The 144,179-nt window shown below is 45.2% G+C and overlaps 2 protein-coding genes and 1 long non-coding RNA gene across 6 annotated transcripts; 1 reads left to right on the top strand and 2 right to left on the bottom strand.

The window, feature by feature from the left end:
* Window positions 1-22,739: 22,739 nt before the first annotated feature.
* Window positions 22,740-55,183, top strand: DOC2B (double C2 domain beta). Of its 2 annotated transcripts, XR_003964794.1 has the most exons (10): window positions 22,740-23,121; window positions 31,278-31,357; window positions 33,441-33,515; window positions 35,701-35,810; window positions 35,992-36,118; window positions 38,945-39,102; window positions 49,698-49,779; window positions 50,745-50,841; window positions 51,522-52,378; window positions 52,667-55,183. XR_003964794.1 is itself a non-coding variant. In XM_030296524.1 (9 exons), exons 1-9 carry the CDS (start codon window positions 22,749-22,751, stop codon window positions 51,656-51,658), a joined length of 1,239 nt encoding a protein of 412 aa, XP_030152384.1. In that variant the 5' UTR covers window positions 22,740-22,748; the 3' UTR covers window positions 51,659-55,183. The 2 variants fall into 2 exon arrangements, 1 of the variants encoding a protein (XP_030152384.1); XM_030296524.1 differs by having other exon boundaries at window positions 51,522-55,183.
* A 13,751-nt stretch (window positions 55,184-68,934) lies between these two features.
* On the bottom strand, window positions 68,935-123,003 carry YWHAE (tyrosine 3-monooxygenase/tryptophan 5-monooxygenase activation protein epsilon). Of its 3 annotated transcripts, XM_030294874.1 has the most exons (7): window positions 122,821-123,003; window positions 81,398-81,597; window positions 77,620-77,726; window positions 76,754-76,960; window positions 74,493-74,629; window positions 71,552-71,598; window positions 69,822-69,886 (listed from the first exon to the last, which is right to left on the bottom strand). In XM_030294874.1, the coding sequence occupies exons 1-6, from the start codon at window positions 122,882-122,884 to the stop codon at window positions 71,591-71,593; spliced, it is 723 nt and encodes a 240-aa protein (XP_030150734.1). In that variant the 5' UTR covers window positions 122,885-123,003; the 3' UTR covers window positions 69,822-69,886; window positions 71,552-71,590. The 3 variants fall into 3 exon arrangements, with proteins under 3 accessions (XP_030150732.1, XP_030150733.1, XP_030150734.1); XM_030294872.1 differs by lacking the exon at window positions 71,552-71,598 and having other exon boundaries at window positions 68,935-69,886; window positions 122,821-123,002; XM_030294873.1 differs by lacking the exons at window positions 71,552-71,598; window positions 122,821-123,003 and adding an exon at window positions 97,869-97,947 and having other exon boundaries at window positions 68,935-69,886.
* LOC115500457 lies at window positions 98,565-109,692 on the bottom strand. The gene is made up of 3 exons (XR_003964537.1): window positions 109,392-109,692; window positions 101,292-101,299; window positions 98,565-98,579 (listed from the first exon to the last, which is right to left on the bottom strand). It is a non-coding gene; the product is annotated as an uncharacterized LOC115500457 (long non-coding RNA).
* Window positions 123,004-144,179: the final 21,176 nt, after the last annotated feature.

The following is a 144,179-nucleotide window of genomic DNA, read 5'->3' as shown; positions in this document are numbered from 1 at the left end:
CCCAGCACATCTCACCACCCCTACAACTGTCTTGTCTTCCCATGCCACCTGCCTTCCCTTCCTTTTTTTCTTTGTTTTTTCTTTGTTTTTTCTTATCGTGGCAAAATACACAGAAGTTTACCATTTTAGCCATTTTTTAAATTTAATTTATTTTTTTTTAATTTACATCCAAGTTAGTTAGCATATAGTGCAACAATGATTTCAGGAGTAGATTCCTTAATGCTCCTTACCCATTTAGCCCATCCCCCTTCCCACAACCCCTCCAGTAACCCTCTGTTTGTTCTCCATATTTAAGAGTCTCTTATGTTTTTGTCCCCCTCCCCGTTTTTATATTATTTTTGCTTCCCTTCCCTTATGTTCATCTGTTTTGTCTCTTAAAGTCCTCATATGAGTGAAGTCATAGGATTTTTCTTTCTCTGATTGACTAATTTCACTTAGCATAATACCCTCCAGTTCCATCCACGTAGTTGCAAATGGCAAGATTTCATTCTTTCTGATTGCCGAGTAATACTCCATTATCTTCTTTATCCATTCATCCATCCATGGGACATTTGGGCTCTTTCCATACTTTGGCTATTGTTGATAGTGCTGCTATAAACATGGGGGTGCACGTGTCCCTTCGAAACAGCACACCTGTATCCCTTGGATAAATGCCTAGTAGTGCAATTGCTGGGTCATAGGGTAATTCTATTTTTAATTTTCTGAGGCACCTCCATACTGTTTTCCAGAGTGGCTGCACCAGCTTGCATTCCCACCAGCAGTGCAAAAGAGATCCTCTTTCCGCATCCTGGCCAACATCTGTTGTTGCCTGAGTTGTTAATGTGAGCCATTCTGATGGGTGTAAGGTGGTATCTCATTATGGTTTTGATTTGGATTTCCCTGATGATGAGTGATGTTGAGCATCATTGCATGTGTCAGTTGGGCATCTGGATGTCTTCTTTGTAGAAGTGTCTAATCATGTCTTTTGCCCATTTCTTCACTGGATTATTTATTTTGGGGGTGTTGAGTTTGATACGTTCTTTATAGATTTTGGATACTAACCCTTTATCTGATATGTTGTTTGCAAATATCTTCTCCCATTCCGTCAGTTGCCTTTTCGTTTTGCTGATTGTTTCCTTTGCTGTTCAGGAGCTTTTTATTTTGTTGAGGTCCCAATACTTCATTTTTGCTTTTGCTTCCCTTGCCTCTGGAGATGTTTTGAGTAAGAAGTTGCTGCGGCCAAGGTCAAAGCGGTTTTTGCCTGCTTTCTCCTCGAAGATTTTGATGGCTTCCTGTCTTACATTGAAGTCTTTCATCCACTTTGAGTTTATTTTTGTGTATGGTGTAAGAAAGTGGTCCAGGTTCATTCTTCTGAATGCCGCTGTCCAGTTTTCCCAGCACCACTTGCTGAAGAGACTGTCTTTATTCCATTGGATATTCTTTCCTGCTTTGTCAAAGATCAGTTGGCCATACATTTGTGGGTCCATTTCTGGGTTCTCTATTCTGTTCCACTGATCTGAGTATCTGTTTCTGTGCCAGTACCATACTGTCTTGATGATTACAGCTTTGTAGTGTAGCTTGAAGTCCAGGATTGTGATGCCTCCTGCTTTGGTTTTCTTTTTCAAGATTGCTTTGGCTATTCGGGGTCTTTTCTGGTTCCATACAAATTTTAGGATTGTTTGTTCTAGCTCTGTGACCATTTTAGCCATTTTGAAGTGCACAGTTTAGCAACGCTAACTACCTTCACACTGTTGTACAACCATCACCACCATCCATCTCCAGACTTTTTCATCTTTCCAAATTGAACTGTATACCCATTAAACACCTGTTCCCCATTCCCCTCCCCCAGGTCCCGCTAGCCAGCATTCTCCCCTCTGTCTTTATGAACTTAACTGTTCCAGGTACCTCATATAAAGGGAATTATACGGTATTTATTCTTTTGCATCTGGCTCATTTTACTTAATGTAATGTTGTCAAGGTCCATCCACATTGTAGCATATGTCAGAATTTCCTTCCATTTTGTGGCTGAATAAATAATTCCAATTATACAATAAGTCCATTGTATAGCTATATCACATGGCTTATCCATTCATCTGGGGAAGGACACTTGGGTTGTTTCCACCTTGTGGCTATTGTGAATAATGCTGCTGGGAACATTGGTGGCCAGGTGTGTGCTCGAGACCCTGTTTTAATTGTTCGGGGCATGCTCCCAGAAGTGGCATTGCCGGAGCACGTGGCGGTCCTCTGTGTAGGTCTTTGAGGAACCACCCGTCTGTTTTCCACAGCAGCTGCACCGTTTTCCATTCCCACCAGGGGTACACGAGGGGCTGCCTTTCCTTCGAAGGCAGTATGCTCTCCTCCAGCATCTCTCTGGCCCCTCTGGCTCCTGGCATGGGGAATGGCAGTCACCCAGAGACCCCAGCTGCTCCCGAAGGGCACGGTGCTGGCCTCACGGGTACATACACGACCTGCGTGGTCACACAGAGCCCCACGCTCAGTGTAATACGCTGCTGTCGCTGTCTTCAAATTCAAAGTAATTTTGAACAATGGGGCGCCTGGGTGATTCCGTTGGTTAAGTGTCTAAGTTCGGCTCAAGTCATGATGTCTCAGTTCATGGCTTCCAGCCTCATGTCGGGCTCTGTGCTGACAGCTCAGAGCCTGGAGCCTGCGTCAGATTCTGTGTCTCCCTCTCTCTCTCTCTCTCTCTCTCTCTGTCTCAAAAGTAAACATTCTTTAAAAAAATTTAAAAAAATAATTTTGAACAAGGGACCACACTCTCATTCTTTTTTTTTTTTTAACTTTTTTTAATGTTTATTTATTTTTGAGAGAGAGAGAGACAGAGCACAAATGGGGAGGGGCAGAGAGAGAGAGGGAGACACAGAATCCGAAGCAGGCCCCAGGCTCTCAGCTGTCAGCACAGAGCCCGACACAGGGCTTGATCTCAGGAACCGTGGGACCATGACCTGAGCCAAAGTCAGACACTTAACCGACCGAGGCTCCCCACCCCCACATTCTCATTCTGCACTGGGCCCTGCAAATTATGTAGCTGGTCCTGACTGGCCTGGCTCTTCTTTCTGGGTGCAGACCATAAGTATAGCCAGGTCCTCAGTCAAGGCCTGATGAAGCAGATACTTAGACTCTCCACCTGGGCTGGAGGCCAGAGCCCCTGACTGGGAATGTGGGACACAGGTCTTCATCCTGTCCCTGCTGCCAGCCTTCTGCCTTTGTCACTCCCCTTCTCCGAGATAGGAGAACTGAATAGTTTTCTTTTTTTAATCAAAAAAATTTTTTAGCGTTTATTCATTTTTGAGAGACACAGAGAGACAGAGTATGAGTGGGGGAGGGGCAGAGAGAGAGAGAGACACAGAATCTGAAGCAGGCTCCAGGCTCTGAGCTGTCAGCACAGAGCCCGACGCGAGGCTCAAGCTCATAGACCGTGTGATCATGACCTGAGCTGAAGACAGACGTTTAACCAACAGAGCCACCCAGGTGCCCTAAATAAAGTTTTCTAACGGTGCTCCCTAGACCAGCCTAGGGTGGGGGTGGGAGCTGGGGCATAGGAAGTCCCAGGGGGCAGTTTGGGACCCATGCCCACCCCTACTGCCAACATAGGGACTCCCCTCTTACCTGTTCCCTCTGCTTGGTTCCACAGCAGGAAGGAATGAGGGTCGGCTAGAAAGTGACCTGTCTGGATCGCCAACCCCAGGCTGCCCACACGCGCACTCTGCCCCTGGGGAGGAAGGAGAAGCCTCCAGCATAAGGCTGCCAGGTGGAGGGCCCAGCTGTGGGAGGGGTGCCCCAGGTACCAGCCAGAAACACTTGCCAGGGAAGATAGACACCAAACATCATGAACACACACACACACACACACACACACGTGCATACACACATGGAAAGATTCAATTGTTTACAAACTGTGTGACCAGTTGTTTCAAATTGCTCATCCTAAGCACCACCAAAGGCTCTTCTGCACAGGGGAGGGATGAGACCAAAGGAAAACCCAGCACTGGCCTTGCCCAGACCGTTTGGGGACAAGGACCCCGCCAGGCAGGCGTTGGCAGAGCCCCTGGCAAGGCCGTTGCCTGCAGAGAAGGGCCCCGATGCAACTGGCTCGAGGCTCTGCAGACTGTGGGCCTCTGACCTGCGCACACCAGCCCCGCCCCCAGGCCACCTGTGCAAAGTCAAGGAGCCTGCAGACCCATCAGTACCCAGGCCCAGGAGAGGGGGAGGAGGGAGGGTGGGCCGGTGGGAGGGGAGAGCCCCAGGAGGCCCCGACAAGCTGCCCCTCTCGTCTTCACCCAGGCAGGCGAGTGTGAGAGCAGACCCCAGGATGTCTGAAGCTCCTTCAATGCCAATTACTGCAGAAATAATTCAGCGTGCTCACCCCCCGCCTCTCAGCACACACTCTTTGGGGACGTTTTAAGTCTGACTGTACCTGCTGAGCAGCTGACAAATGAAGCCTCTCGCTCGCTCTGCCTCCCTCCTTCCCGACTGCCGTCCCTCCACCCCTCTGCCCAGGCTCATTGATGGCCGGGAAACGGAGGGCTGGGTGTTCTCATCCTGCACCCCTCCTCCCCGTGCAGGGCCTGCTCAGACCGGTGCCCTGTGCCCGCTGCCTGGGCTCTGCTTCCAGATGAGGGGTGGCAGGGCTGGGTTCCCTGAGGTCCGTCCTTACAGGCAGGAGCTGTGGCTTATTCAGCTTTGGTTAGCTGTCAGGAAATATTGCCGGATTGCTGGATGGGTAGCCGGGCAGGTGGATGAGTGGGCAGACAGGGTGGAGGGAGGGAGGGATGGAGAGAGGAATGGAACAGATCCCAAACGTGGCCTTTCCCAATGCTTAGGGCTTTCCAAGTCTAAACAGATGACTCAACACAGTTCCCTGTGAGGCACAGCTGCTATTATCTGAACGGTCGGCCCCACAATTCCTCTTGGGAAAAAACTGTTTCGGTTTCAGAAAATACTTTTAAAGGATGACTGCAGATGATCCCAAGAATACACTCCACCAGGGGACCAAGGCCGCAAAAGGGATATCGGAAGTGAACAGGTATTGGGGCGCCTGGGTGGCTCCGTCGATTAAGCGTCTGACTTTGGCTCAGGTCATGATCTCGCGGTCCGTGAGTTCAAGCCCCGCCGTCGGACTCTGCGCTGACAGCTCAGAGCCTGGATGGAGCCTGTTTCAGATTCTGTGTCTCCCTGTCTCTCTGCCCCTCCCCTGCTTGTGTGCGCTTGCTCGCTCTTTCTCTCTCTCTCTCTCTCTCTCTCTCTGTTAAAAATAAATAAGTAAACACTAAAAATAAAGAGAAGAAGCAAACAGGTATTTCGAGTAGGGAGAGAGGTCAGAGACTGAAACCAGAGCGGTGGGGTGAGGCGGGAGGGGGGATGCCTGGGTACAGCTCCCCCTGCCCCCCACTCGGCCACATGACCCCACCCACAGGGGTGGCTGAATCACTAGTGTGCATGTTCCGTTCCATGCTGTTGGTGCCACAGGGATAAAAGCCACTCCTCACCTCACCCTGAACGTCCCCAGTGTCACCTGCATGCCCAGATGCTTATGGAGATGGATTTGGGTGAAGAAGGGCTGAATTTCACATCTGAGTCTCCGTGGTTCAGAATCCTGAATATGGAAACTTAAGGCCGCCCCGCAACGGGACGTTAACTCAGCCAAAGCAAGACCTCAGAGCCAGAGGGACACCGACGCTCGGGATTTTGCGTCGGTGCCGCTAAGGTACCGAAGCGGGCTCCGGGGGCTCCTGTCCGGGATCTGAGGAGTGTAGAGGCTACGGGCCAGCGTGACCACCCGTCCCAGTCTCCCCACAACTAAGGGGTTTCCCAGGACTCAAGATGAAAGTACCAAAACCAGCAGAGTTCCCAGGCAAATTGGGAAGAGCCCATCTCTGTAAACAGCTGACATGTGGCTCACACCAGCCACGGCTGGCTGCTAGACAGCTCTTCACACCGCTCCCTCCATTAGTCCTGACAACACTGGGAGGGAGACATCATTCCTCCCATTTCACAGAGGAGGAGACCGAGGCTGGGAGAGCTTAAGTGGTTTACACGAGATAACACAGCCAGCAAGTGGCTGAGCGAGGATGTGAACCCATGGCCCCTGCTCTTAAGCTGTGTGCTCATGTCCATGGTCTGAGGATGCTCGACTTGTGGAAAATGGAAATCAGCATCTTCAAGCAGCCTCAAGCCGCCTCACTCCATGCTGTGGTCCAGGGCCTGGGTCTCCTCTGGAACGATCCCCATTCCTGCTTCCTCGGGCCCCTAGCTGTGGATCCCAGCAGCCCTCTGCCACCCCCAGCCATCAGCCCAGCAGGACCCCGTGGAGCTCCAACACACTCACACCTATGGAGTCAGAAGCAACAAGAATGCCCCCTGCTTCCTGGCTTGGTTTTTATTCCTAGCCCTGTCCCCTAGCTGACGGCAGAACCCCTCTCTCCTCCACTCCCAAAGTGGGAAGCAGCATTTCCCGCCCCCCGCCCCCCAGCCCAGGGATTTCCAAGCTGGGAATTCAAACAGCTCAGCAAGGAATAGGCTCAAACAGAGTCTGCTAATGGAAATAACAAGATGATAAATTATTCCAGGGAAAGAGCGATTTTCCTTCTACTCTGCTTGACTCAGAAAACACTATGATCGCAGTAGAAATTGGAGGTGTCAGAGCTGGTATCTGGGGAAAGAGAAATGAAAACATTCTGCTTTCTGCTGTCAGTGCAGCCCCAGGGGTGAGAAAGAATGCGAGGTCAATCCCTGGCCCGGCACACGGTGCCCTGAGCAGGCGCGGCCTCCGTGGAAGCCCCAGGCAGCAGAACCTGGCCACCAGCTGGCTGAAGAGGCTGGGGAGTTCAGGGCAGAAAGCCCAGGCCCCGGAGTTAGACAACGCTGTGTTCTCTTCTTAGCTCTGGCACTAGCTCGCTGTGTGACCTTAGGCAAACAGCTTAACCTCTCTGAGACTCTGTCTCCCGGAGATAACAACAGGATCACATGAAATAATGCACGGTGCGCGCTTCAAACGTCGCCTCGTTCGTGGTAAGGGCAGCAAATGCCCTGGCTTAGCCACTCTTTCAGGTTATGCCCACTCCCAAGATCAGAGGGGGCACAGAATAGCTACCAGGCTCTGGGTGCAAGATCCAGCAGGGGAGGACGCAGAGTGCAATTGGACCCATGACCCTGGGGTACCAGGCCCACCCCAAGGGCCAGCTCGCAGAGGGAAACTCGTGCCCATGCCCGACACCGCTAATTCGAGGGGGGGGGGTGCTGCCCAGACTGACCCTCCACCTCCCGCCAGCCAAGGCATTCACGCCGTGAATGCCACTCTCTTAAGCTTCCAGATAACTGAAGTTCATCCGGTCCCCTAGCTGTTCGGGTTTTGTTTTGGTTTTATGATTGCTTTTTAGCCACTTTTATGGCAATCTTCCCGCAATGTTTTAGGACCGCCCTTTTTCTCCAGATCAGCACGTAAGCGCCCTGTCCATTTTGCTGGACTAGAGACATAAGACCTCTTCGTCTCCACACTAAATGGCCCTGGGTCGCTGGGACGGCTGCCTTCCCCCTAAATGTTCTTGTTAACAGGTCAGCCCTGCGCCCCCAACCCCTGACAGTCGACAGTCGGAATCTGCTGCCTGCTGTCCCCCCCCCCCCCCCCCCCCCCGCCCAGGGATGGTGCACGGGAGATAAACAAGCTTTACCAAGTCATTGTTCTTAATTTGCAGTAAGGCCAAAGCTTGGGCTCCCAACTGAACTCTGTTCTAAAGGCAGGTTTTTTTTGTTGTGTTTTGTTTTTTTTTTTACTGTTCAGAGGCCTTTGATTCTTTCTCTTCCCCAGAACTGGCTGAGTTCCCAGGGTTGAAGTTGCCTTGAAGTCTGACTGCTGAAGGAGAAAGGGAGTTTCTGTCCATTTTGTTGTTAACTCAATCCAGAGTCTGAGCTGGTGGCATAAAGATTTCAAACATCCTGGATAGGATTTCCTCAACTAGATTGTTTTCGCAAATACAAACGTGAAACTGGGGAGGACAGCTACAGAAGAAGTCCCGATTCCAGGCTCGAGGTGTGTCGAATGGTGGGCACCCAGAAGAGGCCCAAACTTTAGGGGGGCCACAAACGAGAAACATCTCCCCTGGATTTGGGGGCTGGTGTGCAGTTACCCACATTTTTATCTTGCCAAGTAAGAATATAAAATCTGGGGCACCTGGGTGGCTTACTCAGTTGAGGGTCCGACTTTGGATCAGATCATGATCTAATGGTTTGTGAGTTCGAGCCCCACATCAGGCTCTGTGTTGACAGAGCTTGGAGCCTGTTTTGGATTCTGTGTCTCCCTCTCTCTCTGCCCCTCCCCCACTCATTCTCTGTCTCTGTCTCTCTCTCTCAAAAATAAATAAACATTTAAAATTAAAAAAAAAAAATCAGAACCACCAGGGACACCTCAATGGCTCAGTAGGTTCAGTGTCCGACTTCTGCTCAGGTCATGAGTTTGAGCCCCGCGTTGGGCTCTGTGCTGACAGCTCAGAGCCTGGAGCCTGTTTCTGATTCTGTGTCTCCCTCTCTCTCTGCCCCTCCCCTGCTCTCTCTCTCTCTCTCACTCTCTCTCATTTTTTAAACATTAAAAAAAATTTTTTTTTAATCAGAACCACCATATAAGACCATTCTCATTTCAGAAAAAAGATCACAAAAAAGGCCATCTTCTTCAAATTAAGTGGATTTAACTTTGTATAAAACTCACCGTGTTGTCCTCTGCTTTTCCTATTCTGCCATGGCTGGGTAAAGGCTTCGTCACGAACCTGTCAGCTTACCAGTCCGTGTAAAGCACCAGCCAGGATCCAGACTCAGGAGCTAGATGCCAGAACTCCTGGGTTCGGGTTCGGGTTCGGAGCAGCTGCTGTTGCATGGGATGGGGCTGGGGATCCCCGGGCCAGCTGGGGCAGAGACACAGCCTGGCTTTGCATCCAGAGCCTGCCTCTCACTAGTTATAGGGTCCTGCAGAAGGCCCACGTGCCTCGGTCTCTCCCACCTAAAATGGCAGGGACCACCACACACACCCCTCGTGGGTCTGTCATGAGGACGTGTATCCGGCTCCCAGAGCTTGCTCACTCAGTGAGCAAACTGGCTCCCCACCGTTCCTTGCAGGTCTGTGTATGTTCAAATAAGTCCGGGGCCAGGAATGACCTTGGGGACGGGAAGCGTCCAGGCCAGGGAGCAGAGACACAGTGGACGGGACTCCTGGCAGCGCAAGGTCGGGCTGACCCTACGGCTCCAGCAGCCCAGCGAAGTCCCCAGAAGTCATACCCGGCCCCGTTTCCCCTGCGCTGAAACCCGACTTAACAAAGGCCCTCAGCCGGCGCCTGGACAGAAGAGAGGAGTGTGGGTAGGGGTGGGGGGGCTAAAACCCCTCCCCCCACACACACACACTGACATTCTCTGTCCTCTGAGCAACAAAGGACCTCTGAACACTGACTCCGGTCCTTTGAGCATGCGTGCACTGCACACGAGGGCACGAACATGAATGTGTGTACCTGCACAGGTGTGTACAGATGTGTGTACACGCGTGTGCGTGCGTGCGGTCACGGGTGCAAGTGTGGCTGCGCATGCACAGGTGCTGGTATAGAAGTGTGTTTGCGGAGACCTGCATGAGCACAAAAGAACTTAAAAGTTGGTTCTGACCTGTCTCTCTCTCTCTCTCTCCCTTTCCACTCATTCTTCCCTTCCTTTTTCTCCCCTTCTCCCTTTGCTGGAATAAAAAAAAGAAAAGCCACAGAGGGGACTAGAAGAGGGCCGGGGGACCTGGGGGTCACACAGACCTGGGACCGAATCCCAGCTCCGCCATTTCCCATCCCAGGGACACCAAGCCTCAGTGTCCCATCACGGGATACGAGTGTTTGCCTGACACGTGAGCCACAGGCAGATTCGTGCATTCAGATGGTGGGACCGAAGCGTCGCAGGCTCTGGGGTCACGAGGCCGGGTTCGCAGCGCATTCTGTAGGTTTCTAGCAAGGTGACCTCGGGTGGTTTCTCACCCTCTCTGTGCCCAGTGTCATTGTCTCTAAGAGAGCTCAACTTACGCAGGGGCTGTGAGGGTTAAGTGAGCCGTGCGTGTATGGAATGCTGTCAGAACAGCGCTAGGCACACAGTAGGAGCTTTATGACGGCAGTTCTTAAAATGTGTATCGAGAAGCATTTAGAGAAAGAGAGAAAACAAAAAAAACCACTTAGACTTTTTAGGAGGCACGCAACTGTTCTAAAATTGGATTGTGCTGATGGTTGCACAACCCTGTAAATGTACTCAAAATCATTAAATCGTACACTTACCATGGTTGTCTTAGAGTGTATAAATTATACCTCAATAAAGCTGTTTTTTTAATAAAGCATTTAGAGCCAAGTTGCGGAATAATACATGCCATATTGGTGCCATTTATAAAAAGTTTTAAACTCTATAAAACAATACTTCTTGAATATAAATACGCATAATAAAAATATCAAAGGCAGCCCCGGGCGGACCCACATCAGCTGCATAATTAAGCTTGCCCATGGGGCGCTCATGGGACCCAGGAAGGGGAAGTTATATCTGTGATATTTTACAGTGTTGATATTTTTATTTATTTTACTTTTTATCTTATTTTGGAGAGAGAGAGCAGGCTGGGGAGAAGGGCAGAGGGAGAGAGAGAGGGAGAGAGAGGGAGAGGGAGAGAGAGAGAGAGAGAGAGACTCAAGCTGGCTGCCTGCTCAGTGCGGAACCGGACTGGGGGCTCCATCCCGCAACCCTGGGATCATGACCTGAGCTGAAACCAAGTGTCAACACTTTAACGGACTGAGCCACCCAGGTGGCCCTTATAGTTCACTTTAAGTTAAAAACCCTCTCAAAAAAAAAAAAAGATGAAATGTTCATTTTGTTGAGGAGGATGGTTTGGGGGTTTATTATGTTAATCTCTACACTCTTATGTATTGAAATTCTAAATACTGAGGGTTGTATAAGTAATTAGCCTCCCGAGGAGGGGGGGGTCAACACACTGAAGCATGCAGGAGGGGGGCAGGGCATGGAGCATCCCTTGGTCCTCTCTCCTCAACCAGGGAGGTCCTGTGGTTGCCTTGGCTGTCCTCAGTCCCCATGGGGGCAGCTGGGCCGAAGGGGCCCCTCAGCCTGTCCCCCAGGCTCCCAGACGCCCTGGGTGCTGGCAGACAGTTGGCAAAAGGGCCTCAGACAGCCTCCCTGATTTACCAGGCTCTCCACGTCTCCCTGCTGATGGATGACCTGTGCTTTTCCTCTCTCCTCTCTCTAAATGCTGCTGTCTCCAAGGCCGCCCGCCCAGAGTGGGAGGGCACGCAGGCAGGGAGGAGCTGGGCCGGCTGGCTGGCGGGGCCTCTGCTGGTCTTCCTGCCTCCTTCCGCTCAGCTGCCCTGCCTGGAACCCCAAGGTGTCGCCCACAGGCGAGGCCAGGGCCACCTATGTACTCAGACCCCTCCCTTCAGCCACTGTGAACTCCACCAGCCAGGGGCCAGGCACAGTGCTAGGTGCCTGCCTACAAGGAGCTCCCTGACAATAAACAACAGGACCGGACCACAGAGGTTTTGGTAGAGGCTCTCTAGGAGACCGTCTTGAGCCAAGATCTAAAAGGTGAGAATGAGCCCCCCATGAAGTGATTTGGTGCAAGGATATTTTGGAAGAGGAACTGGCTAGTGCAAATGCCTGAGGCAAACCCACACTCAATGTCAGCGGGCCTGTTCAGCAGAGGGTAGGATGAAGGAAACTAAATGGATTTCTCCTCAAGACTAAGTGCCCTCTGCCAAGGCCCTGTGGGAGGGGGTCAAGGTATAGTCACCATCAGGGCCACCAGAACCCAGGCAGGGCCAAGGGAAGAGCCTCAGGAAAACTCCACTGGCTTAATGGGTGGGCTTCAAGCCCTGAGCCCGAGGCTGGGCCTAAAGGGACCCCAGGTAGGGGTGCTTGGGTGGCTCAGTCGGTTAGGCATCTGCCTCTTGATTTCAGCTCAGGTCATGACCTCACACTTCATGGGATCGAGCCCTGTGTCAGGCTCAGCACTGGGAGCATAGAGCCTGCTTGGGATTCTCAGTCTCTTTCTCCGCCTCTCTCTCTAAATAAATAAATAAATAAATAAACTTAAGGAGAAGAAAAAAAAGCAAAGTAATATGAATGAATGAATGAATGAATGACCCAGATGGCAGGAGAGGGGAGACCCATGCTCCCAGCCCCTCAGGCAAGGGGAAGTGCAGAGCCTCAAGCCCTGTCCCTGACTCAAAGTTACTGTATGACCTTGGACAGGTCAGGTTAACCTCTCAGGCCCTCAGGTTCCCTGTTAGTAAAGACGTGCCGTGCTTGTGGAAGTCCTACCTGCCCCCCAGCTTCAGAACCCTGGGAACATGATTGATTCCCAGGCCCCACTCTGGGCCTGCAGCCTGGGCTCCCTAAGGGTGGGTCCTGAGACTCTCCCAGAGGGTTCCAAGTCCCATCAATCAACACCCCACACCTCGAGGACCACAAAGATGGAGCCGGCCCCTCCAGCTCCTCAAGAAATTCGACACCGTTGGGGAGACCGACTCTTAAACCCAAATCACACGGTGTGTGATAAGCCCAGTAACATGTCACAGGCACGGCCACAAGGGGGTATCGTGGAAAGAACACCTGCGTTGGCTTCAGGGATGAGCAACACCTGAGCAGGGCATTGAAGGCAGCATAGGAGCGTGCCGAGTGATCGGGGAGGGGTGAGGGCAGCGGGCAGAGGCACAGCAGCCCCGCCGATGGGTATGTTTGGGCGCCAGACCGTGCAGCGGGAGAGGCGCTGGGCGAGCCGGAAGAAGCACTTCATGGTCCCAGACTCTGGCTCTACATACATGTGCCTCGAAGTTCTCTCCACCCTTGCCCAGAAGCAGGTGGAACTGGCGGGTCAGCAGGATCCAGGGGCAGTGTGACAGCAGGGCATCAGGCCTCTACCCTCCACCCCTGTAGGGCCCCCCTGCACACCCCAAGCTCCAGCCGACTCAACCACAAACAGTTCTGCAAACAGCCACACTCTCCCACAGCGACGACGTTAGTGCAGACCGGGCCTCCTGCGAAGACAAACTTCTGCTTCCTCCACCCCCTTTGCTGAACTCTTTCTCAGCCTTGGGTTTCAGGGACCCAGCAGGTGGGGGCCGGGGAGGCGGGGCGGCCGCTGCCGACCCCACTCCCCCACTCAGACCCTGGGCTCTCTGGGTGAGCCCTAAGGCCTGCCCTACAGTAGTGCGGGCCCCAGGGCAGGTGTCCCACGAAAGGGGAGGATGGACCCAGAGCTGGGTAGATCCCATATGGAGGATGGGATCTGACTCGACACCCCCCTAACACGTGCAAAGAGCTGGGTTATCTTCAGCTTAAATGTGTGTGGCAAATTTGGCCTGTCGATGGGTATTGGGGAACAGCAACTATCCCAGCCCGGGGTGACAGGGCTGAACACTTAGGGGCTGGTGATGGTCAAGGGCATGGATTCTGGAGCCAAACCAGCCTGGGCTCGACTGTTGCTCCTGCCTCTTTTTAGCTGTGAGACCTTGGGCAGTTGACTTAACCTCATATGCTTAATGAGAAGTATTTTATTGTAGTAATTATATGTTTCTTTCGATGTGCAGTAGAGAAATGTAACCAGCACATCAATTTCCGTCACAGACACTGTTGTGAGGACAAAGCACGGCTGAATATTTAAAGCACTTTTTAAGCAAATTGATTTTTTTAATGTTTATTTATTTATTTTGAGAGAGAGATCGTGTTCACAAGTATGGGAGGGGCGGGGGGGGGGGGGGGGGGAGAGAATCCCAAGCAGGTTCCACGCTGTCATCCTACAGCCTGACTCAGGGCTCAGTCCCACAACCTGTGAGATCAGGACCTCAGCTGAAACCAAGAGTCGGACTCTTAACTGACTGAGCCACCCAGGTGCCCCGAAGCAAGTTGGTGTTTAAAGAAAAATGTAAACAACCCAGGCCCCAGCTGAGAAGCTGCCTCACAGGTGACAGAGCTTAGGGAACGCCAGTTTAGGGGACCGCTTGGCTCTGCGTGGGACTCCCACAGGGCGCCAAGGGTTTTCAAACTGTTCTTCAGACCCGGAGACCCCAGAAGGCTGGGACAGGTGGAGATGCATGGCCTGTCAGGTGACAGAGTAGTCAGGAGCAGCAGGGGAGCGTGGAGGATGCTACTGTGTCCTGTGAGGACAGGACCAGCGCCCCCGCCTCTGGTGTCTGATCCCTGGGCTGCACGTGTGATTTAGGAACTGACGTGGCCACAGGGCATGGCAGGGCCCAGGATGTGGCCATGGGGGAGTGTGGCCGAAATGAGGCCGCCGGGAAGGTGGTTGGCCGTCGAGGGGTCCGGGACTGGGTCCATTGTGTTGCCGGGCAAGGGCATCGGGAGCCATCAGAATGACGAGGGAGGGCAGTGTGTGTATCAGTGGAGGCTGGGATGCAGCCTGTTGGCAGGAGCCTCAGAAGAATTTGGGGGACTCCACTGCCAAGGGATGGAAGAGGACGGTGAAATGGTTGGGGAGGCCCAGTCATCCGCAGTCTTGTTTACAGAAAAGCAAGAATCTTTGAGACACAGGGACAGGGCTGAGAGGGAAGCCAGCGGTGGGAGGGAGCCTGGGGCTAGGGAAGCTCAGAGATGCTTGAGCACCCAGGCCCCAGGCCGATGGGGACAGTCCCGCTGGGGAGTTAGGCGGTACTCAGCCAAGGCCTCAGGAGCCGAGGCCTCTGCCCAGAAGAGCCCCTTCCCCCCACCCCCTGCCCCGGAAGTCACAGTGCCCTCCTGTGGAGAGTCTTGCCTCGGTTGGTCCTGGTGCCAGCTCCAGGCTCCCACCGTCCGGCCATGGAGCCAGGATCAGGATTTGTCTCAGGGGATGGAGACACAGGCAGTGATGTTTTCAATAATTATAATTGGGGCGCCTGGGTGGCGCAGTCGGTTAAACGTCCGACTTCAGCCAGGTCATGATCTCGCGGTCCGTGAGTTCGAGCCCCGCGTCAGGCTCTGGGCTGATGGCTCAGAGCCTGGAGCCTGTTTCCGATTCTGTGTCTCCCTCTCTCTCTGCCCCTCCCCCATTCATGCTCTGTCTCTCTCTGTCCCAAAAATAAATAAATAAACGTTGAAAAAAAATAAAAAATAAAAAAATAATAATAATTATAATTGGTTTATTGAGGTGTAATTGACATATATTCACGTAGGGGTACAATGTCATGATTTGCTATTTGTATATATTGTGAGATGATCATCACAGGAAATCTAGTTAACATATAGTTAGAATTTTTTTTCAAAAAGAAAAAGGATTTTTTTTCTTGTGATGAGAACTTTTAAGATCTACTCTCTTAGCATCATTATTTTTTAATGGTGCCATTAAAAAAAAGCTTACATTGTGGGCTTTTTTCCTACCTTTTTTATTGTGGTAAAATATACGTAACATAAAGCCTACCATTTTCACCATTGTTAAGTGTATGATCAGTGGGTTAAGTATATATTCACAATGTTGTAACTATTTCTAGAACTGTTTCGTCTTCCCAAAGAGAAGCTCCATACTCATTAAATAATAACCCCCCGAGCCTCTGGTAACTTCTATCTACTTTCTGTCTCTGTCAATTCACCTATTTCAGGCTGATTTTTTTTTTTGGGGGGGGGGCGGGATTAGTAATGCATGTAGGTAGCAAAAACGCACAGAGCAGAAAAGTTTCCCTGCCCCCCAGTTCCCTTCCCAGATGAACTATTTTATCAATTTCTTTGCTCTTTCAGGGGTATCTTAGGCATATATGAAAATATACATGTGTTATATATTCTTTTATTTACATGCCGTTTATGCCTCTTTTTATTTAACCATACTTCTGAGATGTAAAGTTTTCTAGCACATCAGAATATCAATATAGCTCCCATATCAGTGTGCACACAGCTGCCCTGTCCTTCTTGATGGCTGTACATTATCCCACCATATGGGGGACTCATTCTGCATTTAACCTACCCTGCTATTGATGGAAACTGTTCAATTCTGGGGACACCTGCGTGGTTCAGTCAGTTAAGCATCTCTCTTTTTTTTAATTTTTAATATTTATTTAGTTTGAAGGAGAGAGAGACAGAGCATGAGCAGGTAGAGGGGCAGAGAGGGAGGGAGACACAGAATCGGAAGCAGGCTCCAGGCTCCGAGCTGTCAGCACAGAGCCCGACGCGGGGGTGGAACTCAAGAGCCACGAGATCAGGACCTGAGCCGGACGGAGTTGGAGGCTTAACGGACGGAGCCACCCAGGCACCCCAAGCATCTGACTCTTGATCTCAGCTCAGGTCACCATCTCACAGTTCGAGCCCCATGTCGGGCTCTGCACAGACAGTGCTGAGCCTGCTTGGAGTCTCTCTCCCTCTCTGCCCCTCCCCCCCCCTCGTCCCACTCATTCTCTCTCTCTCTCTCTCAAAATGCGTAAATAAACTTTTTAAACGTTAAAGAAAAAACTCTTCAATTTTCAATTTGCTCCATTTATCTGTTGACAACACCCACCCACCCTTCATAGCAAAGGTTCGACAGTAAAAGCCAGAAGAACAAATTAAATACAATGAGATGCCCTCTCTCACCAGTCAGACCAACAAAAACTCGAGTCTGGCAACACCGAGTGTTGATGCGGATGCAGGGGAAGCAGAACTCTCACACACAGCGGGTGGAAATGGAGATGGCCACTTTGCACTACTTGGTCAAGCCAGGGATACGTATGTGCTTCTGCCCAGCAATTCCCTCTCCAGGAGACGGTAATGACACTGTCACAGGTGGGCCAGGAGACAAGAATAGCCACCATAACAGGTGTAGAGTGATAGCAAAGCATGGGATTCCACCTAAATGTCCAGCGATAGGAAAACAGAGAAACAAGTTGTGGTGTGTTCACAGAGTGGAATATTGCACTGTGATGAAAATTAAGTATAGGCAGCCACATGCATCGGCAGGACTAAATCTCACAAACAATGGCACGTGATAAAATCAGTTGAATGAGGATACGTACCATATGATACATTTATATGAAGTTTTTAAAAAATTTTTAATGTTTATTTTTGAGAGAGAGCGAGCGAGCGGGGGAGGGGCAGAGAGCGAAGTAACACAGAATCCGAAGCAGGCTCCGGGCTCTGAGCTGTCAGCACAGAGCCCGATGCGGGGCTCGAACTCACAGACCGTGAGATCACGGCCTGAGCTGAAGTCAGACGCTTAACCGACTGAGCCACCCAGGCGCTCCTGAAGTTTTAAAACATGTAAAACAATACCACGTATTGTTTATGGATGCATATGTCTTTAGTAAAGGTAAAAATGCGTGCATGGGCGATGATTATCAAATTCCAGACAGTGACTGCCTCTGGAGAGAGCAGCAGGATCGAGGAGGACTATCGGGGCATTTCAAATGCATCTGTAATTTTTTTTAATGTTCATTTATTTTCGAGGGAGAGAGAGAGACAGAGTGAGGACAAGCAAGGGAAGGGCAGAGAGAGAGGGAGACACAGAATCCGAAGCAGGCTCCAGGCTCCGAGCTGTCAGCACAGAGCCCGACCCGGGGCTCGAACTCACAGACCTTGAGATCATGACCTGAGCCGAAGTCCGACGCTTAACCAACTGAGCCATCCGGGTGCCCCTATAATTTTTGTTTTGATTGTGCTAATTCTATTTTAGCTTCTTTGAGGAGCCTGTAATGTTTCGCTTGTAAGCTGGCTGGTAGTTCGGGCAGTCTTCACATTATCCTCCAGGCCTTTTTTGTACAACTGAAATATTTCATACATTTTAAAAGTAGAATGAGTTAAAATTGGAAGCCACCATTTGCACTGTTAATACCTTTTGGATTGCATCATTAATATAAAGCTGTTTGAGGGAACATTTGTGGCTGTTGACCTGGGTTTCAAAATTGCCAGTTAGGGCTCCTGCCCCTTCTAACCCACTATAATGCTGAGATAGCCAGCCCCGTCCTAAAGACATTCAGACAAGACCCAGGGCTCCAGCGACCCCCAGGCCTCTGGGGGCAGGGCGGTGAGGGCACCCCCTTGTCTTCAGGCTATACCCCTTTTCCTCCCGCAGGTCATTTCCGGAGCAACCCCTGAGGATTCAGCGTTATCCTTGCTGGCATCTGGTCTCCTCCCACAGGCAGCATGATCCCAGGCTAAGCCCCTCCTGGCAGGTGAGCTCTCACTAGGTCTCGTTGCCATCCGTCCCCCGGCAGCACAGGCCACACCCTGCAGGGAGGGAACGTGTGAGTGCGAGTCCTGGCCTGGCCTCTTGTGACCTTGGACCAGGCCCTCCATTTCCACCAGCCTGTTTGCTCACATGGGACTCGAAGCGGGCAGGGGAGGGGCTCACAGATCTGTGGTCTGCACACCACTGCACAGGTGTCCCAGAAGGGGAAGACGATGACCGTCTCTGAGCCACTTAGCCCATCACGACAGCTCCAGGAGCGTTTGACGTCTGCAAAACAACGTCACCAGGTGTCAGCTTTTCCTCACGGTAGACCTAGTGCTAGTAAATGTACTGTGACCAGTGTCATGTGTTTATGAGAATGGGCATAATAAATTATCACGTCAAGTTCGCCCCTCGGCAGCCACAGGCTAGAACCGCTAACACTTCTGGTGACTCGTTTCCTCGGACTTCTACCAGGCTTCCTGTGCCGAGGCCACTGTGTGGGGCAAGGAGGAGGCAGCGATGGGCCGGAGTGGATGGCTCCCACGTCCCTTCCCGATCTGCCCTCCATCCCTGGAATCTAAAGAGAAGGGGGGCTTCATTCATCACCAGGCGCCCTGCAGAACGTAGCACGGGGCCTGTCACAGAGTGGGTGCTCAATAGATACTTGGTAAACAGTGGATTCTCAGGAGACCCTGGAAGGCCTCTCCAACAACCAGCCACTGTGCTTAGAAGTCCTCCATCAGCCCCTCCTCTGGGTAAACAATTCCTATGAATATAGAGAAGGTTCTTTTAGCCCAACCTTCTCCTCCTCCAGTAATCAGAGGAGAGTGGAAATTGGGGGTACACGTTAGGCCAGGCCAGCGAGGGCCCTTCCTTCCAGGGCACGTGGATACCAGCCAGAGATGCCAACCAAGGACATGTGGCCGAGTGCCGAGTCATTTCCTCTAAAATGCCCATCGCCTGCTGGAAGGAAAGGCTTTAACTGGTCATTCTCAGCCAGGAAAGAAGCCCCAATGCCCAAAGTGGTGTGTGTGGGACTTTGCCAAAGCACTCTAGAAATTCCAACACCCACCCCCGCCTGGGTGTTGCACAGTGAACAGTGTGGAGGTAGCAAACCAGGTTGAGAATCACTGTATTAAACCTTAGCACCTTCTCACCCAGCGATTCCCACAAAAATAACTGTGAATAAAAATAATCCGGGGCGCTGGTTAAGATGCATCCTGAGTCTTCACGTACATGCGTATCTGAGCCAGGGGGTGTGAGATAGGGGCCTGGAATCTGCGTTATTAAGATGCATCCTGCCGGTACAGATGGCTGGGCCATCCTTCGAGGAACCCGCTTCTACTTCATCGCACAGGGGCCTTGGGGGGGAGAGGGGGTGCTCAGAAGCCTGTTGGGAGAAGCAGGTGGAGAGGAAGCGTGGGCCCAGGATTCCCGAGAGCTGTGACCAAGGGCAGACGGTCCCACTTAACTTTGCTAAGGGCCGGTCCAGCTGCCAGCATGGAAGGCAACATGATTGATGGGGCCTGGACACGTCCAGCCGCCTCAAGATCCCCATTCATGCCAGCCAGCAAGTACATTCACCTCCACCTGCCCTTCCCCCCATAGCCTCACCTGGTCCTGCAGCAGACAGGAAGAGGGCGGCCAACTGCGCTTCACTGGTAGAGAAACTGAGGCAGGCACAGGGCATATGGAGATGGTTTGCACCAGGAAGGCAGGGGCAAGAGAATTACGACGGACTGAGTGCCTGTTGCGTGCCATCCATCCCCATCAGCATTTCTCACACGCTTGTTCGTGGCCTCCCCCACTCCACCACTGAGGGGCCTAAGTTAAGCAACTTGACCAAAGTCAGACACAGTTAGGGGCCAGGAGACACTGGCTTTTGAGTCCAAATTTGCCTGACTCCCCAACCCATACTCTTTGTAGAAAAATGGTCACCTGCCCGGATAACACCAATTCTGTCCCTCCAGAGGGACCCTGCCCCTTCTCGGTGGGGCTCATAGCTGGATGAACTCAGACCGTGGAGTAGCTCTCCACTCTGCCACCTGCCAGGGGTTGGTCCCACACACTCCTCCCCTTTCTCCAGCGGGCATCCCGGGGTTCCCCAACTCAGTGCTTTGGAGGCTGGGCCTTCCACCCCACTTCTTCCAGACCCTCCAAGAGCCGGCACCTGCAGGGCCAAAAGCTGTGAGCTGCTCCTCCAAAAAGCCAGACCCACAGAAGGTCAAGAGGCCAGAGGGAGAGGTCAGCCCCCTTCTGTCCCCACTCCCAGTGAACACAGGGGTATACCTTTGATGTCAAAAGGGCACAGAGTCAGGGGTCAGGATATCCACTCTCATTCCCAGACCCTTGACTTCCGGAAGCCTCAGTTTCCCCAGATGTAAACAGATGACAATACTCTCTTGCTCCTCAAGTGAAGGACTTATGAAATGATGGCTCAGTGTCTGTACTTTAATACCCGTATCATTACATAATCACTTTGTGATGCAGCTACCTCTGGCATAGAAGTCACTCTGTGCCTATTTAAGAACTAATCCCCTTAAGCATTCCCAGAAATGAGAAACCCACTGTGTTAGGCTTCCAGGCTTTCCTGGCCTTCCCTTGGCCTCTGATTCTTGGAAGGTTGATTTTTTTCTCCTACCGGGTTCCCAGATCGTCCTTAGGGAGCCCCCAGGCTGGTTCATTCCTATTGTAACCACTGAGGCTTGGGCGCCTCTCCCCGCCCCCGCCCCCCTAACTCTGGGAAACGAGGTTTTACCTATGTTTCCAGCTCTGCTCGGACCCTTCAAGCTTCACAGGGGTGGAGAGGAAGAGGCAGAGGAGGGGGTGCGTGGAAGCTTCAAAAAAGTCAGAACACCTGGGTTCTACTCCCAGCTCTGCTACAAGCCAGCAGTCACTGTGGGTAAGTCATCGTGCCTGAGCTTTAATCTCCTCGCCTGAACATGGTAACAGTATGCCCTGTCTACACCATGGGGTAATGTAAGGGATCAAAGCGATGGCAGCTGGAAACGGTCTTGATATAGTCATGCCGACTATCACCACCCAGTGCAGAACTTACAAAACAGCGTATGGTTCTCCATCATTTCTCACCAGTGAGTCTTGTCTCTCAAGGGAAGGGAGAAGAGAAAGCCAACCCTGTCGAGCACCTCTGATCTGTCATGTTCTATGCTGGAAGGGGCCTCCCCATAATGCTATGAGGTTGGAATTAGCCCCATTTCCCAGATGAGGAAACTGAGGTTCAAAAAGATCAGATGATCCGTCAGGATGTAGCTGCTGGATGTGATGAGAAAGAGCCTCCTCTCTCTTCTCTCTGTTCCCCCCACCTCTTTCAGTGGGTTATGGTGGAGGGAGGGACACAGGCTTGGGGCTGTCCTCATTCAGACTCATGGAGGGGACCCAGCCAAGAAGATAAGCATTTCTGATATGTCAGAAGCCAGGCAGTAAACAGGATTCTGTCCAGGCCCAGGGTTCTCTGGAGACACACCTGTATAAGCAGCAGCCATTCCCAACAGAGCTCTGTTCCCGGAAAGCTCTGGGCTGGGCTGCCGAGATTTGTTTAGTTATCTGACCATGTGGGAGGCTTGAGCAGGTGGGCAGGCCACGCCCTGCCTCCCCACTTCTGCCTCATCCATCATCACGGGGCAGGTGTCTTCTGCCCAGGCCATGTCTGCCCTCCCCCCTCGGGACCAGTCTGTGGTCAAGGTTCTCACCCATCCTATCCCCATGGGGAGAGCAGGCGAGTTCCTCAAACTGCTCACTAACCAAGTGAGGGACTGACTCCGGGTTATGAAGAGTGTGTGCTTGTATGTGACCCGAGAGGAATTGTGAACAGCAATGACCTTGGGCCACTGAGGATGTACATGCCCTACCAGCGTGTGAGCAACACACGTTGCTCACACACATTCCTAGGAGCGTGGCTGTGTGTCCTGCTAGATGGGGGTGGAGGGGGATGCCCCGAGTCCCCTGATCACTTCTATGGGTGTGTCTGTGTATGTCCTGTTAGGCAGGTGTGTATCGGGGGGTGAACGGCACCTGCAACCAACTCTGTATGGGTACATAACGTTTGCGGATGTGTCCTGCAGGTGTGAGCCAGCGGACGCTTCTGCCAAGCGTCTGCACACGCTTCTGTGTGCTTAGAGTGACTTGGCACCCCCGCGTGTGTCCTGTGGGAGGGAACGGAGCCCCACAAGGGCTGGGACAAGCGGAACGTGCGAGTGTGCGTCCTGCGGCTCCCTGCTCAGCCTCCCGGCGGTCCTGCCCGTGTGCGCGAGTGGAAGGCGCCCGGGGCCCGCGGGTGTGCGCGCGCCGGTGCCAGTGCGAGTGAGTGCGGCGCCGTTCGCTCGCTCCGCTCCGCGCCCGCCCGCGCAGCCCGCACACTCACACTGCTTGGTTGCTGCCGGGTGACGCGGGCTGGGCCCGCCCCCCGCCTGCCGGCCCCTGGCACTCACTCGCCGGCCGCCGCCGAGCAGGCAGCAGCCGCGTCAGGGCCGTCCGGGGGGCGCCGCCGGCGATGCCCGCAGCCCTCGCCGCGCCCCGCCGGGCCTGCTGAGCCGCCCCCCCCCCCACCCCGGGCCGGGGCCGCGCCGGGCCGGGCCGGGCCGCGCCCGGGCGGGGCCGCGCTGCCTGCATGACCCTCCGGCGGCGCGGGGAGAAGGCGACCATCAGCATCCAGGAGCATATGGCCATCGACGTGTGCCCCGGCCCCATCCGGCCCATCAAGCAGATCTCCGACTACTTCCCCCGCTTCCCGCGGGGCCTGCCCCCGGACGCCGGGCCCCGCGCCGCTGCGCCCCCGGACGCCCCCGCGCGCCCCGCCGCGGCCAGCGCGGGCCGCCGCAGCCCCTCCGACGGCGCCCGCGACGACGACGAGGATGTCGACCAGCTCTTCGGAGCCTACGGCGCCAGCCCGGGCCCTAGCCCCGGCCCCAGCCCGGCTCGGCCGCCCGCCAAGCCGCCCGAGGACGAGCCGGACGCCGACGGCTACGAATCCGACGACTGCAGTAAGTTTCCAACTCGCCGACTTCCCGCCCCCTCCCCCGGCCCGGCCTCTCGCTCGCTCCCCGACCTCGCGGGTGCCCCGGCCCCCTGCGGTCTCCCCTTTCGCCGGCATCCACCCCCGCCCGTGGCGGCCCCTCGCCCGCTCCGTGCGCTCTCCGCGCGCCCTACAGAGGCAGCCCCGAACCCCTCCCTGACCCGCACTGGAGAGGTGGGAAGTTTGGGGGCGCCCCCTGGGGGTGTCCCATTTCCGGGGCCCGGTTCTCGGAGCCCGCGCCGCGCCCCCTCTCGGCCCGCTGGCGGGGAGCTCCGGCGCGGGCGGCGGCTTTTGTTCCGGGGAAGGGCGGAGCTGCGCCCCGGGGAGACACCAGTTGCTGCCTGCCGCGCGGTCCTTCCCGCTTGGGAACCCGTTGCGGGGCCGGCCCCGCAGCCGAGGGGCCGGGCTGGGGCGGGAGGTGGAGGGGCCCGGGGCCGGGCCGGCCTCCCGAGTGGGCCCGGCGGCCCGCAGAGCGCGGCGGCTTCGCTGGCGCCCGGGCCGAGCACCAGAGGACCGCGGGGCCGCTTGTCCTTTGGAAAAACCTTGGCGGTTCTTCCTCCTGTGTCCGTGGACCCCGCCGCGGAGCTCTCCCGGGCCGCCGACCTTCGCCCACCTGTTACGCCCGCTTTCCACCGCCAGGAAGGGTCACCCAGCACGCGCCTCCTCCTCCCGGGGCTGAGCCTCGAGCCCCAGGGAGTGGGCAAGCGCGGGGGTCCCCGGGCCGAGGCCCGGCCGGCGGGAGCTCCTCGCCTTTCCCGTCTCTGAGGGTGCCTGCCGCGCCCGACCCGGGACATTAGGGGAAACCGAGGTGGAAGAGGTCGCCGCCTGGTTCGGAAGGGGTTGGCACGAGACCGGGGTGGGGCTGGGGGGCAGCGCTGCTCGCTAGGGTCCCCAGCCGAGCTGTAGCCCCAGTCGCGTCACTGTGAGACCTGCCACACCAGCCCTGCCAGGGATGTGGACCTTTCCACGCAGGGGTCGCTCGAAGGCTTCGCCAAGGCCCGCTCAGCTGAGTCCCCCCACAACCGCGTGCTGCGCCCACGAAGGTGGCTGCGCCTGGTTTGGGTGCTCACAAGGGCCTAGGGCCGGCGGCCTGGAGTTTCCCCAAGCATAAAATGTGCCTCTGGAAGCTGAATGTGGAGGTCATCAGCACCACTGGGGGAGGTGGCCCACCGCTCCTTGTCCTACCTAGGGAGGCCCTGGAGCAGAGAGCTGGAGGAGGCCCCACCTCCATCCTCCAAGGGGAGGAAAGTGCTAGGTACTTTCAGTGGGCCTGGACCGCAGCACTCTGGTCGGAATCTGGTGTATTGAGGCCTTGCTGTGGGGCATGGACATGGGAAGCAGTCCTCTCCCCCCCCCCCCTTCCCTGCCAGCTTGGGGAAATTGGGTCGTGGGAGTTGATTGTCCTCAGGGCTGTGCCCTGGATCTTCCCCACCCTCAGCTCCTGGCACCCTGGGCAAATCGCAACCCCTTACTTGCCATGCATCTGGGAAGGACCTAACTGGGACCCAAGTCACCCCTTTGGATGCCATGAATCCAAAGCCACCTCCAGGAGAAGGGTTAGGGAACCTGTTGCCCTTCCAACATCTTTCCTGCTGTGCCAAGGGAGTGAGCTGGCAGGGCAGGGCTTCCCCGTGAACTTCAGGGAACCCTCCTGGTGCCACCAAGGGCCCTCTGGATGACACACTGTTATGAGGTGAGAAATCTTGTCATTTCTTTGGGCTCTCCCTAAGCCCCCAGGCAAGGTGGCCCAAAAGTCCCAAACTCAGGCCAGCTGCCTCATCTCCAGTCCATCAACTCAGCAGCCTGTCACTGAGCACTGTCCCAGCAGCAGAGAGTGGGACAAAGGGAAACAGGACAGGGTCATGGGGCCCAGTGAGCTCACGTGTCCCAGCAGGGGACAGACTCAGTTGAGGTGGGCAATGCGAGGCCATCCTGGACACAGCCTTGCCAGCCTGAACTGTGGGCTGGCCACACCCATGACACCAGGCAGTCTGTTGAAAAGAGCTAAGGAGGAGGGCATATGGCTGAGCCACGGCCAGCTTGGGCCCCCTTGTCCCCTTCCAGAAGCAGCCCACCCCAGACTTGGATCCCATCAGTGGCCGAGCAAACATCCTAGGCATGGGAACACAGAAAACTCGGCTCCTTCCTGTGGTGGGACCAGGCTGGGGGTGGAATCGCTCTTCAGCAGATACCCCAGGCCGAGGCCCCCTCTCAGCCCTACTAGCCAGATCCCTAGAATAAGCCTAAGTGATTCAAGCCAGATGGTTCATTAGGGCTTTAGCCAGGGTTATGCTATTTGCTGCCCTAATTATTGGATTATCTCTGTTCTAACAAAAAGAAATTAGGGCGGTTGCTCTGTTGTCCAAGGCTGAGAATGAAGTGCTGTGTATTTATTCAGCCTTTCCCCTTCTTCTCTTCAAAGCCCATCCTTTATTAAGGCACCTCCAGGCACAAGCACAAAATTCGCATGTTCCAAACTGATCTAATAGGGGGCGATGGTGGGGAGAAAACGCAGTGAACGTTGGAGTTAGAAGCGCCCTTCCTCCCACGGGTCCGCGGTGTGGCCTGGCCAAGCTGGGCTGGGCTGCCTGCTGCCCTGGAGAAGGGCCCCGGGCCCCGCCCTCTGCATATGCTTCTCCCCTGCCGACGCCCTCCCACCCACACTCCACCTGGGAGACCCAGGCCCTTCTTCAAAACTATAAAGACTAGAATGTCCAGGTTGCAAGTAACAGTAAACTCCAAGTGCCTTAAACAGTGAGGACAGTTGAGATCGTGGGACCCGCAGGTAGGTTTACACAGTGTCCATCAGCAACCTCGGAGGTGATGGTTCTGCCCCCCTTTCCACCCGGCCATGCTCTTCTCTTCGTAGGCTGACCTCCCTCCCGGTGCAAGGCGGCCGCTTCAGGTCCAGGTGTCACATGTAACAAGAAGATCCTAAATTTGACAAGGGCGAGTTTCCTTGCCCGTATCTCGGTTCGAGGGTGAGGACAGCTCTCCCAGCGTCCCCAGGAGACCTGTCCTTCTGTCTCATTGGCCAGAATTGCATCACATGCCCGTGCTCACACCTGCCCCTGCATGATTCGCCCTGGTCTGGGTCAGGAGTGATGCCCCTGGAGGCCTGGAGCGAGGATGGAGTGGAGGAATCGCTGTCCCGAAGGCCCTCAGCTGGCAGGGTTTCCTGGTCCCTGCTGGCTGTGACTCCCCTTCCTTTGAGCCCAGTCATGTCCTGCTCACACCATATTTCTATGGATTCAACGTTACAAGACCAACTGTACGGCCGGCACTGTGCTGAGATTCATGAATGCCCGAGACACAATCTCTGACATGAGGGATTTCACGGAAACCGAGATGCACAAGTAGCCCAGCAGTGACAACAGGGAGGCAGGAACCCGAACGAGAAGCGCTAGCATGCACAGAGTTTACCCACAGAGAAGGCTCTGCTCTGAGGCTGGGAGAAGGGAAGAAGCAGGCTGGCACAGTGGAAGGAGAAAAGAGAGGTGCTCCTGGCAGAGGGAGTGCCGTGTGCACAGGTAGAGAGGCGTAGGAAACACAGCCCGGCACAGGTGCCCGTCAAGTGGCTCAGGACAAGGTGGTCATATCACAGAGGGCCTTCAGTGCTACACCAAGGAGGTTAAACTGAGTCCAGGAGGCAGTGGTGAACCTTTGAATAATTTAAAGCAGGAGAATGATTAGACTTACAAAGGTCCTAAAGTTCTAATCCTCTGCCCCAGAGCTGCTGGGAAACAGAGACTATGGCTCGTTCTTCTTTGTACCTTCCTGAAGTTCTTGGCTCAGTGCCTCAGTTTTCCCAACTAGGAAATGCTTTCAACTCGGGCTTGACCATTTTTCTGTGGTTCTTGCAATAGTTTTTTTTTGTTGTTGTTGTTTTTATTTATTTTTGAGAGACAGAGTGGAAGCAGGGAAGGGGCAGAGAGAGAGAGAGGAGACAGATCCAAAGTAGGCTCCAGGCTCTGAGCTGTCAGCACAGGGTCTGACATGGGGCTCTAACCCACAAACCATGAAATCATGACCTGAACCAAAGTCAGACGCTCAACCGACTGAGCCACCCAGGCGCCCCTTGCCATAGTTTTTTAAAACTATTTGAGAGGCTGACATTTTTCTTCAAAAAGAAAAAAAAAAAAAAAAAAGAACAACCAGGGCAGATTTCCTATCCCCAAGGGTGTACGGGTGAGGAAAGTCCAGGTGCAAACCAAGGTCAAAATGATGCTGTCAGTCTCCATCAGCAGAGCAAAGGGATGTTTGGCCTTAGAGGAACTGACAGGGGCTTGAGCCTGATTTTCTCTGAATTAGCCCCATTAAAGCTCTATAATTATCGACAGGCAGGTGACAACTCTCAAGGGCCCATTAGTGACCAACCCTCATTATTTTCCCAAGGATGTAAACTTTAGCCAGGGCACGTGATTTGAGTGGGTGGAGGGCAGGACCCAGCGGCTCACACAGACGAGCACCTTCACCTGCCCTTAGGGCCCTCCTCACCTGCACTGTGAGCCGTCTCCGGGACAGCAGCCCAGCCCTCCCTCATCCCCGAGAGCGACTTGGCTTTTCTGTCTCTGTTTCTCTGTTGCGTCCTCCTAAGGTTTCAGCCACGCAAAGTGGCAGACAGAAAAATTGGGGGAAACCACTAGGCTTTAAATTTTTTTTTTAACGTTTATTTTATTTTTGAGACAGAGACAGAGCATGAACGGGGGAGGGTCAGAGAGAGAAGGAGACACAGAATCTGAAACAGGCTCCAGGCTGTCAGCACAGAGCCCGATACCGGGCTCGAACCCACGGACCGCGAGATCATGACCTGAGCCGAGGTTGGACACTTAACCGACTGAGCCACCCAGGCACCCCACCACTAGGCTTTAAGAAAGGAACTATCAGGATGGAAGTGAAGAGGCCTGGATTCTGCTTCCAATTCTGCTGTGCAACCCTGACCAGGTCACCTCCCCTCTCTGAGCCTCATTTCCCTGAATGGGAAATGAAGACTTTGGACGATAAGATCCCTGTCCAAGAGATCTCCACCACCTGCAAGTTTTTGCCAATGGTGACCACGCTTCTATTTACAAACTATTCTTTTTTTAAAAAAAACATTTATTTATTTATTGTGAGAGAGAGAGAAAAAGAGTGCATGTGAGCAGGGGAGCGGCAGAGAGAGAGGGAGAGAGAACCCAAGCAGGCTTGACTCGGGGCTCAATCCCACAAACCCTGAGACCACGACCTGAGCCAAAATCAAGAGTCAGACGTTTAACCGACTGAGCCACCCAGGCGCCCCTAAAAACTATTATTTCTTACAAAGCTTCCGTTGGAGTTCAAAAAAATTCATCAATCCCGCAGCCGTGGGGGAGGGGGGACCGCACTGGGTGCGCTGTTCCTTCCTGGGAATTGATAACAGGTGCTGGTTTCCCCGAGCAGCGTCAGCTGTCCCTAAACAGGGATGTCTGGAGAGCCGGTGAAAGGGGCTCTTCTCTTCTGGACCTAAGTTCCCCAGTGGGCAGCAGGTAGCCCCGCCGTCTGGCTGGCTGTCCTTCTCTGAGAGTGGGCAACGGGCAGAGATCGTGGGGTGTGCATTTTAACACGTGCGCATCACACACACCCAATCCCCGCTCCCTTGAACAGCTGGAGAGCAAGTTGGTTGGAACGGACCGGCCATGTGGATTGAACATCTGCTCCCTGCCGGTGTCACTGGCATGGCTGAGGCAATGGTCCCTCCTCTCTGGAAGCTCATGTCTGGCGGGAGACTGGACCTGGGGAGGCCTGAACCGAACAGCAGACTGATTTCCTGTCACGTAGAGCCAACAGCGTTGGAGAATATTCTACAGGCAGGGACCTGGAGAGTCCGGGGCCCGTGGCTCTGTGCGCTGTTACAGGCGTGGTGATACGAACCTCGCTCACAGCACCCCCACCCGCCCAGCTGCACAGATGGGAGCCAGGATCCAGGCCGCAGCCAGATACAGTTAGCGCTGAAGCACACGGACTCTACTGACGAAAGCGCCTTAGGCGCCACTCGAGCCCTGTTGACTCATAGTTTGGACACAATTCTAGTAAAGATTCTCCCCTGGTTTCGTGGAACAGACAGGGGACTATTGAAAAGGAGGGAGAGCTGCGTGTGCTACCAGAGGCAAGTATTCTAAGAGGAGTTTCAGGCTGATGGCCAAGGAGGAGGCAGAAAAACGAAGAAAACAGTATCTGTGACTATTTGTATATCCTGTCCACAAAGGCCGGGAGGGGAGTGATCCAGTTTGGAACGAGTTCATTCCAGAAGGCGTCTCGGAGGGGCAAGTACAGTTATCTAGAAAAATCGCCAAAATAGATCTGCTCTTTCTATAATTACATACTGAGCATTTCCGGTCCCCCAGGGGCTGCGTTAAGGCACAATGCTGTGAGGTGGGCTCTGTGGTGTCTCCATTTTGCACATGAGGAAACTGAGGCACAGAGAGGCAAGAAAAGCTATCTAAAGTCACACCGCAAAGAAGCACAGTACAGCCAGGACTTGAACCCGAGGTCCGGCGTCAGAGGGCGGGTCTCCTACCCCACGTGCGCCCCTCCCAGGCAAGGACAGAGACTGGGCTGGCTGCCTTGCCCTGTGTTAGGAGCTAGGGGGCAAGACAAACACGACTCAGTGCCATCACCTCAAAATGAAGGGCAGCTGCACACGCATGGCCCTTACGTTGCCCGTTTCTCTGCCAAGCCAAACTTAGCCATGCCCCGGCCCCTGCACGAGCCCAGGGGTCTGCAGGCATACGGTCCCTGTGGATCTACTCCACTCTGCCACCATGGTGCAAAAGCAGCCGTGGACAAGATGTGAAGAGATGAGCCTGGCTGGACTAGGCCACTGGGCCATAGTTCGATCTAGAACCGTGTTGGGTGCCGCTGGCCGGAAGAACAGAGCCCCGCCCTCCCCCTAGCTTCACTCCACCCACTCAGCCCCCCAGCCCCCGGTCGGCCTGTGGTTGGAATGCCTTTCCCCCAGCGCCACTGTGTACGGCCAACCCCTAATCATCTTATATGGCTCAGGTGAAGCATCACCTCCTCCAGGGAGCCTTCCCTGGTGGCCCCAGTTCACATCCTTAGACCCCTATTGCTCCTCGCTCACCAGACTCTGTTAGGGTAGATTCTTTCCATCTGTTTCTCCTATTAAGCTGCGCTTTCCTTGGGGCAGGAGCACCGCCTTATTGATATCCTCATCCCTAGAAACCAGCTTATCGTAATGCTGTTTGGTAAAGAATGAATGAATGAATAGCGTGCCAGTTGACCGGCCCGTGTCTGGGTTTCTAAAGACACCCTGTGAATTTGCATCTTACTGTCCAGAGACTCACCCCTGGAGGCCTGCTGCTCACCCACAACCCCCGCTTTCGTGCCAGGAGCCACGTCAACACGGGAGGCCACAGCTGCTGTGTGTGATTGTCCCCCAGGGTTGCAGCTGCACCCAATTATTGCCAAATGCTCTGCCCAGCCCTAGAGAGTTGCCTGCTGCCTTTAAAAGGCTTGCAGCTCAGCAGCGTGAGGAGTTAGGTGGCTCCTTGCTGCCTGTGCGGGGGCCCCCCCAGCGGACCAGAGAGACGGGGTAACTGCGGCCCCAGGTGTTGCTGGGGAGTGGGGGGGTCAGCCAGGCAGCCTGGCCGGGACCCACAGCCTCTCAAAGCCGTGTCTCCTCTGACTTCTCCCACCGTCCTCGTGACCCTTCACGGGTGAGAGAAACTGACGCACAGAGCCAAGTCTGGCAGTTGCACGAGGACGGCAGGAGGACAGGAACCTTTAGCTGAGTGCCCTGTACCCTGGGCACACTGGGCCCAACGCCAGACCAGCCCCAGGCCCAGCACCACAGCACGGGGGTCTGGGCTGTGGGGCCTGCCACCTGGGTTTGACTCCTGGGCCGCTACTCGTGGTGACCGGGGCTGACGTAGCCTCACTGAACCTCGGCTCCTCGGTCGTCTGGAATGTGAGGAGGATATTGCTCGCTTCCTAGGGCTGGTGGGGCTAAGAGGCTGGGTGGAGAGATTGGGTGCAGTAGGTTCTCGGTCGATGGCAGTCACTGTGGGCACCTGGTCCCACCGCGCAGGGGTGGGTGATGCTCCGCCACTGTGTGGCCAGTGCGTGACCCGAGCCCCCTGTCCGCAGCTGCCCTGGGCACGCTGGACTTCAGCCTGCTCTACGACCAGGAGAACAACGCCCTGCACTGCACCATCAGCAAGGCCAAGGTAGGCCCCCGCCGGCTCCTACGGGGTCTGGGGCCCCGGCTGGAGTTGGTGGGAGGCGGGGGTTGAGATCCAGAGGCCCATCCTCCCCACTGTTTCCTGTCTGGGCCCTGTGGCACCTGCATCGTGGGTGCGGGGCAGGGAGGGAATTCTGGCCTAAATCCTCTCCACTGCCCCAGAAGGCCTTGCCGGGCCAGGCACTCAGGGAAGGAGTAGAACAAGGAAGCAGAAAGCGAATGAGAGAAGGAAGGCACAGGTTGGGGGCGGAGCTGGGGAGGGGCTGTGGAGGGAAGGGAGGGGAAGCGGAGAGATGACAGGTATGTCCTGCTAGACCGAGAGGGTTCGAATTGGTCGCCTGTGACTCCTGAAGTTCCCAACACCTGGGCAACCCGACGAGTCGGTGGGCACCCATGCCCTGCTCCAGGCAGAGGATTCATCTCCCGTGGGCTCAGCACCCAGCCTTGCTCTCTGGTCTCTGGGTTGGGGCTGGGGGCGTCTCCCGCCTCCGGCTGGCAGGCATCAGCTCTCTTCTTAGCCATGCTGTTCCCTCCACCCCCTGCATCGATTCCTCTGGGAGGAAGGTGCCAAAGTTGATGTTCTCCCGCAAGGTAAGGGTGGTAGTACAGCCTAGTGGGACTCCCAGTAGAGCCGTGGAGGGACCTGGGCCCAGACCCCTCCCTCAGTCCCAGCCCGGGAGCTCCTCTGCCCCTCAGCACCTTCACCCGTGGCTCTGCCCACCCCGAGGGACCGGCTGCCTGTCTCAGCTGTCACCTGGCCTGAGCCAGCACCCTTGGACTGCCATGCAGGGGGAGTAGTGTCCACTTTGGGCCCGGAGCCCTGATTGGACACCTAGAGGCCCGCATGTGCCATCCTGGCCCTGACCCCCCTCGGGAGCTGCCCGGGGTTAAAATGCAGCGGCTCCAGACCTGCCCTTAGGAAAGGAGCTGAGAACCTGGTGATCCGCAGCCACGCCAACGTGGGGTGCCAGCCGCAGGGCCCGGGCAGGTCCCTTTCCCTCTCCTTCCACCCAGCTTTGTAGAGGTGGTCCAGGCTTGGGAACTGGGAGCAGGCACCTGCTGTCAGGCCACTCTGGTCAGAGCCACCCAGTCTCTTCTCCCTCCCAGACACCAGCCCCTCCTGTGCCGTGTGCCCTGCCTTCCCTACCAGGGGGGAGAGGGGAGATTGGAAGCCCTGACCTCCAATCTCAGCCCCCCTCCTCCCCAGCTCTCCAAGCCAAACCGGGGGGGTGGGGGTGAGAGCCTCCATCCTCCTTGGAGGTGGGCCTGGTCGTGAACGGCCGTTCATCTGTGATGCCACGGGGTTGTGAGCTCAGCCCCACACAGGCCACGGCTGCCTCCCTCCATGCCCAGGTGCCACCGCGGAAGAAAGAAAATACAATTTCCAGAAACCAGAGCAGGCATGAGGTCTGCTAAGACCCTGTCTGCTTAAGGTTCCATTGGTTCCCTGGCTGTGCACACTTGACTGAAGGCTCAAAGTGAGCGAGGGATGCCATCTTGTGGAAGGACCCTCCAGGGCCAGCCAGGACGTGTGGCCTCCTTGGATTCAGGCGGGCAGGGAGCGGTGGCAAATCTGGAGCAAAACTGAACCTGGTCTCCAGGACCCAGAACATTTTCCCGTGGGAAAGAGGGAAGCCTATAGATGAGCGGATAGAGGCTCACGTGGGCAGAGGGTCAGTGAGGGAAGCCGTGGGTTTGGGGAGCGGGGGAAGAGGCATCCGGAAGAAGGAAGGGCCTCACCAAAGCAGGATAATGAGGCCCTCATTCAGAGAAGGGTGAGTCACCTGGCCTCCATGATCTGGAGGAGAGAAAAGCTGGTCTGACAAAGACCAACCGTGACGCCTGCCCTGGGCCGGGACGTGTAGGGGGAGGGGCGATTGCTCTGGCGCTGAGCCATCCTTCCAGTTCTGAGGGCGTGGGCTCAGGGGTCTCTGCAAAGCGGGTGGTGAGGGGACCCAGCCAGGAGGCCTGGGCACGAGGGATGCCTGCCGACCCCGTACCCGGAGGCCCTGGCTGCTCTGTGTCTCCAGCTCCCGCTTCACACCTTTGGCTGTCCCCCCTCCACTCAGGGCCTGAAGCCGATGGACCACAACGGGCTGGCGGACCCCTACGTCAAGCTGCATCTGCTGCCAGGAGCCAGTAAGGTGAGGGGGTCCACCCCAAGGCTGCCAGCCGGCTCCCCCTGCTGCGACAGGGGCCCACGCTGGGCTTGGAGCACCCAGTGAGGTGTAGAGCTCCCCTGCCCCCTCACAGCCCAAGCAAGTTGATGGGACCTCAGTCACTTCCCTCCACCCAGAGCCCCCAGTCAGCCCCACAGCCTCGTGGTGCACCTAGGAAAAGGGAACTCTTTCTGGAAAAGACTTGCTATTAAGCCCAAAGCTCAAGGTGACCCTCCGCACTGGATAGAAGGTCTAGACTTTCTTACGTCTTACAGTTCAGTGTCTTTTTAATTTCACGGGAGAGAGGGTTAGATCATCTTTTCAGAGTTGGGTGTGGGACCCACAGACTTTTCAGGGGCAGGCTGTGTAGACCCCATTGCTGGGGGGGGGGGATTGACGGGAGACCAGCTCTGCTTCTAAGAGGACACCAGTGGGAGGCTGGGGCACACGGGACACGGGGCACCGGAGCACGAGCAGCAGAGCCCGAGGGCTGGTGGTCTTGTCCTGGCCTCTGCTCTAAGAAACCAAGAGTTTGGAAAGGACTTCCTGGCCTTCAAGTGGCCTGCTAGGAAGAGACTGTGATGGAAATGCCCTCCTGGGGAGAGGGCTGCCCTCGCCCCTGACTCTTCCCAGGCCAACTAAGCAGGGAGGAGGTTGAAGAGCCATGGCCTGCTAGGGCCCGAGTTGGGTCTGAGGCCCAAACCCCCTACGCCAGCATGTAAGGGCTGAGGCTCCCCACCAGTCCAGGAGGGCCACCTGGCAGAGGCAATTAGTCCCGCTTTAGGAAAGCAGGGCTGCAGGGGAAACAGCAGTGGCCAACCACCTGTGCCTGGAGGCGCTGGGCCACCACTCCAGGCCTCAGTGTCCTCCTGTTACAGGTAGGGCCTTGTGACCAGGGGAATGTCCCCAACTCAGAAGCACGACGGCTGTGAGTCCCTAGACTCACAGGAGCTAGAATCAGCAGTACCAGGAGGCTGAGTCGTAAGGACCTTCCCACACACACATAGGAGCTCCCTCATAGGGCAGCGTTTTATAAAAAGCCGTCGCCTGATCAAGAAGGCTCCTGAAAACCATGCTGAGAAAGAGGCACTATTCCCTATTTTGCAGTGGGAACTTGATGCTCCCAGGGGGCGAGTAACCTGCTGGGCTCCACAGAGCTTGGGCAAGGACAGCTGGGATTGGAGCCCGGGCCCGCCTGACCTCCTAGCCTGGCTGCGGTGGCCAGCCTCAGGGGGAGCCCATCGTGGGGCTGAGTCCCAGGTGGGCAGGACAGATAAGGAGTACAAAAGAACCCAGAGCTATGGGAAACAGAGGGAGGAGTGGAAGCGATGGGGCAGCCCAGACCCGCCGCCCCACGGGCATTTTCTAGGAGATGGTGTTCCAGGTACAGGGAAGGGCCTGAACGAGGCAAGGAGGTGGGTGGGAGAGAAGCCGGCCCTGGCGCCAGGTTTCTCGGCAGCCCAGTGCCAGCGCCTCCTGCAGAAACACAAGCTCGGGGCCTGGACGCCGGGAGCCCCCGTTTTAATTTCCTGGGGCTGCCCTAGCCAGTTGCCACCGACTTCCTCGCTTGCAGCACGCATTTCTTCTCTCCCAGTGCTGCAGCTCCCATGGGGGTGACACCCAGCGTGGCAGGGCTGCGGGAGAGGCCGCCCGCCCGTCATTCCTCCCTCCACCTCCCATGCCAGTGTCCGCCTGTGACTTCTTCCCTCCTCGAGTGTTGCTCCCCCTGCCGCCCCCTGCCGCCCCCTGCCGCCCCCTGCCGCCCCCTGCCGCCCCCTGCCGCCCCCTGCCGCTTTCAAGGGCCCTATAATCACATTGCATTGAGCCTGCCCGGCTCACCTGGAAAATCTCCATGTTTTATTTTTTATTTCTAAAGCTCATTTTTTGAGAGAGAGCTTGCATGTGCACATGCACACATGAGAAGGGGAGGGGCAGAGAGAGAAGGAGGGAGAATCCCAAGCAGGCTCCGCGATGTCCTCAGAGCCCAACGTGGGACTTGACCCCACAAACCGTGAGGTTATGACCTCCCCCCACTGAGCCACCCAGGCGCCCCGACCTCCATGTTTTAGCCAGCCAATTAACAACCTTCTTCCCCTAGGCATATTCAACGTTGGGGACCCAGCAGGCCTGGACTCCCTGACACTCACAGCCTCGTTTCTGCTCTCACCAGGCAAATAAACTTCGAACGAAAACTCTCCGAAACACTCTGAACCCCACATGGAATGAGACCCTCACTTACTACGGGATCACAGACGAAGACATGATCCGGAAGACCCTGCGGTGGGTGAGGGCCCCAGGCCCCTTCCTCACCCATGCCCCGCCCCAGCCTCCCCCCTCGGGCTGGCCCTGCCGCCCACGTCCCCAACCACCCTGCACATCCCTACGGCTTTGAAAGCAAATGGAGAGCACCGCCCACCCGGCCCCCACCTCGTATCTGAAGAGCTGGCTTCTTGTCCTCCAGGATCTCCGTGTGTGACGAGGACAAATTCCGCCACAATGAGTTCATCGGGGAGACGCGCGTGCCCCTGAAGAAGCTGAAGCCCAATCACACCAAAACATTCAGCATCTGCCTGGAGAAGCAGCTGCCGGTAAGTGGGGGATGGGGTTCCACAGGCTATCTGGGCTCCCCCACTGCTTGGCAGCTCAGGGCCAGTGGCATTTATTGAGCACCTACAATAGGCCTGACCTGGCTTCAGATGCTGGGGAAGCAGACAAAAATCCCATCCTTCGTGGAGCTTGGGCAGGAGACAGATTCAAAACGAGGGGAGTTACCCAAACAGAGCCTAGGTTAGACAGTGCTCAGGGTCACGAAGGAAAGCACGAGTGGTCAGTGGTTTAGATGGAGGTTTGGGGAATATTCCTGGCAGAGGGAATAGCAGGTGCCGGGTCTGCTAGAGGCACAAGCAAGAGGCTCACTGGGTGGATCAGGGAGAACGATGGGACTGGGTCCTAGGAGGGGAGATCAGAGGTTGGGGGGGAGGGAGCTGGGAGGGACTCCTCACCGTGAGCGAGATGGGCCATGGTGGGGGGCAGGGGGATGCCACGCAGGGGCTAAGGCCTCTGACTGTCTTAACAGGCTCCCTGGGCGCAGGCTCCCTGGGCGCAGGCTCCCTGGGCGCAGGCTCCCTGGGCGCAGGCTCCCTGGGCGCAGGCTCCCTGGGCGCAGGCTCCCTGGGCGCAGGCTCCCTGGGCGCAGGCTCCCTGGGCGCAGGCTCCCTGGGCGCAGGCTCCCTGGGCGCAGGCTCCCTGGGCGCAGGCTCCCTGGGCGCAGGCTCGGAGGGAGAGGAGGCTGAGGGTGGGGAGAGCTGTGGGGGGATGAGTATGACCCAGTGGCGGGGCGGGCGGGGTGCACAGTGGAGGAGGAGTGGGTGTGCTGGTAGATCAAGCATCCCCGACGTGGGGGGGGTCGAGCGCCTGGAAAGATCAGAGGTCACTGTGATGTGGAGGGCCATGGGAGGAGCCGCTGGGGATGCTCCGGGAGCACAACAGACGTGAGGTGCCTGTGAGACACCTAGAGGAGCCTAAAATTAATCCTTTCCTAGAAACGGTCAAAACCAACTTTGCCCCCTGCTGTCCGCTGCAGCTGCGCCCTCCCAACCTCTGTCCATCTGTGTCTCCCTTCCCCTCTCCTCCCTCACCAACCCCCCAATCCCCTAGTCCCCTTCCCAGCTCTTGGAGGCCTGGCCTTCACCCTGTTCAGAAGAGCTGGTGGGAGGCATTGGCCAGGGGGCCCCAGGACCCTGAGACCCTCCAGCAGCCTAGTGTTGAGGGCACAACCCCCCTTTTAGGGCATTTTCCCCCCAGAGGCCTGGGCAAGGGGAAGGCTCGTCCGTGGTAGGGCCCGGGCCCTGGGACAAATGCTCCGTGCAGGCTGGCCCTAGTCCAGCCCTGGAAAAAAAAGTCAGCCCGAGGCCAAGATCCCAATTCTGCCTTTTTGCATAACCTGATCAAATTTTATTCCCTCGTCACGTTCTTTCCAACTCCTAGACATTTGAGTGATGGATGGATATAACCTTTTTTATTTTATCACGAGTCACTAGCCAAAACCCACTTTTTCCAAATGATCTATGTCACTTCTAAAAGGCAACATCAACCCCTAGTATGGCTGTGTTCCTGAATTGTGAACCCTGGCATGACAAACCGCTGTGTGGGGATGGGAGCGCGCAGGGATGTGGGTGCGTGTGCAAATGCGTGTGGGCACGTTCTCAAGTAGGTGGAGCACATGCGTGTGTCCACGCACGTGGCTGCGTGAGAGTACGCGCGTGCCTGTGCTTGGGGCGTGATCAGGGTGTCGCCAAGCCTCGCGTGGATTTGCTAGTCGCTCGCTGGTCCGGTCTCAGGCACGCGGTAACCAAGGAATGCGGTTTAAGATCAGTGCTCTGGCAGTAAAGACACGCTTTGATGGCACATCTTAGGTTTTTACGTGGTCTGTGAACGTTATTCGTTCTCAGTAAGTACTGAACGATACCCGATCCAATGGTCTTCCTATGAAACAACCCAGTGTATAATGAACCCCGCCCCCCCAAAAAGCAGCTGAAAATCTGCTCATCTATATCGTTTCATGTTCACCCGTCACCCAAACTAGCACAAGCCGCTGTTTACTGAGCCCATCACACAGAAAGCACCAGGCCCGAGTGGCAGACGGTTAAAACCCCCGTGCCTGGTCTGGGCTGTTAATAATGGCCGTCCAGCACTGTGTCGAGAAAGATGCTGAGGCCTCTTCTGAGCTTAGAGTAAATTCGGTGGCCAATTAGTCCTGTCTGCTCTGGGTGTGGGAGTTAGGGGAGGTGGCCCTTCCCTCACCTCATGGGAGTCCCATCTCCGGAGAGGTGTAGGCATGAAGCCCTGCCAATGAGGGGCCACACGGGACGTCACTTGAGTGACAGGCAGAGGACCGTCGTGGGCAAAGGGATGTGGCTGGGACTTCAGTGAGAGGAGCCTACCAGAGAGGCCCAAGGAGGGACCCTGGGGCCTCTAGCTGGGTGTGTCCAGGTGGACGGAGGGTCGGGAGAAGAAGTTCCAGAAGAGCGGGAGCCAGACAGTGGGAACCGTGCTCTCAGGAGGGTGGGGAGTGGAAACCCTCAGGCTAGCCGGGGTGGGGGGGCGGGGGGGGGGGGCAGATGGGGAGACCTACAGTTGAGGTCTGATCCCCGAGGCACCCCCGGGCAGGGGCCAGGGCACAGGAGGGGCCCCCCTGTTCTGCTTGGGGTCAGGAATATGTCGAAGCTGTATGTGGGCTCTCCCCAAGGGGGCTGCCCCCTGCACCCTGAAGGCTCCAGGAAGTACCTTCGGGGGGGCTGAGGCCAGGATGACCCCCTCCTCACCCACCGGGCCAGCGGACCGCTTCAGTAGCCCCTGGCTGCGGGAGAGAGTGGGAGCGCGTGAGGACGGCCAGGTGACTGCCTGCCCCACAGGTGGACAAGACAGAAGACAAGTCCCTGGAGGAGCGGGGCCGCATCCTGATCTCCCTCAAGTACAGCTCGCAGAAGCAGGGCCTGCTGGTCGGCATCGTGCGCTGTGCACACCTGGCCGCCATGGACGCCAACGGCTACTCGGACCCCTACGTGAAGACGTGAGTGAACGGCCCGGGCCAGCCGTCTCCTTCCCCCTTCACCTCACGGGACGGGAGCGCGGCGTGGCAAGCGCTAGAGCATCTCCCGAGGCAGGGTGGGCGCCGCACCCCCAGGAGCGTGTTCTCTTCTTGGCCACTCTGTGGGTTAAGTCTGACCAGCCCCGTCTCCCATATGAGGAAGCCGAGGCCTGGAGAATCTGAATGGCTTCCCGGGTCATGCAGAGAGAGCGTGGTTGTCTCCTGACACCCCATTCGGACTTGCCCTTGACTGCGGCCTCAGGAGGGGCCGTTAGCAGGTTGGAGGAGGGGCCGGGCCTGGCACGGGCATGGAGATCCAGAGCAGGAGCTCTGCCGGGACTTAGGGCTGCCCGTGTGTGCCCAGCCCCGTGCTGGTGCCACAGGTGCCCATCAGGGTCCACTCCGCCCTGCCAGGGGGGCCCATGGCGGTGCTGGGGAGAAACCCTAACTTGGGGCGGGGGAGGGGGTCGTGCAAGGCCATCATGCACCTGTGCCAGGCTATGCAGTGACCCTAGCTTGGAGGGGAAGGCAGGAGCTGGTGGCCCTGCAGACAGGGAGGAAGCGGGACACACAGCGAGCACCGTCCGTGCTTTGGGCCTGCTACAAATAAATGATGGACGTTTGCTTTCACAGTGAGAATTTCTGGAAGGGTGGGACGCAGGCAGGAATTTGGCTCAGCAGAGGGGAAGCATTCCTGTGGAGGCAGAGGAATAGAGGAGCTAAACCTAGAAGAGGGATGAGCCTGGCCTGAGGGGACAGTGAGGAGCCCCAAGGGCCATGGGGTGCCTTGACACCATAGGGAGGCCAGGCCTGCCACAGGCACAACTCTGGGGCCGCCTACCATTCCCATCGGCCTCCATTCTATTTCTGTCACTTTTAAGGTCCTATTATAGGGATGCCTGGCTAGCTCAGCCAGTGAAGTGTGACTCTTGATCTTAAGGTTGTGAGTTCGAGCCCCACGTTGGATGTAGAGATTACTTTTAAAGATTTTAGGGGCACCTGGGTGACTCAGTTGGTTAAGCATCCCACTGTTGATTTCGGCTCAGGTCACGCGTGATCTCATGTTTCATGGGATCGAGCCCCGCTTTGGGCTCTGGGCTGACACAAGGGAGGCAGCTTGGAATATTCTCTCTCTCTCCCCCGCCGTCTCTCCCCCGCCGTCTCTCCCCCGCCGTCTCTCCCCCCGCCGTCTCTCCCCCCCCGTCTCTCCCCCCCGTCTCTCCCCCCCCGTCTCTCCCCCCCCCGTCTCTCCCCCCCCCACCTCTCCCCCCCCCCCACATAGTCTCTTGCTCTCAAAAATAAGCAAGTAAAGTGGGGCATCTGGGTGGCTCAGTTGGTTAAGCGTCCGACTTTGGCTCAGGTCATGATCTCACAGTTCGTGAGTTCAAGCCCCGTGTCGGGCTCTGTGCTGACAGCTCAGAGCCTGGAGCCTGCTTCGGATTCTGTGTCTGCCCCCCCACCCCCCCGCTCATGCTCTGTCTCTGTCTCAAAAATAAATAAAACATTAAAAAAAAAAAGTAAGCTTAGGTTAAAAAAAACTAAGATTTTAAAGTAAGTAAGTAGGATTTTATTTATTATAAAATGTGGTACAGCCACTCTAGGAAACCATCTGCGGTTCCTCAGAAGTTAAACATGGAGTCACCACGTGATCCAGCAAGTCCACTCGAGAGCTGGAAACACACGTGCACACGAACACTGGTACATGAATGCTCACAGCAGCATCAGTCACAGGGGACAAAAGGAAACCACCTAAATGTCCGTCAGCTGATGAGTGGATAGACCAACAGTGGCATAGCTACACAGAGCGACGGGCTTCAGCCATAAAACTATGGCTATGCTATAACCTGTACGAACCTTGAAAAGACCATGCAAAGATTATGCTAAGGGAGAGAAGCCAAACACAAAAGAAGCCACACGTTGTAGAACTTCATTTATACGAAAGCCTTAAATAGGCAAATACGGGAGGTCCTGGGTGGCTCAGTCCATTAAGCGTTGGACACTTGATTTCAGTTCAGGTCGTGATCTCACAGTTTGGGAGTTTAAGCCCTGCATCGGGCTCTGTACTGACAGCACAGAGCCTGCTTGGGATTCTCTCTCTGCCCCTCCCCTGCTTGTGATCTCTCTCTGTCTCAAAATAAATAAACTATGTGTATATATATAGGCAAATCCACAGAGACAGCGAACAGATTAGATTGGTAGTTGGTGGGGCTGGAAGGAGGTTAGGGGGAAATGGGGAGTGACTGCTAACAGGTACTGCATTTCTTTCCCAGGTGACGAAAATGTTCTAAAATTGACTGTGATGATTGCCCAGCTCTGAATATACTAAAAACTATTTTTTGTACTTTATTTTTTTTAAGTAGGCACCATACCCGACATGGATCTCACGACCCTGAGATCAAGAGTCCTCTGTTCCACTGACTGAGCCAGCCAGGCGCTCCCAATTGTATGTTTTAAAACAGCGCGTTATATAACGTGTGGATCATTTTTTTTTTTCTAGAGAGAGAGAGAGCGCGAGCAGGGGAGGGGCAGAGAGTGAGAATCTTAAGCAGGCGTCACGTATAGCACAGAGCCTGACAATGGGGCTCGATCTCGACTGTGAGATCATGACCCGAGCCGAGATCAAGAGTCAGACACTTAACTGACTGAGCCACCCAGGCGCCCCTGAATCATGTTTTAGTAGAGCTATTATTTAAAACTTCAACGCCATCAGGCCCAGCAGCAGGGCCAGGTATAATGGGAAGCTGACCTGGGTCACATGGTGCAGGGGCTACTGGTTTTCCACATAAACAGTGATTTGAGGGGTGCTGGACTCTTGATTTCTGCTCAGGCCGTGATCTCACAGTTCATGAGTTCGAGCCCTGTGTCGGGCTCCATACTGACCATGCTGAACCTGCTTTGGATTCTCTCTTTCCCTCTCTCTCTACACGCCCCCACCCAAGGCTGTGCCTCTCCATCCCTCAAAATAAATAAGAAAATAAGGGAAAAAACCAGTGATTTGGGTCCCCACCTCAATCATTAGCAAAACCGTGATTTCCAGTAGGTTAAAGACTACTGTGAGAGGAAATGCCATAACCATCCAGAAGATAATCAGGAGACTCTCCATAACCACTGGAGGAAAAGTCAGCCATATCCAGTCAACTAGGCAAATGTGGGCACCCTGTGGCTGCATTATCTCCCTCCCAGGTTTGTATCCTAGAAACCCACGTACGGGTGAGAGGCTGATTTTTGCAGCATTGCTCGGCATAGCAGTACACTCGAAATAGCCACGCGTTCATCAGCAGAAGAATAGATTAATAAAATGTGGCATATGCGTGTAATGAAGTAGTGTGCAGTTAAAATGAATAAATTCAGGCTAGATAAATTAACATGGACAGCTATCCAAACATGCTGATCCCCAAAGCAAACTTGAGAACAGTGTTTCTGAACATCTGTAGATCTCAAATATACAGCACGATACTGTTTCTGGACATTTGTAGATCTCCAACCCTGCAGAGAATGTCCTAGCAGTGGTGGTCTCTGGGGAGGCAGGGAGGAGGGGGAAGGGACTGGGGAGGGCAACAAAGTGCCTTCACTTGTATCTGGGGTGCTAGAGCTCCGGTACGGGAGGAAAGCCAAGCCAAAGCCAAAGTGGCGTGAAATCTGGAAATCTGGCTCTGTGTCCACCTGCCAAGTTGACAGGAATTCCAGGTTCCGATGATGGATTAAAAGTCAGATTTAGTGAGGTATAATTTACACGCTGTAAGTTTCTCCCCTTTTGAAGTTTAACTGCTACATACAATCTTGTTCTCACCACCGCAGTCAAGATAGGGAGTACCTCTGTCACCCCAGAAAGTTCCCCCAGCCCTAGGCAACCACAGATTTGTTTTCATTCCCAACAGTTTTGCCTTTTCCGGCCTTTTTTTAAAAGTGCACTTATATTCATTTTGAGAGAGAGAGAGAGAGAGCGAGCGAGCACATGCATGCACAGGAGGGGCAGAGAGAGAGAGGGACAGACGGAGTCTCAAGCTGCCTTGGTGTTGTCAGCACGGAGCCTGATGCGGGGCTCGAAGCCACGAACGGGGAGATCATGACCTGAGCTGAGATCAAGAGTCGGATGCTTAACTGACTGAGCCACCCAGGCGCCCCTCCACACTTTCTTTTAAAGGTAACCTTTCAGCATGTTGCCTTTTAAACCTAACTTCTTTCATGTAGCATAACGCATTGGAGACTCACCCACATGATCACGAGCACCCGTAGTTTGGTCTTTCTTATTACCAGATAGTCATTCATCACCTAGAGAAACCACAAGTTGTTGCTCAGTTCCCCTTTAGGTTGAAGCACGTTTCGGTTTCCTATTTTTTTTTTTTTTTTTTTTGAGTATAATTGACCCACAACGTTACCCTGTCACCATACAATGCTATTACAATACCTTTGACTATATTCCCTATGCTGTGGCTTTTGTCCCTGTACTCATTCCATACCTGGAAACCTGTGTCTCCCACATCCTTTCCCCAGTTTTGCCCGAACCCCCACCCCCACCCCTCTGGCAGCCACCGGTTTGTTCTCTGTTTATGGGTCTGTTTCTTTGTTCGCTCGTTTTATTCTTTAGATTTCACATGAGTGACTTCACGTGGTTTTTGTCTTTCTCTGACCTATTTCATTTAGCTTCGTACTCTCTAGGTCCATCTATGTTGTTGCAAATGGCAAGATCTCCTTTTTTATGGCTGAGTAATATTCGTGTGTGTCTGTGTCACCTCTTTATCCATTCATCTATCCATATCTTGACTGTTGTAAATAATGCTGCAATGAACACACAGGTACACGCATCTTTTAAAATTATCGTTTTCATTTTCTTTGGATAAATACCCAGTAGTGGAATTACTGGATCATCTACTATTTCTTTTCTTTTCCACATTCTATTTATTCACTGTTGAGGGATAGTTGACACACGATGTTACGTGAGTTTCAGGTGTGCAACACAGTGATTCAACACGTGTATGTATTATGCTTTGCCCACCACAACTGTAGCTACCCTCTGTCACCATACAACGCTATTACAATATCGCTGACTATATTCCCTATGCCGTGTCTTTTATTCTCGTGACTTACTCATTTTACTGGAAGCCTGTATTTCCCCCTCCCCTAGGTATTTTCTGAGGAACCTCCATACAATTTTCCACAGTGGCTGCACCAATTTACATTCCCACCAATGTGCATGAGAGTTGCTTTTTTCTCCACATCCTTGTCAATACTTGTTATTTCTTGTCTTTTTCATACTAGTCATTCTGACAGTGTGAGATGATATCTCGTGGGTTTGATTTGCATCTTTCTGATGATGACTGATGTTGAGCATCTTCCCGTGTTTCTGTTAGCTAGCTGTGTGTCTTCTTTGAAATAAAACAACAATCTATTCTACCCACTTTTAATCGGCTTTTTTTAGTGTTGAGTTGCACAAATTCTTTATATATTTTGGATTTAACGGTGATAATGGATATATCATTTGCAAATTTCTTTCTTTCAGTAGGTTGTCTTTTCATTTTGTTGATTTCCTTTACTGCACAAATAATCTTTATTTTGATGTAGTCCCTATAGTTTTTTTTTTTTTTTGCTTTTGTTTCCCTTGCCTGAGGGGGCCATATCTAGAAAAATGTGGCAGAGGCTGACGTCCGAGAGATTACTACTTCTGTTTTCTTCTAGGAGTTTTATGGTTGCAGGTCTTTTATTTGTCTTTAATCAATTTTGAGTTTATTTTTGTACAGGGTGTTAAAAAAAAAAAAAAAGTGGGGCGCCTGGGTGGCGCAGTCGGTTAAGCGTCCGACTTCAGCCAGGTCACGATCTCGCGGTCTGTGAGTTCGAGCCCCGCGTCAGGCTCTGGGCTGATGGCTCAGAGGCTGGAGCCTGTTTCCGATTCTGTGTCTCCCTCTCTCTCTGCCCCTCCCCCGTTCATGCTCTGTCTCTCTCTGTCCCAAAAATAAATAAACGTTGAAAAAAAAATAAAAAAAAAAGTGGTCCAGTTTTCCCACTATCACTTATTGAAGAGACCATCTTTTCCCCACTATATATACTTGCCTCCTTTGTTGTATATTAATTAACCCATATAAGCATGGGTTTAACTATGGGCTCTCTAAGGGCACCTGGGTGGTTCAGTTGGTTAAGCATCAGACTCTTGATTTCACCTCAGGTCATGATCTCATGGTTTGTGAGTTTGAGCCCCATGTTGGGCTCTGCACTGACCATGCAGATACTGCTTGGGACTCTCTGTCTCCTCCTCTCTCTGTACCCTTCCCCTGCTCGCTCGCTTGCTTTCAAAATATTTCAAAAAAGAAAGAATTATGGGCTCTGTGTTCAGGTGCTTAACTGACTGAGCCACCCAGGTGCCCCTGTTTATCTTTTTAAACAACAGCCCTTAGTTTCACTGGTATTTTCCTGTTTTTAAGTCTTTATTTCATTTATTCCACTCTGATCTTTATTATTTCCTTCTTTTAACTTTAGGCTTTGTTTGTTCTTTTTCTAGTTCCTTTGGGTGTAAGGTTAGATTGTTTGAGATTTTTCTTGTTTCTTGAGGTAGGACTGTATCTCTGTCAATTTCTCTTAGAACTACTTTCGCTGCATCGCAAAGATTTTGGACCATTGTGTTTTCATTTTTGTCTCCATGTATTTTTTTAATGTTTGTTTATTTTTGAGAGAGAAAGTCAGAGCATGAGCAGGGGAGAGACAGAGAGAGGGAGACCCGGAATCCAAAGCAGGCTCTAGACTCCAAGGTGTCAGCACAGAGCCGGACGCGGGGCTTGAACTCATAAACCGTGAGATCATGACCTGAGCTGAAGTTGGATGCTCAACCAACTGAGCCACCCAGGTGCCCTGTCTCCCTGTATTTTTAAATTTTGTCTGATTTCTTTGTTAACCCACTGGTTGTTTAGTAGCATGTTGTTTATCCTCCATGTGTGGGTTTTTCCAGTTCTTTCTTTTAATTGATTTTTAGTTTCTTATTGTTGGGAAAAATGTCTGATGTGATTTCAGTCTTCTTAAATATAGAGATTTGTTTTGTGGTCTAACAGGTGATCAATCTTGGAGAATGTTCCAGCTGGTCTAATGTGCCATTCAAAGACAGTTTCCTTATTGATTTTCTGCCTGGATGGTCTATCCATTGATGTAATTGTTGGGGCATTAGTCACCTACTATTACTGTATTACTGTCAGTTGTGTTCTTTATGTCTGTTAGTATTTATGTCTTTATGTATTTAGATGCTACAATGTGGGGTGTATACATATTTATAACTCTCATATTTTCTTGTAGGACTGATCCCCTTATCATTATATACTGCCCTTCTTTGTCTCTGTTTTAAAGTCTGTTTTGTCTGATGCAAGTATTGCTACCCCAGCTTTCCCCCCACCCCCACTTCCATTTGCATGTAATTTCTTTTTCCATCCCCTCATTTTCAGTCTGTGTCTTTAAGTCTGAACTGAGTCCCTTCTAGGCAGCTTATAGATAAGTCTTTTTTTTCCTTTTTTTAATCCATTCTGTAACCCCATGCCTTGTAAGCATTTAGACCATGTAAATTTATTTATTTATTTTTTAACATTTATTTATTTTTGAGACAGAGAGCATGAACGGGGGAGGGTCAGAGAGAGGGAGACACAGAATCTGAAACAGGCTCCAAGCTCTGAGCTCTGAGCTGTCAGCACAGAGCCCGACAGCACAGAACTCACGGACTGCGAGATCATGACCTGAGCCGAAGTCGGCCGCTTAACCGACTGAGCCACCCAGGCGCCCCTAGACCATGTAGATTTAAAGTAATTATTGATAGGTGTGTACTTACTTGCATTTTGTTCATTGTTTCCTGTTGGTTTTTGTGAGTTTCCAGTTATTGATAAACTGCATAGCACTGCTAAACAGGTTTTTGTGTGGATCTACGTCTTCATTTCTCTTTCCCACCTCCAGCTTTCTTCAGTATGTATCTTCTAGTGTTCCTATAACGAACTAGTGTTTTTTATGTAATAAAAACCACAACTGAAAAAGCCAACAATGATATATCACATTTGCTGCCTTTCAAGCCAGCAAGGATTTCTTTTTTTTTTAAATAGCTGGAAATCTGTACCTCTTAATTCCCTTCACCGGTTTTACCTGTCCCTTCCTTCCTGTCCCTCCCCTCTGGCAACTACCAGTTTGTTTCGGTTTATGAGGATGTTTCTGGTTTTTTATTCATTTGCTTTGGTTTTCAGATTTTGCATGTAAGGGAAAGAATATGGTACTTCTCTGACTTATTTCGCTTAGTATAATACTCTCTAGGTCTATCCATGTTGCCACAAATGAAAAGCTCTCATTTTTTTAGGCTTAATATTCCCTTGTGTATATATAGAACAAATATATACATACACACACGCATATACATACATATACCACATTTTCTTTATCCATTCATCTATCAGTGAATACTCGTGTTGCTTCCATAATTTGGCTATTGTAAATAATGCTTCAGTAAACACGGGAATATCCATACCTTTTTGAATTAGTGTTTTTGTTTTCTTTGGGTAAATACTCAGTAATGGAATTACCGGATCATATGGTATTTCTACTTTTACTTTTTTGAGTAACGTCCATACTGTTTTCCACAGTGGTTGCACCAGTTTGCATTCCCACCAACAAGGAATGGGTTCCTCATCACATCTTCAGCAACACTTACTTCTTGTCTATTTGACGCTAGCCATTTCTGACAGGTGTAAGGTGGTATCTCCCGGTGGTTTTGATTTATACTCCCATGATGATTATTGATTTCATGTATCTGTTGGCCATCTGTATACTTGCTTCAGAAAAATGTCTACTTAGGGGCGCCTGGGTGGCTTTGTTGGTTAAGCATCCAACTCTTGATTTCTGCTCAGGTCATGATCTCATGGTTCGTGAGTCCAAGCCCTGCATCGGGCTCGGCGCTGACGGTGCAGAGCCTGCTTGGGATTCTCTTTCCCTCTCTCCCTGCCTCTCTCACTCATGTGCTCCCTCTCTCTCAAAATAAATAAACTTTACAGGTTTTTTTTAAAATCTTATTTTTAAAGAAAAATGTCTATTCGGGTTCCCTGCCCATGTTTTAATCAGATTATTTGGGGGATTTTGGTGTTGAGCGTGTAAGTTCTTTATATATTTTGGGTATTAAGGGCACCTGGGTGACTCGGTTAAGCATCTGGCTTGGGCTCAGGTCATGATCTCATGGTTTGTGAGTTTGAGCCCCACATTGGGCTCTCTGCTATCAGTGAAGAGCCCACTTCTGATCCTCTGTCTTCCTCTCTCTCTGCCCCTTCCCTGCTCTGTCTTTCAAAAATAAATGTTAAAAAATTTTTAATATATTTTGGGTATTAACCCCTTCTCAGATCTATCATTTGCAAGTATTTTCTCTCTTTCAGTAAGTTGTCTTTTTCATTTTACTAATGGTTTCCTTTGTGTGTACAAGCTTTTTATTTTGGTATGGTCCCAGTAGTTTATTTTTGCTTCTGTTTCCCTTGCCTGAGGAGACCCATCCATAAATACGTTGCTAAGACTGATGTCCAAGAGATGACTGCAAACCAGCAAGGAGTTTTAAGGCAGCCATACTCAGCTTTGTTGAGGGTACGATGCATCATCCATACAGCCTTTCCAAAGGACAGTTTGGCACAATGAAGCAAGAAACTTGATACGTGTGTACTTTTGGGCGGGTAATGTCACTTCTAGGAATTCATGCATTCATTCAGCAGGTGTTTGTTGACCTACCCAGTGTACTGAGCCCCAAGCAGGGTGCCAGGAAGCTGGTGGTGAGTGAGACAGATGTAGTCCTCACGCCCAAAGAAATCTCAGCAGGGGAAGGACAGTTCTCACTCAAGTGTCTATGCAGGGACAGGGTGAGCAGTTCTGCAAAGGAACTCCTGTCCTGGGTTGTGAGCACCAGCCCTGTGCTGAGCAGCTGTGTGGCCTGGCAAGTCCCTCTACCTCTCTGAGCCTGATGAAAGCAGTCCTTCTGTATCAAAGTCTAGGTATTAGTTCCTTATAAAGGAACTGGCTCCTATGCCAGGCTTCACTCTCCCTACAGAAAGCACTGTTGTAACTTCCTCAAAGCTCCAGTGAGGCAGAGGCAATGGTTGTATAATCTGGGAATAGACTATTATGTTGTATACTATATATAGCACCTGTATAATTATATACCATACTTCACATACTTTAGAAAGATGATATTCATAGTATGTGAATTATATCTTGATAAATCTGCTATTTAAACTAACAAGGGACCAATGCTGCTAAAAATGTTTTTTTTCTGGTGGGAAATGTAAGCTTTATGAACATTAGACTTCCAGAAACCAGGAAAAACCTCTAGGGGAGAAGGGGACTCTGTGGTTAACTTCTGAAATGGGCGTGGGGACAGAAGTCTAGGTGACAAAGGAACCGCTTGCTTCTCCTCCCACTGCAGATGACCACTAACCTTGGCCACAAAGTAGTGCTGGGGTGTCCCATGGTTAGTATGAATGGGGGGCCCAGGGATATCTCTCCAGAACAAAAGGCTTTTCCAAGCCCTGCTGGCTCTGTCTGTCCCCTTAGCTTCTCCCCACCCTCTGCCCATTTGTTGGTTCTAATTCCAGATACCTGAAGCCAGATGTGGACAAGAAATCCAAACACAAGACGGCAGTAAAGAAGAAGACCCTGAACCCTGAGTTCAACGAGGTATGAGGGGCTGGTGAAGCTGCTGGGAAGCTGCTTGCTCTCCCTCAGGGCAGGGTTTGCTGGAGAGACTGGCTTTTCCAAGGGTTACTGTGGAAACTGAGGGGCGGGGAGGGGCCAACAGGAGAGCCCCTAACCATGAGAGGTGGGGGAGAGGCAAGGCCAGGCTGGACCAGGCCAAAGTGGTGCAGGTGGAGATGCAAGGAATCCCGGAAAGCTCTTCAGAGGATCCAGCTGATTGGGACTGTGGCCATGAGGATGTGGCGGTGGAAGGGGGGGACCCGACAACAAGAGGGGAGGTACAAGCGCGATGGAGAAAGCTCTGGTGGGTGTGAGGATTTGAGATGTCCCAGGGCCTTGAGAAGGTCTGCTCCGGGTGGATCCCAAGGTCATCAGCTCGGGGGGCAGGGGCATATGGAGAGGAGCAGAGGGGCCTAGGGAAGAGCCCGCGTGACTGAGGGGCAGGCAGAGGAGACCAAGGAGATGCTTTCAGAGAGTGAAGGGGATACCAGATGTCAGATGATCCCGGAAGCTGTGGGGGAGAGACTTTCACAAGGCAGGGAGTGGTCAACAGAGCCAGACCCAAGAGTGGTCAAGCATGCTAAGGTTGCCAAGTGTGTGTTGATTTGGTGATAATGAGGCTCCTGGGGATCTGGAGAGAGCAGCTTCAGTGACAGAGGAACCAGGCAGGTTGGAGAGCAGGGGACCTTGAGGACCCCCAGCCAGGTTCTCGGGCAGAAGTGGGTGGAATAGGTGAGGATCTGCCACCATCTACCACTGAGCACTGATCACCCTCCCATCCACCCCTCCCCCTCCCCCCTCCCCCCCTCCCCCCCTCCCCCTCCCCCTCTCCCCTCCTTTCTCCCTCCATTCATTCGCCCCTCACCGCACCCCCAGAGCCTTCCTGGCCACTGGCCAGGTTCCAGACCCCGTGGTGTTGGCCCTGACTCTCTTCTTCTGACCACCAGGAATTCTGTTACGAGATTAAGCATGGGGACCTGGCGAAGAAGACCCTGGAAGTCACTGTTTGGGATTATGACATTGGAAAATCCAACGATTTCATTGGTAAGAGGACACAATGAGAATGTCCTTTAGCCACATGCCTGTTCTGGGTTCACAGAGGACAGCGACCCTGAATCCAGGCCACAGCCTCTGCTTCCTAGCCTCTATGGCCCCGGCTTTCCCCAGACTATCTGGCCCCAGGCACAAGGGGCCTCAGACTTTATCCAGCCTGACTCCATGTGACAGAGGAATAGATAGGCCCAGAGAGGGAAAGGGGTCTGGGAGGGTCACACACCAGGCTGTGTGGAGCAGTGGTGAGAGATGAAGATGGTCAGTGCTTTGGGCTGGACTCGGAGCCCTCAGGTCCCTGAATTCCTGGTGGGCGTCAGCATCAGCGTCGTGGCTGTGCAGAGTGGAGCTGCCTCCATCCCTCGGCTCCTAAGATGTGACCACACCTTACACCCAGCACTGCTCTGGCCCTAGAGAGGGGAAGGACAGGATCCCAGGGCTCTGGTTTCGCAGTGGGGATGGGGGTCAGGCTAAGAGTGTGGTGTGGTAGTCAAACCACTGCTCACCCTCAGAGCCCAGTGGGCAGGGTGGAGGGTCCAGCCCTGGAGGGGGTGGTTTTGGGGTGGGGGGCACTGGCTCAAGAAGGTTAGTCTTATGGGAACCCCTGCCCCCAGGCCCTTGGGAGTCAGAAGGTCACCATGTCCCTCGCTACTCCTTCGGCTCCCTTCTTGCAGGAGGCGTGGTTCTGGGCATCAATGCTAAGGGCGAGCGCCTGAAGCACTGGTTCGACTGCCTGAAGAACAAGGACAAGCGGATCGAGCGCTGGCACACACTCACCAATGAACTCCCAGGGGCTGTGCTCAGCGACTGACCAGCCCCCACCTGCTGCCGCACCCGCCCCTGCCTGTCACCTGGCCCAGCACCAGCCTGGCCCTGGGCTTCCTCAGCTGCCACCAAGGGCCTTGGCCCTCATCTTGGGGGAGATCCAGGATGCTGCTCAGACACAGAGCCACTGCAGCCCCCGCTTGGAGGCTGTGGAGGACCTAGCCACTCCAAGGGAGAGCAAGGCCAGAAAGCTGGGCCTGCTTCCAGCCCCCTGGAGCCCAAGAGGGCAGGAGATGGGAGAGGACCTTGGCCTCAGCACCCACCCCAGGGAAGGGAAGGGGGCCATCCAGGGGCTGAGGACCCTATTTGAGGTCAGTAGTAAGTCACGGGGACCCCAGGTGGAGAGAACAGGAGTGCAGGGGCGCTTTGGCCTTGGTGGGGCCAGGGAGAACTCCTGAGAGACATTAGGGAGAAAGGGGCATGAGGGGAAGAGTTGGAGAAGTTTATTCCCAAAAGGAGGCTCTTACTGCAACCGTTCGTCTCTGGCATTACTGGGCAGATGGAGAAAAGCTGACCTGAGAGCAAGAATGGTCAAGTTCCTACAAGCTCACTGAACATGGGCAATTGGCAAGCACTCCAATGATTCCACGAGCCGCTGGAGAAGAATGAGAACCAGGGCCTACCCTCAGAGTTCCTGGTCTAATCAGGGAGCTAGAAACCATTACAACAGGGAGTGAGGAATGCCAAGGCCAGGTTGACATAACTGGTGAGTGCCATGGATTCTGACTCTGCTGGGAGGCTGGGAGGGCTTCCTGGAGGAGGTGATGCCTCAGCAAGGCCTTGAAGGATGAATGGGTTTCTAGGCAGATAGAGGAAAGGCACTGTGTGCAGTGGAAATGGTCTACAAAGGCCTGGAGGGGAGAGTATGGTGATTGGGTCAAGGATCACTGTGCAAGATGTGGGGTCTCACTCTGGAGACAGGGTTTGTTAGGACAGGCATGGGGGTAGGGGTGATGTCACCCAGCCCTGCTCTCACCCCATCCCTTCCTGCCAGGCTTACCCCAGTTCATAGGAGGGAAGCGATGGGTCAGGGTCAAGTTCAGTCCTCAGACCCAGTTCTCCTACCTTTAATCTTTCTCCTCCCTAAGAACCTGGAGGATGGATCCAGCCTCTCATTACGAGCTTAAGCATGAGGCCAGCTCTAGTCCAGAAGAGTCCCTCTTCCCTTTTTCACGAAGCAAAAAGTCTCCATCCTCACCCTCTTCCTTCACCCACCCCCCACTTCTGAGTTCAGGGCTAGGGAGTGAGAGGCCCAGATGAGTGCCCTACATCCTGGCCCTACTGTGGCCACTGATGTTCCTTTCAGAGTGCTGGGTGGCAGTCCAGGGCCTCATTTCTGGGAAGACCTGTGAGGCTGGCTCCTCTCCCTCCAAGGGCTGAGACACCCTGCTTGGTGGGCCTTGCACGCTGAGTCAGGTTGAGGGCATTGGAATCTTGGGGCCCAGGTATGAAGCCCCAAACTTTTCCTGCCTACCCAGGGGCCTTCAAGGCTGCTGTATGAACTAATGCAAAACCAGGGAATTTCTGTGTTTGTCCCATCACTGCGCTGATGGAGAAAACAGAGGCCCAGAGAGGGAAAGTGACCTGCCTGAGGCCTTCCTGCCCTACCACAGCTGGCAAAGGCTGGGCTTCATGGCCCCTGCCTCACTGCCAGCCCAGAGCTATGGACACAATGGAAGTAGGGTGCTGGACTCCTACACAAGAGGTCCATCCTGTAAGCTGCCTGCCTAGGGCTCACTCTTGCCTGCTGCAGACACAAAGCACATCACCATCTGAAGCCTGAGGTGATGATTCGAATTCCACCAAGTGCCCATCAGCCCTTTCCCACTTTGCAGGTTGACCACTTTGCAGGTTGAACAGGATTCCAGCCCCCAAACGGTAGCTGGAAAACTTTTGCTGGTCACGGAGCCTTGGTTTTCCCGTCTTTAAGGTAGCTTTGTGTATGTTAAGAGTTTTACATGCACTTTCGCAATGAATCCTCACAATTCTATGGGGTGGGTTTGTCGTCCTCATTTGACAGACGAAGAAGCTGAGATTCAGAGAGGCTGTGTAGTCTGTCAGTGGCACACAGCTGGGAAAGGGCAAACCAGGACTCAGCCCAGGTCCTGTGACTGCCACGTGGTCTGGTTGTCTGGGAGATCATACTCTCTAGGCCTCTGCCTCCGGGCTTCTGGAGGGTTCAGCAGATAGCAGACTCGGTAGGGTCTGGTGCATGGTGAAGGGGTAGGACCACGGCAGTCCTGCTGCCTCAGCTGCTAGATAGCTTTGAAATCACTTCTGCCATTCAGCGCTTCCCCAGAGGTCCCCACAGTCCAGGCCGAGAGCTCAGCTATCCATCCCTCCCTGGGCTCTGAGTCCAGGGGCCAGGCCGTGCTCCTCACAGGGGCTCAGGCAAGGGTTCCTCTTTTAACCACAAGGCTGGCGTGGGGGAACCTTTGGGGAGCAAGCAAAGAGATGGCCTATTTTGGAGAGGCCTCCTGTCTGGGTGAGCCCTGGGTATCTTCTTAGCTTTTTCTTAGCTTTGCCTCTTGGAGGGCCTCATTCAGAAAAGAACCCCACAGACTTTCTGTGAAGATACTGAACTGAATGGCAAGGCTAGAAGGGGCTGGGAGTCTCAACAACTACCTTATTAGGCAGTGGGAAAACAGAGGCCCAGTAAATGCGAGGAGCCCACTTGGGGCTCTTTACTGCCCCAGGCTGTACAAGGGTAGACTTGGTCCTGAAAGATGGTCCCTCGTGACCAGGGACAGGATAAAAGATGGATCTTCTGGACAGACAGCCCCAGTGGAGGGTGGGGTGCTTAGGAAGGAGCCCCCCCACCCCCACGCTTACCCCCAGGGAGGAGGGAATCTTCACCAGGACCCTGGCACTGCTCTGGACCCCTCGCAGATTGTATCTGCTGAAGAAAAAGCTCTTTGGGAAGCTGCAGTATCATCTCTGCCTTTGGCCCCAAACTGGCATCTTTCCTCTGGTCTAAGACTGGAAAGTTGACGCCCCTCCCTACCAACCACCACCACAAAGTCATTCCAAAGTTTGGTGTCAGTAACCAGGAAGTTGCCCGACAGCACGTTGCATCCTCCTCCACCCCCACCTCCCACCGCCACCACTAGCCAATCAATCCCAGACGGGCCCCGTCTTCCAACCCTGAAGCGGTGACCTCCTGACCCCTAGCGGCAAGAGCGAGGAACTGCACCTCCCGGCCCGTGCATGTCCTACTGTTTGTTTCTTCTCAAACCGAGAGAACCTCCCGATGCATGGACTCTGGCTGTCGTCGACGCAGACTCTCGTGCACTGCTTAACACCGTTTTGCTACCATGTGGTGGCTGCAGAAAAGGTCCTTAAACTGCAGCCCCACACACAATTTTTGTACTTTCGTCTGACCTACTCGAAGGTGTCCTTTTTAAGTCTTATTTGTTAATATTTATAACGACCTATAATCCAAAGTAAATGAAAACGTTCACTGCAATTCAATTGGCTTGGGAGACTCCTTTAAATAGAGTTGATAGGACCGGAAAGAATGAGAGAATGGCAACTGAGGCTCATTCAGCACATTGTCTCCTTTAACTCTTCACAAAGAACTCATGAGAGGTAGGTCTCCGGTTACAGACGGGAAAACTAAGTCTCAGGTTAAAATGTGCTGAATCACACAGCTTGTAAGTGACACAACTAGGATTCATCTCATGCCTCCCAAGACTTTACGCTGTCATCCACTCATTCGACAAACAGTTGTGAAGTATTAACTCCACCACCAGGCACTGGTGGGTCAGATTCATCATCAAGACAGCCAACAAACAGTAAACATAGCATGTTCAAAGATGACAATAGGGGCATCTGGCTGGCTCGGTCGCTGGAGCACACAACTCGATCTCAGGCTCATGAGTTTGAGCCTCACAGTGAGAGTACAGATTACTTTTTTTTTTAATGACAAAAAGGACATAAAAGGAGTAAGGTGGGATGGGAGGGAGAGGTTGGGCTTAAATAAGGTGAGGTGGCCCTCCAAAGAAGGTGACTTTCGAGCTAAAATTTGGAGGGGGCTGAGGGAGGGAACTATGGAGATACTCAAAACGGAATGAGGGTATTTTTTTTTTTTTTTTAATTTAAGTGACCTCCACACCCAAAGTCGGGCTTGACCTCACAACCCCAAGATCGAGTCTCCCACTTCAACAGAGCCAGGCAGGTGGCACCAGGAATGGAATGTTTTGGGTGGAGGAAGTGGCCAGTATCCCTCTGGGTGGGGGCAGGTGTGGCATGAATGAGAATAGCAAGGAGACCAATAGGGCCAGAGCAGGGTGGGGCAAGGGAAGAGCAGTAAATGGGAGCACAGGACAGGGGACCAAATAGGACTGAAAAACTGTGTGTGAGATGGGAGCTTATTTCATTTCTAACAGGCCACCTACTCAGGACAAACCTACAGTCTCTCCTTCTAGATACTCCAGCACAATGAAGGTAGCAAACCCCACACAAACCCTCGGCACAAAGGAAGATAGAAAGGTCATGGGAGGAAAGACCATTAGTTCTTGTGCTATTTCAGCAGGAGGGGAGTCCTTAAGAACTCTAGGAAAATAATAGGGACCAGAGAGAAGGTGCCAGAACTATAATGGCAGCAGCAATAATACCCATATAGAGAGCTCTCACAAAGTGTTGTACTCATTTAATCCTCATAATTATGCAACTGTTTCCTCATTTTATAGATGGGAAAACTGGGGAACAAAGGATAAAGGGTAGAGCTGGGATTTGGACCCAAGCCTTATGGCTCCAGAATCCATACTCCTAATCTCTACACTATGCTGCTGTAAGCAGCAAATGGTGTTGCCAGGTCTGGTAGAAGATGCCCAGGTCCCACTAGGTTTCTTATAGGTTCAGCCTTATTCACGCCCACCCCAGCAGGGTTCTGCTCTGCTGGGAAAGATTTTCTTAAGGCTCACTCTCAGGGTCCTGTCATCTTGACCAAATGCAATGCTCACCTTTGCCCAATGGGTTCCTGTCATAGGCCCCCAATTCCCTTCTGTGTGTCTCCTGACCACAGGCAGGCAAGATCTCTTCCTGGAGAACATGTTGAACTGGGAAGCACTTATGTGGCTTTGAACCAATGAAATTACCTTATAAGAATCAGAAAACTGAGAAACCAAGATCTTGCTGAGCCTCCTGCACTGCACCTTCCTCCACCCTGTCAACACACATGGATTCATCAGTTAATAAATGATGCAAAATTGTGGCCTCAGCCCCAAGTCGGGATGGCTTTTGAGCTGAGCTACCCAGAAATATTTTGACTCTTATTTAGCTTCTCAGGAGAGAAATGACTCAGTTAAGATTAGAACTCACCTCCTTAGATCAAAGGGCCAGGGGATAAAACCATGGCTATGGGCAAGGAGACAAGGAACACTGGGTCAAGCATCATCTGACTCTTGAGTTTGGCTCAGGTCACAATTTCATGGTTCATGAGATGGAGCCCCATGTCAGGCTGCTCCAGGCTGATGGCACAGAGCCTGCTTGGATTCTCTCTCTCTTCTCTCTGCCCCTCCTCCCGTACTGTCTCTCAAACATTTAAAAAAAAAAAAAAAAAGGCAAAGACTGGTAAACAACCAAAACACTAAAGAAACAAGGAAATAACCTAAATTCCATTTTAACCTAAATTCCATTATAGCCTATCTGAAAGCTAGAGAGTCATGCAGTCATTTCCATTTTTAAATATAAACATGGTGAGAGCTTGGAAATGTAGGAAAGTGAAGGAGCAAAGCAAAATTGAGTGTAGAGGGCAGTTCTTTTCAATTATCTCACTGTGGCAAAATATAAATACAAATTTTCAGTTTAGGACGTGGGGGCAACCTGGCTGTGCCATCTCTCACCCTACTGATCACCAAGGTTGATTCAGTTGACCTGCCTGGGTAGGCAGGTGTCCCCTTCCTCCATCACCACTCCATGTGTATCCCTCCCAAAGCTGTGCACCCAAAGAAGACAACCTTCCCTGATGGAAGAGGACCATTCTCCGTCAAGGGTATAGGAGTAGCCACACTCACTAGAACCTTCAAACAAGTTTTCAAGGTCCATTTGCACGAAAACATAAGGTAGTCAAGCTTCCAAAACTCCAGACACAGCCAAATGAAGCACTCCATGTGGCAGTCTGCCTTTCTTTAGGAAAAAAAAAATCATTTTAACCACTTTTAGGTTGGCAATACACTGGCGTTAAGTACATTCCCAATCTGGTGCAACCATCACCACTATTTCCAGAAGTCTTTCATCAGCCCAGACATTGCATACTCATTGAACAATGTAACTCCCCATTTCCTCCATACTCAGACCCTGGTATGCTGTATTTTACGATCTTTACGAATTGCCTGTTTCAGGTACTTTACATAATTGGAATCCTGTATCTGTCTTGTTATGACTGGCTTATCTCATTCAGCGTATTTCAAGTCTCCTCCATGTTGTAGTCTATACCAGAATTTTGTTCCTTTTATGGCTGAATAACATGAATATATGTTTTATCTTTTCATCTGTGCTTTAAGTATATTCTATGCCCCAAGTGGCACTTGAACCCTTGACCCCAAGATTGAGTCACATGCTCTGCCAAGCCAGCCAGGTACCCCATCCATTCATCTGTTGACGAATACTTGGGTTGTTTCCATCTTTGGGTTCATGCAAATAATGCTCCTAGGAATATTGTTGTACAGATTATCTTTAAGTCCCTGCTCATACCTCGGAGTGGAATTGTTGGGACATATGTTTGCGGAACCACCAAGCTGTTTTCCACAGTGGCTGCAACGTTATACATTCATTCCTACCAGACATGCACAAGGGCTCCATTTTCTTCATGTCCTCACCAAACCTTATTTTGTCTTTGTAATAATTATCCTAATGGGTGTGGAGTGGTATCTTACTCTGGCTTTCATTTTCATGTACCTAATGATTGGGGATGTTGAGCATCTTTTCACATGCTTATCGGACATTTGTGTACTTTCTCTGCAGAGATGTGTATTTAAGTCCTTTGCCCATTTTTGAATTAAGTTTACATTGTTCAATTGTAGGACATCTGTGCTCTGGATACTAATCCCTTATCAGATGTATGATTTGCAAATATTTCCCTTCATTCCATGGGTTGTCTTTTCACTTTCAATTGTCCTTTGATGCACAAGGAGTTCATTTTGATTAAGACCAATTTATTTTGTTGCTTGTGGTTTTGTGGTCATTATCTAAGAGTTCATTGCCAAACCCCATGTCATGAAGGTTTTCCCTTAGGTTTTCTTCTAAGAGTTTTATAGTTGTAGCTCTTGAGTTTGTTTTCAACTCATTTTAATTTTTCTGTGTCCTACCCAGTTTTCCTACCATTTCTTCAAATTCATTGATCCTTTCTTCTGCCTGCTCACAGCTTGTTGAACCCCTCCAGTATTTCAGTTATTTGTACTTGGTATAGTTGCCATATGTTTCACATCTGTAAGCTATTAACCCCAAAATACAGTGGTATAAATTTGTTTTAAACAAGTGATATGCTCTTCTAAAGATATCAAGAGGGGTGTCTGGGTGGCCCAGTCAGTTAAGCATCCAACTCTTGACTTCAGATCAGGCCATGACCTCAATGTTTGTGAGTTCAAGCCCCGCGTGGGGCTCCACACTGACAGCACAGAGCCTGCTTGGGACTCTCGCTCTCCCTCTCTCTTTCTCAAAATAAATAAACTTATCCTCTCATTTAAAAAAAATATATATCAAAAAATATTTACTACCACTCTTCACTCCTTCCTAAACATCTACATTTCTATCTGGTTATCATTTCTTCTCAGCCTGAAGAACTTTCTTCAGCATTCTCTGTTGTGAAATCTCGTAACTAATTCTTCATTCTCTTTTACCTGAAAATGTCTTTATTTCACTTTCATTCTTAAGGATGTTTTCACTGTAGAATTCTGGATTGGCTGTTTTTCTTAGAACACTGTGTTCCGTGGTCTTCTGGCTTCTGTTGTTTCTAATGGAAAGTCAATTGTTTAAATTATTCCCTTGTATATAATTTGTCTATTTGTTAAGTATGTATGCTATTTCCAGTATTTTTATTTTCAGCAGTTTCACTATAATGTGCCTGTTTTCTTTGTATTTATTTTGCTTAATTTTCCCTGGGTTTCTTGAATTGCAAATCTACCTTCTACAAAATAGGAGCAAATTTTAGTCATTATTTCATTTTTCTCCATTCTGTTTTGCTTTCTTCTCTCCTTCTAGAACTATACTTACATGTATGCTAGCCCTTTTCATATGATCTCACAAGTGCTCTAAAAGCCATGCTCATTTTTTAAAATATTTTTTCTCTCCTTCAGATTGAATAATTTCTATTGAGCTAACTTCAAATTCACTGATCCTTCCATCATTTTCATTTCTTATTCTCCTGTTAAGCCCATCCAGTGAATCTTTATTTCAAATCTACTTTTCAGTTCCAAATGCCCATTTGGTTCTTCATTATAGTTGCAGTATCTGTAGGAATTTCTTCTTTTCATTGGTCACAAACATATTTCCCTTTCCTTCTTGAACATAATCATATCAGCTTTAAAATCCTTGTTTGCTATGGTAGGACAATAAAACTGCTAATTTACATATCTAGGTCATCTCAGGGATAATCTCCATTGGTTGTCTTGAGTATGGGTCACATTTTTCTGATTCTTCATATGCGGAGTTTTGGATTATATCCAAGTTTATTGTAAATGATTTGACTCTAGATTCTGTTATGCTCCTCTGAAGACTTAATTTTTATCAGTTACTTGGCTGAAATCATACTGTAAATTCTGTATCAGCAGTGGGTGGCAGCTGAAATGTCAGTGCAGTAAACAAAGAGATTTTTAGATGAGGAAATTATTTGGGCATATTTTTTAATGTTGACTTTGTTTCAAAAAGCACAACATGGCATAATCTGCATAACTATTCTATAAATTGCTCAGAGGAGTCATTTCAAAATGCCAACACTGTTGAGAAGTTTCCAGCCATCAAAAAACAAAGAACACAAGTTCCCAGCTGTCAAAATTAATTCTTACTGAGTTTTCAATCTCTCCTAGAGAGAAGATTGGGCAGCACAAATGCTATTGTCCCCTCCTGCCTTCTTTTGGATTAAATGAATACTTTTTAGGATTACATTTTAGTTTATCCACAGATTTTTAGATATACCTCTTTGCATTATTTGCTTGTAGCACTTGCATTAAGTATTACCATATATCCTTAATCTTTCAAGGTCTTAGAGTTAATAGTATCAAGTAAAATGGAAGAAATTTGCATTCAAATGGCTCCATTTACCACGCCCTGGCTGCCTTTTATGCTATAGTAACCATATGTATGATGTACCTACATGTTATAAATCCCACAAAATTTTTGCCTTAAACACATTATGAGATTTTTTAAAGATCCTGAGAAAAATAAGTCTTATATTACCTTCATATTTACCATTTATAGCGTTCTTCCATTCCTTCATGCAGATCCATTGTGAATGTCAGCTGTTCTTTCCTCTCTACAGTGCCACAGAAGATAAAACTTTTGGTGCTATTAACATTCACTTCATCACCCCAGAACTTTCAGGTATGGGTTCATGAACATAAATGCAATAAACAAAACTCTAGCAAATCAAATCTAAAAATATTTTTATAAAAATATGTAACAACTGGAGTTTATCCCAGGAGTGAAGGACTGGTTTAACATTCAAAGAGCAATCAATATAATTCATTATATTAACAAACTAGAAAAGAAAACCCACACGATCACCTAAACAGATGCAGAGAAGGCATGTGACAAACCCAACTTACATTCTTAATAAGCTATCAAGTTTAGTAGGTTGTAAACTCAACCTACTAAAGAGCACCTATGAAAAACTTAGAACATTGTACTTAATGGTGAAACACTGAATGCTTTCTAGGAACAATACAAGGATGTCTACTCTTACCACTTCCATTCAGCATGGTACTGGAGGTTCCAGCCAGTGCAATGAGGCAAAATAAACAGTCTCCAGACCGGAGCAAAAAATAAGTGAAAACTTTATATTCACGGACAATATGATTATCTATGAAAAAAGTCAGAGATCTTAAAAACAAAAACAAAAACCCTGCTAGAATAAGGGAGTTTTAGCAAGGTTACAGGATATATATCAATACACAAATATCAAATTTTATTTCTAAATAATGGCAATGAGCAATCAAAAATTGAATTTTCAAAGGCAGTCACTTACAAAAACATCCGTAATTATTAAATATTTAGAGATGAACCTGACAAAAGAAGTGCAAAGTCCTACACTCTGAACAGTACAAAATATTGTTGAAGTTAAAGAATGCCTAAACTATTAGATATACCTTGCTCACGGATCAGAAGACTCAGTATTATTAGAAAAGACACTTCACCAAAGATATACAGATGGCAAATGAGCACATAAAAAGATGCTCAACTTCGTTAGTTATTAGGAAAATTTTAAACACACACACACAAAGATGCCACTACACACCCATAAGAATGGAAAAGTTAAAGACTGACAATACCAAGTTCTGGAAAGAATGTGGAAAACAGTTTTCAGACACTGCTGGTGGAAATGTAAAATGGTATAATCACTTTATAAAACAGTTTGAGTTTCTTAAAAAGCTAAATATACACCTACCATGCCATCCAACCATTCCACTCCTACTTACCCACAAAAAGGGAAATATATGCCCACATAAAGACTTGTACACAAACATTCACAGCAGCTTTATTTGTAACAAAAACTGGGAATAACCAAATTGTCCATGAATAGGTGAATAAACAAATTGTGGTATATAACAATGGAATGCTTCTCGGCAATAAAAGGAATGAACTGATGCATGCAACACGGATGAATCTCAAAACAATTATGCTGAACTGAAGAAGCCAGACACTCCCTCTAAAAAGAAAAGAGAGTACATACTATAGGATTCAATTTATACAAAATTCTAAAAAACACAAACTAATGTAACAGAAAGCAGGTTAGTGGTTGATTGGGAATAGAGGCAAGGAAATTACAAAGTAACAACAGACACTTGTAAAGGTGAAGGCTATACTGACTATCTTGATTATGATGATGGTTTTACAGGGGCAAACATATGCCAAAGCTTTAAACTGTAGTTTAGTATATGCACTTTATGTCAATTATACCTCAATAAAGCTGGAGCTTTTTTTACTTAAAAAGTTGTATCTTTCAGAAATTTTCTGAAGATAGGCAAGTACACATACAGCATATTCTTCATTTTACACACAAGATTATACAGGTTAGGGATCTTCCTTTTCTCAGTTAACATATGCAGACATCAGACATCTTTCTGTATTAGAAGAAATGGTTTATCTTTAAAAAAAAAAAAACATGGTGCACATAGTAAGGATATACCATGATTGATGGGCATTTAGGTTATTTCTAATATGCTATTATAATGCTGAAATGAACATATTTTGCATATACTTGTGACCATACACACACAAGCAAAGGATGCAGGTGTTTAAAACTTTCATTTATACTGTCAGATAATCCTCTAAAAAAAAATCTCAGGGGGCACCTGGCTGGCTCAATCAGTAGAGCATGTGATTCTTTCAAGCCCCACTACTGGGTGTAGAGATTACTTAAAACTAAAATCTTAAAACAAACAAAAAAACTGTCTCAGAATCTACATCAAACTGTTGGAATTAATAAATTAATTTAACAAGGTCATGGACTATGAGATAGTATACAATAGTCAATATTAAGCAGCAACAATATGAAAATGAAAAAAATTAAATACTATTTACAATAACATAAAAAAAAAAAAACCTAGGAATAAGGCCACTAAAAGATATCAGACCTCTACAAAGAAAACTACAGAATTGGAAAAAAAAAATTTAATCTAAAGAAATGGAGGAATATACTCTGTTCATGAATCAAAAGACATAGTTGTGTAAGGATGTTAATTCTCTGAGCATATATTTATGGAATAAAATGCTTACCAAAATCACAACAGGTTTTGTTATTGCTGTTCTACTACTGAAATTGACAAGCCGATTCTAAAATATGTATGGAAATGCAAAGAGCCAAGAATAACCAATACAGTCTTGAAGAGCAAAAAACTGGAGGATTCATGTTACCAGATACTGAACATAAGTGTACTGGCACTAAGACAAATAGACCAACGCTGGCGCTTCTGAATATCCATACAGGAAAATATTACTTTTAACATCTCCCTATTACCATATACAAAACAAATTCTAGGCGATTCCAGATCTAGATGTGATAGGTCAAATCTTCTAGAAAAAACACATAAAAGATTAATGATCTTGAGGTTTGCAAACAGTTCTTAAATAAAACCTATAAAGCACTTACCTTAAAGGAAAATATGGATAAATTAGACTAAATTAAGATCCCGTTTGTCAAAAGACATCAATATAATGAAAAGGCAAGGCATAGAATGATAGAAGGTAACTGCAGTAACAACCCCAAAAACATACCCTATTCCTAAATATACAGATTTCTTACAAATCAATAAGAAAATGACAACCCAACAGAAAAACAGGCAAAAGAAGGTATTTAAGAAAAGAGGATATCCAAATGTCCAGTAAACAGATTTTAGTGCTCAGTCTCATTAGTCATCAGGAAAATGCCATTACAACCAGAATGACCACTACATATCCACCAGAAGACTACAACTAAAACCAGTGACCATACCAAATGCCACTGACCATGTGGAGCAACTAGGACTCTCACACTGCTGGTAGGACTGAAAACAGCACAACTACTTTGGAAAACTGTTTTTGCAGTATCTACCTACAAAAGCTGAACATACGTATTCCCCATAACCCAGAAAGTCCATTCTCAAGTATATATGCTACATTGATGCATACATGTAAATGCCAAAAGAGATGTACAATGTCCATAACATCACTAGTAACATCCCCAAATTGAAAATAATCCAATGTCCATCCATGAAATACATAACGGTATACTAATACAACAGAAAACACACTATTATTCAGGATATTACATTACTATTATTACATGGAGTAATCTCACAGAATGTTGAGAGGGGGAAAAATGCTATATGATTCCATTTACATCAAGTTCAAAAACAGGCAAAACCAAACAAAGGCTATGATCAAGACACTGGTTTCAGTTGGAGTAAGGGGGGAACTATATGACTGAGAAGGGGGCATGAGGGAGTCTTCTAGGATGCTGGTTTTGTTCTATTTCTTGATGCGAGTAATGGTTAAACAGTGTATTCCCTTTGTGGAAATTCATTAAGCTGTAGGCTTTTGATCTATTTTCTTTATACTTGAATATGAAATTTGCTTTAAAAGAATGCCGACAGTATAGGAGAATGTTTCTCTACATACAATTTACATATAGATTATTCCAGAAATCTAATCATCTTTGCCAATTATAATCTTTACCAAAGGAAAATTAGCATCTCTTAAATGTTTTGACTAACATTTTATTTTTTTTTTTTTTTAAATTTTTTTTTTCAACGTTTATTTATTTTTGGGACAGAGAGAGACAGAGCATAAACGGGGGAGGGGCAGAGAGAGAGGGAAACACAGAATTGGAAACAGGCTCCAGGCTCTGAGCCATCAGCCCAGAGCCCGATGCGGGGCTCGAACTCACGGACCGCGAGATCGTGACCTGGCTGAAGTCGGACGCTTAACCGACTGCGCCACCCAGGCGCCCCTTGACTAACATTTTAAAGAGGAACAAGGTGGGGGTGGGGGGGAGGGATGCTCTTAAAGTTGTTTCTTCCTAGAATTCCATCAAAAGCAAATTCTGAGGGGGCTCAGCAGTTGTGAAGACCTGTTATCAAGGCTACAAATGTGCTATTAATGGGAAGGAAGACTTAGGTTCTGAAATAAGCCCTATCCCAAACCTGTAAGCACCAGAATTTTAAACAGCAAAAAAAAGGTCTTTGTGAAAGACCTAGAAACAAGCAATATAGGGTGGAAGCAGGACTGCCAAGAGTTTCAACACAACTGGAAGCATGGTCAATGGCAGCTTTAGAAGAAAGTAGCCCCCGAACAGGATTCATACTGCCTGGGTTGTGCAAGTACACATTACTTCAATTATGAAAGAAAGTAAATGTCCAAAGAGCAAGGCACTTTTTAAGAGTAACAGTTTTCAGCCCTCCCTTATACATAGCAGGCCTGTACCTACAACCTGGCACAGTCAGCTGATCATACAAGAGTACCAACCCAGGGTCTTCCCTAAAGTAGTAACTGAGACAGCACAGGGCTCACCTCTTCATGTATTACAGCTTTTGAAAGGCGTTTATCAACTGAAAAACAAATGATCTCAGAAAGGTTAAAATGTATTTTTTAAATGATCACTGTAAAATAGAGAAAACACAGTATTTCAATAAAACATTAAGATTTTGATAAAGAGCAAAAAGATAGAATGGCTTAATGGTTAAGAACACAGCCTCTGTAGTCATACAGACCTAACTATTAATCCTGTTTGAATACAGTTAGCTGTGTGGCTTTGGGCAAGTTCAACTTTTCCCTGGTTTACTATTTGCAAAATGCAGGTGACAACTCACCAAACTATTATTTATGTGCTAGATCACAGACACTGTTTAATAATGAGCACAGTGCCTACATACGGCCAATACTAAATACTAACCGCATATTATGTACCAACTACAAGATTAGTACCTCAAATGACATATATATAGCAAGACAGGGTTAATAATTACCATTTCCCAAACAAAGCAAGATTCACCTTTAAAATGCCATTTTTCAGGGTGCCTGGGTGGCTTAGTTGGTTAAGCACCCGACTTCAGCTCAGGTCATGATCTCACAGTTCAGGAGTTCAAGTCCCACAATGGGCTCTTGCTGTCAGCTCAGAGTCTACAGCCTGCTTCAGATTCTGTGTCTCCTCTCTGCCCCTCCCCAGCTCATGCTCCTCCTTTCTCTCTCCCTCTCTCTCCAAAATAAAAAATAAACGAAATGCCATTTTTCAGCATGCTCCAGCTCCTACAGTCCTACAATCATTAGTATAGCAGCCAATTTGGGGTCTTCCTTATTAATAGCTCTCAAAGTGGCATTTGTCTGAGGCAGAAGCCAAGTTAGATGTTTTTACATTTATTCCATCACCTTCCCCTTACTATGATCTGACTTAAAGTTCATGCTTATCTTCCTAGAAGCAAAATATAACTCTGGAGGATTTGCTTTTCTGGCCATCGGTTCCAGAATCCAAGCATAGATACATTCATTGGTGCTCCCAACATTTTAAAAAAGCTTTGGGTTTAAAACATCTTTTTCAAACCCAAGCATGGATATAGACACATATTAAAAAAAAAACAACACACACACACACACACACACTTTGGGTTTAAAACATCTTTTTTCAAAGCAAAGCACTAAGAATTATAATTGAAACAAATTGCACTCGAATTGTAATGGTAACTCAAGTTTCTCTTGAAACCAATTGATCCTCAGAGCATTCAACCAAGAGCTGAAACAACTCCACCTTTCCAGACCACAGATAGAAGTGGAAGCGATACTGTCCTTACAAGGGCTGTCCCCTTTCTGCAGTCTTCCCTGTCTTCCAACTTCTGACAGAGATCCAAAGACCTGTACCCATCACCACAATCCTTCCCAAGTGCCTTCATTGGTTTTTCTCTCCATATCAAGATCACCACATTCTTGAGCATGCTCCTGGCATCCTGAGTTTGTGGACTACATTATATAAAGAAGTCCATCCACAGAACCAACTAGAGAACCTTTTAACTAAACAAACGCATGTGATGACTGATCTAAGTTGACAAACATCACCTCCACAAGCCATGCCATGTTGTAAATTACCTATGTGTTTGACTCAAATCCAGGCATTTGTGCATTCGTGTTTAGTATGGGAACAGACTACAAAATGCTGAATGCCATTATCTTTAACAATGTGTAATAGAAGGGTGCCTGGGTGGTTCAGTCGGTTAAGCATCCAACTTCAGCTCAGGTCATGATCTCACAGTTCGTGAGTTTGAGCCCTGCGTCAGGTTCTGTGCTGACAGAGCCTGGAGCCTGCTTCAGATTGTCTCCCTCTCTCTCTCTAAAGAAGAAACATTAAAAAACTTTTTTTAAAAATGTGTAATACAATTTTATGAATTCCTTCAAGTTTTGATCTAGATGCAGCAGGCATTTGGCCACTTTGCCGCTGGAAAAAAACAAAAAAATCAACCTGAAAATCTCTTGGACGTAACCCCAAATGTCTCCAACTATCTAATGGAGGAGCATTAACACAAAAATCTTAATTACTTATTCTAATTATGGGCATACACATATATTTTCATAAGATAAAAACTACTAAGACACATTACTATTCTGTTAATTTCCTAAGTCTTCTCTACCGAGAAGCCAGGATATATACACTTGTGGTGTCAACACCTCATTTAGTAGCAACAAATCAAGTGTGATGATGGAGCGGATATTCTTATACTGCTGATAGGGAAGAGGGGGGCTATAAAGTGGCACGACCCCTTTGGAGGGAAATGGACAATATTTACCAGTAGAAAAGTTAATGTTCTCGGACACAGGAAACCTAGAAATGTATCATACAAATACACATGCAAATATTTAAGTGCAGTTACAAGGATATTTAATGCAGCACCATTCATAATAGCAATGCTGGAAACAATCTGAATGTCCAAAGGGAGTCAACTAGTTAAGAAAAGATCAGGAGTACATCCATGTTACACTGTCATTCAAATTAAATCTAAACGCGGAATACAGAATGATCTGTATTAGCTAAATACCTATACACTCTGTATAGACTATTTTTTGAAAAAAACTACTTAACACTGTCTCTAGTAAGGGGAACGGCTACAGACTTCTACCACGTGTACATGCACTACTGAGAATGAAAATATTCTTTTCTGCTTCTGCCACTGACCTTTGGAGTGGTAGTGGGGGCTAAGGTAATTTTACTTCAGACGAAGTAAGGAGGATTATTTGGACACATTCAGCCTTATTTAGTTGTATAACCCAAAATTCCATGCTAGAAAATGATCCATAATTATACCTTAAGTATGAATTTGTACTTTTATGATTAAAATAAATACCGTGTTGCTACCTGGTTGAGAGGACAGTAATGAAGTGACTTGGTGTTTCTTAGTGTTCTTCACAACCAGGTTACAAGTAAAAAAAATTTTTTTTTCTAAAAATACACATCATCTTTGGGGAAACAGACAAGTGATTTACGAAGAAAAGGGAGGGGAGATCTTTCCACATTCAGGAAAACAATACTGTCAATGTGTTTGGACTAGAGATTTTATTTTAGAAAGATAAAGGATGGAGGCGCAATAATATTTGGCATTTTTAATTTAGGTTTGTTTTATTTAAGTTTAATGTTAATTCCATGCTGTGTTTCAGTAAGAACAATACAGATTCTGTATCTGTGGCTCCAGTCAGATATCCAGTAGTACAAATTAGCTTCAAGTTACACATACTGAACAAAAGAGGTTGAGCGAGCGAAGTAGGGAAGGGGGGGCCCAGGGGGGAGAGGGAAGGAGAAGAAACAAAGAATTGAACACGCATGCAGGCTTTTCCATACCACCTTCAATGCTAACCTGCTTTAGAGGGAGAGTAAAAGTAGGCAAGAATGAGCAGCCACGGATTGTTGAACTGTTACCAGCACCATGCTTTTCAGCAACATTTCAGCAGAGTTTGAAACACTTTTTACAGCAAAACCATCACAACTCTCCGAACAACTTTTAACCACCTCAAGCTAACACCCAATTAATTTTAAACATTGGTATAAAATTCAATTTAAACAATTAGAAAAAGGAAAAATAATACCACAATGCCTCATAGTGTGATTAACCTCTCTCTTAGATGCTCGCGTCACCTAGAAGTCTAATAGCTTTCAAATATCATTTCCATTTCTAATGGTGATCTTGCCCCACCTGGCAGGAGACAATACAGTAATGCTGAAAAAGCCTCTATGCAGTCCTGTTAGTGTCTTAAAGAACCTAAAAGCTGGGACCAGTAAAATCCACAGAAATTCACTCTTGCCTTTAAGAACTTTTGAAAACGGTTTAAAAAAAAAAAAAAAAAACCAACAGGGCAGGAACCTAAATTCTGAGACCAAATGTAAAAGTCAGATTTGGTGGTTCTCAGTGACAATGGGGGAATTTCCAATGGGGGTGGGATGGGAAGGAATGGGGTGGTCAGAGATGGTTTCTCTTGTTGGCTTTTATGTCTCACTGATTTTCATCTTCCACATCCTGCAGCGCTTCTTTATTCTGCTCTTCACCTACAAAGAAGAATGAGTTAATTATTGCATACTGACTAGTCAGGCTGTTGTGGTCACAAACAAAGGCATCATTCCAAGCATAAAGACTCCTTATATTTGCTACAATTGGTATTAACCACAGACAGGCAAAGGACTTCTACCACCCTTAACACCTGAGACGCCTAAGCCAAGAGGTGCTGCTGGACCATGGTCCTGAATGGTAAACAGGATGAAAAAACTGATGCGCACAGTAAAACTAGTTTTATGCTAAAATAAGCTCTTGAAAGTAGACAGCCAAGGTAACCATAACTATTAAATGATTTTCAAGCTTTCATGTATATCTTGGGTCAAAATACTCTTTCTCAATAACCTCACCTCTTCAAGAGACTCAACAGTACTTTATAGTTGTTGGTTTTTTTGTTTTTTGTTTTGTAAAATCTACCCACAAGCTCCATGAGAAATGCTTCAATAAAGAGAACTGAGCAGTAAAATGCTCCAAAGGAGGTCTATAGTTTTAGAGGGAGAGTTTTGCTTTTTAAGGTTTCTTACATTTTGTATCTTAGCCAGTCACACCAAACCATAAACCAAATTCCTTACTCCAAAGTGAAACAGCATGCTCAAAGTAAACCAGACCACTGAGGTTATTAAAGAAGGGCATTTGGACCAGTTCTCTCATGCCATTTTTCTTTTCCCTTAAAACATGATGATCGGCCTCGGGAGTTTCAACTGCACTATGACATGCAATAAAAAGCCAGCCTATTCACTGGAGAATCATCTACCTATTAATAAGCATTAAATAAGTCACAGCCATACTAAAGAGAACATGCAAGTTTTTGCTAAAATAAAATAATAATAATAAAACAGGTAAAAGTTACATTCTTTTGTGCTTTAACAAACCACTACAATTCCTATGTAGTTACTAGTTTGAATCAAATTTCAACAGGAAAAAATAAATACCAATTAACTAATCCAATAATCATTCCAGTTCAGACAATCCATCCATTCCCATTGCTTGCTAAATTAATCAGGATGGATAAACGACACTAAGACCGGCTGACTACCGACATGAAGCATTTACCCTAAAGAGTGTTTTTAAACAGCCCTTGATATGATAAACAATAAATGCTGTCATGGCAACAAGGATTAGGTGAATGTAGTTTTAGAACATTTATAATTTTCTTCTCTAACAGAAATGTCTGATACTGATATGTGACTCTTAAAAAGTACTTAAGGTACACAAAGATTTTTGACTCATATATAGAAAATGGACATGCAAAGACAAAAAAACATTTACCGAGGAAAGAAATGATGGACCACCCAATCAATCGTTCCCAAAACAATGTATTCAAACTTAGAAATGATAGGAACATTCACGCTCATTTTTAACAGCAATACACTGCCAAAATATGGTTAACATACAACAACAGAACACACTCTAATTCACTTATAAGCAACCATTAGATTTGCCAAGAGTTCCAAGTAACTTTGGCATAGAATATTGTCAGATGAGTCACACCCAACCAGAGGTAGACAAGGGTAGCAGATCATAAATGTCTTAGAAGATTTCACATCCTAGAATGTAGAACAGGCAGTTTTGTAAGCAAAAGGATGGTAATATATGCAGGCATGATTAGTGAAGAACCAAAACTAAAAAGCAGAATTTGCTGTGCCATGATAATGACTTACAAAGTAGAGTTTTTAGGAAAGGAAGAGTTGGATTTTCCTTTAGGAATCTATATTGTAAGGAGAAAGGGAGGGAGAACAATCATATGAAAGCAACATTACAAGAAAAATAAACCAAGACAGCAGGACAAAAGAAAACATCAATGATTTAGGGGAATCAGATTTTGGTCTTTTTACTTTGTATAAACTTCATTCTACAAAGTTATCTGTTCCTTTTACCTTTAAAAGGATGAAATAATATCCTCTTAAAAGGTATACAGAAGAGGAAAAATGTTTCTTTGGGTATGTATTTCTTTGCCCATTGTTTCTTGATTTTGAGGGAAGACAGGAATAAGGCAGAGAACACACATTTTTTCTATAGACTTGTGTATGAAACGTCCTCTGAACACAGATTAAAAGGACTGAAATCACTTAATGAGAAAAAGTGGTGATCTGTTTACAAAGATGTTCCAACACAGAAGTTAACATATTCTGCAGTTAAAAAAGTATAAAAGCGTCTCAATAAAAGCTTGTGAAACACATACATTTCTTCCTTCATAAAAAAATTAAAAAGGAGAAAACTGATGGTCCGCTAATTCCAACATCCTGGAAAACTGCCAATTCCATGACTGCAATTCTGCATGGATTAAGTCACAAAACCAATTTAATAAAACATGTAATACTGTACCTTTTAGGAAAATGGCAAATAAATTACTAGTAACCACAACAATTTGTAAATTCAGGTAATTTGTTAATTTTACTAAAAATGTCACGAGACTAGAATTTTTTGCTGTTAAACTAGCAAGTTTAATCATTTCAAATACTGTCTTTAATGAAAATTAAATGAAATCTCTTAAATGAAAATTAGTCTGTCGCAACCAAATTTAATCAATTATTCAGTTTACAAAGTGGTAAGAATTGAAGCAACTGGATTTAACTAAGATTTACATAAACCTGTTCTAGGATTAAAGAGAAATCTATGCTGAAATGTAATAAAACATCTCTGTACAAAGAACCTTTGCAACTATGAAAAGTAAGTAGTTTCAAGAAAATATCTTATTGTAAAAAGTGATCTATTTCATAAAATGCTTGACAACCAAGGAAGAGAGTATCTTTGGTTTTATATAAAAACAGAATGGAAAAACATACTTTACTTTGATTTATCAATTACTGGTTATCAATGATAAAGAACAGTAGTACTAGAAAATATAAAGTTCAGGGGAGCTTGGATGGCTCAGTTGGTTAAGTATTCGACTCTTGGTTTTGGCTCAGGTCATGATCTCATGGTTTGTGGGTTCAAGTGTAGAGCCTGCTTGGGATTCTCTCTCTCCCCCTCTCCCCTGCTTGTGCTCTCTCTCCCTCTCTCAAAGTAATTAAAAAAAATTTTTTTAGAGAAAATATAAAACTTTGTTTCTGTTTAATTTTGTAATCTAGCAATGTTAGTTATAAAAGCTGGCATAAAATGTCTTTTAAAAAGCAATGTTTCAACCCAGGTCACCGATTGTTTGTTATTTTCACCCTCAGAAAAATGTCCCCAGAGGTATATACCTTACTTGGGTCAACACCGCTTACCAAACTCTCCACATGTTTCCTTTTATCCCCTCAATCAGATACTAGTCTTCTCTGAGCTGAGGGTGACTATGAAGAGTCCACAGCTGTTTGGCCATTCTTCTGAGTAGTTATTGTTTAGAATACAACAGAATTTTAAAGCTGGAAGGAACCTCAAGTCATTAGTTCAGAGATGGTAAATTGGTTTTGAGTCCCAAAGACTGGTAGCAGTTGCCTGAAGTGCTGTGTTAAAAAGTAATCTGTGGCACTGTCTGGCTTTGCTGGAAAAGTGTGCAAGCAGGTCACACCTGCCACACATCTCAAGCCAACCCTAGTCAAATATCTAAATATTTCATAGACCTAGTGAGCTTTAAAGCTGAGTCACCTAATTCTCGCTTTAGTACCTAAGGTAAGTCTAAAATCTCACTCTATCCTTCCATAGTAAGGACATTTAAAACGAAAACCCATTTTCATAGGCACTTTTAAAGAAATATAATGCTTCCAAAGACAGTACAGCATGCTGGTGTGACCAACAGACTACAGTTAGCCTCAAGCAATGCAACCTATATGTTTCATTTTGGTAATACACTCTTATAGGATCTGCAGTTGATATTGACAAACTTTCTTTTCCCCATACCACCACCAACTGTAAAGCTATCTCATAAAATGGTCATGTCACGCTTGTTTTTGCACCCTGTGCCCTCCTCCCCCTGACTCTTCAGTGATCTATCATGGATAAAATGGATTCTATGGAATAAGCACAACAAAATCTCCTTTAAAATCAACAATTATGACAAATTTTGGCATTTAGAATTTTAACCCCCTGGCCCAATCACAAAAGTAAGTTTTGTAAAATACTATTTATAACTGAAAACTAAAACCAGACATCTTAAATAAGGACTAATGGCAAGACAGGACATTCCATTTGCTCTAGAAAATCTTCTTTAGATAAAAGATTTCCACACAGAGAAGACGCTTCATAAATATTTACTGACACCATCCAGTTTTAACCTGAGGATACCAGTCGGCCAAAGTAGTGATCAGGACATTCAAATACAATTATCTTCGATCTCTAAAATTGAATCTGAGGAAGATAAAATGAACTGCTTCCTCCCTCAATCTTCCACAACAGTGAGAGAAGTTAGCGAACATTAGAGGCAAAATTTTTAAATCTTCGAATACAAAAAAAGATCCCCCCTTTTCCAAACAAGTCTTTTACATAATCATACAGCCCAAAACGGAAAACTGTACTTTTGAGATCGTTTGCTGTAAAGGCAATAATTAAAATTTGATACCTTGTGGACGACAGGCTGAGTCTAAATTGCAGCTTAATGTGAAAAAATGCCAAGGAATGTCTAAGAGTAAAAAGACCCAACAACTCAAAAAGATGCATTCATTAACTTCCAAGTTTCCTTACCATCACCCTGCATGTCTGAAGTCCATAGTGTCAGATTATCACGTAACAACTGCATGATAAGTGTAGAGTCCTTATAGCTTTCTTCACTCAGCGTATCCAGTTCTGCAATTGCATCATCAAAAGCTGCTTTTGCCAACCTAAAAGCATTTACATAAATGTATTACAAAAATAAGCCCAAAAACAGAATTAGAAATAACATGTTAGAAATCAATCTTTTTCTTTAGTTATCCCACAGTATGTAATAGTGACACTGAGTAACTTGGGTTTAAATACCAAAATAAAAGAAAAGCAAGTGTAACTGATAAAAATTAACTTTCTATTTAATTTTGTAATGTAGCAAATTTGGAGGCAGTAAAATTTTTGGAGAACTACTTATTCTTTTTTTTTTTTTTTTTTTAAACATACTCTCCCCTCAATGTGGGGCTCAAACTCATGACCCTGAGATCAAGAGTCATCTTCTCTACCAGCCGAGCCAACCACATGCCCCTGGAGCACTGCTTCTTACTATGCTTAACAAGCCTATCAGTAAACAGAATACACAAACCAAATTCTATCCTAAACCACCGCCAAAATACATGCAATACAAAGGTATTACCAAGTTCTAGTCAACAACCCACTTAGACAGTATCTCAGTTTAATTTCAATAGAATTTAATGTTAATAGAAGCGGGGGGAGGGGGCAGTATAGAAGAACCCACAGAAATGTGATCATATAAGCCATTTGCTGCAATTTAAAAGAAATAAAATCAACATTTACTGAGTATGGTATATAATGAGCACCAAGTAAAGCAGGACACTGGTGGAGAAACTGAAGAAAAAGACGATCTCAGTCCACAATGAACTTAAAACATCTAGGAATAAAGGACTGACACATAAAATTATTATAAAAGAAATATGCTACTCTGGAGAAAGTGCTTCGGAAACCCTAGAGGATGAGAAAATGGGGATGGGAAGACAAATTTGAACTCATCTTCAAAGTAGGAAAAGAGCATGAATGGCACGCTTAAGACTAAAGCAAATGCGTAATAGCAAAGACATGGATAAGACTTAAAGTGATGTGTGGGACAGCCTAAACTAGAGAATAACAATGAAAGAGCACAGTACTATTAGCTAACAGATAGCTATAACTTCTTCATTAAAACCTGTATATGTTTGGACAAATTCAACTAGGCATTTAGAATGCTTTTAGATGAATAAATAACGGTTTGCATTTAAATGAATCTACCTCCCATCAGGAAAATCTCTCGTGGAATATCTATCTGATTCCTATATACTCAAGAATACTCTAAGTTACAAACAACAAATACATTATTCCAATTATGAGGTACCTAAAATAGGCAAATTCACAAAGACAGAGAGCAGACACTGTGAAGGGGCAATAGTGGGGGGGATATGGAGAATCAGTGGTTAGAGTTTGTTTCTGGTGATGAAGTTTTAGAAACAGTAGTGACAGTTACACAATACTGTAGGTGTACATAATGCCATCCAATTATACAACAAAATGGTTAGAATGATAACCTTCATGTTGTATTTTGTAGTAATTTTTACAAGTAAAAAGCCATGTACATAAAGATATCCTTTAAATTTCTATATGTTTCAAAAATTGCGGGGCGCCTGGGCGGCTCAGTTGGTTGAGCATCTGACTCTTGGTTTCGGCTCAGATCATTATCCTACAGTACATGAGTCTCATTGAGCCCCACATCAGGCTCTGCTCCCACACTCACAGTGTGGAGCCTGCTTAGGATTCTCTCTCTTCCCTTTGCCCCTACCCCACTCACCCTCTGTCTCTCTCAAAATAAGTAAATAAATTTAGGGGAAAAATTGGGAACAATCTGAAATACAAATGGGCGAATTGTTAACATACAAAGCTGGAGAACTGTTCATATTAAAATAGAAATTACAAAATATGCACAAGAGCATAACTATATTAAAAAGCATGCCTAAAAGGACTAACAGCTAATATAAAAACATTAAAATAACTCTACTACAATTCCTCTCATTTCACTCTATCACTAACAAGTTAAAAAATTTTTTCAACCTATCAACAAAATATTTCCCCATCAACATCCAAAACTGCTATCCTAGCAAACTAGGTAAGGTCTGTCCTAAATCATCGAAAGCAGTTTCATTAAGAGCCAAAAGAATTCTTTAGTACATGGCCAAGGATACAAAGGCAGTCCCAGGAAACAAAACAGAAACAATTGTCCTTTGTAACTTTTTCACTTTCATAGTGAAAGCTTTTGTTTCTCTTCCATGACTTACCTGCAGGCACGGTCAGGGGAATTAAGAATTTCATAGTAGAATACGGAGAAATTGAGAGCAAGACCTAAGCGAATAGGATGCGTCGGTGGAAGTTCTGTCATTGCAATATCACTAGCAGCTTTATAAGCCACTAGGCTGTTCTCCGCAGCCTCCTTCCTGTCATTTCCTGTGGCAAATTCAGCCAGATACCTGTGGTAGTCCCCTTTCCTAAAACAAAACAAAATAAAACAAATAGAATTAAGAAAAATGTTTTTAAATGAAAGTAGACTGTTACAATTTTTCTATATTCTATAAAATGAAATATGTGACAAAAATATATCAATAATTAACAAGTATACTTCAGTAATTTCACAAAGTCTCTTTCAGGAAAGACTGACTAGTCTATCTAGTTTTCCCCCTCAGAGTTCGTATTACCAAACAGAAGCAAAACACTAGAGAAATCAACTGAAGAGCCTCAAAAATGAACAAATTTGTCAATGACTAGAATTAAAAATGAGAAGTGGTTCCCAAAAAAATAGCATGACAGTTTGTTAATCATGAAATAAAACTTGTACATAAAATGTTAAAATTGAGCTATGTAATAATGTATTACTATACAGCTGGGGGCTAATTCCACACAAAAATGCAAACAGGTAAAATAAAACCTAGTACTTTCACAGTAGTCTGACCATCTTAAACGCAACAATTGTTCACTAGCAGTGAATCTGCAAACGACTACTCAAAAATTAAGTTTTGAAAATCATTCTTCCCGTGTAACTATTCTTCTAACAAACTATTATTAAAGTTGAACACCTACACAGAGAAAGTGGTAATTCTAAGGGAGCCAACATTTAATCTCACATTTTCCCTTCTAGTATAGAACCTACATTTTATAATAGAAAACCTTGGACTCGCCAGTGTTAGCTGCTGGAATGAGGTGTTTGTCCAGTACATCCAGAATGTCACAACAGATTAACTTTAGCTCAGTCTCAACCTGGAAAAAAAAATCAAAAATTGTTTAAGTCTAAGAGATTACATAAGTTATGACACAATCTCCCTCTGGTTTTAAGGAAGAGAGCCATAGTAAACAGAATATACATCTTTCTCCAAACCTTCTTCCTCTCTCTTGATTAAAAAAAAAGAGAGAGAGAAAAGTTATCTCCAAGTTACAGAAATTACCTTCTTTCTTTCTCCATGCTGTTAAGTGCTTTAAAAAAAAAAAAAAAAAAAGGCAGGAGTGCCTGGCTGACACAGACCATGGAGCATGGGACTCTCAATCTCCGGCTTGTGAGTTCAAGCCCCAGGTTGGGTATGGATACTACATAAAAATAAAAATCTTGAGGCACCTGGGGGAGCTCAGTCTACTGAGCATACAACTTTGGCTCAGGTCATGATCTGGAGGTTCATGGGTTCCAGCCCTATGTCAGGCTCTGCACTGACAGCTCAGAGCATGTAGCCTGCTTGAGATTTTGTGTCTCCCTTTCTCTCTGCCCTTCCCCTGCCTGTGCTGTCTGTCTCTCTCTCAAAAATAAACATTAAAACAAGAGACAGAGCTATGATGTGAACAGAGGCAGGCTAGAAAACCTAAGGTCATGGTTTATAAGGGATGGAATAAAAATTCAATCCCAGGCAACTGGCCTCCAGTGCTCACATTCCTAACCACTACTGTGCTCAACAGCCATAAGTGGAAGAGATCCACAGCCAAATTATAGCACTAAAACTCTGTATACTCAAGTAAATATTGCCACTCATCTCAATTTATCATACCAAAGATGAATATCCCAAGTGAACATACATATTATCTTAGTCTCTATTTTCTATTAATTCATGGTGACACTGGTGAACCTTTCCAAGTTCTTCTTATGCCCTCTGGAACCTCCTTTCCATTGTAAAGAATCCTCCCACTCTCTCTTCTCCTATAATCTCATCCAGATCCTAAATTAAACTAGCTCTTTCCTGAATAAACTACCTCCCTCATGGCTTTTCAAGTAGCAATTATTCTAAGAGAAACAATTTCTGAATTCTCTTAGCTCCCCACTAACTCAGTATGACTGGCTGCTGTTACTCCAAACAGCTCCTCTCTGGAAGCTCATCCTCTGTGACCTAATTTTTCACTATCTGTTATCAGTGGATCTCTACAGGCCTTCCAACCACATTCACAGGCTACCTCTCCAATTCCTGGTATCACACCAAGGTATTATCACCCATGTTCCTTTCAATACAGTTCCCTGATCTCAACTCCATGACCTATTTGTCAACATCTCTAACTGAGCTGCTCTATCCAAGAAGTCTTTTTTTTTTTTTAATGTTTTATTTATTTTTGAGAGAGAGAGAGAGACAGAGCATGAGCAGGGGAGGGGCAGAGACAGAGGGAGACACAGAATCCGAAGCAGGCTCCAGGCTCTGAGTTGTCAGCACAGAGCCCGACGCGGGGCTCGAACTCACAGACTGCGAGATCATGACCTGAGCCGAAGTCGGACGCTCAACTGACTGAGCCACCCAGGCGCCCCTATCCAAGAAGTCTTAAATTCTATTTCACTACTACATTGTAACTTCCTTCCTTACTTCTTTATTCCTGTTATTCCTAATTAGAGACACATCAAGACCTCCAGCCTCTTGAATCTTTCATCTTCCCCCAATTTATCAGTCCCTCTCTTTGCTTCCTGCTTCCTTTCCTACTTAGCCCAAATCCCACAATTTAGCACAGAATTCTGCCACTTAAGCATTTTTAACTTTCTCATTTCATTGTTCCTCTGAGACACCAAACTTTTCTACTGACAACCCATACTCTTGTTCCAATATATTTGACATTAATGAGCACACAGATATCAGCTTACCACCTTTTTTTAAAAATTATTTTAAGTTTATTTATTTTTGACAAAGTGAGAGCATGAGCTGGGGAGGGACAGAGAGAGGGAGACACAGAACCCGAAGCAGGCCCCAAGCTCCAAGCTGTCAGCACAGAGCCTGACACTGGGTTCGAACTCACGAACTGTGAGATCATGACCTGGGCCGAAGTCAGATGCTTAACTGACTGAGCCACCCAGGCGTGCCCCTATATCAGCTTACCACCTCTTAAGTCACTCAAAACCTCAGTTTTCCCATCTACAAAGTAGACTAATACCTATTCTTTACAGGGTAATTTAAATAAATACCCTATGTTGCACAATTATGTGTATTAATATCTCCCCACTCAAGAACAGCGTCCAACAAAGGTGGAGATAATAAATGTAGTTGCCCTTTTCCCTCTCCCTACCAAATTCATTCCCCATGCTACTTTTTGAGTGTTCCTGTAATTTCCCTCGCTGGACTCAAAATGTGTTTATATGCCTTTCTCTTCCACAAGAACCACTCTCTCAATAGTAGCCTGACATTTTGGACTAGATCATTCTTTGCTATACAGGGCTGTTCTATGCACAGGGTATTCAGCAAACAGCATCCTTGTCTCTACCCACTGGATGCCAATAGCACCCTCCAAGTTGTGACAACCAAAAATGTCTTCAGAAATTGCCAAATGCCCTCTGAGCAGTAGAATCACCTCTGGTTGAAAACCGCTGACCTAGATCAACGGCTATGATACTTTTTTGACCAAAACTCACAGTACAAAAAATTCCATTTATATATAAAATACCTGAAACAATAACTTCAAGAAATAATGTCCAATGCCTTTAACATTTTCTACTCAATTAAGAAAACAATGACTAGACTGAACCTCCATATGCAAAGTAACCTGTATTTGTCTCATCTTTACATCCATAGCACCTAGCAAATTGTGCGGCACATAAGAGGCACAAAAATACTTGTTACATTGTCCTGGATGGTTCTTTCAAGTCACTCAATGAAGTATTTTGCAGTTAACTACAATAAAAACAAGATTAAATTAGTTTCTACTTGTTGGTGCTCAAAAGTGAGCACCTTCTATAGCTTCCAGAGAAAACTTCTTCACCTCTGTCCTGAAATACTGTATGACCTATAATCTGGGTTAAGTAAAATATGCAAATCCATTCAAGTATAAAACTTATATTACACATGTGTACTACAGTGTGATCTAAAATGTTCAGGGACACCTGGGTGGCTCAGTCAGTTAAGTGTCCAACTCTTGATTTTGGCTCAGGAGATGATCTCACCGTTCACGAGTTCACGACCCATTATCAGGCTCTGCACTGTAAATGCAGAGCCTGCTTGGGATTCTCTCTCTCTCTGTTCCTCCCCTGCTTTTATGCTCACTTGCTCTCTCTCAAGATAAATGAACTTTTTAAAAATTCTTAAAAAAAAATAATAAAATAAAATGTTCAAAACCTGGGACGCCTGACTGGCTCAGTCTGAAGAGCATGTGACAATCTCAGAATCATGAGTTCAAGCCCCACACCAGGTTTAGAGACTACTTAAATAAAATTTTACTAAATTTTTTAATGTTTATTTCTGAGACAGAGCACAAGCAGGGGAGGGGCAAGAAAAACAGAATCCAAAGCAGGCTCCAGGTTCTGAGCTGTCAGCACACAGAGCCCGAAGTGGGGTTCAAACTCACAAGCCATGAGATCATGACCTGAGCATGACATTGGATGCTTAACTGACTGAGTCACCCAGATGCCCCGAGCTTTAAAATAAAATAACCAAAACATGAGGCATCTTTCTTTAAAGAAGCCTAGGATATGATAATCTCACCATTTGCCGATATTCCCGAATCATTTTTAGTTTGTCTTCTCCTCCCTTGTTTTCTTCTTTCTGTTCAATGCTGCTGATTATTCTCCAGGAAGCTCTTCTGGCTCCAATCACATTTTTATATGCAACAGATAGGAGGTTTCTTTCTTCAACTGTCAACTCCACATCCATCCCTGCTACTTTCTTCATCGATTCCACCATTTCTATAAGGGAAAAGTGAAATCAGACCTTACAAAGTAAGTTTTGTTGATACAAAATCCCTTCACAATAGGTCTTTTTTTCTGTCAAGCTAGTATAAAAAGGTAAGAATTTTAACAAAAATAACTACAATCATTATACCTGAAAGGAGTAAAAAACCAAAAATCATGTAAAAGAAAGTAAACTAAGAGCCTAGAACAAGAGAATCTGTAGTAAAAGTTCTATGGAATCAAAACCTCATATGCCACCTAACTCAATACAGCTTAGAAGCATCTGTCTCATTAAATAAGGGAACTAGGAAAGCACATCTGCCCATTTCCCAGTAAAAATAATTGAGCTGGCAGTTTAAGACAAAGATTAAAAATCTGTAGGCTCTAGGGGTACCTGGGTGGCTCAGTCGGTCAAACCCCCAACTTTGGCTTAGACAATGAACTCACAGCTTGTGGGTTCAAGCCCCACATCGGGCTCTGTGCTGACAACTCAGAACCTGGAGCTTGCTTCAGATTATGTCTCCCTCTCTCTGCCCCTCCCCCACTCATGCGCGTGCTCTCTCGAAAATAAAATAAGCATTAAGAAAATCTGTTTTAATTTACAGGCTCTAAAATATTTTTTCTTACAAATAAATTCTATTTCAAAAAATGTCATGGGAGAAAAGAATATTCATTCATATAGCAAACATACGCATTTGAGCATTTGGTTAAATCACAAACACAAACCAAACGTAACTTTGGATGTTTCCATCCTTCCACCTTTAGAAAGAAAGTGTCCACCTCCTACACATTCATTAGCAAAACTTTTGATGGTTCCTATTTGTTACCACTAGGTGGCGGGCTAAGAAAGGGGCCCAGATAAACCTTAGGAGATCCCCAAGTTTAAAGAAAAACACAGGGAACAACAATGCAGAGAAATGCAAAGGAAGAACCAAAAACAGCTCAATGAATACTAACCCGATAAATATATTTACTAAAACTATGCTTTTAGAAAAGACTAAATGCCATATCACCATGTGGCTCTTTACTGATTCAGAATCTTTGGTCATAAGACCCCAAGAATCTACATTTTAACAAATACCCTTAGTATACATTAACACTCTAAGCATAAGCATATTCTAAAATATGATACAGATAGTAACTTTATGAAACACTCCTTAACAGTTAAATTATGTGCTGTCCCAGGAAAATAAGTTTTAAAAAATTACACTTTAGGGAGTACCAGAAAATTAATAGAAACATTAAGATAGTAAGGTCTTTGAAAAGTTTGGTAGTTCTTATAGTTAGAAAACCCTATTAAGACTCAGTAATTCCACTACTAGAGATTTCCCAAAAGAAATTAAAATGTATCTTAACAAGGACCTTCACACAAATAAATGGTCACGGCAACTTTATTCAAAACGCTAAGGTGAAAACAACCCAAAAGTCTAAGTATACGATGGAGTACTACTCAAGAATAAAAAAATAAACTACGGATACAAATAACAAGATGTAGGGGGCGCCTGGGGGTGGCTCAGCCTTTTAAGTCTGTTAATTTCGGCTTGGGTCATGACCTCACAGTTCTTGGGACGACAAGAAGCCTGCATGGGGTTCTCTCTCTCCCTCTGCCCATTCCTTGCTCGTACACGTATGTGGGCACATGCACTTCCTTCTCCCCAACCCACACAAAAACAAATTTTAAAACAAAAAGTCAGAAGATAGATGAATTACAAAATCATTCTAACTGAAAAAAGCCAGACCAAAAAAGACTATATAATTCACTCAAGCCAAGTCACAGAAATTGCAAAACTATAAAGTATAAAGACAACAAATAAGTGGTTATACCAAGGTATAGGGGTGAAGTGACGGGCTTGTGTGTAAAGGAAATTTGGGGAGTAAGAAAATTGCTCCACTGTGCTGGTTACACTTATCTAAACACTAAATTGTACAATATAAACCCTTGAATCACACAAGAGTAGGGCACCAAGCACAGTCAGAAATCCAAGTATACCTTGTAGCTCCCCAAAACCTTTACTAATAGCCGAATGCTGACCAAAAGCCTTGCTGATAATTAACACATATTTCTGTATGCTATATCTATTATATACTGCATTCCACAATAAAGTAACTAGAGAAAAAGTTATAAAGAAAATTCCATAAGAGAAAATACATTCACAGTACTGTACTGGTTCATTGAAAAAAAAATCCACATGTAAGTAGACCTGCTCAGTTCAAGCCCATGTTGTTGTTCAAGAGTCAACTGTATATGTAAAAGGGGTATATTTTATCATATATAAATTACACTTTAAGTAATTTTTTAATGTAATTCTGAAGCATTAAAGAAATAGTAGGGAGTACAGTAATAAAACCATTAATTCATTTGTGGAAGCCTGAAAGCATTCATTTTTTTTTTAATTCAGTAGGCTCCATGCCCAACACAGGGCTTGAACTCACCACCTTGAGATCAAGAGTCACATGCTATAAGGACTGAGCCAGCCAAGTGCCCCACAACTTTTTTTTTTTTTTTTTTTTAACCACAGTCATTAAAAAAAGAGGGGGGGGGGGCGCCTGGGTGGCTCAGTCAGTTGTGCCTCTGACTTCGGCTCAGGTCATGATCTTGCGGTCTGTGAGTTACAGCGTTGGGCTCTGTGCTGACAGCTCAGAGCCTGGAGCCTGTTTCCATTTCTGTGTCTCCCTCTTTCTCTGCCCCGCGCGCGCGCTCGCTCTCTCTCTCTCTCTCTGAAAAATAAACATACATTTAGAAAAAAAAAAAAGGGCTAAATTTAGGGCCAGTGGAGTCAGAGGGTAATTTCAAGATCACTTCCATACAAGTTTAATTTCAAAAAACTAACAAATTAAACATTCCTTAGAAGTGAATCAGTAATTAGTTTTCTATACTGGCCCCAACAAAGCAATTTAAAAATTAATCTAGCCACACCAAAAGACAATTCTTTTAAATTGTATGACTTTGCAACTATATGGAAAAACTATACACAAAATACCACCAAAAATTTAACAATGATAGGTCTGAGTACTATTCCAGATAATTTGCATTTCCTTCACTTTCTATGCTTTAAAATTTTCAACACTTGAACAATATTTTTACAGTAAGAAGAGGGAAATATATTTTTAAAAATTTTTTGAGAGAAAGGGAGAACGTGAACAGTGGAGAGAGGCAGAGGGGGAGAGAGAGAATCCCAAGCAGGATCAAGGCTCAGCATGGAGCCCGTTGCAGAGCTTGATCACAACCTGAGCCAAAATCAAGAGTCCAACATTCAACCAACTGAGCCACCCAAGGGCCCTAGGAAAATGGAATTAAAGGACTCAATGATAGTCTACAATCCGATTCAATTAAGTATATCACTCCTTTCATTTTAGAAAGCCACAAACTATGCACAAAAGACTATGGTACAACTACAGAAGCAGCAGTTACCCAGTTTTATTAAACCAACAGCTTCACTGATCTTCACCTATATGATTCACTCATTTAAAATGTACAATGTATGGGAATGCAAGCTGGTGCAGCCACTCTGGAAAACAGTATGAAGGCGCCTCAAAAAACTAAAAATAGAACTACCCTACGACCCAGCAATTGCGCTACTAGGTATTTATCCAAGGAATACAGGTGTGCTGTTTCGAAGGGACACAGGCACCCCAATGTTTATAGCAGCACCATCAACAATAGCCAAAGTATGGAAAGAGCCCAAATGTCCATCAGTGGATGAATGGATAAAGAAGATGTGGTGTATATATATATACATACATATACATACATACATATACACACACACAATGGAGTATTACTCGGCAATCAAAAAGAATGAAATCTTACCATCTGCAACTACGTGGATGGAACTGGAAGTATTAGGCTAAGTGAAATTAGTCAGAGAAAGACAAATATTATGACTTCACCCATATGAGGACTTTTAATCTTCAAAACAGATGAACATAAGGGAAGGAAAACAAAAATATAAAAACAGGGAGGAGACCAAAACATAAGAGACTCATAAATATGGAGAACAAACAGAGGGTTACTAGAGGGGGTGTGGGAGGAGGGATGGGCTAAAATGGGTAAGGGGCACTAAGGAATCTACTCCTGGAATCATTGCTGCACTATACGCTAACTAATTTGGATGTAAATTTTTAAAAAATAAAATTTTTAAAAATAAATAAAATGCACAATGTAGTGGTTTTTAGTATATTCACAAAGTGGTGCAACGATGACCACAATCAGTTTTAGAACAGTTTCATCTCACCTGAAAAAGAAACACTCCATACCCATTAGCCATCACTCCCCACATATACCCCAATTCTCTCAACCCTAAGTAACCACCAATCTCCTTTCCATCTCTACGGATTTACCATTCCGGACATTCCATATAAATGCAACCATGTTATGTAGGCATACCTTGTTTTACAACTGCATTGTTTACAAATTGAAGATTTGTAGCAACTTTGTACTAAGCAAGTCCTCAGCACCATATTTCCAATAGCATCAGTTCATTTCATGTTTCTGTGTCACACTTCAATAATTCTCGTAATATTTCAAGCTGATTTTTCATTATTATTACATTTGTTATGGCGATCTATAATCAGTGATCTTTGATGTTACAACTGTTTTGGGGCACCACAAACCGCACCCATATAAAATGGCAAACAAAATGATGTGTTCTGTCCCACCAACCTGCTATTCATCTTCAGTACCATGTCCTGTCACCCCACACTCCACTATCTCTCCCTCTCTCCTCAAGCCTCTCTATTCTCTGAGACACTACAATATTGAAATTAGGCCAGTTAATAACCCTAAAATGGTCCCTAAGTGTTCAAGTGAAAGGAAGTCACACAACTCTCACTGTAAATCAAAAGCTAGCAATGATTAAGTGTAGTAAGGAGGGTATGGTGAAAGTTGAGGCAGGCCAAAAGCTAGGCCTCTTATGCCAAACAATTTGCCAAACTGTGAATACAAAGGAAAAGTTCTTGAAGTTGAAATGAAAAGCACTACTCCAGTTAACACATGAATAATAAGAAAGCAAAACAGCCTTATCCCTGATACAGAGAAGTTTTAGTGGTCTGGATAGATCAAACTAGCCACAACATTCCCGTAAGCCAAAACCTAATCCAGATCAAGGCCCTAACTTTCTTCTATTACATGAAGGCTGAGAGAGGGGAGGAAACTAAGAAGAAAAGTCAGGCCAGCAAAGGTTGGTTCATGAGGTTTAAGGGAAGAAAGTCCTCTCCACAACAAGGTGAAGCAGCAAGTGCTGTGGTACAAGCTACAACAAGTTATCCAGAAGATCTAGCTAACATAATTAATGAAGGTGGCTACACACTCAACAGATTTTCAGTGTTGATAAAACAGCTTTATATTATTACAGGCCATCTAAGATTTTCCCAGCTAAAGAGAAGTCAATGCCTGGTTTCAAAATTTCAAAGGATAGGGTGACTCTCATGTTAGGTAGGGCTAAAGCAGCTGGTGATTTTAAGTTGAAGCCAATGTTCACTGACGAGTCTGAAAATCCTCAGCCCTTAAGAATTATGCTAAATTTGGGTGCCTGGCGAGCATAGTCGGTACAGCATGCAACTCTTGATCTCAGGGTTGTGAGTTCAAGCCCCTCACTGGTTGTAGAGATTACTAAAAATATAATCTTCAAAAAAAATTACACTGAATCTACTCTGCCTGTACAGTATAAGGGAACAAAAGCCTGATGACAGCACATCTGTTTACAACACAGTTCACTATTTTTAGCCTACTATTGAGACCTACTGCTCAGGAAAAAAGATTCCTTTTCAAAATATTACTGCTCAATGACAATGGACCTGGCCACCCTAGAGCTCTGATGGAGATGGACAAGATTAAGGTTTTCACATGCCTACTAACACAATATCAATTCTGCATCCCAAGAATCAAGGATAATTTCAACTTTCACTATTATTAACAAATACATTTTAGAAAGAAAAAAAAAAAAAAAGAAATACATTTCAGGGGTGCCTGGCTGGCTCAATCAGTACAGCATGCCACTCTTGATCTTGGGATCATGAGTTCAAGACCCATGTTGGGTGGACATTATGTAAATAAACTTTAAAAAAAGTGGACTACGCGTCGGGCTCTGGGCTGATGGCTCAGAGCCTGGAGCCTGCTTCTGACTCTGTGTCTCCCTCTCTCTCTGCCCCTCCCCCATTCATGCTCTGTCTCTCTCTGTCTCAAAAATAAATAAACATTAAAAAAAATTTTTTTTAAAAGTGGACTTAATCAAAACCAAAATATCACCTGTCAGAATGGCTACTGTCAAAAAGACAAAAAATAAGTGTTGGTGAACATGTGGACAGAAGGGAACCCTAATGCACTACTGGTGGGAATGTAAATTCGTGCAGCCACTGTAGAAAACAGTATGGAGATTCCTCAAAAAATTAAAAATAGACAGGGCGCCTGGGTGGCTCCGTCGGTTGAGCGTCCAACTTCGGCTCAGGTCATCGTCTCACAGTTCGTGGGTTCAAGCTCCACGTCGGGCTCTGTGCTGACAGAGCCTGAAGCCTGCTTCGGATTCTGTCTGTCTGTCTGTCTGTCTGTCTCTCTCTCTCTCTCTCTCTGCTCTTCTCCCACTCATGCTCATGCTCCGTCTCTCTCTCTCAAAAATAAAAAAATAAACATAAAAAATGTTTACAAATTAAAAATAGAAATACCATATGATCCAGTAATTCCACTACTGAGTATTTAACTCAATGAAAATAAAAACACTAATTTGAAAAGATATATGCATCTCCACTTATCACAGTATTATTTACAATAACCAAGATATGGAAGCAATCTAAGTGTCGATCAAGAGATGAATGGATAAAGATATAGTGTGTACACATATATTCCATGGAATACTACTCAGCCACAAAAAAGAATGACCTCTTGTCATTTGCAATAATATGGACGGACACAGAAGATATTCTGCCAAGTGAAATAAGACAGAGAAAGACAAATACCATATTTCACGTATATATGAAATCTAAAGAACAAAATAAAAGAACAAACAAAAAAGCAGGAACAGACCCCTAAGTACAGAGAACTGGTAGCTGCCAGAGGAAAGGGAGGTAGGGGATGGACAAAAGTGTGAAGGAGAGTGGGAGGTATGGGCTTCCAGTTATGGAATGAGTAAGTCAGAGGGATGAAAGGTACAGCACAGGGAATACAGTCAGTGGTGTTGTGATAATGCTGTATAGTGACAGAAGTAGCTACACTTGTGGTGAGCATTGTATAATCCATACAGTTGCTCAATCACTGCTGTAAACCTGCGATTATTTTTTTTCTTTAATTTTTTTTTTTCAACGTTTATTTATTTTTGGGACAGAGAGAGACAGAGCATGAATGGGGGAGGGGCAGAGAGAGAGGGAGACACAGAATCGGAAACCAGGCTCCAGGCTCTGAGCCATCAGCCCAGAGCCCGACGCGGGGCTCGAACTCACGGACCGCGAGATCGCGACCTGGCTGAAGTCGGACGCTTAACCGACTGCGCCACCCAGGCGCCCCAAACCTGCAATTAATGTAACATTGTGTGTAAACTCTAAGAGCCAATAAAAAAAATAAATAACATAACAGGGGCTCCTGGGTGGCTCAGTCAGTTAAAGGCCCAACTCTTAATTTCTCTTGATTTCTGTTCAGGTCATGATCTCACAGTTCGTGAGATCAAGCCCCGCATCAGGCTCTGAACTGACAGTACAGAGCCTGTTTGGGATTCTCTCTCTCTGCCCCTCCCTCGCATGCATGCTCTCTCCCTCTCTCAAAATAAATAAATAAACTAATAAAATAACAAAGTAGGCCTGAAGGTTGACTCAACTGCTGCAATCTCAACGGCTGCAATCTCATGATAAAACTAACAAATAAGGGAGTTAGGTTGCTTCTTATGAATGGAGCAAAGAAAATGGTTTATTTTTTTTAATGTTCATTTATCTTTGCGAGAGTGTGAGTGGAGGGAGGGCAGGGAGGGGGACAGAGAATCCAACGCAATCTTGATACGGGGCTCAAACACACGGACTGCAAGACCATGACCTGAGCCAAAGTTGGACACTCAACCGGCTGAGCCACCCAGGCACCCCAGAAAATGGTTTTTTGAGATGGAATTTACTTCTGGTTAAGACTGCTGAAATGAATCCAAAATCTATAAAGAACTTATCAAAATCAACACCCAAAAACCAAATAATCCAGTGAAGAAATCGGCAAAAGACATGAATAGACACTTCTCCCAAAGAAGACATCCAGATGGCTAACAGACACATGAAAACATACTCAACATCACTTATCATCAAGGAAATACAAATCAAAACCACAATGAGATACCACCTCACCTGTCAGAATGGCTACAAATTAACAACTCAGACAACAACAGATGTTGGCAAGGATGTGGGAAAAAAGGCACCCTTTTTCACTGCTAGTGGGATGCAAACTGGTGCAACCACTCTGGAAAACGGTATGGAGTTTCCTCAAAATATTTAAAAATAGAACTACCTTACAACCCAGCAACTGCACTACTACGTATTTATCCAAAGGATACAGGCATGCTGTTTCAAAGGGGCGCATGCACCCCAATGTTTATAACAGCGTTATCCACAACAGCCAAAGTATGGAAAGAGCCCAAACGTCCATCGACAGATGAATGGATAAAGATGTGAGATACACACACACACACAATGGAGTATTATTACTCAGCAATCAAAAAGAATGAAACCTTGCCATTTCAAACAACATGTATGGAACTAGAGTGTATCGTGCTAAGCAAAATTAGAGAAAGACAAATAGGACTTCACTCATATCTGGAATTTAAGACACAAAACAGATGAACATAATGGAAAGGAAGTAAAAAACCATAAAAACAGAGAGGGGGACAAAACATAACATACTCTTAAATACAGAGAACAGGGTTGCTGAAGGGGTTGTGGGTGGGGATATGGGCTAAATGGGCAAGGGGCATTAAGCATGACACTTGTTGGGATGAGCACTGGGTATTATACGAAGAGGATGAATCACTGGATTTGACTCCTGCAATCAGTATTGTACTATATGCTAACTAACCTGGATGTAAATTTAAGAAAAAATTTTTAATTGGAAAAAAGACTTCTGAAATGACATTAAAGCATTTAAAATAATACTTAGACTTAGTTGATAAAGCATTAGCAGGGTTAGGGTTAGGGTTAGGGTTAGGGTTAGGGTTAGGGTTAGGGTTAGACGTTGATTCCCAATTTTGAAAGACATTCTACCATGGGCAAAATGCTATCAAACAGCATCCCATGCTCCTGAAAGGAAATCAATCAATGCAGAAAACCTCACTGTTGTCTTTTTTAAGACACTGCCACAACCGTCCCTACCTTCAGCAACCACCACCCTGATCATTAGCAGCCATCAACAAGGCAAGACATTCCAGCACCAAAAAGACTCACTGAAAGTTCAGACACAGCATTTTTTAGCAATAAAGTATTTTTAACTAAGGTATGTAATTTTTTTTGACATAATGCTACTGCATACTTAAGGACTACAGCATATTGTAAAAATAACTTTTATATGCACTAGCAAACCAAAAAATTCATCTGACTTGATTAGGATATTCGCTTCATTGGGATGTTCGCTTTACTGCAGCAGTCTGGAACTAAATCAACAATATCTCCAAGTATGCTTCTAATATGTTGTCTTTGTAACTGGCTTCTTTCAATTAGCATGTCTCAGGGTTCACCCAGAATGCAGCACCTAACAATATAGTTCACAAACTATATGGATAGACCACATTTTATTTATACATTTACCAGTTAGTGGACATGTGAGGTGAATTTTCACTTTTTGGCCACCATGACTAACGCTGCTATGAATATTCACAGAAGTATGCTTTCAGGTCTCTTGCCTATATTACCTAGCAGTGGAACTGCAGGGACATCATAGTAACTTTTTGAAGGAACTGCCAAACTTTTTCACAGGGGCTGCACTATTTTTACATTCCTACTAGCAATATAGGAAGATTCTAATTTCTCCATACTCTCACCAATATTTGTTAGTTTCTTTAAAAAAAAAAAAAGTTACCTCAGTGTGTGCAAAGTCATACACATCATGGTTTTTATTTCTTTAATGGCTAATGACGTTGAGCATCTTTTCATGTGCTTACTGGCCATCTGCGTACTTTCTCTGGAAAATATTCAGATGCTTTGCCAATCTTTTAATTGGCTTGTCTTTTTATAATGGAGTTGCAGATGTTATTTACTTTTAAGACCCCAACTCTTCCCTCTTAGCCCCTCAACTTCCAGAATCTGTCCATTCCTGAAGGTAGTAGATTAAGGGAGAGTAGTAGCCATGAGTCAGAAAAGCACTTCCTACTACCCCTGGGTGTTCTATACAACCAGCGCTTTGTACCAATTTGCAAATTATGACTATAATGAAGCTCTCATGAAAACCTTGGTGTCATCCTCACCCTTTTAACACCAGCAACAGAAACATGATCCTACCTATAAAGTACTCCAAAACTTTACGTGAAAACTGATTTATCCAAAACTGGCCACACCTTCGAAACCACCATCAGCAGGATTAGCGCAATTATATTCACATAAAATGCTCAATTTAACTAGTATTTCACAAAGTCTTCTCTGCAATAACTATTTTCTCAATGTGATCTAAGCACTTCTGGGATGGGGGATGGCTGTCAAATCTGTTTGCAGCAGGTATGATCAAAACTTATGAACCAGTGAATAGAGTGTCACTGTCAAAGACTACATGTGGATGCAGAGGCAATTTGGTACAAAAACTCTGGACAAAATTTGGGAGACTTCCAAGTAGCTTGGGGACAATAGGTAGCTGACTGAAAATCATCAAAGAAACTGAAATTTAGAATACTAACAACAGAAAGGGCACAATAATCAAACATACTAATAAATGCCTGTTTGGGGGCACCTGGGTGGCTTAGTCAGTTAAAGCATCTGACTTTGTCTCAGGTCATGATCTCACAGTTCGTGAGTTCGAGTTCCGCTTTGGGTGAACTCGAGCCCTGCTTCTGTCTGTCTGTCTCTCTCTCTCTGCCCCTCGATCATTTGTGCCCTTTTTCTCTCAAAAATAGTAATAATAATTTATAAAGTTAAAAAAAAAAAAAAAAAGCCTGTTTGGTTCCAGGCCATTTCCCCTTTACTGTGTAGTAATAGCCTAGTTAGACATCAATTACTTTAAACCAGCTTGCCTGTATTTGTTATGGGACTATCCTGCCAAAAGAAGTTCCCTATTTTTCACCCTGACTTTAATTTAGCTTTATTTCTTAGTTTTGCTCTTTGAAGTATTTGTGTAAATATATTCATTCAATAAACCATTCACAAATAAAACACCTCATGCCAGGCACTGTTCCAAATGCTTTGCAGGTATTAATGCATTTAATCTTCTCAACAAGCCTTTGAAGTAGGTAGCAGTATTATCCCCATTTTATAAGGAAATTGAAGAACAGGGAAATTAAACTTGATCGAAATCACAAAGTCAGTAGATTATAAACCCAGGCAATCTGACTCCAGAGCTGTACTTTCATTTAATCATACTACCTCAGATTTGAATATTTATTTGAATTCATCTGGATGGGGATCCTTTGGTCTTTTCCTCCCCACCCCCCAACCCGGTCTTTTTTTTTTTTTTTTTAATTGAAGTAAGAACAGATGCAATAAACGGATGCAGTGACAAGAGACACAAGCTTAATACATTAAAATTTGGCTTATTCTTGTTTAAAGCACATCCTTTTCCACCAAGTTAACCCTCCAGAACACTATCTCCAAAAAGCTTAATGCCCATGCCTAGCAGAATAACTCCCATGCCACTAAGATTTCTACATCAACGTCCCAGTAAACATGATTATCCCAAGATGTCCCCAACAGCTGGTAAAGCAAGTTTCTGCTGAGATTCAATAGCACTGTAATCTTATAAAGACAAAGTACAAATCTACAAGGGGGCATGTTTCCACCTATTAAACTGACTAAAAATTACAATGCCTAATTCTACAGTTCCTAATGAGATCCAGGGTCAGAAGAGAAGCAAACTGTTCAGCATCCGTCATGGAAAAATGAGCAGGCACTGTACTAGCTGACAGAATTAATGTACCTTGTACTGAAGCATACAGGGTCATAACCATAATTATTCCCAAAATGGAAAAAATACTTGCCAGTGGTTACAAAACATAATCCTGACTTTAAAACACAAAAAACAGGGGCGCCTGGGTGGCTTAGTCACTTAAGCAACTGACTTGGGCTCAGGTCAATGATCTCACAGTTCATGGGTTAGAACCCCGTGTCGGGCTGTGCTGACAGCTCAGAGCCTGGAGCCTGCTTAGGATTCTGGGTCTCCTTCTCTCTCTGCCCCTCCCCCACTTGTGCTCTGTCTAAAAAAAATTTTTTTTAATAATTCAAAACCAGACAATTTAACTTAAGTGCCTAAACTCTCAAACACCACATTCAACGAACTTTCCAAGTTAAATGCTCATAGAAACAAGAAATTCTTAAGTCCAAGAACACTGAAAGTAATCATCCCAAGAAAAGAAAAAGGCCATAATAGCATCACACACTGCCTTACAAAGGTTCTGTCACTCAAGGTTCTGGAGAGGTACTGGGTTTGCTTTATGTAAAGGTCGATCAGTTGGCCCGTGACTGTTCTTCTTTGCCTAGGAAATTATTCATCACTCTGAATCAAACTCAAACATCTCATTCTATAAAGCCTTCCTGTGCTTCCCAATCCATGTACACATTTCTCTGAAGATCAGTGTTTTTTCTCCCCATCAAATATAACCTTCCAGTCAATCAATAATTTAGAAAATTCCCTTCCTGGGGTGCCTGGGTGGCTCAGCTGATTAAGCATAGACTTCAACTTCAGCTCAGGCCATGACCTGACAGTTCATGAGTTCGAGCCCCACATCGGGCTCTCCTGTCAGTGTAGAGCCCACTTAGGATCCGCTGTCCCCGCCGCCCTCTGCACCTCTCCTGCTCACACTCTCTCAAAAATAAACACTTAAAAAGTAATTTTTAAAAAAATTACTTTCCTAAAAGGTCAAGAAATGTGTTTTTATCTATATTTCCAGAAGAGCATAGTATCTAATGCCACAAAAGGAACACAAACATGTGATGAAAGAATAAAGACAGTAAGACAAACTATGTTAAATAAAAAGACAGAAATAGGCTCTGGTGGGCTTGACTATGTCAGAGGTAAATGAAATCTTTAAGGATTCCTTCTAGATAGGACCAAAGATTCTGTAATCATCTGTCAGCAGTATTATTTGGTAGAAAACTTACTTATATCTGTCCCTAAAGAGGTCCCTGAGACCCAAGGTATCATCATCCTGAAAATCTGAGGTCTGTTCTTTAAATATATAAAGGGAAATTTAGTATAGTGTCTTATGTTATCTCACTTTGGTAAAGTGCCTATACATTCAAATAATATTCCCAACTAACAAGACTATGGTATCTTCAGGGATCCTATCTTGAATCCTGTACACGAAATGACCAAAGGAGAACCAACACCATTTCACATTACAAGAGTCAAAGCATTTAGGGATATTGTGAGAACCTGGTCTAGAAGCTCCACTACTTATCATCAAGAGAAGACAAACAGAATGAGTAGGATTATAACATGTTTTAAATAGAAAAGTAACTGGTTGGTGTAAGAAACAAGGGTGGGTGGGAAATAAACCCATCAATTAAATCTATAAAAGAGGGTTAAAAAAAAAAATGCCACTTTTCCCAGTCAAGAGCTCCTAGGGCGCATTTAAGAGGACAGTGAAAGAAAAATCCTGGCTCTGTCCTTTATCTATTTAAAAAATAGTCACACTGGGACGCCTGGGTAGCTCAGTCGGTTAAACGTCAGCTCAGGTCATGATCCCACAGTTCATGAGTTCAAGCCCCGCATCGGGCTCTGTGCCGAAGCCTACTTCAAATTCTATGTCTCCCTCTGTCTGCCCCTCCGCCGCTTGCACTCTGTCTCTAGCACTGTCTCAAAAATAAATAAACATTAAAAAAAATTTTTTAAAGATAATCACACTACTAGGTATTTACCCAAAGAATATAAAAATATTAACTCAAAGGGATACATGCACCCCTATGTTTACAGCAGCATTATCTACATTAGCCAAATTATGGAAACAGCCCAAGTAACCATAGATTGATGAACTGGGGGGGGGGGGGGGGGCACAAAGAAACTAAGTGTGTGTGTTTAATATTAGTCATAAAAAAGAATGAAATCCATGGGGCACCTAGGTGGCTCAGTCAGTTGAGCATCTGACTTCAGCTCAGGTCATGATCTAGCAGTTTGGGAGTTCAAGCCCCGTGTCGGGCTCTGTGCTGACAGCTCCGAGCCTGGAGCCTGCTTCAGATTCTTTTGTCTCCCCCTCTCTCTGCCACTCCCATGCTCATGCTCATGCTCTCTCAATAATTTAAAAAAAAAAAAAAAAAAAGTTAAAAAAAAAGGGAATGAAATCTTGCCCATTTCCAACAACATGGATGGCACTAGAGAGTATTTATGCTAAGTGAAGTCAGTCAGATGAAGACAAATACCATATGATTTCACTCATATATGGAATTTAGGAAACAAAAGAGCAAAGGGGGGAAAAAAAGAGGCAAACCAAGAAACAGACTCTCAGCTATAGAAAACAAACTTGGGGTGCCTGGGTGGCTCAAGTTGGTTAAGCGTCCGACTTCAGCTCAGGTCATGATCCTGTGTTTCTTGAGTTCGAGCCCCGCATAGGGCTCTGTGTTGTCAGCAGAGGCTGCTTCAGATCCTCTGTTGGCCTCTCTGCCCCTCCCCCACTCTCTGTCTCAAAAAATAAACATTTAAAAGATTTAAAAAAAATAAACCGATGGTTATCAGAAAGGAGGTGGGGGTTGGGGGTACAGGTTACATAGGTGATGAGGATTAAGGAGTGCACTTGTGATGAGCACCAGGTGATGTATGGAACTGTCAAATCACTATATCGTACACCTGAAACTAACATTACACTGTATGGTAACTGGAATTTAAATAAAAGCTTTTAAAAAAATTAAAAAAAAATAAAAGATAAGGATGGCTACCACCAAAAAAGCAGGAAAGAAGTGCTGACGAGGCTGTGGAGAATTAGACCCTGCACTGTTGGTGGGCATGAAAAATGGTATAGTTGCTGTGTGAAACAGTAAAACATTTCCTTCCACAAAACTTGTTAAATACAATTACCATATAACCCAACAATTTTACTTCTGGGAATATACCAAAAAGAATTGAAAGCAGGGTCTTGAAAACATATTTGTACACACATGTTCACAGCAGCATTGTTCACAACAGCTAAAACATGGAAACAACCCAAGTGTCCATCAGTGGATGAATGGATAAGCAAAATGTAATATATACATACAATAAAATATTATTCAGCCTTAAAAAGGGAAGGAAAGGGGCACCTGGGTGGCTCAACTGGTTAAGGGTCCGACTCTTGATTCTGGCTCAGGTCATGATCTAAGGGTTCTAAGATTGGGCCCCTAGTCCGTGCTAGGCATGGAACCTGCTTAAGATTCCCTCTACCTCTCCCCCTCTCTCTGTCCCTCTACTGCTCCTGCTGGCCTGCATGAAGGCAAGTTTCCCAAATCACTATGTCACATGGAAAGAATGCAAAGTTATCTTAGGGATGACTCAGACCTATAATGGGGATGGGGGAAGATCAGGAAAAAAACAAGGTACCTCTGTAAACTGTAAAACTCTCTAAAATTCACATTGGTGTAATTATAAAAATCATCTCAGTAAAACTCTCTCTCTAGGCTAATTATTAGTTCTCAGGAATGGTTGTTTGAAACAGTTTGGGACCTATCAAAATATATTTTATATGCATATATCTGGACTGATCAATAGAGAAGTTATTACTTCCTGAAATAAAAATATTTTTTTAATGCTTATTTATTTTTGAGAGAGAGCGAATGAGCATGCAAGCATGCGCATGGTCGGGGGAAGGGCACAGAAAGAAGTGGGAAAGAGAATCTGAAACAGGCTCCCTGCTGACAGCAGAGAGCCCAACACTGGGCTCAAAACCTGTGAATCGTGAGATGAAGACCTGAGCCAAGTCAGGCGCTTAACCTGCCCCTATAGTTCTTTTTGCTAAATAATATTCTATTAAATAATAGTACATCTACCAAAAGAGGTAAATACTGTACAATTATAAATGACAGTGTAAGACCTGTACATTCCAATAAAATGCCACTATCTTTCCCTTACCTTGAATATTCTTTCATCACATGATGACTATTATCTTACAGACACTTCACTTATTTTTAAAAATCTAAAAATAAGGATAAATACCACAGAAAAGACTTACCATCATGGAAAGCCACTTGCACTAGAAGAGAACAGCAAGAAGAGAACAAAACATCCTGCAGCATTTTCCCAGCTGCTGCGAAAAAGTATTTTATCCTTTGATGATAAAAAGAGGTAAACTTATTAGAAGGAGTGTGTCAACAGTTTAAATTTTAAGAATGTCCCCATCTTATGATTATCAGAGATATTAACACTGAGGGGAGAGACCCCTGTATGAACATGAATGACTCTTGCACCATATGTAAAAAATGTATGTATCTGCGTCTTCTGGGCTCAAAAAGGAGGAAGTACAGCAGCAAAGAAAAACCTGATGTCCGCATGGGGGGGGGGGGGGACACCCAAGTGAATAAAAACCAAAAACCCAGACCTGCTCCAGCAAATACATTGGAAGAATAGCTAAATTAAGGACCATAGGGAGAACTAAAAGACCTAAAATAAACACCAGAGAACTTAATATAACAAATTAAACAAACCTCAGTAGTTAGGAGGCACCTGGGTGGCTCAGTCAGTTGAGCGTCCTAATCAGGTCATGATCCTGGGGGTCATGGATCGGAGCCCAAGTCTGGCTCTATGCTGAGCGTGGGGCATGCTTAAGATATATTCATTCTCTCTCTCTCTCTCTCTCTCTCTCTCTCTCTCTCCCCCCTCTCCCTCCCTCTGCCCCTCTTCCCTGCTTGTTCCAGTATGTGCTGCACGCTCACACGTGTGCTCTCTCTCTTAAAACAAATTTCTAATGTAAATCTCCATACTTAATTTTAAAGAGATGCAGTTTAGAAATAAAGGAATGAAAAGAAGGAACTCCACCAGAGAATTAGTCTACACAGAAATGGTGAAGTATCACGCCTTTATTCATTCATATTCTGAAGCTACCAGAGAAGTAAAATGTCCTTCATTTGGCATGCACATATTTAAGATTAACAGTCAAAGGATGATTTTTACTCATCTTCAGTAAAGTTAGCATATAAATTTTAAACAATCCCCTAAAATTCTAGAAAGCAGAGTAGCCTGGATGAAATCTACTTAGCATCTCAATTTGAAAACACAAAAGAGGCTGTAAACAGGTTTAAACCTTTTCTAAAGAATCAATAGCCTGGGGGGGAGGATATGCTTGGAACAAAATTACTCCCCAAATTTCAGAGACTTCACACAAGGTTTCTTAAGTGAGGAACTATGCCTTTTGATAGTTGAGGATTCCTGGTCAAAGCAGAAAAGGAAAAAACAAAATAATCAGGAAAGGGGTTTTCACTGCCTCTACAGTTACGCACATAAGTGCTGCTCACATTTCACTGATGAACAGCTCACATGGCCCTTCTGCCTAAGTACAGAAGTTGTGAAAAGAGGGGAGGAAGCACTAGTGTATCAATATAAAAGAAAAAGAAAAGCCAATGAAACCACACTAAAATTAAAAAAAAAAAAAAGGCTGTCAAGTCAAAGCAGACATTATTTTTAAAAGATACACATAGTGGGGTGCCTGGGTGACTCAGTGAGCTAAGCGTCTGACTCTTGATTTCTACTCAGATCATGATCTCACGGTTCATGGGTTCCAACTCTGTGTCAGGCTTACAGCTGACAGCACAGAGCCTGATTGGGATTCTCAAAATTAATAAATACACCTTAAAAAATTATATATGTCAAAGTTCAGGTATTATGCTTCTTTTAGAACTGATGGACTTACACAATATCCAAGGAATGGCTGAAATTATCAGCCAAACGAAATTTGGACAATCTCTAAACAGCCAATTCATGATAATTCAATGACAATCAATACTCTGCCTTACAGATTTATAAAAGATCCAAATAACTTGGTAGCAAAGACTCTGCTGTTAATACTTAGGAATACACCAGGGTGCCTAGGTGGTTCAGTCAGTTGAGCACCAAACTTCAGCTAAGGTCATGATCTCATTCGTGGTTCATGGGTTTGAGTCCTGCATCGGTGCAGAGGCTGCTTCTGAGCCCCTGTCCCCCTCTCTCTCTGCACCTCCCCTGCTTGTGTTCTCTCTCAGAAATAAACTTTTAAAAATGAAAGAAAAAAACATTTAGGAATACACAGATACACAGATTTTTCTAAATACCATGCACTTTATCACATCGACAAATACTCCATTGGAGATACCAGTTCTGTACCATAAAGCATGGAAAATAAATTTTCATTTGACAATCTTAAGGGAGAGTACAGTATCAGTTAACCATACAACAAATTCAGTATAATCCCTATGGAACATGATTTTTGACATAACTACACTCTAATAAACCCATGAGATTAAGTTGGTTACAAAACATTCTTAGCTAAACTAACTTATAATGGTTGTTAAACATTAAATCCCTGCCAAATTTGACAATTTTAACTTTATCATAAATAATTCGACTGCTTAAGTCTACTCAAAGTTTGTGGTGCCATCATTTTAAAGTCTATTTGCACTTGAGTGGGCTTCCAAATCACTAAGGAATTCTAGGAGATGCTAAAACATAGTTTACGATTTTGCATTACTCAAAACTGTAATTCAATCTATAAAAAAAAAAGTCTTGGTGTACCTGGGTGGCTCACTTGGTGAAGTGACCAACTCTTGATTTCAGCTCACGTCATGATCTCACAGTTTGTAGGTTCAAGCCTCATATCTGGCTCTGCGCTCAGTGCAGAGAGCCTGCTTGGGATTCTCTCTCTCTCTTCCCCTCTCTCTGCCCCTCCCCAGCTTGCATGCTCTCTCTCAAAAATAAATACTTTTAAAAAATAAATTTTTAAAGTTATAAAGGAAGGAAATTTGAAGTAAATAATTTTGCAAGATTTGAAGCTTCTCCTGGGATTTTTAAGCAAGAGTTTAAACGGCTTCAAGTGGACAGAATTAATAAATTAACTTAGAAGTCAATAGAAGTATACTTTGTGTTGGAGGAAATAGGATTTTTGGAATAGAAAATATGTCTGGGAAGCCTCTCTAAAGAGGTCCTATTCAATTCTAGTAACACTTCCACAATTCTCACTTGTACTCTCAGTAAGTGGACCAAAAAACACACACACACTTTGAGAAATATAGCATGCTAGGAAAACACCACCTTTACAGCCAGAAAGACTCAGATGAGACTTTCTTCCTGCCTTATGTATTTATTTACAAGCTATTTAACCTATGTCAGGTAATCTCTGTAAGACTGTTTCCTGATCAGAGATACCCACCTCTCACTAGGTTCTGAGAGTTAAAAGGAAGACTGCATAGGCAAATTCTGTAGCAAGTAACAGAACTCAACAGCATCTTAAAAATCCTTTTCTTTGCTTGCCTCTCTTCCAAGATTTAAAAAAAGGGGGACAGAGGAATCCAGGAGGATGTAAGCCCTCAGAGGAATGTTAACAATGTGCTTGATGCAGTAATGAGCTAAATAAAGAACACGGTTTAGAATCTAAGCCTAATAAATAGAACCTTTTGCATCACCTAACTCCATCTCCTCTTTCTAGCCCAGATAACTCATTCTTAGGCCTCACATGCTTAATTCCAATACTGCACTCTTGATGACATATCTGAAAGAACCTTCCTCTCTCACTACCCAAATCTTACCACTGGACAGCTCGCCTATTACTCAAGCATTCCCTAATAATTATTCACAATGCTATCCTCAATTCCTCTTTTCTCAAATTCCTGTATCACATAAGCTAGCAAAATCATTTTTAGCCACAATTCTCCTTAAAGTGGACTGTAAGATCCTTTACATTGAGTATTATAGTAAATTCTTCTATCATTCACAAGGGGAAACTCATTCTCAAAACTCACTAAATACCTATTGATTAAAAAGCCCAAGAATGGATTTACAGGAGAAATCCTTAGGAATGCTTTTGAAGGTACCAAGAGAGGAATTCCTAATTATATCAAATGATCAAAATGTAATATAAAAATGTTGACACAGAGGAAAATGATAGAAATCAACAAATGAAGGGAAGAAACATTAAGAAGCCCATAAGGTATGCAGTGCCAACTCTAAAACAAGATAAATAGTATTTTTTAAGTCAGATTAAATATGCTTATTAGCATTTACAGCTAAATTTAAATCTAAAGTTATGCTACATATTCTATCATCTGCAAAGCAGAAAGTAATCCTTTATTACTGCACTTGGGCAAATATATCCACATAACTAACCATTACTCATTGTTCAAAGCTGGACAAAAATTAGACAAAAAAAGCTATGCAGTACTGCTACATAGCTTCCAATATTCTCAAACTCAGGATCCCTGACAATTACTTAACTGCTGAAAAAAACCGTTGAGACAGCCTCTCTCTAGAAGGGAACGTTACAAGGTCATCTAGTCAAAAGCAGCTGTATACCCCGAGATACGCATTAGGTTTGGAGTACAGACCAAATGCCTGAATTTTTAATAAGCACGCTCAGTTACTCTAATTCAGTCAGGCATATGAGAAACAATGATCGATTCCAGTGGTTCTCAATGCTGGCTGCACACTGAAATTCTTTAAGGAGTTCTTCTTTTGGGGCACCTGGGTGGCTCGGTGGGTTGAGCGTCCAACTCTTCGCTCAGGTCATGACTTCGCTCAGGTCATTATCTCAGTCTGTGAAACTAAGCCCTGCTGTGGGCTCCTTGCTGAGAGCTAGGATTCTCTCTTCTCACCCCCTCTCTCTGCCCCTCCACCACTGGCCCACGAGTGCTCGCTCGCTCTCGCTCTCTGTCACTCAAAATAAATAAACTTTAGAGATGCCTGGGTGGTTCAGTCTGTTGGACATCAGACTTCGGCTCCGGTCATGATCTCATGGTTCATTAAGTTCATGAGTTCGAGCCCCACATCAGGCTGTGCTCTCAGTGCAGAACCTGCTTCAGATCCTATCTCCCTCCTCTCTCTATGCCCTCCCTTGCTCAAGCTCTCTGTCAAAAATAAAACATTTAAAAAATAAACTTTTTAAAAAAAATGTTTGAAGGGGAACCTGAGTGGCTCAGTTCGTGAAGCCTTCAACTCACGATCTCACGGTTTCTGAGACTGAGCCCTGCATGGGGCTTTGCACTGACAGTGGGGAGGCAGCTTGGGATTTTCTCTCTCCCTCTCTGCCCCTCCCCCACTCTCTCAAAAACAAACCGTAAGAAAAATGAAAAAACATTAAAAAAATAAAAATCCTTTTTAAAAAATGTTGAACATTTCCGTAATTTAACAAAAAGAAAAAAATTTTTTTTATTTATTTTTAGAGAGGGAGAGAGGAGTGAGCAGGGAAGGGACAGAGAGAGAAGGAAAGAGAGAATCCCAAGCAGGTTCTACACTGCCAACTCAGACAAGAGCGACCAGGGGCTGAAACCCACGAACCCTCAAATCATGACCTGAGCCAAAACCAACAGTCAGACATTTAACTGACTGAGCCACCCAGGCACTCCAGACGTTTTTGTTTTAGACGTTAGACTGACCTAGATTAACACACCATTTTTTAAATTTTCATGTTAGTCTGGCTAAACCCATCATCCAATTGGTTTCTAAAGTATTTTTTAATATCTACAATGTTTTGGTGAGAAAAAGGTATGTTGCTAAATGATATGTATGTTTCCATGAAAAAATGTAATATAGATGTGTACATCCACTCTTTTAGGAAACTTTCCATATTAACATCCATACGATCCAGATTTTTCTTAGTGATGTATCAATGGTGGAATAGGCAGCATTTTTCTTTATTGGTGTTATACAAAGTAATAATGTATGTCAAATCAATAGCATGTTGGGGTCTATAAAATGGAAGTATCTTCCTCTATTTTTTTTTTCAATGTTTATTTATTTTTGGGACAGAGAGAGACAGAGCATGAACGGGGGAGGGGCAGAGAGAGAGGGAGACACAGAATCGGAAACAGGCTCCAGGCTCTGAGCCATCAGCCCAGAGCCCGACGCGGGGCTCGAACTCACGGACCGCGAGATGGTGACCTGGCTGAAGTCGGACGCTTAACCGACTGCGCCACCCAGGCGCCCCTATCTTCCTGTATTTGTACGTGCATGGACACTGGAGCAAAGACAAAATTCTCGAAGTATATTCAAACCATTAACAATAACAATAATTACTTCTGGCGGTACAGAGAAGCTGTATCTATTTGACAGGGCTGTACTATTGGACTTTATAACATTTAATTTTAGCTTTTGTAATTAAAACAGACATGCGTTTCACATTTTAAGTAACGTTTAAAATATTTAAATACATGAGTTCTTGTAGTGAAAACATTATATGCACTGAGCATTCATGAACTTGTTGTACTGTAAAATGAAAAGCTCCTTTCAGAAAAGGATGGTACAGAAGCCAAAGGCCTCAGGTTTATTTACCTTTTTTTATAATGTTTATTTTTGAGGGAGGGAGAGAGGGCATGCAAGCAAGTGGAGGAGGAGTAAAGAGAGGGAGACACAGAATCCAAGGGAAGCTCCAGGCTCTGAGCAGTCAGCATAGAGCCGGGAGGAGGGGCTCAAACTCATGAACCATGAGATCATGACCTGAGCCAAAGTCGAACACTTAACTGACTGAGCCATGGGCACCCCAGGTTTGTTTACTTAGACCAGTAAATTCCACTCCTCAAAATCTCTCCTAAGCAAATAACCCAAATTACAGAAAATGCTACGTTGAATGTAAGTATTTCACTGCAGTATTACTAGCAATATACTAGCCAAAAACGTTTGTTACTGGATGTTACACAGCCAATAAGAATATTTACAAAATAGTTCGTGATATAAGAAAAATGTCCATAATACAAAACTGTGCAAAACAAGATAAAAAAGTATATAAAAAACAGGCTCCGGGGGCGCCTGGGTGGCTCAGTCGGTTAAGCTGCCGACTTCGGCTCAGGTCATAATCTCGAGGTCCGTGAGTTCAAGCCCCGCATCGGGCTCTGTGCTGACCGCTCAGAGCCTGGAGCCTGTTTCAGATTCTGTGTCTCCCTCTCTCTCTGACCCTCCCCCGTTCATGCTCTGTCTCTCTCTGTCTCAAAAAAATTAATAAACGTTAAAAAAAAAAAAAAAAACCAGGCTCCTCGCTGGCTCAGCTGGAAGAACGTGCAACTCTTCTTGAGTTTGAGCTCCAGACTGGATGTACAGATTACTTAAAAAAAATTTTTTAAAGACATATATAAAAAAGATATATAAAAAACAATGAAATAGTGAAACAAAACAAAATCTGCACAGAACACATCAGTTAATACAAGTTTTCTTCCCACCTTTGGTTTTTCAAATTTTCCACAAATATACATCTACACTGAAAAAAAATACAGAAAATATACTAGATAGAGGCTTTAGCTGGAAAATATCCAAGTTACTCAAGTCAATTTTAATGCACTTTAGCCAGCTACTATTTTTAGTAATGATTGTCCTCAATTCCTCTCTGCTTCACAAGTGTCAGTAAATTTAAAAAAATCACTTTCAGATTTTTAAGCTTAAATACTTGATGTCAAATAAAGAGAAAAAAGCAATTTTAATTATTTAAATCACATCTTGATTAGTCAAATAAGTCTACTTGATAATCAATCAAGACTTGATGTGAAGACCTCTACAATAGGCCATTCTCTTAATCTAATTATCTTCAAAGTCATACAGAACTAAAATAAAATATACTGCTTTACATATTACTACTAGTATTCCAAAACTTTCAGCTTTTTTTTTTTTTTTTTTTTTTTCCAAAACTTTCAGCTTTTAAAAGCGTAGGAAAGAGGGGCGCCTGGGTGGCTCAGTCAGTTAAGCGTCCGACTTCGGCTCAGGTCATGATCTCACGGTCCATGAGTTCGAGCCCTGTGTCAGGCTCTGTGCTGACAGCTCAGAGCCTGGAGCCTGTTTCAGATTCTGTGTCTCCCTCTCTCTCTGACCCTCCCCCATTCATATTGTCTCTATCTCAAAAATAAATAAACAAACGTTAAAAAAAAATTTTTTAAAGCATAGGAAAGAAAACTGGGTAACAATATTAATGCAGTCTGATAGACAAGAATAAAAAGTAAAGACAAAATGACTAAAGAAATATGCTGGCAAATAACATCCTGAATGGAGGAAAACTAAATCAAGAAAGTCATAAGCAAGTTGCAGCAATGACGGATAAAAGACAAAGGCATAAAGGACCATGTTAATGGTTATCTGTTAACTGTCAGGAAGAGGAAAAACCAACTTAACAGCAAACAGTCTAGAGAAAAAAACCAACGTCTTCTGTGGCCGTTCCCCAGTGCCCCCAAATTACATGCCTTACAAATCACACACTGAAAAGATACATAAAGAAAAAGAAAAGGGGCACCTGGGTGACTCAGTTGTTGAGCATGACTCTTGACTTCTGCTCAGGTTACGATCCCAGGGTGATCCCAGGGTCGTGGGATCGAGCCCGAGTCAGGCTCTGCACTCAACACGGAGCCTGTTTGGAATTCCCTCTGCCCCTCTCCCCATCTCGCTCTCTAAAACTGAAAAATAAAGAATAAAAAGAAAAAGAAAGAAAAAGGAAAACAGAGGGCCATATTACTGTCTCATTAAGTTCCTACAGCTTCTATCCAGCCCTTTATAAAGTGTTAGTCTAGCAAGAGGTTACAAACAGTAGTTATTTTTCCTATGCTCAGCATTGTTTTATTTGCTCTATTCCTTGATTAAATAACAGTTGAGGGCACCTGGGTGGTTCAGTCTGTTAAGCACCCGACTTCCTCTCAGATCATGATCTCTCAGTTAGTGAGTTCAAGCCCCATATGCAGCTCCTGTGCTGACAGCTTGGAGCCTGGAGCCTGCTTCAGATTCTGTCTCCCTCTCTCTCTGCTCCTCCCCTGCTTGCCCTCAGTCTGTCACTCTCAAAAACAAACAAAAAAAAAATTTTTTTTAAGTAACATTTGAACATATTCAATGGCCATATTAAAAAGTAGAAGGTTGGTGGTGGTGCCTGGGTGGCTCAATCAGTGAAGCGTTCAACTTCAGCTCAGGTCATGATCTCACAGTTTGTGGGTTCAAGCCCTGCATCCGGCTCTGTGCTGACAGCTCAGAGCCTGGAGCCTGCTTGGGATTCTGTGTCTCCCTCCCTCCCTCCCTCCCTCTCTCTCTGCCCCTCCCCTACTCACACTCTCTCTCAAAAATAAATACTAAAAAAAAAATTTTTTTAAAAAGGTAGAAGGCTGAACAATAAGTCAAGGGTTTGTTAGATTCCAAAGCTAGAAAGAAACACAAGAATCTCACAATGAGGGAGGGGAAAGAGGGAGGATATCAGTTCTTTAAAATAAATATAGAATTATAAGAAAAATTCCACATTTATAAATGGGATTCTACTGGCTACAGGTGAGGAACCTATTACTACCGTATAATCTAATAAATCCAAACATTTTCTTATAACTGTATCAAGACCAATTCTCTTCTGGAAAGAAAAGTGAGCATAGTGGCCTTTTCCATTCTCTTCATGCAAACAACTAGCAAAAAAAAAAAGAAAAAAAAATGGGGGTGGGGGATAAATCCCAAGGCACCTAGCTGGCTCAATCACAGTTAAGCATCCAATTCCTGGTTTCACCTCAGGTTATGATCTCATGATACTTGAGTGTGAACCCCTCCATCTGGCTCCATGCTTACAGCACAGGGCCTGCTTGGGATTCGCTCGCGCGCTCGCTCGCGCGCGCTCTCTCTCTCTCTCCCCCTCCCTCCCTCCCTCCCTCCCCCCCCCTCTCTCCCCTTCCCCTGCTCGTGCTCTCTCTCAAGATAGTAAGAAAACTTTAAGAAAAAATGTTTTAATAAAAAAAGGGTAAATTCCACTCATTTTGTTTAAGGGAGGGGGAAAATGTTTGCCACCCTTCCTCCAAAATTTTCTAAATTTATCTGCAGTACCTATGTTGCACAGTTCCAGAAGTTATACTATCCAGTGACCCTTAAAATGCTGCATTAAAAGAACCGCAAACAGGGATGCCTGGGTGGCTCAGTCAGTTAAGTGTCCGACTTCAGGTGAAGTCATGATCTCATGGTTCCTGGGTTCGAGCCCCTGCATCAGGTTCTGTGCTCAGAGCCTGGAGCGTGCTTCAGATTCTGTCTCCCTCTCTCTCTCTCTGCCCCTCCCCCGCTTGTGCTCTGTCTCTAAAATAAACATTAAAAACAAACAAACAAAAAGTGGCAAACAGCAAATTTGAATCAATTATTGAGAGAAAAAAAGACCTAGAAAATTAAAATAGGTAAAATCTATTTAAGTACATACAAAAAGCAAAAACAACCTCAGAAAACATTCATGTACAATACCTCAGTAACCCTGGTACTTCCTTAAAACTTGATGCCTCTTTGGGTATATTAAGAGCTCACCTTCCAGACCTTCCAACCACCACTTAACTTAGGTTGTACCATATGAAATGATCATTTTTACAGGTGAAAAATGATTGAAATTGAGGTACAAACTGCCAATTATAAAATAAATAAGTCATGGGGCACCTGTGTGGCTCAGGTGATTTCTGCTCAGGTCATGAGCTCGGGGTCATGAAATCAAGCCCAGCGTCGGGCTCCTGTCCCTCCATCTCCCTCTGTCCTTACTTTGCTTATATGCATGAGTATGCTCACTCTCTCAAATAAAAACAAAAAGGGGCGGGGGGGGGAGCCTGGGTGGCTCAGTCAGTTAAGCGTTTGACTTCGACTCAGGTCATGATCTCGCAGTTTGTGGGTTCAAGACCCATGTTGGGCTCTGTGCTGACAGCTCAGAGCCTGGAGCCTACTTCGGATTCTGTGTCTCCCTCGCTCTCTGCCCGCCCCCCCTTGCTCTGTGTCTCAAATAAACATTTAAAAAAACTGTAAAATAAAGTCACAATGCTATAAAGTACATACAGCACAAGAAATACTGTCAGTAATATAACTTGGTATGGTGACAAACTACACTTATTGTGGTGAGCACTGCACAATGTATAGAATTACTGAATCACAACGTTGTACACCCAAACTAGTATCCCATGCATGTTCACTATACTTCAACTAAAAATTGACTGAAATTGGCAATTTCATATAGTTCAACCTCATAATTCATTCAACACAAGCAGAAATATAAATGCAAATTTGTCCTCCCTGGGCTTGGACCTAGTTTGCGGTGACAAGCCTACACGCACCAACAAAGACGGAACTGTCAATAAACATGGGACATGTTATGGTGCCTCCCTCAGGAAAATGGTGAAGACTGAAATGAGCCAGCACATGGGGCGCCTGGGTGGCTCAGTTGGTTGAGCGTCCAACTCCGGCTTGGGCCATAATCTCACATTCGTGGGTTCAAGCCCCACATCAGGCTCTGTGCTGACAGCTTGAAGCCTGGAGCCTGCTTTGGATTCCTTGTCTCCCTCTCTTTCTCTGCCTTTCCCCTGCGTGCACTCTGTCTCTCTCTCTCTCAAAATATAAAAATAAAAAACATTAAAAAAAAGTTTTGGGGAGGGGTGCCTGGGTGGCTCAGTCAGTTGAGCGCCTGTCAGTTGTGCTTCTGATTCTGTGTCTCCCTCGTTCTCTGCCCCTCTCCCGCTCACGCTGTCTCTCCCACTCTCTCTGCTCCTACCCCGCTTGCACTCTGGTCTCTCAAAAATAAAATATATTTTTTAAAAAGAAACAAGCCAGCACACAAGTACACTTCCTCCTTGTGTGGCAAAACCAAGATGAAAAGATGAGCTGTGGGGATCTGGCATTGTGGTTCCTGCATGCAAACCATAGCGAGCAGGTGGTGCCTGGAACTACAACACCACGTCTGCTGTCACAGCAAAGTCAGTCATGAGAAGACTGAAGGAGTTGAAAGAAGCTCCACCATTTGAAATATTGCTAGCCTATAATAAATGAGGCAATTTATACAACAAAATTTAAATAAATAATTTATGTAGAAATGCAAATTTTGAGAATGGAAGTTTTCTATTCAATGAAATCAGTAGCTAAGGTGGCTGGATCAAAAAACCAAAGTTGTGGGGCGCCTGGGTGGCGCAGTCGGTTAAGCGTCCGACTTCAGCCAGGTCACGATCTTGCGGTCCGTGAGTTCGAGCCCCGCGTCAGGCTCTGGGCTGATGGCTCGGAGCCCGGAGCCTGTTTCCGAGTCTGTGTCTCCCTCTCTCTCTGCCCCTCCCCCGTTCATGCTCTCTCTCTGTCCCAAAAATAAATAAAAAACATTGAAAAAAAATTAAAAAAAAAAAAAACCCAAAGTTGTAGATGTAATCTAGATCTGAATTTAGATTCATTTCCTAGCTCTCCATCCACTTGTCACAAGGCAAAGATTTTAAAAGTTGCAGGGGCACCTGGGTGGCTCAGAAGCGTGCAACTTCGGCTCAGGTCAGGATCTCAGTTTGTGGGTTCGAGCCCTGAATCAGGCTGTGTGTTGACAGCTCAGAGCCTGGAGCCTGCTTCCGATTCTGTCTGATTCTGTCTCATTCTCTCTCTGCCCCTCCCCCACTCACTCTCTGTGTCTCAAAAATAAATGCAAAAAAAAAAAAAATTTTTTTTTTTTTTTTTTTTATAAGCTGCAGCCTCAGAGCCCCCAGGTGAGCTTCTGACTTCAGCTCAGGTCGTGATCTCACAGTTTCTGAGTTCGAGCCCTGCATCAGGGTCTCTGCTGTCAGTATGGAAGCCAGCCTCCAATCCTCTGTTCCCCTCTCTTTGCCCCTCCCCTGCTTGCACTCACTCTCCTCAAAAGTAAACATTTAAATATATACAACAAATAAATAAATAAAGTAGTTTCAGCCTGCAAATTCATAAAATAACTTTCAGAAAAGAAATCTCTCAGGGTGCCTGGGTGGCTCAGTTGGTTGAGTGTCACACTCTTGATTCTGGCTCGGCTTGTGATCCCAGCCAGGGTCGTGGGATCAATCCCCAAGTCGGGCTCCACACTATCTGTGCAACCTGCTTAAGATTCTCTCTCAGGGTGTCTGGGGTGGCTCAGTCAGTTAAGCGTCCAACTTTGATTTCAGCTCAGAACAGGATCTCCTAGCTTGTGAGATCGCCCCTTGTTGGGCTCTGCGGACAGCAGGAAGCTGGCTAGGGATGCTCTCTGCCCCTCCCCCCACTCACTGTCTCTCTCACAGACACACATGCGCACTCTCTCTCTCCCTCAAAATAAATAATACACTAAAAAAGGTTAAAAAAAAGAAAGAAAAGTCTCACTCTCTCCCCACTAGCTCGCACACATACTCTCATAAATACTAAAAAAATAAAATAAAGTAAAATCTCTCATTATACAGATGATAAAAACAGGCCTTGAAAGTAACCATGTCTCAAGAGAGTGATCCACATAAAATCTGAACGTAACAAACCTCCCCCTAAATTTAATGACTTCTTGTCCAGTGCTTGTTCTACTATCTCTTGTTGCCTCTCCACTGGAAAATATACTCGACCTCCACACCCCTGTCTCCTTCCTATGAAAGAAAATGCTAGGGGCGCCCAGGGTGGCTCAGAAAAGTTAAGCATCCAACTCTTGGTTTCTGCTCAGGTCATAATCTCACAACTAGTGGGTTTGAGCCCACCATCAGGCTCTGCACTGGCAGCTCGGGGCCTGCTTGGGATTATCCCTCTTTCTCTCTGCCCCTCCCCAACTCACGCGCAGGCACTCTCAAAATTAAACAAACTTTTTTTTTTTTTTTTTTTTACAAAGGGGCGCCTGGGTGGCTCAGTCAGTTGGATGTCCAACTCTTGATCTCAGCTCAGGTCATGATCTCACGGTTCGTGGGTTTGAGTCCCACTTTGGGAGAGCCTGCTTGGGATTCTGTCTCTCCCTCTCTCTGCCCCTCCCCCACTCTCCCTCTCAAAAGAAAAAAAATGTTAAACAGAGAAATTAAGTCAAAAGACTCTTCAAAGGAACTTCTAAGTTACAAAATTAAAATCTATGGAACAGAAATAAGAGCTTCAAGGAAACTGGACTAATGTTTACATACAAGCACAGAAGCTATGAGCCTGGGAGTGCAACATCCATCCCAGTGATGTTACCTATTTACTGCCACCTTTCCTAATGTTCTTAATCCTTACCTGTAAAATAAGTGGTATATCTACTTTGCAGGGGTTTTTTTTTTTTTGAGGATTGAGAGAAATAATAAGTACCTGGCATAATTAATAGATGTTATTATAGAATTTTATTATCACAGAGTCAATGAAAACTTTTTAAAGCTTTTCAGTTTGTTAGCACTACTTGACAACAGCAGTCAATAAAGTACATTTGTAGTTTTCTAGTCCTTGATACAGGACAGGGACCAGCAATAGGTATGGTGCCTTTATTAAACATCACTGTTGTTACTAATTCAAATTAACTCAATTACACATACTAACAAGAAATAATTCTAAAAACGTTTATACATTCACTGCAATATAAACTCCTTGAAGAGACCCTTCGTCTATTTTGTTTAATGATGAATCCCAAGTGTCTAGAACAGCACCTGGTACATAGTTGGATCTCATTATGTATTTGTCAAATGCCTTTGGAACTTACTTTTAACACTCTGAATACTAAAGGCTTTCAAAACACAATAATCTTGACATTCGAGTACAATTTTTTTCTTCTTGTACCAGCCTAAAGAGAAGCACCCCTCACTCTAGAATTAACTCCTATCTTCCCTAGAAACAGGCAAAAAAAAAAATCTTGTGTAAGCCTTCTGAAGAACTTTAAAACATTCCCAACTAGCTTCTGTTAGGTAGAAACAGGACAACCTTGGGGTGCCTGGGTAGCACAGTGTGTTAAGCGTCAGGACTCCTGGTCTCAGCTCGGATCATGATCTCACTGAGCCCAGCACTGGGCTCTGCACCGCTGGCACGGAGCCTGCTTGGGATTCTCTCTTCTCTGCCCCTTCCCCACTTGTGCGTTTTCTCTCTCTCTCTCTCAAAATAAATTAACTTTAAAAAAAAAGTTTGTTTTAAATAGGACAACCTTCTACAGATTCTACAATTTTGACTGCAAAGAAGTACCACTCTCATTAGTCTCACGATTGGGGGAAGTGGGAAATTCCCTCTGACTCCATCAAAACAGGAGTTTTCTCTTCCAAGAGTTTAAGAGGATATCCCCTCAGGCAGCCAAAAATGTTAAGCCTTGGTAGAATCAAAAAAATGAGGTGCAGAGAAAACAGAGGTAGAAAATAAGAGATTTAAAAAGAAAAGAGAGGGGTGCCTGGGTAGCTCAGTCGGTTAAGCATTCAACTTCAGCTCAGGTCATGATCTCACAAGTTCGTGAGTTCGAGCCCCGTGTCAGGCTCTGTGCTGACAGCTCAGAGCCTGAAGCCTGCTTCAAATTCTATGTCTCCCTCTCTCTCTGCTCCTCCCCCACTCATGCTCTGTCTCTCCTTCAAAAATAAATAAAAACATTAAAATTTTTTTTAATAAAAAGAAAAGAGATTGGCAAGATAAGCGACCTAAGACACTGACATATGGGGAAAAAAGGAAAAAAAAAGGTCAAGGTCTAAATCTTTTGTCATATTTTTGCAGAATTAGAAGACACATTTGTTTTAGACTACATCAGGGAAAAAAAGCACCAAAAATAACCCTTGTACTGATACAGCTTAAAAGAAAGGTTACACCATTCAAATTTATTACTAATTTCATTTATTCTTCTGAGTCTCTGAACAGCCAAGAAACCTTCACCAAAATTTCAGCAGTTTTAAAGCTGTGAGAAAGAAACCTATTCTGCAGATTTTGTATTAATGAATTCCTTTTGCAAATTCTAAAAACAAAGTCATAACTGGGGCGCCTGGGTGGCTCAGTTGGTTAAGCGTCCAACTCTTGATTTCGGCTTAGGTCATGATCTCAGGGCTCGTAAGTTTGAGCCCTCTGTGCTGACAGCGTGAAGCCTGCTTGGAATTCTCTCAGCCCCTCCCCCACTCACACACACATGGGCTCTCTCTCAAAATAAACAAACATTTAAAAAATAAAATCATAACTGTCAGTGATATTTCCTAGTCAAAGAACACACAGTGTTTTGAAATTTTCATGATATTCTTCTCATAAAGTTTTACTACTTAAAACAACACATTATAACAAATAAATACAATGACTAACCACCAAGGTACAAGTAGTATTAATTGGTAGCATTTTATTAATCAGAACCCATTCACTGCCCAAAGCTTACATTAAGCCTTTAGAATCACATTTCACAAAACTGGTTATAGGTAGTATATACACTATATGTACCTACTATAGATAGTATCAGTATGTTCCTAGTGAGTAATCTTAAGACTGCTAGCAAAAATATTTTAATTCTAAATTATATTTTTATTCTATGGAATCTTTCATTCCAGATCCACATACAACAGGTGTTTTATTTGTCAGAGAGACATGAACATTCTCTTGAATATTAACCTGGAATTAGTATCAAAAGAACTACAGACCAGCTCAACATGGTCAAATTATGTATTATATTGCTTCGGAATAATTTGGACAACCTTCACTTTTAGGATATGCAAATATTCAGATCTGAGTTACAATTAAGGATTTTCAGAACTAATTTCTTTATGCAAATGTAACTTAGAGACTAACACCACCAGAGTACACTTGCTAGGAATAACTCAAAAGAGATAATTCATCTTATAATATGACCATAGTATATCCACAGCAAAATTTTACTTCATCTTTCACACCGGAAAACAGGAATACTCTGCCCTTTAATGAACCCATAATTTCATAACCCTGTAAATTAGCAGGCAAGGCAAGTAATCATTAATTGCCCTTCTACAGACAAGGAATGCAAGGATTCTAAGGCCTTTGCACTATACCACATCTGCCAAAATATGAAAATAGTCATAAATTTCAATGCAACGTGTCTCTTTGAAATTTCACAAATGAAAGTTAAACATATTTCATATTGCTTTAGCTGGATAAAATCCTGACCTGATCACAAATCAAGCTTACCAATGACAGATCTGCCCAGCTATTGTAGCTAAATGGCTGGAAGAAGGGCTACAAACTGAAGATTAAATTTAAAACAAGATAAACCAGGATCATGGTCATGTTTTCTAAACTAAACAATTCAGTGTTCTAAACAGAATGGTCATAACAAGGTATGGGGTTAGACTATAGAAGCGTACTTGGGGAAAATCTTCCAAGCTTAGGACAGACACTGCTACTAACACCTATGTCAAGTATTTTTAAAGACTTTTTTAATGTTTTTTTTTGGGGGGGGGGGGAGGAAGAGAGAGATGGAGAGATAGAGAACAAGCGGGGGGGGGTGTTTTTTTGGGAGGAGGGGGCAGAGAGAGAGAGACAGAGGATCCAAAGCAGGTTCTGAGCTGACACAAACTGACATCATGACCTGAGCTTAACCACTGCATTCATCAAAAACACAGATCTACTCAAGACAGACAGACATAAAACTAACATATTTGGCTTTGACACTATCAGTCAGGTCCACCGGTTGGTGGTTTGTATGAATCTAAATGAGATGAGTAAGAACAAATGGTCTTAAGTACAATAACCGTAAGGCAAGTTGCATCTCCGAACAATCCTAGTTTATGCTTACGGTCTTAGCACTATTATGAATTGCTACCCCTTCGTTTCAAGGTATCCTGATTTGAATGATAAATTATGATGGCCCTTTAATTATTATGGCAGTTATTATGACCCAATTATTATGTAGCCTAACATGAATATTTAGTTAATGAGTTCAAACCACAGAATTATGTTGGCAAACCAATTTGCTGTTAACTGACCATTTCAGAAACAGTATACGTTAACTTTTTGCTACTGTTCCTCACTACCCCTTAATGGATTCTGTATGACAGCTCTCTAGGCTAGTATTTGGAACAACATTTGCAAATCATTTGTCAACCTCTCCCCCTCCTAAAAGTGTTATGACTAAATCATTAACTTAAAGGTTGCATCCATCAAGACAAAAGGAGGGGGTGGACAGAGGTTTTAAATAAAAGCAATTTGCAGAAATGCCTGGCCATACCTCAGCAGACTCTACAAACCGAGGAAACCAAGGAAACCGTATGCAAACACACATTTTGAGATTACCTAAAATCCCTCATTCTAACTTCATTCACTGTGCCTTAAAATGAGATTTTTTTTAAGTTTATTATTTTTTTTTAATAATCTCTCCACCCAATGTGGGGCTCAAACTCATGACCCCAAGATCAAGAATCGCACACTATGGGGCACCTGCGTGGCTTACTGGGTTAAGCGTTTAAGAATCCAACTTCGGCTCAGGTCACGATCTCACGGTTTGTGGGTTCGAGCCCCATGTCGGTCTCTGTGCTGACAGCTCAGAGACTGGGGCCTGCTTCAGATTCTGTGTCTCCCTCTCCCTCAAAAATAAATAAACGTTGGGGAGCCTGGATGGCTCAGTCAGTTAAGCGACCCACTTCAGCTCAGGTCATGATCTCACGATTCGTGGGTTAGAGCTCCATATCGGGCTCTGTGCTGACAGCTCAGAGCCAGAAGCCTGCTTCAGATTCTGTGTCTCCCTCTCTCTGCCCCTCCCTCTCTCTCAAAAATAAACATTAAAAAATATTTTTAATAAGTAAATGTTAAAAAAAATTAAAGAATCACATGCTTTTCGGACTGAGCCAGGTGTCCTAAGATGGAATTGTTTTGAAAACACGAGGTTTCTTTAGAAAAGCGTGAAGGTGTTTTATCTACTATTTATGACAGATACAAGTCAAGCACCAAGACACATTATTTGAACTACTAAAAAAATAAGTATACAGCATTCCCAGCTTACTACCTTAATTAGTTACACATAGGTCTCTTTTGTGGCTTAGGAGTGGCTTAGAAGAAATAAGAGTACTGGTCTAAAGGTCAGCAGACAAGTTCTGGCTTTGCCATTTACTAGCCAACCAGTCATGTGGTAGAGAAAAAAAAAACATTAAATCTCAAATTCACTTTCCTGAACCATAAAATGGAAGCAACATTATCTAGTTCACTGATACATGATATAAGTAAAAAAGTTTGTGAAAGAGGTTTGTGAAATGTGAAATTCTAGATAAATGTGTTCTATAAAGTCTAAAAGTTTAGCCTTTACCCTACTCCTGTCATTGCTGTTTAAATACACACTCGTCTTAAATATAAAGTAAAAAAAAAAAAAAATTGCTGCAAAATCAGCCTTACAGCCTTCTTTTTTAAAAATTATGCTTTGGGGCGCCTGGGTGGCGCAGTCGGTTAGGCGTCCGACTTCAGCCAGGTCACGATCTCGTGGTCCGTGAGTTCGAGCCCCGCGTCAGGCTCTGGGCTGATGGCTCAGAGCCTGGAGCCTGTTCCGATTCTGTGTCTCCCTCTCTCTCTGCCCCTCCCCCGTTCATGCTCTGTCTCTCTCTGTCCCAAAAATAAATAAAAACGTTAAAAAAAAAAATTTTTTTTTTTTAAAAATTATGCTTTGGGTTAGGGGCGCCCGGGTGGCTCAGATGAGCATCTGACTTCGGCTCAGGTCATGATCTCACGTTTCATGGGTTTGAGCCCAGAGTCGGGCTCTGTGCTGACAGCTCGGAGCCCGGAGCCTGTTTCACATTGTGTCTCCCCCTCTCTCTGCCCCTCCCCTGTTCACGCTCTGTCTCTCTCTGTCTCTCAATAATAAATAAACGTTAAAAAAAATTTAAAAAAAAAAATGCTTTGGGTGGCTCAGTTGGCTAAGCATCTGACTTCAGCTCAGATCATGATCTCGGAGTTCGTGAGTTTGGCCCCACACAGAGCCTGGAGCTTGCTTCCGATTCTGTGTCTGCCCCATCACTGCTCATGCTCGTGCTCTCTCAAAAAAAAAAAAAAAAAAAAAAAAAAAAAAAAAAAAAACAATTTTTTTTTTTTTTTTTTTTAATTATGCTTTTGGGGGCACCTCAGTGGCTCAGTCAGTTAAGCTTCCGACTTCGGCTCAGGTCATGATGTGGCTTCTCATGAGTTCCAGTGCCCCATCAGGCTCTAAGCTGACAGCTTGGAGACCACGTCTCCCTCTCTGTCTCTGCCCCTCCCCTGGTCACACTCTCTCTCCCAAAAGTAAACATTAAAAAAATTAAAATAAATAAATAAATAAATAAATCATCAAAACTTTTTAAAAAATTATGCTTTTGGGGCATCTGGGTGGCTCAGTGGGTTAAGCGTCTGACTTCAGTTCAGGTCATGATCTCGCAGTTTGTGAATTCGAGCCCCACACTGGGCTGTCAGCACAGAGCCTGCTTCAGATTCTCTGTTCCCCCCCGCCCCTCCCCCACTCGTTCTCTATCAAAATAAATAAACTTTAAAAAATGAAAAAAAAAGTTTTTTTAATTATGCTTTCAGGGGTACCTGGGTGGCTCAGTTGGGTTAAGTGTCCAACTCTTGATAACAGCTCAGGTCACCATCTCACGGTTTCCTGAGCTCAAGCTCCATGTCAGGCTCTGTGCTAAGCCTGCTTAGGATTCTGTCTCTCCCTTTCTCTGCATCCGTGCTCTCTCAAAATAAATAAATTTTAAGAAAATAAAAATAGGGGTGCCTGGGTGGCTCAGTTGGTTAAGCGTCCAACTTCGGCTCAGGTCATCATCTCACAGTCCGTGAGTTCGAGCCCCGCATCAGGCTCTGTGCTATCGGTTCAGAGCCTGGAGCTTGCTTCGGATTCTGTGTCTCCCCCTCTCTCTGCCCCTCCCCCATTCACGCTCTGTTTCTGTGTCTCAAAAATTGAATAAACATTAAAAAAAATTTTTTTAAGAAAATAAAAATAATGTTCTCAGATCATCTTCTTAAAGTATTGGTAACTCATTTGTAAAATTAGATACATTAAGTTACCAAACTGAAATTTCACTTTCTATATTTCACTTGCTATATATACCAGGTTAAAGTCCAGGAGTGTTTTAAATATTTCATATTCCTTTGAACAAGCTTATTAGACAATTATGAAAACTCTGCTTGTTTGCACAGACTCTCAACGTGTTTGTTTGTACTTACTGAATCCAAATTTTGCTCAGATTATGTGTTCTAGACCATACTCGAATTCAAATTGAGACCTTTTCAAATAAAGGTGAAAAGGATGCCTAGGAATGTCCGCAATAGTAAGAATTTACTCCCATCATCTCAAATTACAATGATTTCATTATATTCCATAGTTTGGGAAGCCAACAAAATAAACTGAAATTTGCCCACTGTGCACAATACTGTACAAAAGCCTAAAGTAGGGGTGACTGGCTGGTTCAGTTGGTGGAGCATGCGACTCTTGATCTTGGGGTCATGAATTCCTGCCCCATGTGGGGTGTACAGTTTACTTAAACAAAAAAGTATTTTAAATGTTAAAGTAAACACAAAAGAGCATCCGATTTAATTAAATATGAAGGCTAGGGCACCTGGGTGGCTCAGTCAGTTAAGCATCTGACTTCGGCTCAGGTCATCTTATGGTCTGTGAGTTCAAGCCCCTTAGCTGGACTCTGTGAAGACAGCTGGGAACCTGGAGCCTGCTTCAGATTCTGTGTCTCCCCCTCTCTCTCTGCCCCTCCCCCGCCTGGAGCCTGCTTCAGATTATGTGTCCCCCCCCCCTCCCCATTTGGGCTCTCGCTCGCTCTTGAAAATAAACATTCAAAAATTTTTTTTTAATTTTTTTAATGTTTATTTATTTTTGAGACAGAGAGAGACAGCATGAACGGGGGAGAGGCAGAGAGAGAAGACGACGACACAGAATCTGAAGCAGGATCCAGGCTCTGAGCTGTCAGCACAGAGCCCGATGCGGGGCTCGAACTCACAGACCGTGAGATCATGACCTGAGCCGAAGTCGGAGGCTCAACCGACTGAGCCACCCAGGCGCCCCACAAAAAAAAAAAATTTTTGTTTGTTTTAAAATTAAGGCTAAAGGTTACCTGTAGAAGGGATTTTTTTTTAATTGCGTTATCCAATTCTGCTTATATTTAGGCAGGGGAAAAAAACATTCAATAAAGTTAACTCCCATTAACTGAAATAGCAATAATAAAAATTATTATTGCCCTACATAGAATTGATAGTAACCTGCTTTAAACTCATTACTAAAGTTACTCTTTATCCGTTTTTCTCTCCCTAACATCTATTAAGGAGTTTATTCACAACATGTTCCCACCTTCACTGACTATAGAATAAGCTAGAGATGAGGCTCTGGTATTTTAAAAAGGACAGCTCTCAAGTAAATAACTCAGAATAGATGCATTCATTCACACAGAGAATGAATCAGAAGTGACCATCTAAACTTTACCCCTACCCCACAAGGAGCCAATCATCACAGGGAAAAGGTAAGAAAGGACAAAACCAGCAACTACCCCACAAACCCAATGTACTTTATGCTGACCCCTCTACTCTGAAAAATGTGAAAAGCACTTTTTCCGCTTTTATTTTTCCTTTTCTGTACTACTGTGGTTTGTGTATATGGGAATGTTAAGACTTGGTTCAGAAATGCTTAAAGGTAACAGGCTTGCTTAAAACTGCTACAAATGTTAGAAAACCTATGTCTTAGACTACTAAGTGATGCTGTTAGATTTAATCTCCAAGGTGAACACTCCTACCCCAAACTTCAATATTTCCTATCTGCAACCCCCAAGTGTCCTTTTCCTGAACACAGCTTAGCTCTTCCTCCAGTACCATTAAATAATCCATATAAATTGATTCCAATACCCCAGAATATAATTAAATGATGCTACAAAAAAGTATTAGGTTCAACAGAGTATGCAACATAACAGATACTGCAGGAATCAGAAAAGCCAGTATTTACTTCCAACCCAAAAACAAATCATTCAAATGCACTTCTTCTACTCCTCACACCACATATTGTTCAGTGACTAAAACTATGAGGAATTTTTGTCACCACAAAACTGAATTATTGCACTCAACAAAAGAGTGGACACAGGTAGAGGCTGCTTCCTGATGACTGCTTTCCTCTTCTTCCCAATGAATTCCTATCTTGTGCCCAACAGTCACAGGAGTTCCTTCCCACCTGGTAGATCCTATTTCCTTCCCCCTTTATATCCTGAAGGAGACAACGTTTAAATAACTTAATGAAGTGGCTCTCTCTAGATAACACTATGTTCAATAACCAACAGGGCTTTGGTTAAAACTCACCACCCAGCTCCAATATTATCACTAAACCATCACTTGCTTGGAAGCTACAATCATGAGCTTCCAAAATCAGTTTTAAAACAAATTAAAAACAAAAAGCTTCTTCCACACCCTTCTTGGTTTTGGCAAAACCTAAATCCTAACTTGAGAATTTGAGCCTAAATCCTTACAGACCAGAGAGCATTCAAATATAATTTCAAGTTTCCCCCCAAGGACACTAATAGATTGAGAGGAACCTATCTGGTGCCTAAGGGGGATGAAGAAAAACTTCCACAAGGAGCACACCTACATTGTTTCACTTTTAAACACGGAAATAAAGACAAATCTGACCTTGAGCTGTACTTCCCCATCTTATTTCCCTCTCCCTTCCAACAAAAACCTTGTTCAATACAAATAGGTATGTAAGAATTTACGAAATGCAATTGGAGTTCCTGACCTTTTCTAATTTTCAAATTCTTGAATCCTAATATATGATGATATACTGAGACTACCCCTGAGGCTATTCACATGACCAACCTGGCATTCAAGGAAAGCATGGGCCCTACATAACATTTTGAAAAATAAGTGGCTTCAGTAATTATGAAAAAATCTGAAGATCAATGGTTGTTTCCAACCTTGTCTCACCCCTGAACAGAATTAAAACCACAGAAACCACATATAAGGTTTTTTGTTTTTATAATACTACAGTTTAACGGATGTGGGGTAATTCAAGTTACCTAGGTCCAAAATGGAGGAGGTAAGGGCAATTTTAAAGAGCAGCACCCTTTGACGACTAAACAGACACAATGGACATTTCGATCAAGTTCTAAAAAAATGACTCAAGAACCTTTAGGGGCAAAGGAGCAATGAACAAAGAACTGTTCAAATCTGTACACAAAGCCATTTCTTTAAAATAGAAAAGAGAAAATACGATCTGCTGGGATGCCCTATGTTCAAAATCCAATAACCAAACCCTCAGCTGAGGGCTTCGGGTAGGTTACGACCTCCCCGTTAAATACAAACACGCATTCCAAGCCGGGGGAGTCAACCAAAATACAGTTATTAAACGTTATTTGAAATAACTTTATTTTCCAACAGGTCTTTTCGTTTGTCATAATGGTAACTATAAACAGTAAAGTCATCATTTTTACAAACTGGTAAACTGAGGCACGGGCATTCAAAGGACTAAGAATCATGGTCTCCTTGTTTCCTGTTCAATGCTTTATCCACCAGAACCTGCCCCCCCCCACGCCGTCCCCAGCTAACGATGCCAGAAAATGATTACAGGAACTTGCGAACTCTCCAGGATAAGTCCGAGGAAAGGGACCGTGAGCGAGGTTTTTCTAGACCTCCCCAGAAGAAAGCAAGGTTGATTGAACGTAAAGTCTAAAAATCACTCAATACAAGGTGTGCCGGCCTACGGAAAGGAAATCCGATCGCAGCATCTCAGCTGGCCTCCGCTCAAGGATGAACTGCAGTGATTCCCACTCTGTCCTTCCCCACCCCTCACCCAAGACGGCCCTCCACCACAAACCCAAAGAAGCCCTCCGCTCGCAAGGATTCTCCTTTGTGAGACTCCACAGCCGCCGCCCCACATTGGGCCTCCGGGGAAAAGCCACCGCCCCCACCCGCCATATTTCCCTCAAAGGCGCCCGCGCTGCAGCTCCTGGTGCCACTCTCCCCCATGTGACGGGTGTTTCTTCCCCCATCACCCCACCCAATTGTTCGCCACATCCCAAGATGGCCCAGAGGTTCCCCTGGGGATTGCTCGCGCGGAGACAGCACCCGCCATCTCCTCCCCCTCCCCCGCCCCGGGACTCGCCCTCCCCCCCCCAGCCGCCATTTTACAACCAACTCCTCCACCCTCTCGCCTCGGCCTCCAGGCCCGCGAGTGTCTGCAACTGAGGACGCCAAAGGGGTCAAATTCCTGGGCCTGGAGCCTCCCACCGCTCCGGGAGCCCACAGGCCATTTCCTGCTTCCCGAATCCACGTCCCCGGCCAGGTTCGGAGACGATGCCGCCATTTTGTCTCCTGCTCCCGGCCTCTGTGGGCGGCGGCAGAGGGTCCGAGAATTCCAGCCCCCCGTAACCCCCCCAACTCACCGTCGTATCGCTCAGCCTGCTCGGCCAGCTTCGCCTGGTACACCAGATCCTCCCGATCATCCATAGCGGCAGCGGCTCCGGCAGGGTCTGCGCGACGGATGGAAGCGGATAGTGTCTCCGACTCTCTCAGCCTCTCGCTCCGTGTCTGGGCAGCAAAAATGGCGGCGCCTCAATCCGGGACTTCCGCCTGCGCACGCGGACAACTGCTCAGCTCTATGGCAACCGCTCCCTGGCAACTGGCGCGGGGGGGTGGGGGGGCGGGTCCAGGAGCTCAAAGCCCGAAGAGGCTGGAACCAGCCAGAAGCCCCTCCTCCGTCGGCTCCGCAGGCGTTGGAACGTTGAGGCGGGAACTGAGACGGCTGGGAGGGAGAACTATCCCGAGAGATTGAGGGAAGAGAGAGACAGCGCGGGGGAGGCCGCCTGGACGGCTCCTGAAGCGAGTGAGCGAGGGAGCCTGGGCTGTGACCGAAGGCCGACGCCTGGACGTGCGGGAAGAGAGCCAGAGGCTGTAACGGTTTTTATAATGGCAGGCCTTCCTCACTGAAACCAACTTCTGTCCTACCTGCTCCTGTATTTTTCAGCCAAACCCAGTCCTGGGACATTTTCACACCCTTTTGACACCAGGGTTAAGAGTGGGGCTCTGCTATAATTGGTAGGGGAAAGGGGCCTGCAGATTTCACATCTCAACTTCATCCTTGCCTTTTGCAGTCTTTTTCTTCTTCCTTTTTACTCTTCTTTTTCTCCTTAGGCCCACCGTGGATAGGAGAGGGAAGTTGTTAGAGAAATCTGGTCTGGAGTGCAAGGTGCAGAAGAGTGGGACCAATATTAAATCGAGATGGAGGAGGCAGGACTGGGAAAGAACCTGGCCTGTGTTTCTTCCCAATGGATTCCCAGCGCCTTGTACTTAATAACATATTGGTTGCATGACTGAAGCTCAGGTCAGAATACAAACTCTGTGGTGGGATATGCAATAGATGTGGAATAAAAAGTAGATTGGAAACAAATTATGAAGAGTCTTGTATGGTAAACTAGGAAGTTTGCACCTTATTCCGTGGGCACAAGGGAGTTATTTTTTGATGATTTTACGTGGAGGATGATGCCATCATGGATACACTTTGGAAAGATTAATAGAGATTGCATGGCAGGCCTTGCAGTCCCCATGATCCCAGAACCACCTGCACTGCCCAGCCATGATCAACCCCACCATGTTCTTCCACATCGCTGTGGGTGGGGAGCCATTGGGCCACGACGCCTTCCAGCTGTTTGCAGACAAAAGTTCCAAAGACAGCAAGCAAACTTTTGTGCTCTGAGCACAGGGGAGAAAAGATTTGGTTATAAAGATTCCTGCTTTCACAGGATTATTTGGGATTCATGGGCCAGGGTGGTAACTTCCCATGCCAAAATGGCAGTGGTGGCAAGTCCATCTGTGGGGAGAAATCTGATGATGAGAATTTCATCCTGAAGCATACAAGTGTTGGCATCTGTCCATGGCAAGTGCAGGACCCAACACAAAGTTTTTCATCTACATTGCCAAGACTGGATGGCAAGCATGCGGTCTTTTGCAAAGTGAAAGAGAGCATGAGTATTATGGAAGCCATGAAGTGCTTTGGGGCCAGGAATGGCAAGACCAGTAAGAAGATCACCATTGCTGACTGTGGACAAATCTAATAAATTTAACTTGTGTTTTATCTTTTTTGGTTTCGATTTGTGTTTTATCTTAACGACGAGACCATTCATTCTATAGCTCAGGAGAGCACCCCTTCACCCCCATCTGCTCCAAAAATCCCACAATCTTTGTGCTCTCACTACAGTTCTACGGGTTCCATATTTTCCTTACTCCTCTCCATGTCTAGCTGGATTGCAAAGTTAAGTTTATGATGATGAGGGGCTCCTGGCTGGCTCAGTAGGAAGGACATGCAACTCTTGATCTTGGATTGTGAGCTAAAGCTCCACACTGTATGTAGAGATTACTCAAAAATAAAAAATCTTTTAAAAAGGTTTATGGGGTGCCTGGGTGGCTCAGTCAGTTAAGCTTCCGACTCTTGATTTTGGCTCAGGTCATGATCTCACAGTTCATGAGTTCAAGCCCCACATCAGGCTCTGTGCTGCCATCGCCAATCCTGCTTGGGATTCTGTATCCTTCCCTCTCTCTGCCCCTCCTCCACTCAGTCTCTATCTCTCACTCTCTCTCAAAATAAATAAAAATAAATTTTAAAAATAAGTTTATGAGGGGTGCCTGGGTGACTCAGTCGGTTAAGCATCCAACTTGGGCTCAGGTCATGATCTCATGGTTTGTGAGTTTGAGCCCCACATCAGGCTCTCTGCTGTCAGCACAGAGCCCACTTCAGATCCTCTGTTCTCCTCTGTCTCTGCCCCCTCTCCCCGGCTCATTCTTCCTCTCTCTCTCTCAAAATAAGAACTTAAACAAATTTTTAAAATATAACTTTATGATTATGAAATAAAAATTAAAACAAAAAAGGTTGCACAGCTGTGATTAAAGAAAGGCTACAGGGGTGCCTGGGTGGCTCAGTCGGTTAAACGTCCGACTTTGGCTCAGGTCATGATCTCGCGGTCCATGAGTTCGAGCCCCGCGTCAGGCTCTGTGCTGACAGCTCAGAGCCTGGAGCCTATTTCAGATTCTGTGTCTCCCTCTCTCTCTGACCCTCCCCTGTTCATGCTCTGTCTCTCTCTGTCTCAAAAGAAATAAATGTTTAAAAAAAAAAAAAAGGCTACAATAATACAGGTAAGAGTAATAGATGGGTGCAGTAAAAATAGGAAGGAAAGGACAGATAGAAATAGTCCTGCAGAGAAAAGCCTCAAGAGTTCATAGCTGGGGGCACCTGGCTGGCTCAGTTGGTAGAGCATGCAACTCTTGACCTCAGGGTTGTGAGTTTGAGCCCCACATTGGGTGTAGAGATTACTTAAAAATAAGATTAAAAAAAAAAAAAAGTTTGTAGCTGTTTGGATGTGATTTTGTGAAGAGGAAAAAAAAAATAAAATTGACGGGTAGGGAAAGCTGCTGACGGAATGAACGGAACATAAATGAACAGAGACGTGACGGAATGAACAGAGACATGAATTCCTTTTTGTACATGTTCTAAGGTTCTCACAGATCATCAGGTAAAAATTACCAGCATGGAATTGGGAGGCTGCCACGGAAGCAACTAGAGAACGTGTGCAGGTAGAAGACCAGAGAAACCTTGAAGAAGACCTCAATATTTAATTTAATAAAAATATTTAGGGGCGCCTGGGTGGCGCAGTCGGTTAAGCGTCCGACTTCAGCCAGGTCACGATCTCGCGGTCCGTGAGTTCGAGCCCCGCGTCGGGCTCTGGGCTGATGGCTCAGAGCCTGGAGCCTGTTTCCGATTCTGTGTCTCCCTCTCTCTCTGCCCCTCCCCCGTTCATGCTCTGTCTCTCTCGGTCCCAAAAATAAATAAACGTTGAAAAAAAAATATTTAATAAATATTTGAAAGCAGGAGACCCAACGAAAGAGATTGGGTAGCTCCTTATTGCCTTCTAAACGAAGCCCCTTTACACTTTAAACATACTTATCAGGAGCACGCCTGGGGGACTCAGGTAAGCCTCTGACTATTGATTTCTGCTCAGGTCCTGATCCCAGGGTCGTGAAATCAAGCCCCGAGTTGATCTACACACTGAGCTTGAAGCCTCATGCTTAAGATTCTCTTTCTCTCTCCCTCTGCCCTTCCTTCCATCTCTTTCTCTCTCTAAAAAAAATAAAATAGAAATAAAAAACAAACAAACAAAAAAAACAACTTATCAATCTTAATGATAAACGTGAAAATCAAAAAGACCTACTAGGTTCCAGTCCCAATTCTGTAAATAAATAAACATGTGACCTTCAGCAAACATCATGTTCTTCTGTAAGTTAAGGAACTGGAGATCGAATGATAGGCCACAAAAGCAGTCTTTTTGTTTTTAATATTTATTTATTTTTGAGAGACAGAGACAGAGTGCAAGTGGGGGAGGGGCAGAGAGAGAGGGAGACACAGAATCCAAAGCAGGTTCCAGGCTCTGAGCTGTCAGCACAGAGCGGGATGCGGGGATCGAACCCACGAACCATGAGATCATGACCTGAGCCAAGTCAGATGCCCAACCAACTGAGCCACCCAAGCACCCCACAAAATGAGTTTTAATAAATGCTGAAAGATTGAGGGGCGCCTGGGTGGTGTAGTCAGTTAAGCGTCCGACTCGCTCTCAGCTCTGGTCATGATCTCATCATTTGTGAGTTCGAGCCCTCCATCGGGCTTTGCACCCTGCACTGATGGTGCGGAAACTGCTTGGGATTCTGTTTCTCCTTCTCTCTGCTCCTACCCCACGTGTGCTCTCTCTCTCTCTCTCTCAAAAAGAAATATATAAACTTAAAAAAAAAGTTAAAAGAATGCAATCATACAAAATATCTTTTCCTATCACAAAGGAATGAAACTAAAAATCAATAATAAAAAGAAAACTGGAAAATTAACAAATATGTGGAAATGAAGTAACACTTTTAAATATTTTTTTTAAGTTCATAAATTTATTTTGAGAGACAGAGAGAAAGAGTGCATGTGCTTAGCAGAGGGGCAGAGAGAGGGGGAGAGAGAGGATCCCAAGCAGGCCCTGTGCTGTCAGCACAGAGCCAGATTGGGGGCTCAATCCCAAGAACTACAAGCTCATGACCAGAGCCAAAATCAAGAGTCAGACACTCAACCGACTGAGCCACCCAGGCACCCCTGAAATAACACTTTTAAATAACTAATGGCCCAGGAAGAAATCACCAGGGAAATTTAAAAATACCTTGAGATGAATAAAAACAAGCACACAGTATACCAAAACATGAGATGAGTAAAAATAGTGCTAAGAGGGAAATTTGTAGCTGTAAATGCCTATATTAAAAAAGGAAGATCTTTTGGGGTGCCTGGGTGGCTCGGTTGGTTGAGCAACCGACTTTAGCTCAGGTCATGATCTCGCAGTTCGTGAGTTTGAGCCCCGCGTTGGGCTAGCTGCTATCAATGTGGAGCCCACTTCTTCCCATCTTCTGTCCCCCTGGCTCTCTGCCCCTCCCGCATTCGCGTTATCTCCCTCCCTCTCTGTCTCTCTTTCAAAAATAAACAAACATTTAAAAAAAGGAAGATCTCGGGGCGCCTGGGTGGCTCAGTCAGTTAAGCGTCCGACTTCGGCTCAGGGCATGATCTCGCAGTCCGTGAGTTCGAGCCCCGCATCTGGCTCTGTGCTGACCGCTCAGAACCTGGAGCCTGTTTCAGATTCTGTGTCTCCCTCTCTCTCTCTGACCCTCCCCCGTTCATGCTCTGTCTCTCTCTGTCTCAAAAATAAATAAACGTTAAAAAATTTTTAAAAAAATGAAAAAATAAAAAAGGAAGATCTCAAATTAATAACTTAACTGTACATCTTAAGGAACTACAAAAAGAAAAATCAACTAAACCGAAAATTAGCGGAATAAAGATTAAAGTGGACATAAATAAAATAGAGAATAACAAAAACTAGATTGGCTAAGAAGAAAAGAAGTCTCAAAATTAAAATCAGAAATGAAAGTAGGGACATTACTATAAACCTTACAGAAAGAAGGATTGTATTATGAACAATGCTATGCCGATAAACTGGATAACAAATGAAATGGACAAATTCCTAGAAACATAATGTGATATCATGATATAGTAAAAAGCACATGTTTGGCCTTTGTCCTTAGTTCCTTGAACAGAGCTCCTAAAACTCTTGTAACTTCCCAAATAATGCCTGTGAAGAGCTTCTGTTATTTGTTTTTTTTTTTTTTTAATGTTTATTTATTTTTGAGAGAGAGAGAGAGAGAGAGACAGAGCACAAGAAGGGGAGGGGCAGAGAAAGAAGGAGAGACACAGAACTCCAGGCTCCGAGCTCTGAGCTGTCAGCCTGTTAGCACAGAGCCCGACGCGGGGCTCAAACTCACAAACCGTGAGATCATGACCTGAGCCGAAGTTGGCTGCTTAACCAACTGAGCGACCCAGGCACCTCCCTCTCTCAAAAATAAATAAACATTAAAAACATTTTTTTAAATAAATAAATAATGAAGTGGGGAACTGTCCTATGGAAGTGAACCCTTAACCTCAGTCCCTGGGGTCTGTAGTAACTCTGGGTAGTGTCAGAATTGAATTAAAATTTAGGATACCCAGTTGGTGTCCACAGATAATTGGAAAATTGCTTGGTGTGGGAACCCACACATTTGGTATAAGAAATATTGTGTGTAGAACCAGATCATACTACGTGCAAACTACCAAAACTGACTCAAGAAGAAATAGAAAATAATCTTCCAACAAATAAAATCCCAAGACTAGATGGCTTCACTGGTGAATTCTGCCAAGCATTTTTAAAAAAAATTTTTTTTAATGTTCATTTACTTTTGTAGGAGAGAGACAGAGCATGAGCGGGGGAGGGGCAGAGAGAGAGGGAGACACAGAATCCGAAGCAGGCTCCAGGCTCTGGGCTGTCAGCACAGAGCCCGATGCGGGGCTCGAACTCACAAGCTGTGAGATCATGACCTGAGCTGAAGTCGGATGCCCAACTGACTGAGCCACCCGGACGCCCCTTTTTTTCTTTTCTTTTCTTTTCTTTTTTTTTTCTGCCAAGCATTTAAAGAATTAACACCAAACCCTTTGAAATTCTTCCGAAAAATTAGCTGAGAGAGCACGTCCTACCTCATTTTGTTAGACCAGCTTTTACCTGGCTCTCTAATACCAAATCTGGACAAAGACATTACAAGAAAACTACAGACCAAAGTCTTTTATAAATAGATGCAAACCTCTTCAACAAAATAATAGCAAACCTACCACAGCAGCATAGGGGCTCCTGGCTGGCTCAGTTGATGGAACATGGACTCTTCTGGATCTTGGGGTTGTGAGTTCGAGCCCCACATTAGGTGTACAGATTACTAAATACATAAACTTTGGGAAAAAAAGATTAACAATGAGGAAAAGCCATTGGATATAGGAATTAGGTCATTACTGACCTTCAAGAGCAGCTTCTAAAGGATGTTGGAGGCCACACTGCGTTTGACTAAAGCATAAAGGAGGCAAGAAAGTGAGAGCAGTAAGTGTGGGGTTCTCTTGAGAAGAAAAGCAGTGAAAAGATAGAGAGTGGTCATTTCACAGAAATAGTAGCCAACAGGGGTGGCCAGATTGGCCCCCCTTTTTCACCCTACAAAACCAGCTGTGCTCCCAGGATGCTACAGGGCTATCATGGACATGCAGAGGTTTGGGGGGACCTCATTGTCACCACTTGGTACTCTCTCCCGAGCAGTGTCTCCCAAGACTGGCTGAAGTCTATCTGAAGGTGCCTCTTCCTAAGAAACTGCTGAGAAGGTAGAAATCTTAAACCTAGATGGATTCTTTGACTGTACTGCCTGTCCTCTCAACAAACAGAACTAAGAGAGACAAAAATTATTGACAAGGTAACAAACATATAAAGAAATATTTTTAGGGGCGCCTGGGTGACGCAGTCGGTTAAGCGTCCGACTTCAGCCAGGTCACGATCTCGCGGTCCGTGAGTTCGAGCCCCGCGTCAGGCTCTGGGCTGATGGCTCGGAGCCTGGAGGCTGTTTCCGATTCTGTGTCTCCCTCTCTCTCTGCCCCTCGCCCGTTCGTGCTCTGTCTCTCTCTGTCCCAAAAATAAATAAACATTGAAAAAAAATTTAATAAAAAAAAAAAAGAAATATTTTTAAATTTAATTTCAGCATAGTTAATATATAAGGTTATATTAGTTTTGGTTGTACAATATAATGATTCAACAATTGTTACATTGCTCAGTGCTCACCTTGATAAGTATACTCTTCTTTTTTAATTTTTTATTCACTTTTTGAAAGAGAGAGAGAGAGAGAGAGAGAGAGAGACAGTGTGAGGGGGGGAGGGGCAAAGAGAGAGGGAGACAGAATCGGAAGCAGGCTCCAGGCTGTCGGCAGACAGAGCCCGATGTGGGGCTTGAACCCACGAACCGTGAGATCATGACCTGAGCCGAAGTCAGGCACTTAACCGACTGAGCCACCCAGGCACCCCTGGTAGGTGTACTCTTAATGCTTAATCCGTTTTTACCTATTTCACCCATCTCCCTACCCACCTCCCCTCTGGTAACCTTCAGTTTGTTCTCTACAGACAATTTTGTTTCCTAAATTGCATCTATGAATCAGATCATATAGTGTTTGTCTTTCTCTGACTGGTTAGTTTACTTCGCATTATATTCTCTAGATCTATCCATGTTGCAACAAACGGCAAGATTTTATTATTTTTATGGCTGAATAATATTCCATCCTGTATATATACCACATCTTGTCATTCATCTATCGATGAACACTTGTGCTGCTTCCATAATTTGGCCATTGTAAATAACGCCGCAATAAACAAAGCGGTGCATATATCTTTTTGAATTAGTGTTTTGGTATTCTTGGGTAAATATCCAGGAGTGGAATTACTGGATCACATGGTAGTTCTATTTTTAATTTCTGTGAGGAAGCTCCATACTGTTTTTCACAGTGGCTACACGGGTTTGCATTCCCACCAACAGGGAAAGAGAGTTCCTTTTTCTCCTCATCCTCACCAACACTTGTTTCTCGTGTCTTTATTTTAGGCATTCTGACAAGTGTGAGGCGATATCTCATTGTGGTTTCCCTGATGATGAATGATGTTGCGCATCCTTTCACGTGGCTGTTGGCCACCTGTCTTCTTTGGAGAAATGTGTGTTAATGTCTTCTGCCCATTTTTTTTATTGGATTATTTGGGATGTTTGGGTGTTGAGTTGGTACAAGTTCTTTCTGTGTTTTGGATACTAACCCTTTATTGGGTATGCCATTTGCAAATATCTTATCCCATTCAATAGATTGTTATTTCATTTTGATGGTTGGTTGCTATGCAGACCAATTTTTGATGTAGTTCCAATAGTTCACTTTTGCTTTTGTTTCTCTTGCTTCAGGAGACATATCCAGAAAAATGTTGCTACGGCCAATGTCAGATAAATTACCACCTATGATCTTTTACTAGGATTTTTATGATTTTAGGGGCATAGGGGCTCCTGGGTGGCTCAGTCAGCTGAGCATCTAGCTCTTGATTTCAGCTCAGGTCATGATCCCAGGATTGTAGAATAGAGCCTGCTCAGGATTCTCTTTCTCTGTCTCTCTCTCTGCCCACCCCACCCCATCCCCAAAATGAATAAGTAGTAAACTTTTTAAAAAAAGGATTTTTATGGTTTTAGATCTCACTTTTTTTTTAAGGTCTCACATTTTTTAAGTGGTTTCAGGTCTTACATTTAGTTCCTTAATCCATTTTGGATTTATTTTTGTTTATGGTGTAAGAAAGTGATCCAGTTTCATTCTTTTGCATGTTTCTCTAACTTTCCCAACACCATTTGTTGAAGGGACTGTTTTTTTTCCCACTGAATATTCTTGTCTCCATTGTCAAAGATTAATTGACCATATAATCACGGTTTGTTACTAGACTCTCTATTCTGTTCCATTGATATATGTGCCTATTTTTGTGCCAGTACCATTCTGTTTTGATTACTACAGTCTTGTAGTGTATCTTGAAATCTGGATTGATTACTACAGTCTTGTAATGTATCTTGAAATCTGGATTGTGATACCTCCACCTTTGTTCTTCTTTCTCAAGATTGCTTTGGCTCTCCGGGGTCTTTTGTGGTTCCATACAAATTTAGGATTATTTGCTCCAGTTCAGTGAAAAATACTGTCGCCATTTTGATAGGGATTGCATTAAATCTGTACAATGCTTTTGGTGGTATGGACATTTTAACAATATTTGTTCTTTCAACCCATGAGCATAGAATGTCTTTCCATTTGCTTGTATCATCTTCAGTTTCTTTCATCTATGTTTCATGATCTTCAGAGTACAAGTTTTTCACCTCCTTGGTTCGGTTTATTCCTAGGTATTTTATTACTTTTGATGCAATTATACATGATATTATTTTCTTAATTTCTCTTTCTACTACTTCATTATTAGTGTGGAGAATGCAATGGATTTCTGTATATTGATTTTGTGTCCTATGTGTGACCTTACTGAATTCTTTTATCAGCTTTAGTTGTTGGTGGAGTTTTTAGGGTTTTCTATATACACAGTATCATGTCTTCTGAAAATAATGAAAGTTTAAAGGTAGAATGTGAAGGGGCACCTGGGTGACTCAGTTGGGCATCCGACTTTGGCTCAGGTCGTGCTCCCCTGGTTTGTGAGTTTCAGGCTCACACCGGGCTCTTAGCTGTCAGCACGGAGCCCACTTTGGATCCTCTGTCCCTCTCTCTGCCCCTCCCCCACTGGTTCGTGTGTTCTCTCTCTCTCTCTCTCTCTCTCTCTCTCTCTCTCAAAATAAATAAATAAATACGGGGCACCTGGGTGGCTCAGTCAGTTGGGCATCTGACTTCAGCTCAGGTCATGATCTCACGGCTCGTGAGTTCGAGCCCCACATCGGGCTCTGTGCTGACAGCTTGGAGCCAGCTTTGGATTCCGTGTCTTCTTCTCTCTCTGCCCCTTCCCTACTCATGCTCTGTCTCTCTTTCTCAAAAACTAAATAAACATTAGAAAAAAACACAATATTTGGTGGCAAATACTCAATAGTTTATATCTGTTTAAAAAAATAGTGAGTTTTACTTTTTCCTTACTAATTTGGATGCCTTTCATTTCTTTTTCTTTTTCTTTTATTTGTTTGTTTGTTTTTGTTTTTTTGTTTTTGTTTGATTGCTGTGGTTAGGACTTCCAGTACTATGTCAAAAAAAAAAAAAAAGGAGAAACATTTTTGATATAGCATCTGGGACTATAAAAAACATATAACAAAATCATGGTGCATGCATGGGGGCGCCTGGCTAGCTCAGTTGGTAGGGCATATGACTTTTTTTTTTTTTAATGTTTATTTATTTATTTGAAAGAGAGAGAGAATGCAGGGGAGGGGCAGGGGCAAAAAGAGGGGAAAAGAGAATCCCATGCAGGCTTCGTGCTGTCAGCACAGAGTCCTGTTGGGTCTCAGTCTCACGATTCCCTGAGATCATGACCTGAGCTGAAACCTAGAGTTGGACTCTCAACCAACGGAGCCAACCGCTCAGGCACCCAGTAAAGCATGTGACTCTTGATTTCAGGATGAGGAGTTCAAGCACTATCTTGGGTGGAGAGATTAATACTTACAGAAAATCATGGTGCTGTATTGAGGTGGTTCTCACAGTGTAATACTGAACTTCGCACAGCTGCTGTGTTAATGGATACTTCATACTCCATTGAAAATCCTTTAAAACAATCACCAGGTCATTAAATCACACCCTTAAGTATGAGTCTCCCAACTTTATTGAAATATTTCCTTTAATGGAAACAAGACCTCACTTGACTTGTCTTGAGTAGTGTATCCATACATGGCAGTGTGCTAAGCACTACAAGAAGGAAATAGGACATTAAAAAATATGATTAGTCATTGCCTCCGGGAGCTTGCAGTTTAGTTTTTTTTTTTTTTTTTTTTTAAGTTAACGTTGTGTTTTTACTTGTAAAAATAGGCTAATTATTTTATTTTAAACTTTTTAAAATTTGTTTAAATTTTTAAAATGTGTGTACTACCTTAAAATTTACAATTTAATTTTTAAAAATTAATTTTTTTAAATTTACAATATAAAATTTATGAAGATACTCATGAAAAACTCTCACGATGTATGATTAAGTATAAAAGCAATGAAATCACATATTTAGTATCATCGCGTTGTTAAAAATACAATTATATTTAGAAAACAATAAAAATACACTAATAGAATGTTGAAATCAGTTTTTAAAAAAATTTTTATGTATAGGGGCACCTGGGTGGCTCAGTCGGTTAAGCATCCGACTTTGGCTAAGGTCATGATCTCGTGGTTTGTGAGTTCGAGCCCCGCGTCGGGCTCTGTGCTGACAGCTAGGAGCCTGGAGCCTGCTTCAGATTCTGTGTCTCCCTCTCTCTCTGCCCCTCCCCTGCTCAGGCTCTGTCTCTCTCTGTCTCAAAAATAAATTTAAAAACATTAAAAAAATTTTTTTACGTTTAATTATTTTTGAGTGAGAGAGAGAGAGAGAACGCCAGCTGGGGAGAGGCAGAGGGAGACAGAGACACAGAATCTGAAGCAGTCTCCAGGCTCTGAGTTGTCAGCACAGAGTCCAACATAGGGCTGGAACTCACAAACCACCAGATCATGACCTGAGCCGAAGTCGGACGCTTAACCGACTGAGTCACCCAGGTGCCCCAAGAAGGTTAAAATCAGTTTTTTAGGGATTATAGGTGTTTTATTTTCAGCTTTTGCTTTCATTTTTTGTTGTATTTTCATAAATATCTTTAATTATGTATTGTTTTTATTTTTTTTAACTTTTTGAAATTTATTTGTTTTGAGAGAGTGAGAGAGTGCAAGCAGAGGAGGGTCAGAGAGAGAGGGAGAGAATCACAAGCAGGCTCCGTCCTGACAGTGCACCACCCAAGTGCCCTGGATTATGTACTACTTTTAAAGAGTAGAAAGGTGAGGGCACCTGGGTGGCTCAGTTGGTTAAGCCTCCAACTCTTGATCTCGGCTTAGGTCTTGATCTCAGGGTGGGGAGTTCAAGGCCCTTATTGGACTCCGACTGGGCATGGAGCCTACTTAGAAACAAACAAACAAAAAAAAGAATAAAAAAGTGAACCAAGGGGCGCCTGGGTGGCGCAGTCGGTTAAGCGTCCGACTTCAGCCAGGTCACGATCTCGCGGTCCGTGAGTTCGAGCCCCGCGTCGGGCTCTGGGCTGATGGCTCAGAGCCTGGAGCCTGTTTCCGATGCTGTGTCTCCCTCTCTCTCTGCCCCTCCCCCGTTCATGCTCTGTCTCTCTCTGTCCCAAAAATAAATAAACGTTGAAAAAAAAATTTTTTTTAAAAAGTGAACCAAAAGAAATAAAAATTACTTTCTGCTATAATATTGTTCTGCAGACTCAGACTGCTTTTTCCATTCAATATATCATATATATATATGATATATATACACACATACCTTTTTTTTTTTTTTTTTGTAAACTGTATGCCCAACATGGGGCTCAAACTCACCACCTTGACATCAAGAGTTGTGTGCTCCACTGACTGAGCCAGCATGGTGCCCTTCAAGAATATTTTTTCAATAGTACCTATAAAGCTACTTTTCTCTTTTTAACACCTATGATATTCTCTTGTATGGGTTTTACATTATTTAATCAATCTTCTACTGATAAATATCTAAGCTTTTTAAAATTTATTGCTGTTACAGGGGCACCTGGGTGCCTCAGTCAGTTAACCATCTGACTATGATTTCCTGGTTTGTGAGCTCGAGTCCTGAGTTGGGCTCTGTGCTCACAGCTGAGAGCCCGGAGCCTATTTCAGATTCTGTGTCTCTCTTTCTTTCTCGGCCCTGCCTCTTCCCCACCCCTCAAAAGTAAATAAACATTTAAAAATTTTTTTTTAAATTACTGCTGTTACAAATAATACTGTAACAAACCCCTTTATTTATTTACATATATATATATATATATATATGGGTATATTTACATATATATAAGGGTATTTACATATTTACATATATATAAGGGTATTTCTAGGAAGGAAAATTGTTTTATTTATTTATTTATTTATTTATTTATTTATTTTTAAGCAATCTCTACACCCAATGTGGGGCTCTAACTCACGACCCCAAGATTAATAGTTGCATGCTCTACCGACTGAGCCAGCCAGGCTCCCCTAGAAGGAAAAGTTATTATTATTATTTTCTAAAGGTTAATTTGTAAGTAATCTCTACACCCAATATGGGACTGGAACTCACAGCTCCAAGATCAGGAGTCTCATGCTACCAACTAAGCCAGCCAGGTGCTCGTTTGTCTATCCTTATTTCAACATGACATTATTTATTACAATAGGTTTACAGCACACTATCATATTGGTAAAGTAAACATTTTTTTCAAAATTTCACTCATTTTGTATCATAAGTCTCCCAGATGAACTGGAGAATCAACCGAAACATTCTCTCAAGATCCGTTTTGAGGGGTGCCTGGGTGGCTCAGTCGGTTAAGCGTCTGACTTCGGTTCAGGTCATGATCTCACGGTCCGTGAGTTCGAGCCCCACATCGGGCTCTGTGCTGACAGCTCAGAGCCTGGAACCTGTTTCAGATTCTGCGTCTCCCTCTCTCTCTGTGCCTCCCCTATTCACGCTCTTTCTCTGTCTCAAAATAAATAAATGTTAAAAAAAAAAATTAAAAAAAAAAAAGATCCGTTTTGAATTTTTTTCTTTATTTTAGAGAGGGAGAAAGTGTGTGCAAGTTGGGTAGAGGGGCAGAAGGAGACAGTGAAAGAGAGAGAGAGAATCCCAAACAGGCTCTACACTTGGCCTGACGCACAGCTTGATCCCAGGGGGATCATGACCAGATTGAATTCAATAGTTGGATGCTCAACCTACTGAGCTACCTAGGCGCCCCTCCCAAGATCCATTTTGATTTTGATTGGGGTTCCCCTGAATTTATAGATTAATTAGGGGAAAGTTGGGAATCTTTTTTTTAATGTTTACTTATTTTTGAGAGAGAGAGGGAGAGAGAGAGAGGAGATAACAAGTGGGGGAGGGGCAGAGAGAGAGAGAGAGAGAGACAGAGAGAGAATCCCAAGCAGGCTCTGCACTGTCAGCACAGAGCTGGATGTGGGGCTCAAACCCACGAACCATGAGATCATGACCTGAGCTGAAGTCTGAAGCTTAACCGACTGAGCCCCCCTGGCTTTCCCTCTCTCTTTCCCCCTGGCTTGGGTTTTCAGAGTGAACTACTAAAATTTTTGTCTCGTGGTGCCTGGGTGGCTCAGTCGGTTAAGCGTCTCTTGGTTTCAGCTCAGGTCAGGATCTGGTGGTTCTTGAGTTCGAGCCCCACATTGGGCTCCGTGCTGACAGTGTGGAGTCTGCTTAGGATTCTCTCTCTTCCTCTCTCTCTGCCCCTTCCCTGCTCACTCTGTCAAAAATACATAAATAAACTTTTAAAAAAAATTTAAAAAAAATTTTTTTTTCAACATTTTTATTTATTTTTGGGACAGAGAGAGACAGAGCGTGAATGGGGGAGGGGCACAGAGAGAGGGAGACACAGAATCGGAAACAGCCTCCAGGCTCTGAGCCATCAGCCCAGAGCCTGACGCGGGGCTCGAACTCACGGACCGCGAGATCGTGACCTGGCTGAAGTCGGACGCTTAACCGACTGCGCCACCCAGGCGCCCCAAAAAAAATTTTAAAAGATAAAATTTTTGTGTCTTCCTTTACAGTAAGATAGCTCCTATTTACTTCTCATTTCTCCATATCTATGTAGCTTCAGATAAATGTTGAATATGGGATCAAATTGGGCATTTGTTAAATTCCATATTTTAATGGGAATGTCTAATATTTCACCTTAATATTTAAGGTGAATTTAATATTTCACATTAAGAGTAATGTTTACTAATGGTTTGATAAATAGGCGTTTTTTTTAATCAAGTTAAAGAGATCCCTCTACTTCTAATTTGGTAAGACTGTTTATTAAACTCTAAGTTAAGGGGCACCTGGGTGGCTCAGACGGTTGAGCATCCGACTTCCGCGCAGGTCATAATCTCACAGTTTGTGAGTTCAAGCCCCACATCAGGCTCACTGCTGTCAGCCTGTCAGCACAGAGCCCGCTTCTATCTGCCCCTTTCCCACTTGTGCTCTCCCCCAAAATAAATAAATATTTTTAAAATAAATAAATAAAAACTGAGTTAAAAAGTGAATGTTGGGGCACCTGGCTGGCTCAGTCAGTAGAGCATGCTGTCTTGATCTCGGGGTTGTGAGTTTGAGCCTCATATTGGGTATAGAAATTATTTAAGGAAATAATCATAAAAAAAAAAGTTTTTACTTTTTACTGGATGCTTTTTCAGGCTCAATTTTTATAAAGTATGGTTTTTTTTCTTTAATGAGTAAGTATAGTTGGTTATATTAGTAGATTTTCTAATGGACTTATATTTACATTGCTGGAATAATTTCTTAGTTATATATACATATGGCAGGCAGCCCGTGACTGGCTCTCTTCAGGACACCTGTGTAAATATGTTGGGAGTGTTCTTTTTTTTGTTGTTTTAATTATTATTATTTTTTTTTTAGGAGAGAGAGAGAGTGCAAGCAAGGTAGAGGGGCAAAGGAAGAGAGAGAGAGAGAGAGAGAGAGAGAGAGAGAATCCCAAGCAGGCTCCATGCTCAGCGCAGAGAGCTGGGCATGGGGCTGGATCCCATGGCCCTGGGATCAGGACCTGAGCCAAAATCAAGCATCAGATGCTCAATGGACTGAGCCACCCAGGTGACCCTGTTGGGAAGGTTCCGAAGGGCTTCCCCTCTTGGTAGATTACAGGCAAGTAGTTTCAGCCCAGAAACTTATAGTCTTGTCCATTGACTCTCAGGAAAATACCCACGTTTATATTGTGCGGAAAGATGGGAGTACAGGTGGCTTCCCTGGCACCTCCTCTCTATCCTGCCATCTCTCCTCAATCCTCTGGTCAGGTGCCCAGAGAGGCTTGGGCACATGAGCAATCCACCACATCACGTCCTTCTACATTTGTGGCTGATTTCACTCAAGATTCTGCTACCCTCCGGGGCACCTGGGTGGCTCAGTCGGTTGAGTGTCTGACTCTTGATTTCAGCTCAGGTCATGATCTCTAGATTCATGAGATGGAGCCCCCCATCGGGTTCAGTCAGCATTGATAGCAGGGCCTGCTTGGAATTCTTTCTCTTTCCCCCTCTCTGCCCCTCCCCCGCCAAAATAAATACAGTTAAAAAAAAAAAAAAGATGCTGCTATTCTCCAAATAACTAGTAAAACCTATCACTTCCAACCCTCACAAGATTGTATTACTTAGGAAGAAGAAAAGATTATCTTGTCAGTGGTTTGAGGACAGTAGCAAATTAGAAAGAAGTTAGGTCTACACTTTATGCCATTCACCAATTAGTTTTTAAATTTAATGAAGTAAGGTTAAGAACTAACTTCTAGGGCGCCTGGGTGGCGCAGTCGGTTAAGCGTCCGACTTCAGCCAGGTCACGATCTCGCGCTCCGTGAGTTCGAGCCCCGAGTCAGGCTCTGGGCTGATGGCTCAGAGCCTGGAGCCTGCTTCCGATTCTGTGTCTCCCTCTCTCTCTGCCCCTCCCCCGTTCATGCTCTGTCTCTCTCTGTCCCAAAAATAAATAAACGTTGAAAAAAAAATTAAAAAAAAAAAAAAGAACTAACTTCTATAAATATTAGTATAAAATATAATCAAATACCTGTCAGATCAATGGAAGAAGGTTTTTTAGCATTGAAAGTAAAAATTGACTATTTGAAGGGGATCCTGGGTGGCTCAGTTGGTTAAGCATCTGATTTTGGCTCAGGTTATGATCTCACGGTTCATGGGTTCAAGCCCTCATCGGGCTCTGTGCTGACAGCTCAGAGCCTGGAGCCTGCTTCCGATTCTGTGTCTCCCTCTCTCTCTCTGCCCCTCCCCCACTCGTTCTCTCTCTCTCTCTCTCTCTCTCTTTCAAAAATAAACATTTAAAAAATGGACTATTTGAGGGGCGCCTGGGTGGCTCAGTCGGTTAGGCGTCCGACTTCGGCTCAGGTCACGATCTCGCGGTCTGTGAGTTCGAGCCCCGCGTCAGGCTCTGTGCTGACATCTTGGAGCCTGGAGCTTGTTTCAGATTCTGTGTCTCCCTCTTTCTCTGACCCTCCCCCGTTCATGCTCTGTCTCTCTCTGTCTCAAAAATAAATAAACATTAAAAAAAATTAAAAAAAAGGACTATTTGAATAAAGAGTAAATCCAGTAAATAAAATATGAAAAGGGTATAACCTGGGACACCTGGGTAGCTCAATCAGCTGAGCATCCAACTCTTGATTTCTGCTCAGGTCATGATCTCAGGATCTGGGATCCAGCCCCATGTTAGGGCTCTGAGCTGAGCGTGGAGCCTGCTTAAGATTCCCTCACCTTCTCCCTCTGCCCCTCCCCCACATGGGTGTGTGGAAGCTAGCGCATGCACACTCTCTCTAAATTAAAAGTAGTAAGTAAGTAAAAACAAAAAAATAAAAGGGTATAACCTGCTAAATAAAAGGGTATAACCTGCTAATTCATACATGAGAAAAGTCAAAGAGTTAATAAAGAAATATATTCATTCTCACTAGTAATAAAATTTACAAATAAATTGAGTGAGTTATACTTTTTGAAAAGTTCATCAATTAATCTTTAATTCTTTTTTTAAATGTTTTCATTATTTATTTTGACATATATATATATTTATATATTTATGTTTCATTTATTCTTGAGAAAGAGAGAGACAGAGCATGAGTGAGGGAGGGGCACAGCGAGAGAAGGGACACAGAATCCAAAGCAGACTCCAGGCTCTGAGCTGTCAGCACAGAGCCCGATGTGGGGCTTGAACTCATGAGTCGTGAGATCATGACCTGAGCCGAAATCGGACACTCGACTGACTGAGCCACCCAGGCGCCCCTTCATTATTTATTTTGAAGGAGAGAGAAAGAGAGGGGGAGAGAGAGAGATAGTGAAGAAAGGGCAGAGAGAGAGAACAAGAGAGAATCCCAAGCAGGCTCCACCCTGTCAACACAGAGCCTGACACTGGTCTCAAATCCCCGAACCATGAAATTATGCCCTGAGCCAAAATCAAGAGTCAGACACTTAACTGATTGAGCCACCCCAGGTACCTCAAGATTTTTTTTTTTTTTAAGTAATCTCTATACCCAATGCTGGGCTCAAACTCACAACCCAGAGATCAAGGGTTGCATACTCTACTGACTGAGCCAGCCAGGTGCTCCTCATTCATTTTTTTAATATCATTGAATATTCAGTCCATGGTCAATTTCCCATGGTTGTCTCAAATGCTTTTTTTTTTTTTTTTTCTCAATTGGTATACCTGAATCAGGATACAAACTAAATTCACACAATACATCAGTGAGTAGGGCTCTTAAGTCTCTCTTTATCCATAACAGATCTCCCTTCCTGTCCTTCTTCTTTTTCATGCCATTTATTTGAGAGAAACTGGGCCATTTGTCTTATAGAATATCTCACATCCTGGATACGTCCTCACTTCCTTATGGTGTTATTTAACTTGTTCCTGTATTCCTCATATTTCCTGTAAACTGATAGCTGGATTAGAGTAAGGTCCTTTTTTTTTTTTTTTTTTTTTAATTTGAATGCCTCAGAGGTGGTGCTTGCTATGAGCTTCCTGTTGTATCACATCGGTGACACACAATGTCCTATTCACTTTTAGTGTGGCTATCACTGATAAGAGACAAATAATTTTATCATACTCAGAACAATGTTTTCTGTTTTTAAAATTTTTCTTTTTCATTGAAATATAATTGTTATACAACATACCATGTTATGTTAGTAAAAACACAACCACAAAAAAACCCACCAATATTATATTAGTTTCAGGTATGCAACGTAGTGATTTGACAATGCATTATTCATTGCTCACCGCAGTGGGTGTAATCACAATCTGTCACCGTACTGTGTTATTATAACATTATTTACTATACTGCCCATGCTGTACTTTTCATTATCATGACATTTCATTTATTACTGGAAGTTTGTATCTCTTTTTTTTTTTTTGAAGTTTGTATTTCTTAATCCCCTTCACCTATTTTGTCCCTACCCACCTCCCCTCTGGCAACTACCCGTTTGTTTTATGTATTTAAAAATGTGTTTCGGGGGGCACCTGGGTGGCTCAGTTGGCTGAACATCTGACTCTTGATTTCAGCTCAGGTCATGATCCCTGGGTCGTGGATTGAGTCCCACGTCGGCTCTGTGCTATGCATGGAGCTTGCTGGAGATTCTCCTCTCTCTACACATACCAGAAAACATATAGCAAATATTAACAGTGGTTTTCCTTGTGTAATCACATAACTGGTGGACTTTTCATCCCTTCACGTATTATTATTTTTTATCATAAGCATGTATTATTTAATAAATATAAAATAATAAAATACAGTGTACACTCAAAAAAAAAAAAAGATTATCCTCTCTCTCCCTCTGCCCCTCTCCCCTGCTCTCTGTCTCTCTAAAACAAACAAAAAAGTCTGTTTTTTTGTTTGTTGATTTGTTTTTTAGATTCCATATATAAGTGAAATCATATGTTATTTGTCTTTCTCTGCCTGACTTATTACCCTTAGCATAATACACTCTATCCATATATGTCACAAATGGCAAGATCTCATTCTTTTTTATGGCCGAGTATTCCACTGTGTATGTATATACCACATCTTCTTTATCCATTCATCTACTGATGGACACTTGGGCTGCTTCCATATCTTGGCTATTGCAAATAATGCTGCTATAAACATAGCGGTGTGTATATCTTTTCAAATTAGTTTTTTCATTTTTAAAAAAAAATTTTTTTAATGTTTATTTATTTTTGAGACAGAGAGAGACAGAGCATGAACAGGGGAGGGTCAGAGAGAGAAGGAGACACAGAATCTGAAACAGGCTCTAGGCTCTGAGCTGTCAGCACAGAGCCCCGCACGGGGCTCGAATTCACAAACCACGAGATCATGACCTGAGCTGAAGGCAGATGGTTAACGGACTCAGCCACCCAGGCACCCCTAGTTTGAATTTTTTTTAAAGATTTTATTTATGTAAAACTCAAACTCACAGCCCCGAGGTCAAGAGTTGCATGCTCCACTGACTGAGCCAGCCAGGTGTCCTTCCATTTTTAATTTTTTTGAGGAAACTCCATACTGTTTTCCACAGTGGCTGCACCAATTTACATTCCTACCAAGAGTGCAGGAGGGATCTGTGTTTCTACATCTTCACCAACACTCATTTCTTTTCTTTTCTTTAAAAAAAATTTTTTTTATGGGGTCGCCTGGGTGGCTCAGTCATTGAGCATTGATTTCAGCTCAGATCATGATCTTGCAGTTCATGGGTTCAAGCCCCACATCAGGCTCCTGTGCTGACAGTGCGGAGCCTGCGTGGGGTTCTCTCTTTCTCTGTCCCTCCCAACATGCGCTTTCTCTCTCTCTCAAAATAAATGAATAAACTTAAAAAAAATCTGGACAGCAATTTAAAAAAAGATTTTATTTATGTATTTTTAAAATTTGTTTTATGAAGAAATTTTTAATGTTTTATTTATTTTTGAGAGAGAGCATGAGCGCAGGCGGGGGAGGGACTGAGGGAGAGGGGAACAGAAGATTCGAAGCAGGCTCCACACTGACATCAGCAATCCCAAAGTGGGGCTTGAACTCACAAACGGTGATATCATGACCTGAGCTGATGTCGAATGCTTAACCAACTGAGCCACCCAGGTGCCCCTATTTATGTGTTTGTAAGTAACCTCTACACCTAATGTGGGGCTTGCACTCATAACCCCGAGATCAAGAAT

This window comes from Lynx canadensis, chromosome E1 (genome assembly GCF_007474595.2).
Source record: "Lynx canadensis isolate LIC74 chromosome E1, mLynCan4.pri.v2, whole genome shotgun sequence".
Classification (NCBI taxonomy): domain Eukaryota; kingdom Metazoa; phylum Chordata; class Mammalia; order Carnivora; family Felidae; genus Lynx; species Lynx canadensis.
The sequence above is the reverse complement of the archived record's forward strand: the minus strand, read 5'-3'. Positions and strand labels throughout refer to the sequence as shown.

Coding starts and splice junctions, on each gene's coding strand:
- DOC2B (XM_030296524.1), top strand. CDS start 22,749: ATGACCCTCCGGCGGCGCGGGGAGAAGGCGACCATCAGCATCCAGGAG. Junction 31,358..33,440: donor GCACCATCAGCAAGGCCAAG/GTAGGCCCCCGC, acceptor CCCTCCACTCAG/GGCCTGAAGCCGATGGACCA. Junction 36,119..38,944: donor GCCTGGAGAAGCAGCTGCCG/GTAAGTGGGGGA, acceptor CCTGCCCCACAG/GTGGACAAGACAGAAGACAA.
- YWHAE (XM_030294872.1), bottom strand. CDS start 122,884: ATGGATGATCGGGAGGATCTGGTGTACCAGGCGAAGCTGGCCGAGCAG. Junction 81,598..122,820: donor GCAGGCTGAGCGATACGACG/GTGAGTTGGGGG, acceptor TTTCCCTTATAG/AAATGGTGGAATCGATGAAG. Junction 69,887..74,492: donor TTCAGACATGCAGGGTGATG/GTAAGGAAACTT, acceptor TCTTCTTTGTAG/GTGAAGAGCAGAATAAAGAA.